The following is a 141,129-nucleotide window of genomic DNA, read 5'->3' on the forward strand; positions in this document are numbered from 1 at the left end:
CGCGCCGCCCGTGCCAGGGTGAGAACAGCTCAGCTGCAGATGAATATTTCCAGAACCCCCTTCTTGCTCGGTTTGTAATTATGAGCAGATTTTCTTGTGGATAAAAGGGAGGCTGGTTTCAAAAAAGAAATGACCCCGTGTGGGAAGAACGGATTCTTCTTGGAAAAGATGGTGCCTCGATTTAACTCTTCTGCTGCCTCCAGGCAAGAGCCACCACATCCAAATCCTGTTAGCAGCTCAGAGCCCTGGGACTTGGCACAGGCTGACAGCTTTTGGTGAGGCAATGGAGATCTGTTTCAGAGCAACGCAACTCTCATCGCAACCCACACATCCCCTGCATCCCCAGCACTACCACGTGGCCATTGGGAATGGTGAGGAACAACTCTGAGATGGACGTGAGAGGCAAACGGGGCCTTGGAAGTTTTCCCCAGCGTGAGAGCAGCTCTTGAAGTTTATTCACATAACAGCCATCTTATTAGAGAGCGTCTTGGAGAACTTTGAACAGCTTTCTATATGGAAACAAATCTGCCTCTATAGCAGCAGTTTTCTGTGTTTCTTTTGATAACGATAATGATCTTACATTTCTGTACTGCCTTTCATCTTGCCGGATCTTAATGAGCTTTACAGACAAATGTGCAAGCTATACGCAAAGATCAATTCACCCAACAATGACACGCAACCGCTGCCGGGTGGATGCGGCAGGTGTTTACGCAGCCGCTGCAAAAGCATTTCGGGGATGGAAAGGATTGGGCTTGGTTTGAATTTTGTTATTTATTGGAAATGCAGGCAGCATTTTAGACAAGCAGAAGTTGGCAGGCTGTGATTTGGCCGGAACAACAAAGTTGTCTCTCTGTCTTTCCTTTTGGAGCCGTTCCTCCTTTCAATACATATTTCAGCCTTCTCGGTGCCAGGGAAGGGATCACTTCCCAATAGCTAAAACTCCTGCCTGGCATGGAGGCGGACAGCTTCGGCGCTCTGCTCCACTAAATATTTAATGCATTTCATAGGAAGGGAAACGGTGCCAAGAGGAGAGCACTGTGCCAGAGCCACCGGTGGCCTGCGCCCACAGAACTCAGCTAGGCAGGGCGTGCATGGAGCCATACCAGCATCTCGCCACCCGTGGGCTGTTCTCCTGTTGTTCTCACTATCTCACCCTGACACCTCAAGTGATGCACCTGATCCTGCCTTGATACCCCAAGTGATGCAGCTGGTCCCTCCCCAGCAGCCCAGTCCCACGCAGGGTGTTCCTGGCAGCTGTTGCATAAAGCATCACCTTGGAAGTAGGATGCTGGAGTCTCAGCTGTTTCCAGCCCACCAGGGCAGATTTGGTGCTGTGGTGAGGAACAGCGGTCACTGTTGTTTCTTTCCTGTAGCAACAAGATGAGGAGGCAGCCTTCAGCAGAAAGGAGAACGTGGGGCACATCCGAACTGCCCCAAGTTTTCATTTGAAGCCAATACACTGAACAACAACCACAGGCCAAGCAGAAAGCTGCTTCTGCTATTACTCAGATGCCAGCAGAGCCTGCGGGCACATATGGCTGGGGATGGCCACCTCCTCCTCCTCCTGTTCCAGAATCTCCTGTCCAGAGACCTCTGCTCACCCCTGAACCATGTGGCACAGGGCAGCCTGGGGATGGGGCACCTCACTCAGACTGTGGTATTTCAGCTCACAGATTCCTTTGGCCATTAGGCCTTTTCTCTCCTCCTTGCTCACAAGATGACTCCTCCTGAGAGCCCTTTTATCCTCCTGTACCTCCATTCTCACCTCCTTTTCTTGGTAGTGGTTGAGTTAACCTGTCCTTTGCCATTTGGAGTTTGCAATACTATGCTGGCTCAAGGCGCGTTATATAAAAAGCAACACCCTTGTGCACTGCTAGGCTGCTTGAGTGCCATGCCCCTGTGTTGCATCTAAGCCACCGCAGCCCATAGCAGGAACATTTCACGTGGAGGTTTTGCAACTCAGCTTGCTTCAGAACAAAAGAAAGGAGCTGGATTTAAAAACAGTGAGAGATCCCTGCCGTGCCCAGTGGCAACAGTTTGCAGTAGTGGGAGGATGGGGGTACCCTGAGGGCTCCTCGCCAAGGTGGGTGCCACTCCCTAGCCTCAATTCTGGCAGTGTGGGCCCAGTGATGCCTGGGGGGAGAGGGGAGGTGGTATCACAGTGCTGACAGCCAGCACCCACCTCCCCTCACCTCCCACTGCAGCAGGATGCTGGCACAGCACCGCAGCACCGCTCTCCGTATTTATGGCAACGGAGCTGTAATCTCCCTCCATACTCAGAAACCTCCAGGAGAGATTGATGGAAGCCCAGGTCAGCCATTAGTGACCGCTGCATAAATCATCCTCATTAGCTGAGCTCCCTTGGCAAGGCGTGCTGATATATGGACCCACGAAGTCTGCGAAGCATTAAGAACTCACTGCTGCATACCTGGGACGGCTGAGGATCCCTGCTGCACGAGCACCTTGTCTGCAGGAGGAAGGGACGCATTTTCCTCACTCTGCCTTCTGTTGCCTGCAAGTTCTTATCCCTCCCCTGAACCACTCAGTGGTTTTTATCAATTCCAGACTGTCTGGGGCTGACTACCAGGATGCTGAACAGGAGCGGAGGGAAACTCACCTGGGGTTGCAGCTCTCAGGGAGATAAATGCCCTAAGCCTGAGCAGATGCCCAGCTCTGTGAGGAGGCATTTGAGTGAGCTATCTGGAGAGCATTTCCCAGCAGCAGGGATGCACCGCTTTTTGCTTCTTTCTGCTCAGCTGGGAGAAAATCCTGGCTGTGCTCTGCAGGGAGGGTGAGAGCCAGTATGGATGCAGGGGGTCTGGGGGCTGCATGGAACTGGGTGGTGCTGGTGGGCAGCATGGGAGATGGCAGTGCTGGCAGTGATGGCTTTCATCAGAGGAATTTTGGATGGGGAAACACTGGAAACCCTTGTGTATGCATGGTGCTCCCTCAGGAACTTCTGAGCTGCTGCCCAGTGTTGGTGGAGTGGCCACGGCCCAGCTCAGATTTGGAGCATGCATGTGGGAAGAGAATGTGTTGTGGCCATAGGGGAGAGAAAGACGTTGGGGGAGATGAGCTAAACACTGATAAAAATTCATCAGTCAGTGCTGATTGACAGGAAAGGACACAAGCAGCTCCCATGAGAGCTTGGCTATAATGGGAGTGCTGGAGCGGTTATCTGCAGAGGGATCAGGGATTCGGGAACCATCCAGCTCACAGCTGCATGGCTGTAGGATGCAGTTGGACATGGTTACTGCAGTAAGAGCCATGGCCCTATGGCTTCTGTGGAGGTCCTGTGCCTGCAGTCACCTTTGCTTTCTGCTTATTTGCACAGAGATGACGCGTTTTGAGCTCTGTGGGGAAAGCAACTTCAAAACCTGTTTTCTCTGAGAATAAAAAATAAAAATAAACAAAATCCCAAGATGAGCTAACAGCTATAAAAGGCAAACTGAGCCAGGGTGAGATGTGGTTCATTCACATCCACTGGCTCCGGGTTCCTCACTCCTCCAGCTGCCCCATCTGAGCCTGACCCCAGTGAGGGTCCCCTGGTGAGGGCTGCGTGAGGCAGCGGCTGTGTGCATTGTGGATCTCATTACAGTGAAGGCTTATGGGGAGGCTGCAGTGAGGAGTGAGCCCTTCTTTCCTCTCTGCTCCTTGCACAGCCCGTGTGGGGTTAAATGTCCAATTAGTCCCTCGCACTTTGCTGTTGTTGGGTGCTGAGTGAGAGCTGCTGGGATCCATTAATTCCTCTCCTTCCTTGGCTGCAGGGGCTGCTTGGCTCTGCCCCTTCTACAGAACAGCGTGATGTGTGTCGGGTGCGGTTGTTTACATGGAAATCTGGTAAATGATCAAGGGAAAAGTCGTCTCCTGGCTGGTGCCACAATGCAAATGGAGGCAGGGAGCGTGGGGCTCAGCCTCGGTAGATGTGAGGGCGCAGGGGATGCTCAGTGCTTTGGGGAAAGTTGTACTTTTGAAGTGTGACTTTTGAATAACATCAGTGCCACTTGAGTCCAGCAGCCTCCAACAGGCTGCCCTGCTCCGATCAGAGCTGCCCCTCCTCCATCCCATGGCTGCATCTCCATGGAGCAGTGCCAGAGCGTTCATCAGAGCCGAGGAAATGATCTGACTGTGTTGGGTTTGAGTTCATAGCATAGTGAAGCACAGTGGGCCATGGCCATACTGCTGGAGGCTGAGCGTCTGCAACACAAGCAGGGTCCTTGCTGGACCCCCAGTGCTTGGGGACAGACAGAGGAGAGCAGAGGAGTCCCCACACCTTTTCAACCCTAGGAATAGATGTGCTCAAACTTCACGCATCGGCAGCACTGTGCCAATGGGCCAAGTAGTGCAGTTTGTCACCCCAATCTCCTGCTGCAGCCATGTGAGTGTCACCAACCCTGTTTTGCAGGCACAGAAGGAGTGGTGAGTCAATGTCACAGTGAGGGCTGCAGCACACAGAGCTGGCCTTTCCTCTCCTCCCCACAGCATCTATTTCTCCCTGAGCAACATCTGCCCTGCGTGAGACCAGCGCCATAAAGAACAAATAAAATGCTGTGCAAGCCAAAGGAAATGGCATCATTTAAAAATATGCACAAGGTTAACGGGCACAGGGAGGACACAGTTCCTGTGGATAGATGGCAGGAGAGCAAGCAGATGAGACCCGAAGGGCTGCAGTGGGTAAGGCAGAACCAGCACATCCATCCAAGTGCAAAAGCCAGGAGTGAGCCAAGCTGCTCTCCCTGCTCCAGGGCTGTCCCGGGCAGGTGTAGGGATGCATTTAGCACTGCTTGTCCCCAGGGACTGACTGAAGGATGCTGCAGTGCTGCTTCGTCACAAGCAATTAGCAGGGAGTGATGTGCAGCTCTGAGTGACAGCCAGCCTGGCTCTGCGCACACCATCCCTGCTCCACGGCACATCCCAGCTGCAGGGGGGAGGGGGGAGCACTGTGAGATGCTCCGGGGCTCTGAGTCTCCTGGGGAGAGGGAGCAGTGCTAAGGGATTTTTAGAACGTTTAAAAACGTTTGCTCTCCCAGCCCCACCGGCACAGCCTGAGGCATGTTGCCTCTCCAAATTAGGCCACTGTCAGCTTTGTCCGCTGAGCACTGGGTTTTCATTTAACTTCCTTCACCGTGCTCAATGACAGCAGCCTGTTGTGGATATCCAGAGAAGGATGCAAAGCACCTGGGCAGGGCTTGCCTACTCCTGGCTGCTGACACTGATTGCCTGAGAACACTCAGGTGTGTGAAGCAGCTGGGATGCCCTTGCAGGGCTCGCAGAACTGGAGTCAAAGCTCAGAGCCATTGGCTTCGTACAGCTTCATGGCGAAATCTGCTCTGCCTTTGTCTTTCTTTGACAAATATTTAGATTCCCCACAGAATGGCTCCTGGGGAACAACCAGACCTGTTCCCTATGCAGCCCTGTGTGCAGAGCACCAGTTCAGCACCTGACAGTCATACCTGCCTCTGCTTTCACCTTCAGCTCTTGGCTGCCTTGGGTAGGTCAGGGGTACCTCTGCCCATCCCTGCTCTCCCAGCTGGGAAATTGGGTGAGTGATGCCCAGGTGCTTTTCAAACAAGTTCCCATGTTATAAAAGGGATCAGTGATGAGGGGAGAGCTTTGGTGGTGGTTTATGAGGATTTTTTTTGTTGGAAGGAGGTTTTTTTTTTTTTTTTTTTTTGCACATACAGAGATGTTGTGGAGGTAGCAAAGCATGGGGGTGAATTTGTAGGTGAGCTCTGTGGAGGAAAGGGAGCAGCATCCAGCACAGGGCAATATCAGCAGAAGAGAGTTCAGGTGAGTTCCTATTGCCAAGGTGCTTTTCCACCCTAATGCCCAGCACAGGCTTGAGGCAGGAGAGTGCTGGGGTACCCCTGGCCTGTGGGAGAGGTTCTGGTGAGAAGGGAACCCTAGGGTGGGGGCTACGCACGTTCCCTCCCAGCTTGGCTTTCCCACCTCTCCTTATGCATGGGAACAGCTGGCTGGGGCCAAACTTCTGCTTGCCTTTGAAGAGCCAGCAGCTCCTGTAGCCAGAAAAAACATTTACTGAACAAATAGTAACGTATCTGCTTCTTTTTTTGTCATAGTGAGGAAGGGGGCTCTGATGTTGATGTTCCTTATGTGAGGTTTAGAATTTGCTGTCTCCAATAGGAGAGCTCAGTGTGTGAGCACAGCCACCTCCCAGCCCCTGGAAGCAGCCCAGGGCTTCAGGGACAGCCTTCAGCTTCCTTGGTGGTTCTGGGCTTCGGATGGTTGTTTCTCTGAAACCAGTGCTTTTGTTTAGTGGTTTTCCTTTAATAAAAGAGAACTTCCTTCTGTAAGGATGTCATTGCTGAAGAATTATTGCTTGACATCCTTCAGAAGTTGCCTGCTCTCCAGGGCTGTGTGCGTGGGCTCGCAGTGTTTACATGTGAGTCCATCTGCTCCTGCCAGGTGAGATTCCCTGCCCTGCTCCTACAGCCCTGCCCTGTACCCTTCCTGCTGGGATGGGGGCAGAGGAGCCCCAGGCGGGAGGGCAGCACTGGGAAAGGGCTGGGGAGCGTCCTGTGGTTTGGCTGACGTCTGTCTGTCTGTCTGCTTTGCTTCAGGCCTTTGTGCCACTGGATTAGTAGCTACACCTCTCCAAGCCCTGACTCAGGCTGTCATCTCTGGCAGCCACTGGGCACTGCTGGTGGAAGTGGATGTCAGTGCTCATTAATCCCTGGTGGGGCTGGGCTCCCTCCTCCAGCTGGTTTTTCCAGGAGCTTCATCCAAACATAATCTCCTCGCTGGGTTTGTGGTGGTTTGGCAATAGCTTATATCCTCCTCCTTCCTTCACCTCCCTCCCTTTGCCCACTCTTCCCCCTTTTGTTGGAGCTGCCCTATATACTTTCTTTTTCTTTTGCTCTGCTTTCCCTTAGTGACTGGATGTACTATGAGGGAAGTGGGTTTATTTCCCAATTCTGACTGCTGTGGAGAAGTGGGATGAGCTCACTGTTCATAGGAATTACAGTTTGGGGAAGGGAAGGAGCATGAAGTACAAACCAGAGATGCTTGTGTGCCTCTCCTGGGTCCTGCAGCCCCGGGATCAAGTGTCCTGCTTTTCTGACATGGAGATGTCAACAGATACAGCATCAACAGAGGGCACTTTCTCTGGGAGACAAGTGAGCACAATCACAGAATCACTGAATGGTCCAGGTTGGAAGGGACCTCAAGGAATCATGAAGCTCCAAGCCCCCTGCCACAGGCAGGGCCACCAACCTCCATGTTTATTACTAGACCAGGCTGCCCAGGGCTCCGTACAACCTGGCCTTGAATGCCTCCAGGTTGGATGGGAATCAATCAAGGAAGAGGGTTGGGAACAGGATGCTTAAACGAAGAGCACAACAAAAACTATCTGCTTGAATCGCAGCTGAAGAGGAACAGAGAGCAAGTTACAAATGCTTGTAATGACTCAAATTCCCTTCCCTTGCCGTGGGCTAAGGGCAAGGTACCTGGACAAATCTCAAAAGTTGTCAGCATGCCAGGCCAGGTTAAAATTCTCAGGTGCATTAGGTAAGACCTGAAGCATTCCTCCTGGAAGCAAGGGAAGCACTTCTCCCTTGCAAAGAGGAGCATCCCAGTGTGTTCTGCTGTTGTTATGGGGTTGGTATGCGGGCTGTGGCTGCAGCAGTGAGGAGCTGCCCCCTGCACTGCACCGTGGGGCACAGAGCTACTTGGTGGATGGCAAGGAATCAGTGTGCAGAGCACCCCCAGCCTCAAATAGAACACTTGGTGTTGGATTTAGGTGATGGCATTCCTGCGTTAGCCCCCTTCCCTTTCTGGAGGAGAACTAATACGAAGCCCCAGCACTGTGTGTTAGGGATGCCTGGCTCAGCCGAGTCTGGCCTCAGCTTAAATATGCAGATAGTTTCCATCTTGCTGGAGCTGCTGTTCTCAGTCACTGGGGTTTTTTGCTCTGGTTACACAGAGTCCCCACGCTGGTGGCATAGACAGGCTTTGCTCATCCCTGGTGCTGCTCTGTTGTGAACCCCCTCTCCCTGGAAAAGTTGATGTCAAGAGTGAATATTTCTCCATGCGTCTTTCTAGTTTAAACAATGAATTCTGGGAAGTGCCATGGCAAATGTTCTGCAGAAAATCAGAGCAAATGACCACAACGATTCCCTCTGGCTTCATGCTCTGTGAAGCTATTGTTTGCAGTGTGTTGCAGGGGTGTTTAGCTTGGCCCAGCGTGTCATCCTCTCTCTGTTCTTTGAATAGACTCTGCTGGAGGAATGACTGGAACAGGCCTGTTCTGCATTTGCTTTTGGCATTCATGTGTTTGTTTGTTTGTTTATTTCTCAAGGATTATTTTAAGGACCTCGAGGTCTCTGTGGCCGGTGAGGCCGGCTCAGCACATGTGGCACCCGGCTGCTCCTTGTGCTTATGGCCCTGAGCAGAGGCTGTGATGGTGGGGAGCACCTCCTGCCAGCTCCCACTGCCTGGCCCCGCAGAGCCGTGGTCCCACTGCTTGGGGTGCTTCGAGCTCCTTGCTTCCCAGCAGCCGCTCCTCCAAGGCTCTGTGCTGGGGAGCCTGGCACAGCCCCAGGCAATCTGCTGCAGTGATTCGCTGTTCTTTTGTAAACACCAATCTGGATTTTTTTTTTTTTTTTTTTTTTTGCTGCAATTTAAGACTATTGTCATCTGCCCCGTTGAAACAGACACAGCTTGTTTGCTCTGATGTCTGAAGTGCTGTGAGAACCCTCAGCTCCGAGCAGCCCTTGTGTTTGTCTGGGCTGTGGGGGCACCCACAGGGTGTCACCTCCAGCTTGCTGCCATCGCTAAAGCAATGGGTGAACCCCCAGCCTACGCTCACAGTGGAAGGGGAAATTTGGGCTCCGGCAGCTAAAAGGGAAGTTCTGAGCTGTCAGAAAGTCCGTGAGCTCCCACTGGGAGCCCAGAGGTTCCAAATGTCCCTCCACATGACATCCAAGTGTGATTCAGACAGGAGCTGAGGTGTGTGTTCCTAGAGCAGGAGTGGGGCTGTGGCTGTTGGTGAGAACCATGGGCAGCAGTGGGGGAGGAAGGAGCAGATGGGGAAAGGAGGAGCAAGCCAGGGAGTGACAAGCCAGTGAGAGGATGTGCACGAAGGAGCAGGGAGGGGAGAGAGATGGAAAGGAGCTGTAATTAGGGCAGGTTTAGTATGCATGAATTTTGCTGGGTTTGCAGCAGGAGGCTTGCCCAGCAGCTGCAGAAATGATTTATTACATGCTCACTACATTTGCCCTGTAGGAAGGTAAATAAAATGTACACACCGTCCCATTTACTCAGACAATTGAGGGGATGTGACCTAATTTCTATGTTACTAAAATGTTTTCCACCCCAGGATTGGACCCCTGGGAGGAACTGCGGTGCTCCCCCCGCAGAGCAGCAGTGCTGTGTAGAGGTGCATCCATCTCTCGTGCCCTTGTCAGAAGAAACTGAGTTCCTTTGCAGTTAGCATCCTAGTTAGTATGCCACCCTGCTTGCCCCCAGTCCTGTCTGTAGTGTAACCATTCCTGCCCCCCACCCCAGGAACAGTGACCTGTGATGACACGGCGATGGTGGAGGTACCAGGCCAAGGTTTGTGGAAATCCACCCATACCATCTGCATATGGAATTGGGCCGTGCTTTGCCTCCGGCAGAGAGATGACAGGGGCTGGAAGCACATCTGGCTCACCCAGCTGCTCACTGTGCTCAGGCACAGCATGGCTGGTGGTGGTGGGACAGGGCTCAGCCCTCTGGAGGCAGTCCCTGTGTGAGCAGAGATCTTCACCAGGGTGAGGGGCCATTGGGAGCGCTTTTGGAGCAGGGTTTGGCATCAGGGCTTCTGCCTGGTGGGGATTTGTGGCAGGTGCCAGCCATTGTAACAGGGACAATGATAAGCTTGTCCTGCAGGCAACACAATGGGCATGGAGCAGCCCTTGAGCCTGGAACTCTCTCTTTAGGATTTGAGATCTAGGGCTTTGCTGTGGGAAGAAAGAGTGGGCCATGGATTATTCTGAGCCCAAGTTCAGTTCAGACAGGCACAGGAAGCATACTCTGCTTGGGCCTGGCTCTGTCAGCTGGGTTTATCCATGCTGGCACTTGTGCTTGGAAGAACCCAGCAGCTCCATCGTTCCCCCTGGGAGCTGCGGTGTCAGTGCTGTCACCAGGATTTTCCCAGGGTCCCTCCTGCCTGTGGGGCTGTGCCCTCCCAGCTGAGCGGAGGAGGGGTGATGCTGAGGACAGGACCCTGTTAAGTAGTAGCTGTTGAAGGATGTGACTTCACCCCAACTGACACCCAGCAGCAGCCTCTGCAGCGGTCATCACTGCTGTCACAGCTGGGTTCCTTTGGGGATTTTTTCCTTGTTTTATATTCACTTTCCTGGTCCATGATTTGGGCTGTTCAGAGCCATTGCTGCCCAGCCAGATGGGGATGCGTCCTTCTCTACTGACTTGCAGCAGACCCAATGGACAGCAGCAAGCTCCTGGGGCTGCTTTCCTTTCTGCCTCTATTCACTGGGCTCAGGGCTCCTTCCTCAGCTCTGCACTCACGATTCCTCCTGGAGACTGTAGACAAAAAACTAATTGCATGACATAAATTACTGCAACTCTCCAAATAAAAGCTCAGGGAAAAAGGCTGTGGCTGGATGGACACTTGAGAGCTATTAGAAGATGCATAAATTCTTTTCCTTTGGTTTTTCATTTTTTACATGTCTAATTACACTGGAAGGAGTCCTTTCAAGGGCTGCTCAACTGCCAGGGCACTCGGCAGCCCCTGGCAACTGGAGTGGGAAGGGGTGCTGGGGTCAGCTGTCCCGTTTACCTTGGCTGGAGCCTGGGGCTAAACAAATGCCAGGGCCTTGGGAAGAGGCTGAGGGGGGAACGGCTGCATTCCCCTGGGTCTGTCCTGGGAACCTGCTGGCACTCCCCTCACCCCTAGCCATACTATGATGGCGTCGCAGCCCCTTTCTATTTGTTTGGTGTTCCTTGAGTGCCCTGCAAATTTCAATTAAGCACCTCGCAGGGGGTGTCCTGCAGCTTTGTTTTAAAGGCTGGGGCTGAAGGCAGAGTGGTGCTTCTGGGGCAGGCAGGGCCCAGAGAGAAGTGCTGAAACCAGGAGGGATGCGCGGGGTCAGGGGGCAGGAGGGCGCTCGGGCTGAGCCTGGGGCATAACGAGTGCTGTGATAATTAAGGACGATTTATACTTCCGGGTCCTGGGGTCGCTCTGGCTTGTCATCGATTTTTGGGTGAGTGATAAACGGCCAGGGAGCCAGCTGTGGGATAGCCAATGGGAGGGAGCTGCCTTTCTGTGTGAACCTGAACAGACCCAGGCGAGTTCTGTGTGTGTGTGTAGGTGCTACTCCAGGAGAGGCAGAAGGGCAGCAGCAGTTCATCAGCCATCAATTATATCTCTTGGTGGGTTTGATTGCATTGATACAACCCCACTCTGCGCTGTGTCCGGAGCCCCGCTCTACTTCCTGCAATTAAAGGCATCAAGTTATGCCACGGACTGAACTCAGCAGTAGCAGCTAAGTTCTCCCTAAGTACATTAAATTGTCCAGGCCAGGGAGGGTCATGCAATTACAGCTTCTGTGTAGTGAGGATATGGGTGTGCTCTGAACTCCTTAGTCTGAGGAGTGCCCTTCTCTCTTACAAACAGGTCCAAACCAAATTAAAAGCACTGTGGTTGAGGAGAATCACTGTGATCAAAGATCAAACTGCTTGACCTGCAGCTCTGGCCCATCTGCAGCCCTCACATGCTCTTTTCTCTGGATGCGCCCCTGAATAGCAGCTGCTCAGCCTCAGCTCCTGGGCTTCCTGCAAGCATGTGAGCCCCCGTTGACTCTGGGGCTGGGGAGCACATCTCCATGCCAGTGTGCACTGCCCCTCACTGCCTTCCCAACATGCCAGCATTGCTGGAGGTGTTGTCCCCACCTTTCAGAAGCACTCATTTGTCCCGTGGAGACCCAGATGGACACACGTGACCTGATAGCTTCTCCTTGCAGCTGTGGTAAAGAGTTGAGTCCAGGCAGGGTGGCAGGAAATGGCAATTCTGACAACAAATAATCTCATTTAAAGAAATCTGTGCTTGCAAATGGGAAACGTGGAATCCATCAGATAAATTGTTTGCTCACAATGCTGCGAGTGAGCACCCAGGGAGCCCCAGTGCCCAGACAAAGCGCCGCGCTCAGCACATCCCTGCTCTGAGCACTCAGCACATCTCCTGCATGCTGGCAGCTTTGTGAGGATTGCTGAAAAATGGCAAAGGAGGGGGAAGGGCAGTGCCTGGATGATAGGAGGGTGACTGTCTGTGTCCCTGGGAGCCACCTCAGAGCTTGGCTCAGCTCCGTGTGCTGGAGAAGCCCCTCGCAGCAGCTGCTGGGTGGTCTGCCTCTTAATTACAGGGTTAATGCAATGGTGCTATCAGGAGAAGTTTCTTAACCTGATAATGAGTAGGAAGCAGCTGTAGCTTGGAAAATGTAATAATTGCAGAGTGGAGCAATGTAATTATAAGGTGTGTATCAACTGCCTCCATGTTTACTTAGAGGAGACTAAATCCCCTGTAAAGCAGCAGCGGCGCAGCAGCGCTCTGCTCTGTGGGGCAGAAGTGGGCAGTGGCAACACAGGGCTTGTGCCAGGCTGTGTCCCTACCCCAGGCATAAGCTGTCAGCAAGAATCTGTCCCCTCTGAGCCCTCTGCTCGCTGTCCTTGGATGAACAACCCACCCCAGGTCCAAAAGTGCCCCCGCTGCCTCCTCCCTCAGCCACAGTCCGCTCCGTTCCTCCCCCACTCACCTGCACACAAGGCTGATTTCACTCTGCGGTCTCCACGCCAAAGAAAATTTCCATTAGGTGGAAAAACTGCTTCCCTTTCATGCCCTGAAGGCAGAATAAGCAGATGAGTGGAGGTACTGAAAAAGCGTGGCTGTGCTGAGCCTTGCTCCCACTGCACACCGACCTCTGCTTGTCTGCTGCAGCCAGCGGTGCAAAGGGAGCAGCGTGCCTCGCACACAGCACGCACCATAACTCCCTCTCCACAAGCAGGCGGTCAGCACAGCCCTCAACATGGCCCAGCCATTGCTCACCCCCAATCCTTGCACCAGACAATGCCTGGGAATCCATCCTACAGATGAGGATTGTCATTACTGTAGGACAGCCGCTGCTGCAGAGCAGTGTGACACAGGTTTGGGGCAGCTCCCTGCCACGTGCACGTGTGTGCTCACACGTCGGCATGTGTCTGCTCCTTCTCCCACTTTCTCACTCTAATTCAGGGATAAGACTTTGCCAACCACTTTTTTTTTTTTTTAATTATTTTTCTGAAAAACACAGATTTGGCTCAAACAAAACATTTAGTGCATTTTTGCTGGGTGTACTCATTTATTCTCTTCTTATATTAAAAAAAAAAAAAAAGAAATATGCCAATATGGAAATAAATCTGGGTCAAGTTTTAAATGAATTGCAGTAATACCAACTCTGAAGCACAGTCAAACTGTTTCATCAGCCCTTCACAATGCTCTCCTTGAGATCCAGGCACAAAGGCAGAGCCTCTCTAGAAACGTATTTCTGGGCTTCGTTGCCTGCACAACCTTTGCAAATGTCATTTTTTGATCTTTAATAATTACCCTGTGCTAATGCCTTTGTGATGCGATGAATGAGATGGAGAGGAGCAGCGCAGGGTGAGAAGAGCCCTTACCTTTCTCTTGTCAAGGTCCTTTAGTCAGGGGCTGTGATCTGCTCCCTTTGCCACCCCGGTTATCAGCCATGCTGCAGAGCAGCTTGTGTGGCAATTAGGGTCCTGTCATGCTCCGTGATCTAATGAGCCGGCTCCAGGAGCTAATTAATGGCAGGGCAGCCTTCATGACCTGGTACGACCCCCCAGGCTCCCTGCCTTGGGGGCACGGTGCTCTGCCCACAGTGTCAGCCTGGGTCACTGCTCTGCATGGGGCCCTGCCATCCTCACCCAAAGCACCCAGCTGGGGCAGCTCTGCATGAGTGGCTCTGGCTCATACCTTCCAGTGCTCCTGCATAGGCCCTCTGCTTTGCAGAAAAAGATCTTCCTCCCGTCGTCTTTTGCTGTACAATTTTCATTTGAGCATCCTCACTTTGCGGTGTCTTTAGTCAAGCTCAGGCCCTTCATGCTGAAAATCAGCAACGGAGATTAAAGCCGTGTTTGCAAACGGTTGGGACTGCTAAATCAAAGCAAGCAGATTAACAAAACCATTTGGCTTCTCAGTTCTGCTTCTCTGCCGTGACCGCAACACGGAGCCCAACAACTCTGCTAATCCTGAGCCAACCCCTGCCTAAGGCCATCCCGCTCCCTGCTAAGGGAATCCCGTTCCCCGCCCACCAGTGTGAGGCTGCAGCCCCTGATCCCATCCCACTTCCACCCTCTGACCTCTGGCTTTCAGCTGAACCAAGATAAAACCCACCCAGCTTAGGCAAACCATAGGCTTTTAAAGGAATCCCAGTTTGTTCCTCTACAGTTTGACAACAGATTTGGTTCTGCCTGGGGAGGCACCCTGGATGGGGCTGCCTGAACAGCCAGTGGCTGTGAGCAGGAGGGAGGAGGGTTGGGTGTGATGCCATCAGACTCCAATAGATTGGACCCCTTTGGCGTCCCCCGTGTTCAACACATATGACAGCACAGAGCTGGGAGCCCCCAGCATGGGGATCACCTCCACCCTGAATCCTTGAGAGGCTTCAAACCACCACCTGCAGAGCTCTGACTCCCCAGGCAGCCCCTGACTGCAGCATGCAGGTGCTTTGTGGTCTTGCAAAGCCCATAAAACTGGTGGTAAACCTCTCAGCACAGGGCATTTTTTATGAGAAACTGTTCAGTTGCCTCCTCAGCTCCAGGCCTTACCTTGCGTGCACCCCAAGGAAAAGCTCTTTGCTTCACAAGCTATTGCTCACAGAACTGCTTTTGCATTTGCCCTCTATCTCCCTGCTGGCAGCAGTGCCCCTTGTGCCCCAGCAGAGCAGCAGTTGGCCTCTGATGCACAGCCTGCAGCAACCACCCACCGGATATCAATATGTGTGTATCAATATCCGTGTGCATGTTTGCATGAGTGCCTGTTTTTACGTGGATACGTCGAATCAATAAAAAATTAACATTTAAGCAGCTGTAATACAACCTGCGTCATTGTCGGGAAATGCAGCAAGTGTTAAAAGCTTAATGGGCAGTGGAGGAGCGGATTTAAGTGAGTTGTTTGCAGACTTCAGCATGCGGGACGAGAGGGAAATCAAGGAGAGAGAGAAGAGGAATTTAGAGGGATTTGGAGACGCTGCCTCCGGAGCTGGTAATGAATAAGAATGAACAGCCTGAAACACCAGGCTGCCTCCTGACGCGGCCCTGGCACGCGCTCCAGCACCCGCTTTAATTTTATGCTGTAGTTACCTGTTCCAACCTCAAATAAAACACCGATTCCGATGGGAAGGATGAATTAAATCGGCTGCTCGGCTCCCCAAGACAGGCGCTTTCCTCCTCCTGCTTTTTGTACACTGAAGATGTTAAGAGTGCAATGCAGAGCACTGCAGTGTGGGCAGCAGGTGGGAGCCTGGGGTGTGCGGCAGGAGGGTGATATGTGGTGGGGCCGGCAGGCAGGAGGGGCCCTGCAGCATCACAGCCGCCATGCTGCAGTCACATGCTCCCTGTTTTGGCCCCCACCTCCAGCATGAAAGTGGTGTGAGGGAGGCTGGGAAGGGTCCCTGTGAGCCAGGTGCTTATGGGCAAGGAGAACTGGGCCCAGGACCTCCATCTGGTGGGATGGGGATCACTGTGTGGGGAAGGATGGGAATACAGTGGGTCTGCTGTGTCCAGGGACCTTTCAAACTGTGCTGAGCCCACAGCCAGCAAAGAGTGCTGCAGAGAGCTGGGGATTACTGCAGGACCCGGGACATGGCACTCTGTGAAGGTGTGGCTGCATTGGTTTGCTGGTCTCATGTCCCTGCTTTGTGCCAGCAGGGAGGAGGGCTGGGGACAGGCATGACTTTCCCTGAGGATGGTCCATTTAGAGAGCAATGGCTTGTCTAATCTGGTCCTTTGGGAAGGCTCTGTGAGCAAGTGTACAGCCACGATTATTACTGAAGCTTTCACTCTTGACACAAGCTTGCAGCCATCAGTCTGTGCCTTGCCTTTCTCCTGCCCTTCCTTTTCTTCCCTCAGGCATTTCTCTCCACAAACTCAGCCAAGCCTCAGAAGATCCCTTTTCACCTGTTGTTCAACATGGTGCAGGGCTCACCCTCCCTTCATTGCCGGCACGGGAAGGGTTAAAAGCCAGCTCCCCCAGGAGGCTACGCTTCACTTGATAATATCATCAGCTTGTGACAGTGTTAATGTGGGGATCAGGTGCACAAGGCAGCCTGCATTACCCTGGAGAGAGATGAGTTGTGTCCGGAAGAGCCATGACTGGATACGTGGCATAATTGCCCCAAGGCCTGATGACAGCTCCCTGACCCCTTTCCTCTTAATAAACCATTAGCTGCCCCACAGCCTCTTGTTGCTCCAGCCTTCCCTTCCCCTCCATGGCTCTGCCCACACCCCCTGCTCCCATGCACTGCCTCCTGCTCAGGCTGCTCAGTGCCACCCTGGGAGATGCAGCCTCAGTGTGACGATTACCCTGATGGAATAGTGGCAGTGGCAAAAAGCAAGAGACACCCGTCCCTGCCGCCCTTCCACCTCTCTCAGCTCTCCCACACCCTCTCCCCTCTGCCCTCCTGTGTATTTGATGCGCTGGGAAATTTTTCAATATATATTCAAATTGCTGTGGCTGGCAGGGAGCTGAGGGCTGTCAGCCCTGCGTGTCCCACACGTTCACCCAGTGCCAGGGCGGGCAGTGCTGGGGCAGGGATGCTGCTGGTCTCCCTGCTGCCAAACACTGGAGTGAGGTAAGCACCTGCTGCCCTGACCCACACATCCAGGTGGGCAATGCACAGTGGGGGCAGTGGGTGCTGGAGGAGGCTGCTCTGTGCGCCACGGGCAGAGCAGCAGCAGCAGCACAGTGGGTCTCAGTGCTGGTGGCAGTGGTTTCCAGAGGGAACTGGATAGGATGTCCCAATAGAAGTTCCCTGGGATGCTGGGGGAACGGATGAGGGAAGAGCATGGTGATGGAGGGGCAGAAAAGGTCATCTTTGCAAGTCACACTTCTAAATAGAGAGGTAAAACATGAACAGAGGTAGGTCTTCAGAGCAGTGCTTTCAAATGCTTTTTTTTTTGTGTGTGTGTGTGTGTGAGTGCTCAAGTACACAAAGCAGAGCAGCACAGGGAGTTCAGTCCCTGCAGAACTTGTTCTTCATTTTGCCAATAAACATATCTACAGCCTCCGTGCTGGGCAGCTTGCTTCAGCAGGCTCTGCCAAACTTCTGCAGCAGAAACTTATCTTCTGTGCTTGTCACTGATTCTTTGTATTCCTCTGGTGCCAGGAGCCTGTTTGCTGCAGGACGTGGTGTGAACTCTGCTCAGACCAGAGCCACCAAAGGGAAAGGGAGTCACCCCCACCATGTCAGCATCAGGGGCAGCACTGGGTGTGGGTCCCGGCCTCCCCATGCTGCCCTCAGCCCCCGCAGCTCCTGGGGAGAAGGGAGCCAGGATGCTGGGTCTGCATTGCACCCCTGAGTCCTCAGGCACAACCCCCCTTCTCCCTTCCATTCCTATGGGGAAAGAGGACAGTGTTTCAAAGAGGACACAATGATGCAAAGAGGATGCAATGTTGCAAAGAGGACGCAATGTTGCAAGTTTCCAAAACCTTGTCACACCTTTTGCATCGTTGTTACAACCTCCGATGGTGTGAATTGTTTTTGCAACAACACCGATCTTTGGAAACAATGTCGTAGCTTTACTACATCAATGTAGCACGCCCCGGGGCACGGCTGTAAGGGCAGGGCAAGAGCAGCAGCCCAGAGACTCCCTGCACAGTGCGCCCGGTTCTCCAGCGCACGCTCTGGCTCTGAGCACGCAGCAGACGTGGCATAGCTCTGTCCCATGTCACCTTCTCTGCCCTGCAGTGCTGTGGCCACCTATGGAGCCATGCCATGCTCTCTCTGGTGCTCTCCTCCTGCATCCTTGAGAAGATGCCTGTAGTTACGATATGGTGCCTTTCTCTCCTGTTGCTCCTCCGTGGATTGATGTGATTTTACTTGCTGGCTTTGCCCTCCTTACCTGGGCGTCCTGTCACCCCAGTCCTGGCCCTTCTCTCCATCAGCCCTCTCTGGCTCTGCTGTGCCACCTCCCCAGGTGATGCCGGCCCAGCCCTGGCCAGTGGTGGCCGTGGCAGTAATTGCAGTGTGGGTCACACCACCTCCTGTGCTCTCCTCCCTCTGCCCCTCCTTCTACAGCCCCCCCACCCTCTGGCCCCATCCCTTCTCTCTTCAGACACATTTCATTTTCCTGTTACAACCTCCCTCATTTCCCCACTTCTCCTCCTCTTTGGCCACGATTTCCCTTCAGGATCTTCTTAGGGACCCTCAAAGCACCATCTCCATGGGGCTGCGATTCCCCCACTGGTGTCATCTCTTTGCCTTTCCATCTCACCCCCAAGGCTGCCCCTCCAGCAAGCTGATTTCCCCCCCCTCCCCCCCCCCCTTACACGGGCCCGTCATTACCTTGGTCTAACCCCCCGCGATTCCTTCCTCTATCCCCAGGCCGTGCCTTCCTCCCTTGCAGCTCCCCCATTCCCTCCCCCTTCGCTGCCATTCCCAAGCCTCCTCCGCTCGCCCTGCCGCTGTTCCCACACTCCCCAGCACCTCCGTGTCCCCCCGTGCTCACGGCTGAGCTCCCAGCTCCGCAGCCACGGCTCCCCGACAGCTGTGATGGATCGGTGACAAGCTCCCATTGTGTTCTGCTCTTGCACAACAATAGATACTCCTGTCTGTTTATACAAGTTTGAATTTGTCCGCATAAATACGGTGTGGAAGAAACAGTAGACTATAGATTGCACGCTGACAGCTGAAAGATTAAGGGAATCCATTAACTAAACCAACTGCCTGGAAATCTTATGCAGAACATACACCTGAAAGCTATTATTGCTGTCCTGTCATACTACTTTATCTCTTTATTTAGGACCCTTTTTGTTTGGTTGAGGGCTTTTTTTTTTTTTTTTTTTTCTTCCCCCTCTAATAATGTAAACTTGTTCTGGAGTAACAGAGAAGCCCTTGATTAAGTATCTAAGTATTTTCTGCTGAAGAATTTATGAACTCTGAGCCAGCACTGTCCTTGCCAGATCCCATGGAGTGTGAGGGGAGGGGGCACTTGCTTGTCTCTGGGTCTGTGCTGTGAATGGCCTTGGATCAGATTTCTTTGCAATGAACTGTTTGCATTGCTCTCATGGGCGACTCTGTCTCACTTAAGTATCTGGCTGCACTTAACCTTTTTTCACCTGAATTCTCTCCATCACTGGAGCACTCCCCACCCCTACCTCTCCCGCCAGCTCTCTGCCTTACAATAGCAGCCCACCCTCAAGTTTACAAGTGCACGCAGCCAGTTCGGCTTTCCCGGAGCCTCGGTGATCCTGGCTGTGATACTGTTGAAGTTTTTCTATTCTGCTCTATTCAGGTTCTACACAATGCTCGTCACCATAGTATCTGTGCGAGCTCCTTGTTCTCCATTGAGCACCACGCCTGCTGCTCTGTCTGCTTGTCCTCTCCTCCTCTCCCCGCCGTGTGAGGGAGGCAGGGCTGTGCTGTGCACCTTGCTGGGCGCTGGGGTGAAGGGAGGGGAAGCGGAGCCGTGTGCCTCTTTGAATGCAAAGCCTTTAGGTTGGAACAGGGCTGCTCCCTTGTTAACACAGAGCTGACGTGCAGCTTCCAGCACATGAGAGCAGCTGGACGAGTGTAACAACCGGTGGCCTGCTTTGGGAAGCTGCTGCCTAGGAAAGCACCTGAAGGTTGAAGCTCTGCTCTTCTCTTTTCCTTATCCCTGCTTTCATGCTCCTCTCCTCTCCTGGCTGAGCTGCTTGCACTCCGCCATTGATTTTGCAGTTATTTGGTTAATATGTGCACCTGTGTGCTCAGGCTGTGCTACATGCCTCAAATGGGGATTCTGAGCGTGGATCTTACTGTTGCTGCTGATTGTTTTCCCCTTCACTTGAAGTCCCAGGGTGGGAGATTGCACGGAGAAGTTCATCCTTTAAGTGTGGAGCTGCCTCCATCCCATATCCCCTTCCTTTCAGGATCTCCATAGGGCCAGGCTCAGCCCAGCTGCTCTGTGGGAGCCCTTATACCAGGCAGGAGAAGGGCCGGGGATGGAGGGCTGAGCAGCGCTCTCCAGTCATGTAAATCAGCCCTGATTGTGCCGGCGAGGCTCCATGCGGCTCCAGCTCGTTTGGGCTGTGCTGGGGGGAGATGGTAGAGGTCGGAGAGAGAGTTGCCAGGCAACGCTCCCCGGATATTAGGAAGATAAATCCTGTAATAATGGAGAGAACTGATACTTTCTGTGCCCGTTGTTTATTTCTTTCTTCCCCAGTGGTTCTACTTCCATGGCTTCAGGGAGCAAAGCGACATTCTTGTGCCCCAGAGGAGGGGTTTGTCTGGGGGATGGAGGCAGCGCAGCTGCAGTTCCTGGAGCTGGGCAACACTGAGCCGGGCTGCAAGGGGAGGCTGCAGGGGCAGCACTTGGTGATGGGAACAGGGATGGTGGCAAAGGCCAACTCCTTCTCACTGGACACATCCCTCTTGTGTGCTGCTTGGTTCTTGCAAAGCTCTGCGTGTTTATGCTTTACCTCTCCCAAAGGGAATGTGTCCCAACCTCTCCTCCAGAGCTGGCATTGGGATCTGCATGCATTGAGCATTCTCCATGAGTGCTCCATGCGCAGCCAACCCGGGGCTGGGGGTGGAACCAGGTGATGGATCCCATCAGTTGTGCCTCCAGCTCAAGCACAGCGTGAACGCCAAGCACCCGCGGGGAGCTGTTTGCAATCAACACACAAAAAAAGCAAAGTCTGCCTCCCAAAGATGTTTAAATACTTCCAAACAACAAGAAAAACTGGAGGAAATTGCAATGATTAAAGTGAACAGAAATGTAGGCTTAATTTGTCACATGTATCATTTGCTCCGACTCATTCAGCTGGCTCTACTATTTTCCATTAGTGCACTTCAGGGTTGCAACCGGGATGAGAAGGAGAAGTGACAAAGTATGATGAGGGCCTGCAAGTCTCCAGCATGAGGAGCATTTGCTGAGCATACTGATGGCTGGAGCCGGCTCCTGCTGGCACACAGCGGCCGTGCAGCTCCAGTGCAGTGCTGCAGGGGCTGAGCTGTGCCTCCTCACTGCCCCAGGGCTGCATCAGCCCTCTGGGGAGGAGCTGGGAGGAATTGCAACCCTGCTGGCTTCTCATTGCGCATCCCATCCCATGCTGGATGCTGGCACTGGATGCTGGTGGTGCTACTGAGCCTATAGTGCTGGTGCTTTGTTCTTTCTGTATGCAATTAGCTTACAGCAGCATGGTAAATATTTCATACCTTATAGCAAAGGTTGTTTAATTTTTTATTATTTTAAAGCTGCTCATGAATGTTTTAGAGATGGTCTCCTCCGGTGGAGAGTGGAATGGGAAAGTGTAAGGAAAGTTTCTTGCAGAACAGTTTTGGGGACTGTGCTTCGGCCACCCCATGCCCAAGATAGCTGTTAATTCATTCTGCAAATGAGCACAACTTAAGCAAAGCATACTTAGCAAATATGTCACCATGTGAAATAAATGCCTGTAATATGCCTCTGCAATCCTATTTATTACAGCAGTAATTAAATTGTGCTTTACTCCATGGACTCAGCTACACTGACTGAAAAAAGGACAAGCTCCAGCTCTTCTGTTGTTTCACCTTCCACATTCATGTTCTCACTTCAAATTCCACCATTGCAGAGATGTGTAAAAAAGCCATTGCAAATGCTGCTGTGCAAAAGACATTGCTCTGTGTGTTGTTGGACAGCCTTTGTGGAGCAGTCGTGCCCCCACCCAAGGCCAGGGCTCACACCTCAGGGCTTCTGCTGCACCACCAGCTCTGCAAGAACGGGGTCTCTGTGTGCCTTTGGAAAGTGGGGTGTCCATCCTAAGGCCAGGTGAGATGAGCTCAATTCGTAGCGTCCTTCTATTCTACAGGAAGAGAAAGCAAATATCGCCTTTGCTTGTGACATTTCTCACCTGGCTCTTCCTTCTGCACACCCAGTGGTCCCCCTTGACCTACAATTTGTTCTGTCCCTGCAAAGCAAGCTGAGGGCTGAGTCAGTTGTCTGAACCCAAATTAAGTCTTCGGGAACGGACTTGGGACTTTAATCACAGCCGGTAACTCAACCATGCAGGATGCACTCACACTGCAGTGTCGCTGGATGCCTGCTCCCCCCCCACTCCCAGATCCCTCAGCAGTTTAATAGAAATAGATTTTCCAAAGCCTTAATCATCTGTGAGCCAGATCAGCTCCTTTGAGTTGTGTTTTCTTCATCTGTTGTTTGCTGTGTGGCCAGGGTTGGCTGCACAGGGTCATGGCAGGTACTTGTTTTTCAGAAGCATTTCCTGGAAAAATCCCTTTTCCCATCGTCCTTCCCCACCTCTCACCACAGCTCTGCAGACAACAACTGCTCTCTGTGTCTCCTCCCCTTGCTGAGCTGCCCCAAGCAGTGGGGCTGAGCAGGCACTGCTCATTTGACCTCTTCCAGCTGTACACATATGGAAATCCTTTTGCTCTCCAAAAAGGAAGGAATAGACACGATAGAAGGCAATTACTGGGGCTGCCAATTAGGGACATGCCTGGGATCTGGTTATTATGGGTTATCTCATTTCTTGTTCCACTTACGCTGTTTCAAGTCTTTTGTCTGGATTCTTGGTTTCAGCTCACGTAGTGATGATCTCTGAATCACAGGATCACAGAATCATTCAGGTTGGAAGAGACCTCTCAGATCCTCAAATCCAACTCCAGCCCACCCCACCCCACCATGCCCATCCCCATGTCCCTCAGAGCTGCATCCTCATGGTTCCAGAGCACCCCTGGGGACAGTAACTCCACCACCTCTCTGGGCAGCTCTGACGTTGATCACAGCTCTTTTGGAGAAGAAATGTTTCCAAATATTCAACCTGATCATCACATCTGCTGCACCCACCCAGGCAAGTGGTGGTGGTGGTTGGGGGTTACTGGCACTGCAATGCAAATCAGCAGAACAGATCTACCATTACCATCACAGCTTGGTGCAAGCTGTGCTCTCTGTAAAGAATTGTGAGCAAAACCCTCATGGAAGTGCTATCAAGTAAATGCTGCAGCTGTGATGTGCTTTTCTGAGCTTCCCCTGGGTCTTTGGAAACAGCGTGTGGCTGCCCTGGAACAAAAGGGCTTTGGGAAGAGTTTGGTGATGGGTTCTCCCTGAGCATGGGGGAGGAAGGTGATAGCCAGAGGAGCTGTGGGAGCATCTGCCCCTCTGCTCTCCTCGCCTGATGTCCACAGGATCTGCCTCCGAACTGGGACACCCCCCAGGTCAGCGCAGGATGGGGACGGGGCAGTGAGGGATGCTCACCATCTGTCACCTCCTCAACACCTCAGCACTCCCACCGCCATCCACAGGGACAATCTGATCCTTTGGCCTCCATTTCACAGAACTGCAATGTCCTGCTCACTCTTTCATGTTTTCAGAATCCCCATTTAGGAATCACTCAAAGGAGCCGCAGCATACGCTGCACTTTTTCTTCGGTTTCCACTTCTCCCTGGGGCGGCAGCAGGTAACGAACCCCTGAGCTCCAATGTTCTTAGAGCTGCTGCTGTGCCTGGGGTTGTGTGGGTGGGAGGTGAGCTGCTGTCCTGGAGCTGTTTGGGGCTCTCTGGGGGCTCTAGGGAGCAGAGTTTCAGGAGGCAGCGAGTCTGCACCCACCACTGGTACAGGCACTGGGAGGCCAGGGGATGGACAAGGTGAGCAGCATTGCTTTCCTGGCAGCCCTGCATCCCATGCTGCCGATGGAAACATGGCCCATGTCAGGTCTTGTTGGCAGAGATATCAGTGCTCTGGGGAGGCTGTGACCAGAAATCTGTAGATAATGAAATCACTGAGTTCTACCTGCTTTTCCATCTGCAACCTGCATTCTGCGTGATTTTCCTGAATACATTAATTAAGGGCTATGTATCTTGAGTGATATTAACGATTCATCACTATGCATTTGCCCATGCTTCCTGTAAGCGTTCGGTATTTGAAAATCTGATTAGGATTGGTTAATTTTAATCAGACAGCCAAGGAACACGGTATACCTCTCCTTCCAGGCTGACTGAGTGATGCAGACACACGTGCTTGAATTCCAATTCAGCTCCTCACAGCCATTCCCTGGAAATTTATAAGAATCGAGGTGAGAACTTCTGCTCCCCTGAACATCTCTTGGGGCACAGCAGAGCAGGGTTACGGCATCCCAAGTGGTGGTGAGAAGGTTTGGAAGCATTCAGCTCATGCCGACCTTGAACATCAAACTATGAAAAAGGAGACTAAGGCAACAACCACGAGGACAAAGCCTTCTCACAGGCAGACATGGGCGATGATCCGTGAGACAGCATCTCCAATGAGCAGCCCTGCACAGGGAGGCAGCCCAACATGCGTCCTCTCCAGGTTCCCATTGTGTGTCACCTCCACCTGAAACAGCACTACAGAGCCTGGCTGATGAGATACAAGCACGCTGATCCAGACCAGATTTTTTACTTAACCTCTCCTGCCTGAAAATACGCTACTAACAAAGTGTCAGACAGGGAAGAGACTCCCCTTTGTCTCTTCATTCACCGGGAAGAATCCATCATCCAACACTTTTCACCTGCGTCAGTCGCAGGTAAATCCCAGAGCAGATCTTTTAACACGCAGCCTCTTGCTGCTTCCTCTCACCTCCCCGAACGAGACAAATAAAACCCGATAATATGCAGAATCCTGATTTCTAGAATTCCTTCCACTCCAAGATGTCTTCTGGCAAGGAGCCTCGTGCAGAAGGGATGAGCCCAGCCCGTGCCAAAATGCAACTCAAGCTCTCGCTTTCAGCTCTGCGCTGGATTTTTGTCATAACTTTGCTTTGAATGCATATATGAATGAGAAAAAAGGGACATTGGATTTCAAACAACAGCTTTGAAATGTGAGCGGGGCCAGGCTCGGCTGGGTGAGCTGCTGGGCTCCGTGCTGCCCTGTACCCACCCCGCACCAGGCAGCCCTTTGTGTGCCCACATGCTGTGACTGCGGCAGGGCCGCTTCCCGGGGCACAGGGGCTGCTGTGCAGGAGAAGGGGAGTTCCCTTCTGCTTTTTTGAAGAATAATCTGCCATTTTTTTGTCTTTTCTATCTGCATAAATGCTGCGATTCTTTGTAGGATTTTCTTTCTCTGTCTGCTAACAAATGCTCCAGTGTCCTTACTGGGATAAAAGGGTGGGGGAGGGAGAGGCACCACCCCTCCTCCCCAGACCAAACCAGCAACATATTTGTGCAATTTAATTTAATAGGGAATTAATACCATTAGGGGATTAAACATGCCAAGAGCCCCTGCACTCAGCATTAACTCCACCGGCGTGGAGTGGTGCACGTGCACCTACCAGGCACTGACAACCAGGTGGGGACAGGCCGATCCTTGCACAGTGACACTGCTGTGTCCCATGTCCCCATGCAACCCTGTGTCCCGCAGGGGCAGCGTCACACTGATATGCCATGGGCTGGCAGCATCCTGTGGGTGCTGGGGGGCACAGGCTGATGGAGACCTTTCCCCCTTTCAGTGATGAACTACAGCTTGTGACAACCCATCATAGAGAGCCACTGCTGCCATTTCCTAAGCACCACGGGGACGATGAGGGCTGCTGTGGTATCCATACTGTAGAGATCCCAGTGTGGAGCTGGAGGACAGCAGAGAGTGATGGGGCAAAGCAGAAGGTGGGGAGGCATGGGGGTGTGGGGTCTTGGGAAGGATGGACAGGGAAGCGATGTGAGAGAAGCACAGCACAGAGAAGAGAGGAGGGAAGGAGGCCAACAGAAGCATCACTGGGGCTGGTCAAACATTTCATTTTTGGCAGCTGTGCTCCAAAACGTTTGAGGAGCCAAAAGAAAAGAAATAAAGAGAAACCACTTCAATAAACACTAAAAATTACAAGAGCCTTTTATTTTAATATGATTTGCACAGTATTTTTGTTAGCGACTGACAGGATTCCCTCCCTTTCTGGCGAGGCACCTGGGAGAAGAGCAAGGCTGAATGTGGGAAGCACAAAATGAACAATGTGGGGATGTGGGGTCGGGCTGGCACTGCTCCACCACCACAGGGGCTGAGCTGGGACAGGATCTGGCCTATTGCTGGCAGCCTGCGGAGAGATGAAGGACTGTGAGTGCGTGTGGGGAGGAGCGGGATGCTTGGCCTCGCAGTCTCAGCCCTGTGCTGTGTGCATGGTGACACAACTGCAATCCCAACCCCCCTCATGGCCTCCTGGCGTGGGTCTGGGAGAGCATCCTCCATCCCCTTGGTTTCCGTTGACAGATGGAAGAGAGTGGAGGGCTTGGGGAGAATCCATCTGTCCTCCACCACACCCAACCACCTTTATTTTGGAGGCAGAGCAGTGCTAGCACCGTACCCCCATGATGGGTGTGGGGAACAAGGCCTCAGCATGGCCATCAATGGCCAACACCACCACCAACACCCAACATCTCCACCAGCACCCGACACCTCAAGTAGCACCCAACACCCCACGCACCCTCGTGCCTCCCCCGCCTGCACCCCCTCCTGTAGCCCTCCTCCTCCCTATTCTACATTTCACGCATTAACTTTTGGACTCTTAATCCTCTCCATTGAATAAATCACTCCTGCCAGCCTGATAACTTTTCTTCCCCTCAAGCTATCATCCTGGGCTTTCATTCCATGCAGGATTTGAGACTCTCCCTGCTGTCTGCAATCAAGCTGCATTCTTTCAGCAATTATTTTGTGTCGCTGCTCTCTCCTCTAAAATTTCTCAGGCTAGCATCTTTTTTCACTTGCAGGCTTCCTGTAGTTGCTTATCTGCAGTGTCTCCAGCCAAGAGGTCCTTTTATTCCACCTCTGCTGTCTGACACCAGCCCTGGATATGGAACTTGGTCAAAAATGCTTTCTCAACACGCGTTTGTCAGGATGGAGAGCTCGCATCTGTGCTCGGCAGTGCAGTGTCATGTTCCCTGTCAGTGGGGGGACATCAGGGGAGGGGGCTGAGCTAATGGACCATATCAGTTTCTCTTTGCTGACAAAGATAACAGGAGGAAGCCAGTTGGGGGATTGGGGTGGGAGGGGGGCAGAGTGAGGGAGGTGAGCGCTTTGGGAACTCATCAGGGAAAGGGAGAAAATGCACTGATGAGCCTTCCTAGGACTTGAGGGCCTAGGATATGTTTTGCTGCTGTAACCCTCTGAGCTGTGTGCTACCATGGCATGGTCAGCCCCTGTGTGGAGACATGGTGATGGAATGGCTTGCCATCATGGGACGCAATAGTTCTGCTTTTCTGGAGGAGAGGATTAGGGGACCAGTGGCTGCTGTGCTGCCTGACTGGCCCCAGGGCTGAGGGATGCACTGGGTGTGATTTTCAGGGGTTGTGTACCTGTGATATCCAGGCTGGAGAGTGGAGCTGCAGCCCCAGATGTGCTGGGCGTACCGTTCCTAGAGTGCAGAGCTCAGCAAGAGTGCTTGGATGTCATGGTACAGGGAATAAGCTGATTTATTCAGAGGTCAGGGAAGAGGTGATCCTCTGCGGTGCATGATTTATCCATTTGCTTATTGCATGCTCCCAGTGATGGGCGGTGGGACCTTGGCAGGACACATTGGGGCCAGCAGGCTGATGTGGAATGGAAATGTACAGACCTACCAAGCAGCACCTGTGGAGCTGGGTGCAGAGCTGATGCCCTGTGCACCTTTGCCTGTGAGTGGATGGGAACATCGTGATGGCAGAGCTGGAGCGTGGGTCAGTCCAGCAGAGCTGAAGATTGAACAAATTCACTCTGCCTAGCTGCAGGACACAGAGTTAACTGCAGGAGAATGGAGGTCTCCTTGGGAAGGAGCACCTGGCTGTGCCAGAAGCCCACTCTCCAGCAGATTTGTTGTGCACAGTGGTCGTTCATTGAAGATGTGTTCTGAGTGCTCCCCCACACTGTGATGCAGCCCACCTGAGCAAGCACTCCACCTGGAGCAGTGAGCTCAGCTCACCATGCTTCTGGCCCTGCTCTGAGCCCTGAGCCCTCCTATGCGCGCACACACACACACACACACACGTGTGTAGGGCATTGTACCCACTAAGTTCAGCTGCATTCCTCAGCCTACAAAGACAATGAGAAGTATAAAGAAAGGAACCTCTTTGTTCAGCCACTTCTCTGCTGTGATGTGTGAATAAAACCATCTCAGACAAATGCTCAACAGAAGAATTAAATCTTCTGGAAAGGAGGAAAAACATTTCCCATGAGCTCTCCATCTCCCATTTTTGCACCTTGAAATATGCTGTGTAACACCAGTACTGAACCCTGGCATCCCTGCTGCTCTGGGGCATTCTGTGCTGTGAAGAGTGCCATGCGCACTTGCGTGCCCCCAGGTCCCTGCAGTGCTGCTGTCCCCAGGGTGCTGTGAGCTGCCTGGACTCACTGTGCCTGCGGGGCTGCAGAGTTGGTGCACTGGGCAATTAGATGAGGCGGGCATGTGACACAAATCTGCCTCTGTCTCATCAGGTTAAGGGAAAAGTTTCAGCCCCACCGACAGGACTTTGGCCTTTGAACCAAAGAGCATCGCCTGGAGCCCCCACTGTAGGGGCAACACAGTGGAGCTGGAGCTGTCCCTGCATTCCCATGGGCTGTCCCTGCTGTCTCACTGCTCCCATTGCTTGGGGCAGGACCTGGCTGGTTCAGGGGTGCATGGTGCATGCAACCAGCTGCTGTCTGGCTGTTATGCGGTGCATGGAGAGGTTCGGCCACCTCAGCCTTCAGCTGGAGGCTGCCACCTCTGCTCCTTGTCACCAGCAGTGGGACAACACCAGGGATAAGGGGAAGGTGGCTCTGGCACCTGGCAAACTACTCCTGCCCCTCTTGGCTGTGCCAGTCTCCCCCAAAAGCAGCAACCAGGAGTCGCAGCAGCAGGACTTGAGCCAAACATCAAGGACATGGTATACGCTGTTCTTTATGGTAATGGTGCAGCAAATCCCCGCAGAATGCAGGGAAGATATGAGCTTTCCCTACTGGACTTTAAAATAAACAACTGCACCGAGCCAGAGCCAGGAGCAGAAACGAAAGTAAAGGGAAGTTGGAATGAAATCCTCCTCTTCTCTCCATTCTCCTCTGCTTTTTTTCACTGATGACATTTACTCTGCTTAATAAAAAGAAAATTTATGTTTGACTCCCATAATGGTGCCTTTTAATCTCCGAGACCTCAATCCTTCAGGACTGTGTGCATGTGCACAAAAAACAAGTTCCAGCCCCAGAGGAGAGCAGGAGGGGACAAGGGGAATTATGCTGGGAAATGGGGCATTGCAAGCAGCTGTATGCACTGCAGCTCATCCCCTGCAGCCACCGGCCTGGCCCTGGCCCTAATTGCTAATTGCAAAGGGCTGAGAGGGCTCAATGCCTCTCTGGATCGGTGTCTGAACAGACAGCTTTAAGAGGCTGCTGCCTGGAGTGCTGGTTGGGTCTCTACAGCTCTGGAGTGTTCCTGCATAGTGGTTATCACTTCTGGAGGAAAGAGGTGACAGAAGCCCCTTTAAATGAAATATCAGGATTCTCATTAGTGGCATCTCTAGGTTAGTCAGAGCTGATGGGCCCCAGATGGGATGTCAGGCACAAGCCATTGCCTTATGCTGCAAAGAGGGTGAGACGCTGGGGGGAGGCATGTTAAGAGCAGCCCTGGGGTGTGCAGGGAATCTGGGCTGTGTTGGCAGGTGGAGGGGTGTTGCAGGGGGCAGCGGTGGCACAATGGAATGGTGGCATAGTTGTACACTGAGGTGGTGCAGGATGGGGTTGTCTGCCTGTGGCCATGTAGCGAGGCAGGACAAGCTGAATGCATGGCCAGCCAGCAGCAGGGTATGGTGGGTCATGGGCTGCACCCCAGTGCTGGCATCAGGCGGTCTCACAGCTTTGGGGCACCAGGAAGTGTTTTGAAGGTAGGGGGGCACCACAATGCCCCGGGGCTCCCTTCTCCCTCTGATTAATGGCTATTACACGGAGCCCAAGTTCCCTGTGGAAACAAGAGTTTCCGTTTACCCAATTAGTGCAAAAAATGTTATCTCATTTGTTCTGGAGGCAGTAACATGCAATAATTAATTTTTCAGGGTATTTCCTAGGCCATTTCTCTCCCAGGACAGCCTTCGGAGCAGCCCCTGTCAGACAGGACGTATGGTCTCCAACACACAGTGCTTTTAAGGCCAGAGAAAGCAGGTCTGGTATTTCTTGTTCGGGTCCCATGCACAATGTTTTCTTTGGCTCTGCCGTTCGTCCTTCTAAAGTGGATCACGGCTGAAGAATGACAGAGGTCCAGTGACAAACTTTCAACATTATTTAAAAATGGGGGCAGAAAGCAGAGAGGTCAAACCCTAACGCGGGTGATGAGGGAAGAGGCGAATGGGGACTGCGTGTGTTTTTTCTCACATGTGCTCAGGGGCTGAAAACCAGGAAGAAAAATCGCACCCAAGTTCCTTAGCTCCCTCAGGAGCGTCTAATGGGGAAAATTAATGAGCTGGAACGTCACGCCGGAGACGGGCGAGGGAGACCTGACAGCCCTGGCGGCTGTAGGATGATGGGTTGTGGTCACCTTCAAGGGAGGGGTGGGCATCAGGGGGTGTGCGTGTGCCATCTGTGCTCCCACTCACAACTGTGCTCACTGCCAGGGGGATTTCTGCCTGAGCTGCTCTGGCTGCGATGAGCAGGAAGGGGCGGCTGCCGAAGGCACATAGCAAACCTGCTGCCGCGTGGGAAACAGGCTGGAGCGCACGGTCTGGGCATGCAAGGAATGGCTTGGCCAGGCTCAGCAGCCTTCATGAGCTTGTGATTCCACTCCTTTTCCCAGAGTCTGCCCAGGGCTCTGGGGTTTGTCACGATGTCCCCTTGCTGGCAGCAGCCCTGTGTCCTGGTTGCACAACTCACGCTGCCCCCAGCCCTGTGATCCTCAGCACCGCCGTGTGCTTGAGACAATGCTGTGGCAAAAGCCTGGTGGGAGGCAGAGTGCTTTGTGCACATTGTTTTTGCAAGGGATTCAAGTACTCGGTTGCATTGTGCCAGGAGAAGCAGTGGAGCTGGGCAAATCCATGCTGTCAAGTCCAGCCCTGCTACTCCCACTCTGTTTCCCTCTGTGAAGTGTTCCAGTGCAGACTTCGCATCCTTGGGGGCTGGATATGATTCTTTCACCCAAGATTAAAGCAGTAATGGTTTGATGGAAGCACAGCCAGCAAAGTGAACTACCAACGCTGGGCTGTCCCTCCAATGCTGGCAAGTAGTAGTCAAAAATGTTTTCTCAGTGCTTTCTCTGATTACATTTATTCAGAACCCAAAGACAAAGCGTGTCCAAGGGGCTGGGAGGAGGCCTCTGAGGATCCCTGAGCTGAGATTTGCACCTTCTCTCCCTCCTGATGGAAGGATGGGAGCAATAATACGGAGGTGGTGTGCCTCAGTTGTCCCTGAACAGGACGCAGTTGGCACAGCTCAGCTTTCTCCATTGCCTTTCTTCTGGCAAAGTCAGAGCCCTGCTCCTGCCAATGTGTGATCTCTGCCTGCCCTGCAGGGAGGAGAGGGGCACAAAGCCCCCAGGGGCACCCACTCATGCTGTGCTTCTGGGTATGAGCATTGTCCCTGGGCAACCCCAATATCGAGCTCCCATCACAGCCGCGATGGCACGGACACGAGTGAGGAAAGCAACCTAAGAGGCACCGGAGCGTGGCTGCACGCACAAATGCTTCCACAGACACATTTCTAGGTAATAATCCCCCCCCTGCTGCTTTCTTGCCTTGATCAAAGCCCAGACATGAGGGAAGTCCATCTGTGAAAGATTGAGCCGTGCGTTTTTTTGCGAAGGTATATGGGCTGGCAGCGAAATTTCTCTGACAAGTCCAACAGGGAAAAATGGAGAAATGAAAGCCTTTAAGATGTGTGCATTTCCCAGATGACTGGTGATGTGTGTGGGTAACATATGGGCAGTCCGTGCCCGCTGTCCCACAAAACATGCTGATTTCACACTCAGATTTCTCAGATTCCCTGACAGCTCTGCAGACCGCCCCCGGCACTGGGTTCTGCATGGCTGTGTGTGCCCTGTGCAGGGAGCAGGGGCTGCGGCCCCGTTGGTGCATGGTGCAGTGGGACAAAGGGCTCTGCAGCAAGCGTTGGATGGAAATGGCTTATGGGAATGGGAGTCTTACGTTTTGCTGTCAAGTATTTCTATTTTTTTGTGATTTTTATTTTCCTCGCAGCTCTTGCTAAGACTGAAATAGCATGAGAGCTGCTGCTTCCTCTCCATCTGCCAGCATGGCTCAGCGGCTGCCTGTCAGCTTTGGGACGGGGGTGTCCCTGTGCCCCGCACTGGGCTGCTCTCCTCCCCCTCCAGGCACTTTCCTCTTGGTGCTGGGAAGGATGAAGGCGTTGCCGCATGGCAATGGGTCTCTCCTTGTGGCCAGCTGTGTGGCTCAGTGTGCCACAGGAACACCTCCATATGTTGTGCCTTGCTTTTTCTTATTCCAGGATGACAGGATCAGGAAAATGATTTTGGCATGATTTTGAGATAACATATACAGGAAATAATGTAGAACCAGATCAGCTTTTCTCTTTCTACCTTCTGATTTAGAAATTTAAAACATATGGATTTACCAAGCAGTGAGAGCATTGAGGTTGCTGGGTTGCATTGCTCTTCCATCAGTTTGCCCAGCACCTGAGCCTGTCTGTAGCCCTGCAAAATCCTGTGGTGGGGAAGACCAAGGGATAATCTTGCCCTTGTGTGAGAAGCCAGTTTATTAACCTTAATGAGTTTGGGAAGAGCCTGGTGTTCAGGCTCAGTCCTGGCATGTGAAGAGCTGAGCATTGTGCTGCTCCTTTGCTGCCCTTGTACTGCAGACCCTTTCTCTACAAAATGAATTTGCTTTTAGCCTAAGAAAGGCAAAACCAGAGCAATAGGGCAGGCAGCATCTGAAGGGGCTCTAGCAGCAGATCAGTGTGCCTCTGTTTAGCAGCGCTCCACGGCTGCTGGGGTCTATGATCATCACCTCTGTGACAGCAAAGCATGCAAGTGTTGGAGGCATGAAGCAGGTCTGCCTGGTGATATCAAAGTTCTGCATGATCAAGGGAAGTGCTGATTCCTCTCCAATTGCTTGGGAGCGCAGAAGCAAAACCCTTACAGTCAAATTACTGAGAAAGTGTCTCACGGAGACGCGCTCAAACTGTTCCCTTGAGTGCATCCATTGGGAGATGAAAATTTGGAGGATGGGGAAATAATGGTTGCATGCTCTATTCTTACACTGACTCGCTAATTCTGAGTATTTGCAGGGCCCCGGGTGGAACTAATGCATGTTCTCTCTTTATTTATTACTATCTGCATTGTTAGAATATATACACTAATCCTGTGAGTAAGCCTAATTGGAGCCGGCTTTGAAAAGGTCCTGCTCAGCTGCAAGTCTCATTTGCTTGTGCAGACACCATGTTGGAGCGAGCAAACCAGGTAAAACAGAGCGTGAATGCAGCTAAGTGGCCCCTTAGGAGCACATTTCTCCATTCATGCACCCAAGTGCCACTGCTGGGTTTGATATTTTAACTTGTGGCTACCCATGCAGCGATCTTAAGCATCAGAGCTGCAGTGGTTCAGGCTTTGAGGACCACCACGGTGGTCCTGGTGCCCCTTTGGGCACTGAGCTGCCCCCAGGGCTCAGGGAGGGGCTGTGCATTGCATGCTGCTCCTGCTTGAACTGGGATCCTTCTGATGGGAAATGCAATGGAAATGCGGGTTGTTGTTAGTGCTGTAATAGAGAGTTGGTCGTTCTGTCGGTGCATGGCACACAATGTGTGTGGTGTGGCTCCATACTGTGCATGCAAACTTTATTTCTATACAGAAATATGTTTTTAATACTCCAGTGATAGTATCTAATATTCAATAATGATTGTGGTTCCGTTTTTGAGATGCACTTTAGATTTCCCAGAGCAGTTATTGAATGTGAGTGAGATGCAAATTAAGCATTAAAAACATATTTATGGTGGGGTTAGCAGCAGCTCCATGATGCTGCATCCAGAGCAGGCCACAAGCACCAAGTAGCCATCTGAGAGATCTCTGAGAGGATTTGTTGTAAAAGCAATTGGTGTATCGTTAGCCTGAAATACAAACCTGTTGGATGGGAAGAAGGTGCAGGATGAGACTGACCTGTGCTGTATTGGATAAGAGGACAGGATCCATCTATGAGCCCACTGCTGAGCCCACGTGGTGCTGCTGGGTGCACAGCCTGGCGTGCTCAGTGTGGCCACTGCATCCCAAAGGGTCACTCTGGGGTAGAGGTGGGTCAGTGGGGCAGGTATGCCTGGCTGTCCTCTGGAAGCATTGCAGTGTGGTGTGAGACAGCTCTCCTGTTTCTGCACCCTGCAGTGCTGCTCGGCTTTCCCCAGGTGTGAGCCAGTACCCTATTGATTTCCAGCCAGATCCCCGTGGCTGTGGTAGTGAGATCGGTGGGGAGATGAGGATGGGCAGAGCACACAGTGGGGGTGGTCCTGGTGTGGAGCTGCTGACAGAGCTGAATTATGGCCTCACCTGGGCCAGGGCTGCTCACGGGGCTGCCTTGTTTTCTGGAGGAGCTCCATCCTGGGGAGACACTGAGAGAACCAGGCATGAGCCATAATGCACACTACTGTCTTTTAGTGCAGGAGGCACGCAAAGACTATTTTTTACTCTGTTGTTATTCTTTCCTGAGCTAGGAAAAAGTTACAGAGCATTTTGTCTGCCAAGTGCAGTGCTGCAGCAGCCCTGGCCCGTCCTTCCCAGCCTTCAGCACGGAGCCCCAGCCCTGCCCAATCCACCAACAGGGCACGGGCAGCAGCAGGAGCACCATCAGGGCTCTGATGTGCAGGAGATGCTCTCAGGAGAACTGGGCTTGAACTGTGGTGCCCTGGCACCACAAGGATCCCTGTTAGTGGTACCACTGGAGGAAGAGCAATAATTATTCCTAAAATCCAGGCTGTGGAGTGTTTTGGAAGAGAAGAGAGTATACACTTGCTCTCCTGAGTATGAGAAAATTGAATTGCTTGGAAAGCACTGGGATGTCATTGTTTTCTGCCTCATGTAAAGCTGATCTGCAAGGCCTCTGGAGGACCTGCATGGAGGATAATTGCCTCGCTAATGAACGTGGGACTCCAGCACAGGATCTTTCTGTGGGACCCAAGAAGCTCATACACCCCTCCCCATAGTGACAGGGGACAACCCTGGAGCTGCTCCTGTGCAGTGTTCTGAGCTCTCTTTGTTTCTCTCCCCAAAAAGGAGGTAAATGACCTCAGAAATGGAGGAACTTCAAAAAGATGAATGTTGGGATTTGCCAGTTTTTGCTGCTGGGATTCATGATGGGGCAGAGGAGATGTACCTCTGCTGCCCTGCTCTCTTCCTGTCCCTGAGGACCTCTAGGTTCCAGCTTGTCCTTTCTGTGTTAGTCTGGAGTGATGCTGGGATGCCTAGCTGGTGTCATCGGATGTACTGTGTTCTTTGGGAACTTAAATCACAGCTCTGTCCTCTGCATGGAGACAAATGACATCCTGCAGCGCAGGTGCTTGACAAAGAACAATAAATGGAAAGCTTTTGGCTGGGCTCAGGATCCTCTTTCACAGAGTATTTTAGGGCTCAAGGCACCACAGCTGTTTGTGGGATAATCCTTCTGCCCTCCTCCTCAACCTTGAAAAAGGACTTCACAGTCCCACTCAAACTGGAAATAAATCAGGAAATGGCACTTTGTTCTTTCCAGAAATAGGCTGGCTTTCCAAACCCTTTGAAACAGGCACCCGAGACAAGAGTCTGCTTGGGAGCAAACTTCATTCAACCAGTTTGCAACAAAGTCTGTTCTTAAGCAAATGCAGGACTCAGAAGCTGGTTTCAGGGCTTGCACTTTCAGGATTCCCTTTGTGGGAAAATGTTCTGGGGCACCAGTAGAAGGTCTTCTCTGTGCTGACTTCTCCATCACAGCTGCCTATGGGTTCCCCAGTTGATCTCCATGGGACGGAGCTCCATCCCCTCACTGCAAGCAGGAGATGTGAACACAAAAGCAGGCTATGGAGGTGGCAGTGTTCCCTGCCAGGAGCTGGATGAGGATTTACACTTCCCCTCTGGGTGAACCAGACCAGCTCTTTCCAAGGCTCATAGCCCCAGAATGGGCTGCAGTGCCGGAATTAAGTGGGAGCGTGAGTGTCAGCGCTTTGTAGCTGGTGAAATGTGGGCTCTGTAAAGCTGTCAGGAGGGAGTGGAGGTCCTTTTGGTGCCCTGCCTCAGCATTGCCAGGTCACTGAGCACAGCACCTGCTACCTCACCCCAGCCAAAGCTCCAGAGGGATGGGGGGCTCCTGGGCTTTCATTTGGGGCTTTGAGGGTATGGTGTGGGTTTCAGGACAAGCCCCTTGTGCTCTATGGTATCGGCTGCCTGCTGGCTCAGAGGGGGTCTGGTCCACAGTGCAGAGCATCCCTTGGAAGTCTCCATCTAATTGTCCCCGTGGTTCAGCTGCCAGGCAGTGCTCAAACTTGGATCCCCCAGGCCTCACTGCTGGGATGTGTGCTGCTGGCATTTGTTCTGCCCCTCTTTACTGGCCTCTTTCAGCAGTTCAGGACCAGAGGCAGTGGGATGTGAATGGGAACAAAATGAGAACCTCAGTTCTGTGACTGGCACAAAACCATCTGGGGTAATGAACAGCTCTGAGAGCAGAGGAGGTTGTGCACTTTTCTCCTCTTCAGAATAATATTTCCGACATGCTTTAAGCATCATTAAACAGATAATTAAACATTCCCTCGCAGTTTAATAGATCTCAAATACATGACCCAGCATTACTGATGTGAGGGGCTCGGGGTGTTGGAGATGAAGCACTCCCTGGCCCAATCTGTGCAGGTGAGGCCAATCCTGCTCCATCCTCTTGGCAAAGCTCTGCGATTGCTGCCCCTACTCCAAACACACCAATAGGCTGAGCTGTTGAATGCTCTTATTTCTTTTAATTCTTGTGGGCATGCCGTGCACTGCCCATAGGCAAAATGCACACACTGTGTCACAGCCAGCACAGAGACCAGAGGGGACATCCGAGCAGCCGGAGGAGCTTTGGCAGAGTTTGACACAGCTCTGCAAATCCCTGAGCTAATTGAATCCAAGTGTGGAAGCAGGGCTCTGCCCTCATGGGTATGGCAGATAGGGGGAGAGCTTTTTATTTCTCTTTTGTTCCCTGCTTGCTTTGAGTTTTCTCCCTTTGAAAAGGGAGGCCTCTGGTTTCTATTCATATAAAATGTGGCTTTTCTAAGTTTAAAAGCCTTTTGGTCTCTTCAGGAAGTGCTCGGCAGGCAGATGGGCACAGCACCCCCGGCTTGGGCTGGCCCCAGGGACAGGGATGTGCCCACCTGAAGCTGCTGGAGGTCCCTGCACATCCCTTGGTGCATTCCCTCCCTGCCCACATGGCCACTCTGTCACCAGCACACAGGGAGGCTCTGAGAGGGCTCTGCCATGAGAACAAAGCCCCCAGCCCGGTTTGTGGCACTTCAGCTTTTCCTTCGAACTTCAGTACCTTTGTAAAGTACCTGGCTGGGGCTGTGCTGCTAAAAGGCAACGAGTGATCATTATTTTGATTCATTTTCCCAACAACACAGTCATGAATAAGGATATATAGCCAGGTATTGACAGGATGGATGGGCTCTCTCCCAGATCCAAGTTAGCTCGTTAACCCCAGCCACAGTAATTAAGGGGCAATTGCAGGGAGCAAGTACAAAAAGGCAATGAGCCACAGGGGGAGCCAGGGGCAGAGGGTTCCTGCACATCTCAGGTGTCCTGTGCCTGCCCGGCTCTCTAAGTGCATCCCTGTCCTACAGAACGACTTGCAGCCACGGGCTGGTGAGGCTGCAGCAATGCATCCTGGTTGCAGCTGCTGCAGAGCCCAGTTTTCCTCTTGCTGAGAGAGCATCACAGGGAAGTGGGGGGCAGGGAGCAAGGCTCCTCAGGAGGACTTGAGGAGCCAACAGTGAAATGGCAGCCCTAATCCATCAGAACATCTCTTCATTTTGCTAGCGTTCCAGTAGAAACTTAGAACCAGGAGAAGGCCCATCTCCGTCCTGCCTTCCCAGCCTCATGCTCTGTGGCTTTATTTATTAAGCTGCTATACAAGCTGGATTTTTTCTCCTCCTTTCTTTTCTCTTCCCTTTCTTCCCTGCTTTTGCAAATTGAATTATTCAAATGCATTGTTTGGCAGCCTTAAATCTGGGTGCTTCACTCTCTTTCCTCCTCTGTTGCCATTTCTTTCTCTCCTGTTTGGTCTTGTATTTTCAGGATCATTTACCGTGTTGTTCCAGTGGCATTTATTGAAATTTGCACAAAAAAAGAATCTTTCTTCAATGGCACTACTTCAACCCATGCAAAAGATTTATGGGTACGGGATGGCAGGGATTCACTGGCAGAAAGGAAGGAGAGAAAGAAGAGGAAACATGCTGGAAAAGTAGAGGGCATCTTGAGAGACGAATGGAGAGAAGCTAGACACCACTGGGGCAAAAAGCTGAGCGTGGGATTTGGCTGGCAGAAGAAATGTGTTCTTCTACATGGTGACACAGTCATGCATCGGGCATGAGCGAGGTCATGGCCATGGGTATGGACATGAGTATGGGTATGGGCATGGATATGGATATGGTCATGGGTATTGACACGGGATGGAAAGTCACTGACATGTTGGCAGGAGCAGAGCAGGGAGCACAGACACACTTGTGTGCCTTCCAGCATACTTGGGTTCATGGAGGTCTTGTTGGGGATGGAGCTGCTGGAGTGTCCCTGTGCGTGTGACACTCACATGGAGCCGTCCCCATCCCAGCTGCAGGGGTTGGCCTTGAGAAGTGGCTCTTGGAGGGTGTTTGAACACACTCTGCAAGGAGCAGCACTCTTGATTGTCACTCCTATCGCTAATCCTGCTTCAAAGCCAGCTCCTTTTATTTACATATTGACGTATGATTCATTTAATTGACTTTCTTGCCTCGGAATTGTACTTACTTAATTAATCTGATTACATTTCTGTTTCTAGTTAAAGAGTTTCTGTGTTCCAGCCCAGCAGTGGCTGTGTTTCTATGAAGTGCTGTAATTCTGGTCGATCTCCCCAGTAGATAGAGTGTGCAAAGCATTTTGGGATCCTTTGGTAGGGGAAGGCAGGCAAAAGACATGGAAAGTGCCGCAGCAATTTCCATTTTCACACACGCAGCAGCTTTACTCGTGGCAGAAGTAAGACACACTCCTAGTCAGTGGGATTGAATTATCTCCATAAATTCATTACATTTTAAAAAATATGATAATCAGCACGAAATGAACATCCCGAGGGAGACAGAACATGTACATCTCAAGTACTGCTAATAATAAGCCTTTAATTTACAAACGCCCAAGGCTGGCTCAAAGCCTGCACGTCCCATGGCAGAGGAATGGGCGCTGTGCCCGGCCCTGGTCCCACTGCCACCACCCATCCTTGTGGCACTGAGTGTTGCCCATGGGTGCTGGGGACTGGAGGCGCTGGTGGTCACTGGTAGCCCCTACATGGCAACATTCTGCTTTTGGCTAAGGGCTGCCCATCCCAGCCACTGCCACCCAGCAAATATCAATATTTATGAAATGATTAGAGCCTGTTTAATACACAGTTGCAGCAATTAGGAAGCAGGCAGCATGCATCGCTTTGTAGATATGCAATATTCATGGAGCTGGCAGTGGGATGAGGGGGCCTGGTGCCATCCCTGCCACTGCCCACCTCTCTGCCTCCAGCCCAGCAAAGCACCCAAAACTCACTCGGGTGCCACCACCGTAAACTTTTTCTCTTTGTGATTTTGATGGCTGAAGGCTTCTCCTCTGCTCTTCGTTTGTTAAATACTGATTAATTATTAAATTAGCCATTAACTATTAATAGCCGGTTTCATGAGTGTTAACGACAGCCATGTGCAAAGAGATCTGTGTCTATGGCAAACCTGCTGAACCTCAGGGAATAAATCCTTGATAATCAATATGGCATTCATTCCATTTGCAATTCTTGTCTCATTTGGTCCACATTTAGCATGCACTTAAGTGTATTTTATACAAATGTAAAAGCAAATTTTATTGCTGATAGAAATTATCATCTCGTAGCAATAACAGCAGCATCCTTTGCTTATTTCTGCAGCCTGGGGAGAGGATGCACCTGCAGAAGTTACCCTGAGCTGCAAGCCTTCATTGCACCCCAAGGCTCCGTTGCACTTCGGGCAGCTCCTGCTCCATGGATGCTGTCTCAACAAGAGATCGGTGTCCAAGAATAACAGCCTCCATACAACCCACAAACAAGAGAGCACCGTGGGTCCTCAGCACCTCCGGCTCCTGGCCCCCCCTACCACCTTCTCTGTCCATCATTCCCTGTTTTTTTCTCAGTGACTCCCAGGGTGGGATGACCCACGCAGGGCGGGCAGAGGTGACACCAAGCTGTCCCCAGGGCGGTGCTGGGCATCGGAGCAGTGCTGCATGGGAAGCAGCAGAGAGCCCTGTAAACAAGTCCCTGTGCCCTCCCTGGAGACACTGAGCCAGCAGAGGGGAAGTGGAAAGGGAGCAGAAAGTGCCACAGTGCTGGAGCGAGTCCACAGGCAGCCCATAATGCAAGCGGCCGCGGACACCTCTGGAGCACGGCTGCTGAAGCCAACGGCCATGCCCCAGGAAAGAGTTTTTGGCCTGGGGAGTGTTATTTTGACTGGTGCATTTGCACAGTCCCAAAAAAGCCGCACGGCTTTTCAGGATGCCCCGTGAGGAGAACTATTGCTGCCTGAGAGAGAAAGGGCCTTGGATTATTTTCTCATGTCAATTAACGGCACTTTCCAAAGGAAACCCAGACTGCTCTGAATCTTGAGCATGGGAGCCCAGCCAGGCTGCTCCCCCAAAGAGCTGCAGTTGGAGGGGGAAATCAGGGCTCTTTGGCCACAAGTTCCTGGGCCAGTGCCAACAAATAAAATAGTCATAACGAGGCCTTCTGAGATACGTTTGGAGGGTTGGCTTTCCTTTTTTTTGGCCTGTCGGAGAAGCCACTCAGCACAGCGGGAGCAGCAGCAGACTGCGAGCAGCATCACCCTGCTGGGCTGCCCATAAAGTGCAGTTTGTGCCCCCAACCCACAGAGCTGCCTGTGTTGCTGCAGAGCTTTGTGCTGGGCTAGAGCTCTGCACAGCGCGCAGGCAGGGTTGGGCAGTCCCAGCAATGTGCAAGGGGAGATGTGTAGCTGGGAGGGGCAGCAAGAGGCAGCAGTGCTGTATCCCAGCAACCTGTGCTCCATTTGTGCATGGGAACAGGAGAGCAGGGCTGGACCAGGTCCTACTTTGGGGCATCAGAGCTGCCTCAGGGATGTCAGGATGACAACGGCAGAGTGAGAGCTCACGGCAGCACTAGGACTCCTGTAGCAGGGGAGCAGCAGCCTCCACTGTGTCCCCATAAAAAACACTCTTCACATTTCAAAGGCACCCACTGCTCTCTCTGGCTCCATAGGGTGCACTGGGCTCATGCTGCTGTAGAGCAGCCAAGCAGCAGGAGTGGATGAGCCACACAGGAGTGTGACCCCCAGCCCCCCACTGCCCAGGAGGAAGAAGAGATGTTGCAGAGCCTTCAGATCAGAGGGGCTATGGGCAGGGCCTGTATCAGAATTGCTAAGTCAGGGCTTGGAAAAGCGACGGAGCAGCTGGGGGGAAAGAGGGGCCAGCCCAGGGGAGCTCAGGTGCATGCAATGTACCTGAGTGATGGAAGGGATGGAGACAGGATCCACCACTTCCCAGCCCTCATTTAAGTGTTGGCAGTGGAGGTGGGGTATCTTGCTGGAGATTGCTGTCTACCTGTGGTCTTTCAAAGGTAAGCAGCTTTTTTTCTTTTGTTTCTCTGTTTATAGCTACTGTATTTGGCCTTATTCTCACTTGCTGCAGCCTAGGACTTTGCTACTCTGTTATTATTGCTGTACTTTCTATGACCTTATAACATTACAACTGCAAACCCACCCATGGTGCTGGGGATTTCCCAGCTGATGCCATCTGCTGGGGGAGCCTGGGTGAGGGCAGCCCCCACAGCAAGTGGAGCCCCTAGAGAGAGGGGTGAATCCCCCTCCCACCTGTTGTGCTCCCAGTTCCAGGGGGCTGTGGACATGGGCAGTGAGGATCCTCCTTAGGCAGGGGTGTGCTGGTGGCTCCCAGCCCAGTGCTGCAGGGCAGTGGAGGGCTCCAGTGGCTGCCTGCTGCTCCTCACAGTGTGAAATACAGTACTGGAGTGGGAAGAAAAGCATTCTGGCTGGCAGCAGAAAGCCGTCTGGGAGAGATGACCTGGTTTAAGGTTTCAGAACAAATGCAGTGACAGGCTCAAATCAGGCCTGAAAACTCTCTTCCTGCCCCTACCCTCCCATCTCAGTGAAACCTCTGATCTCTGTCCAACTCCCAGCATAGCTTGGGGGGCCTTCATGAGTCTGAGCCCGTGGTGGGGGCACAGAGGTTTGTAGCCTCCTGCTCACAGCTCAGCGAGGCCATGGCTGCATTACTGCAGCACCTGGAACATGGGAAGGGAGAAAATCCACAGTCAATGGGAAAGAGATGGTTTGGTGCTGTGCACCCACGTCTTTTTCCATGAGGACACATCACCATGGCTGTACAGAGGCAATGGCAGGCTAGGTTCCTCCTCCCACCCGCAGGCAGCAGGACCTCAGGGCTGGCTATTGGAAGCAGGTGTGCTGCCCTGCCAGCGATGGGAGCAATTATGGAGAAAGCCTCTGTGGAAAATTTACGTCCATCTCTCCTCACCCTCTCTCCTGAAACAAATTATGCCCCAGTGCTGCCCCATTTCAAGGGAACCCATGCAGTCCTCCCCAGCCCCCCAGCGGTGGGATGCAGCGGTCCCAGCAGCCCTGCAATTCATCTCCCTGGGAGTGCAGCGGGGGATCCCAGCACACCTGGGCTGTGCGGTCCAGGCCATTGCCGAGCAGCTTCCCCTGACCCAGTATGGGGAGTGGAAGAGGGGGGGGAACGGCTCCCCCATCACCAGCTCTTACCCTGAGGTTTATTATTACACAAATGTGAATTCCAGAACCGGCATCTGGGGAGCAGCTGCTGGGAGTTAACCCCTTCTCGCACTGCAGAGTGGGAGGAGCTGCTTTGGGGCTGAGAGTGGCCATGGGGAGGCTCTGGGGGTGCATAACGGGGCACCTCCTGTGTTGCAGTGCAGATTGGGAGCAGGTGCAAAGGGCATTTGGTCTGTGGGGCCGTGCTGTGTGCATGGATGGGGAGGTGAGTTTCTCTCTCCTCTTTTTTTCTTTCCTCTCTTTTTTTTTAATAGCATACGTTCCTGTTTCCATTCAGAGGCTTTATGGGGATTTGCTGTGCCTCCTAGGCAAGGCCTGAATGCCCAGTTTGCTTTGGGATGCAGCTCCAGGGGATGCTGCGCTTGGCCTCTGATGAGCAGCCTGGAGATAAGGGTGAGAAGGTGCAGCCGCTGCTTCTGAGCAGAACTCAGCTACATGCAGGGATCTGGCTGGCATGTTTTGTTTGAAGGCAGATGTTTGGGTAATGTCCTTACAAAGAAGGCAGCTCCTGATAGATCCTACTGTCCCGACAGCTTTCACAGCACCTTTGCAAGGCTTCAGGGGTTGGTCACTGGCTTTTTTGGTCCCTGAAAGTCCCCTGGCTCTCTAAGCTCTTTGCACGACACTGTAGCCCCAACGTGCCGTGCCGATACCCCTTGCTCCTCTACTTTCTCAGAAAGAGGAGCAGGACCAGTCCCTCCCTGAGACACTGAATGCCTGGGCCATTGCCATCCCCATTGCCAACCCTCCCCCATCCCACAGAGCCCTCTTGCCAGAAGCTTTCAGCAGCTCCTCCCCACCACCCTGTCCAGCCTCTCCCTCAGCCACTCCTCATCAGACTTGTGCTCCAGACCCTTCTCCAGCTTTGTTGCCCTTCTTTGGATGAAGGCCTGCCCTTAATTGCAGCCTCCTGCTCCCTGCTGTGGCGTTATCCACAGTCTCCCTTCAAGCCTGTACTGCATTGCTCCTGACACCAAAGTGGAGCTGACAGGGAGACCTGACATACAAAATAACAGCAGCCAGAGCAATCACTGTCTCCTGAGGAGGTGTTTATAATGTGAGGAACCCCTGAGGGATCTGAGCAGGAATGGAAACAGCAGCCTGGGCTGCAGCTCCCAGAGAGCCCAACACAGTTATCCTGCCCCTGCACCCCAAGCAGAGCAGGGCTGGCAACATCTCCTGGGGCATCAGTGGTTTCCAGCCTATGGGATCTTTGGGGCAGGGGCTGAGCGTCCCTCTCAGCTCCATGTAACCACCCCATGGCACAGGGGTTCAGCTCAATGAACTGAGTGCCAGAGCTCTGTGTCACCATTGCCTGCTCTGGGCTGGCTTTCCCCTGCAACGTGCTGAATCCCACTCGGCAGCAGGGCAGGATGACAAATAGTTCTGATGAATAGTCTAAACAATGGGAAACAATGGAAGTCAGGGAGCAGCGTAGAAAATATGCAGCGTGCAGGGGGGCTGGGCTGTTTTATTTGATTATCAGATGGATATTCCAGTGGCCAGGATCCATCCAGGAGCAGAACGCACGTCCAACTCAATAATGTTTTGGGGGGCTGGAGAAACTGCTTCCCTGGGGAGCAGTTGGAAACTTAACTTGGAGTCAATGCCAAGTGGCAGTGGGACAGCACTCCCTGACACACAGGAGCTTCTATGGCACAAGGAGAAGGGAGCAAGGGGTGGCCTTGACCCAAGGGTATTCAAAGGGCTGGCAGATGGGGCCCAGCAGAGGGTGTTTGGGAGCAGCCAGGGCACGCTTCCTGCCTTCTCTTAGAAATTCCTTTGCATTCGGAGTCATTCTGCAAGTCAAAAGCTGTTAGGATCCTCAGGACGCCCGGGGAGGAATATCGACAAGGTTTGCTCTGATGCTATTTCTCAGCACAGCTGTTTGTGCCATCAGCCGTGGGGTTTCTCTTTTAAAGGGAAGGAATTTCATCCATTAAAAAGAAATCCATAAATGACGAATATGCACTCAGCCTAAGAGTGAGTGATGAAATCCTCCTGCAGGCGCTCCGGACCGGCTCTGTCTGTAGCACCCATCTGCAGCGGGCGGTCCCCATGGGGTGCAGCCTTTGGGGTGCAGCACTGCATGGGCTCTGGCAGGAAGCTCTCTCTCCCGAAGCTTTCACTTCCCATGTCAGAGCGGGGCAGGAATGCTGTGAGAACAGCCGCTCAGGAGCTGTTCCGAGATGCGTGCTTCCAGCTGGAACAGAAACTGTGGGGTCAGCAGAAGAGAGGTGAGAGAGCTGCTGGTGGGGAGGAGTGATGCTGAGTTCTGCCCTCTGCAGGGGCCTCTCCTGCCTGCCGAGCTGAGTGCTGTAGGGCTGTCTGAGGACGCCTCCCCACCAAAATGGTGCTTTTTCATCCTCCTTGCCAGAGCTGGGATTCTAAGGGTCTGCTGCTCCCTTCACCAGAGCAATGCAAATAATTCAAACCTTGCATACGCAATTTGCATGCAGTACCTCCTGTTTGTTTTATGCTCCTTGGGTTTGCATTTGTTTCAGGTTTATTCTATTGATTTGCATGGCAAAATGTGGCCAGGAGCTGGTGGAAGTGCCAGCTGTGTTCCACATACTCTGCTTTAGCACCTGGGACAGAACTGATGGCAGCAGGGGCAACTGGAGTGCCTGGGTCTGCTTAACATCCCCTCCAGCTCCTGAGAGATGAGAAGTGAGCTCTGCAGCTTCTCAGGCTCCTCCTGCCTTGTCCTAATGCCCCAGGTCAGTCAGGATGGGCAGGAACAGCACAGTGTGGAAGGCAAATGGCCATTGCTCTTCCCCCTCTGGCTCACAGTCCCTCCTGCATAGGGCGCTGTGCACCACCTTGCTTCTCTGCCTCACAGGTGTCCCTATGGGTGAGGCAAGGGGGGGGGAGGGATGAGGAGCACTGGAGAGAAGCAGGTGGAGAGACTCCCAGGGGCAGGAAGGGAATGATGGCTGCAAGTTGTCACTGTCTGCACCCAATGCAAATCTTCTCACCGGGGGTATTGGAAAAGCAGAGCTCTCCTCATCTCGCAGGTCTGTGTCACAGCAGGAAGATCCCAGGGTGGGATGGGAGGAAAAGTAAATAGGAGCAAAACAGCCAAAAGGACCCAAATGTGGGCAATGTTGGAGGGGGATTGCTCCCTCAGAGGGCAGGAGGCAGGCAGCAGAGCCCAGCCAAAATGCTTTAAAAGCCTCACTTTTATATGGCGCTTGTTCTTCAAAGACATCAGGGCTTGTGAAGAAAAAAAAATACTCTGCCATTTACCTCTGACGTGTTAATGGTTGTGTTTTTGAATCATTAAATATTGAAATGTGTAACGCTTCCCGTGGCTGCCAAAGCACTCTGCAGCCTGGCTCCCCCCGTCCACTCTCCTCCAACACCTGGTTTCTCCCTGTGCTCTCTTCTCTCCATCCACCTCTTCCTTCTCTTCCTCTGCCCTGCTCTGCAGGTTATCCCAGCCCCCTCCCCAGCATCCCTCTGCTGGACTTGCTGTTCGTGGGCTGCACTCTGTAATTTTCTGCTTTAATATTCTCACCTTGCTGTTCTTCAATTCAGCAGGACTCAGAGAGTTAGAAAATGTATTTATCTAGGTACACTGGAGAGCAAGAGAAACAAAGAAACCAGCAGGGCTTTTCTAACAAGGAATGACTAATGTGGCCCAGGAGAGCCCGTCTTCTTCTAAGCACTCCATTTTCCATGGGCTTTGTATCCAAGGATAATACTGGCAGTGCCAGGGCCAGTGAATGGGGCACCTACCAGCTCATAGCTACTATGGGCACGGTGCTTCTGCAGGGGATGCTGTAGTTTGTTTTACCTGCTCTTAGTGTGACCCTGCAGCAGTTGGTGTGCAGCCAGCAGACTCAGAGAAACTGTTGCTTTGCTTGTCTGCTGGCAGCTCTGGCGTTGCTCGGAAGTTCAGGTTACAGAGTGCATCCTTCCCAAGGCTGGGCTGCAGCTGTGGAGCTGCTTTGGGCAACTTGAGGAGCACAAAGGAACACCTCCCTGTTTTCTCAGGGTTGCCCATGACAAACAGTTTTGTGGTCCTCAGTGTGGCCTCTTCAAGTGGTCTGAGTGAGCATGGTGCCATATCCAGATTGAAAGCATCTGGGCTGCATCTCAGCCCTGACCTCAGCAGAATTCTGTGCTGGGGAAGGTCCCTGTTGTACCACATGGCCCCCAGTTCTGGCAGCACTGCCCTAAGGAGGATGTGGGATCACCTTCAGGTTCTCAGGAAGGGGTCCCAGGGTTGTGGTGGCACTGTGGGGAGGAGCAGCAGTGCCATCACCCTCCTGTCCTAACGGCTGGCACTGGGAACGTGGGCAGGGAACACCTGGAGGATGGGGGGTAGTTGGGGATGTTTGGGATTTTTATGGAGAATGAGGAGGGAGGAGACTTGCTGATCTGAGGTTAACATAAGGCATCTGTGGATTCTTTTTTAAATAGAGCAGCCAGTGTGGCTTGATGGAGACAGGAGAACAGGTTCTAAACGTTTACTTTTGTAGTCTGGAAAAACTGGGGGCTGAGGGATTTGTGATCAATACATGGAGTAGGAAACTCCTGACAGTGCCAAGAACTCTCAGCGAGAGGACACTGTCAGCATAAAGCTAAACTGGTGGAAAACTGTCACCAATAAACGTCAGCTAAAAATTAAAGGTTTCTCCTAATCGGCAGATGAGGGAGTTTATTAAATAGCTTTCCAAAGGGGTAATTGAGGGAAGAAACGTAACGAGTTCAAGATGGGAGTCTGACACATGTCTGAATTTCTCTTTAGGAGGGAGCTGAATATGACAGCCCAGGTCCCTGCATGAGTCCCCTTCAGCGTGCAGCTGGCTGGGCCAGGGCTCTGCTCCTACAGCCTGTCTGCAGCCCCAGCACACACCTGGCAAGTACTGTGTGTGTGGGTGCTTGTGCATGCAGATGCCAGCACCCATGGACCTTGCACATGCAGACATTGCACACACGGGCACTCACACTCATGGGTAATTGCGCACACATGCTTGCACGATGCCCTGCTGTCTCCTGCCCTGCTGCCTCACTTCCTTCTCCCTGTGCAGTGGCATGCTGGCCATGTGCAGCCCTGTACACACACACCCTGACTCACCTGTCCAACACAGCAGCTTCTCTCCTGGTTAATAAGCTGTGGCATGCCAGACATTGGAAGTATGAAAATTGGCCAATTTTTGTAATATTTTAAACCCCATCACATGTACTTTGCTGGTCTGAGCAAAGCGCTTTATGATGCCTTAGCAAGGAAATGGGAACTATCGTTCCACATAATCTACCTGAGCTGGATTGACCCCTGATCCCCAACAGCCACAGCTGACACTGTGATGCCATCACCGTGTTCTCCCTGGGGGGACTCTGGGGGGCTCTTTCCCTTTTCTGTTCAGGGATTTGCCTTTAGCCCTGTACAACTGGTGTAGCTGGAGCTGCTGGGGATGAGGTGGCTGATTTGCAGCCTGTGAGTGCAGCCTGCTTGTGTTTCTCTGTAATGAGAGAAAGCGATTCCTTCCTGGGAGGACTTCTCTAATGGGGTGTAAAAGACACTGGAGAGGGGTGTTTTCCTCTGACTCCCCCCAAAAACTGTGAGACACCCACGTGCTCCTCAGGGGTGGTCTTGGTAATGGGTTCATTTCGCCTTTCCCACCGACCTGGGGGAACAGGCAGGGACACTCCAGCTCTTAGTGCTGTGCTTGCTGTACCCTTCCTCCTCTTCTTCTCTGTTTACCCACAGAGGAGCCCAGGGAGGGGCTGGGATGCAGCAGGTGATGTGCAGGGGCAGGATGGGTGGTGATGCTGACACTGATGAGGAGAGTTGGGGCCCTGCTCCCTCCTCCTGCAGCTCCATCACACCAGCACACCGCTCCTGTCCCAGACAGCTCCAGGAAGGGCTGAGCCGGATGGGCTTCTGTACAGGCTCTTTTTTTAAATTTAAATCAGGGAAAGGTACTTTTTCTTCTCCCTTTTATTCCACTCTGAGTGTTGTGCGTTACCACTGACAAAGGAGCAGGAATTCCACGCATTTCTTTGGCTGTTTAGCAGAGCTGCTGCCCTACTCTCCCCTGTCAGACACTAATCTCTCCTAATATTTAACAGTCCCAGTAGGCAGCAGGATTTATCCTCTGGCCTTTCTACCTGTCATTTCATCCCTTCTCACTAAGGAGCCCTTTGATTCCCTTCCGAAAAGAGGTGCCAGGACCAGCGTGATGGATCGGCTCATGCTGGCAGTTAGGGAACCCGCTCCATTTTTCTCTGTTCCAGCTGTCGGGTATCTATCTGGGGCAGCTCGGTACAGCTGGGAAGGGCCCCTGCAGCTCCTTGCAGGGAGCTGTGTGGACGGGCAGGCACAGGGAGCTGGCGTGGGTGTTAATGCTGCAGCTCCTACATGATTCAAATCCAAACCACAGGCTTGGAGGTTTTAGCTCCTGGGTTGATCTGGATCTAATACCATCAGTTAACATCAGGGAGCAGTTCCCTCCACCACTCCTACCCCTACCCTTCACACTGCATCCACACCCTACCCATCCCCAACATCTCCACTCGGGGGAAGCCAGAACCTTTGGGTGAAAAGAGGCTGGTGTAGGCCTGTGGGGATGCTGAGCGGTTTGAGGGCTGGTAGTGACAGTGCAGCACAGAAAGGAGCCTTCTGATCACTGTTTCTTTAGTACAGGAGATGCAGGCATTGGTCTCTGAGCTGTGCTTCTGCCTTAGTACAGCCCTGGGCTGGAGACCAGGGAAGGGCAGGATGCTGCTCCCTGGCTAATGTCCTTGTGTTGTCACTTGCCTCTGGCTAATGACCGCCTGCTGCCACTGGCCATGCAGGATCTGAGCAAACACCGCCGCAGGAGGGTCCGGGTGCTGCTGCTGCCTCTGCTCCTTTTCTCACTTTGCTTCTTGCCTAACTAATGGCAACCTCAGAGCTCTGCAGGGCACTGCTGAATGACAGATGATACTGCCAGAGCACAGCTGTCCAAGGCCATGGAAAACACGCTCCGGATAATCTTTCTGAAGGGGCATGTGTTTAACATTGACCTGGTTACTTGGCCTCTCCCATAAGCACATGCCACTGCAGACAGAAACAGCGGGGCTAAATTCAGCAGTGGCCGGTGCCCACCTCCTGCTGCCTGCAGCCATGGGGCACGTAGAGGAGCAGGCCGGGATTAATCCTCTTGGTATGGTGTAAAGAGTAATCAGACAATAATTGCTACTAATTGCAGAAATCTCCGGGTGCTGAAGCCGCATGTGACTTCTGGAGTTGGAACGGTTTCAGGTTGTTTCTCTCCCCTGTGCTCGGCTGTGATGCTTTCCTCCCTACCTGGGTGCAGCCTGTTGCAGACTTGTGAGACACCCGCCTCAGGGCAGCCAGCGTGTCATTTCCCATTAACAGCATTTCCCTCACGTGCTCATCTCTTCATTTTTCATATTTATTGCTTAGCCAAAACGGGACCTTTCTCCACTCATTTCTGCAAATGCAAATAAACCAGGTGAAAGGGAAGAGCCGGACCTCCCCCTGCCACCTGCCTGATCACCCGACCACTCATCCCAGTCCCACCCAGCACAGTCTTGAGCTGGGAGCCCCACTGTGGTCTTCCAGGGGTGACAAAAAATGGGGCTGACAGAGGCAGGGATAGAGCCTCTGTTCCCCATCAGCTCCATGACTGCATCCTGCAGCAGGGAGATGCTATGCGTGCATCCAGGTTTTCACTTTATTCCTCCAACAGGGCCCAGGCAGGTGCTGGTGGGACACATCCCCACCCCTCCGCTTCTCCCTAGCTGCACATCTCCATCCTCTCTCACGCAGTCACTGCTAGTGCCAGCCACGGCTCGGTGTGATAATAGCCACGGGGAAAACCATTTGCGATTTAAGTGGCCATGTGCAGCTATTTCACCGTGGTGCCCATGGGGCTGGGGTGGATGGTGCCCGTGCGGCAACAGCATGATTGCTAGGAAGCCTTTGGACACGGCCAGGCTCTCGGGAGGGGGGAAATAATCATTACTTTTGTCCGGAGCCCAGCGTCGTGGCTGCTACTGTTGCACGCCCATCAGATGGAAATCCGTGTGCAGACAGCTGCCGAGCCATCCTGCACAGCCCAGCCGGCACGGGCTTAGCAGCATGAGAGGCCCCTTGGAAAAAGTCATTAGCGAGGCTTTCGGGGAAGAAGTGTGCACCACGGTGTCAAGGCACTGAGCTTGTTTAAACAGAGCCAGTGTGAGAGGAAGAGCTCCCCGGGGGCTCTGTGGGAAGCTCGCTGGGAAGGCAGTGTTTGCTCTGCGATCTGGCTGCCCATGGTGTGGTGCTGCGCATCCCTCTGCAGGCACTGAGAGACTCAGCATAAGAGCTCTGCAGTGTCAACAGCTCAGTGTGTGAACTCATCCCTCACACCTCTCCAGAGGGGATGTGCCTCTGTGCCACTGCACAAGGGCTGGGGCTGCTCTTTGGCTGGGCTCGGCTGGGCATTGTCAGTCCTGACAATCTGAGAATGATTCTCCAAGCAGGGTTGGTGTGAATGCAACTTTGTGGGCTTAAAGCTATCATTACTGTGTCCAAACTGGCATGTTTTCCACTAAAAACAGCCCTCTGGATTGAGGAACAGGGTATCCCCAGGCACAGCATCTACAACCGCGATGCTTTGCTGCAGGATGTCCTGCAGGGACTGACGTTTTGCCCTGGGACATCCAGGAGCTGCTTTGTGGCTCTGCCCTTGTTCCTGCAGTGATGCTGGCTGGGTCCAGCCCCATCCCTCACCTCAGCTTCCCCATCTTAAAATTAAGGATAAATGAGATACTGAAGAGTGATGTTTCGAATTACAAAGTTTGCAAAGTACTTTGAGGTCCCTGGGTGAAAGATACCAACAAAGCACGATTGCAATGACACTGCACAATTGGCCTGGAGGGCTTTGGTGTGTTGGGAAGGGATTATTTACAGGAGCTAGCAACAGATGTACGCATGCACGTGGGGCTTATTGCACAGCTCTGCAGCCTTACTGAGCCCGGCGTGACTGCATGGAATGCGTTTTGTCTGCTGATGGTGGGTTCCACCTGCTGCAGGGGCTGCCTGTCCTTATGCCCCATGCTTGCAGTGCAGCAGCACCTGCCGTGAGGCTGTGAGTGAGACCCATCCAGGCACCCTCAGATTTCCCTGCCCAGCTCCCAGCAGACTCACATGGTCCCACATATCCCATCAGCATCTCCTTGCCCATTCTTGCCCCTGCCCTCCCTGGCCACACCACGATGGATGTGATTAATACTTGCTTGGAGAGCAATCAACCCTCCCGTGCTTGCTCTGAACCTCCAATCATTAATGTCTCCATATGGGCACCATTTTTCCTTGTCACATCGCAGCTGTGTGGAGAGAGAGAGGGAAGAAAATCCACTTCCCAGCAGCCGAACTGAGAAAGGCTGCTGCTGCTGAGCTCTGCCCACCTTTGGAAAAGGTCAGACACAGGAAGGGCTGATGCCAGGAGGTCTTTGGGCATGGAGCAGGAATGGGCATCACTGCCTACATCCATCGGGGAGTTTTTAACAGCCTCTTTATGCCTGGTTTAGACTCCCTCTGCTCCATGTCCTTCCCCCCCCACTCTGCTCCCTCCCTTCCATTCATTTCATTTTCTTGAACGGCCACAATTCCTTTCCAGTTTTATTTCTCATTAAAAATAAATACCGTTGCTATAATTTACAGTGAGTTTAATTAGAAATGAGTTACGTGATCTAAGCGTTAAGATTTAATTGCTCGTTCCTGAAACAATTTTCTCATCTGAAATGTCCCCAGTTAATGATCATTCATTAAATAGGATCGGAGTCTCTTAAGTGCAACTGGAGGGGCTGCAGACCGCCTCCAAGTGCTGCCATGGGTGTATGGGGTGGGGGATGCAGGAGGCAGGTGGGAGCCCTATAAGCTGGGGTACAGAGAGGCCAGAGGATTGCTGCCTGTCAGACCATCCCTGTGCCAAAAACTTGCTGCAAAACCTCTGCGACTTTGGGCTCCACTCCTGACACTATGGTCACTCCAATCGAGGATTTTGCTTTGGCAGAATGGAGGGAGGAGGTGATTTTCATGAGGAATGGTGATTAATATGGGAACATTCACAGGAAGTACAGAGTGGAAGTAGAGAATAATGTCAACCAAACTGCTGTCTGCTTTACTTGCTCACTTGTATTCCAAAAACTTCTAATCAAAGCCACATCTCCCAAAAGGGAGAAACCCCTTGCCTGCTCTTGGCCTGTGTGGGCAGAAGGGCTCCAGCACGGGTGGGCAAAGGGCTGGGAAGGGCTGAAGCTGTCCCCATGCTGTGCCCTGGGATGGGATGGGACAGGGCAGGTTGGGATGGAGAACTCTCCTGCTTCTCTCTTTTGACAAGAAATTCCTGAAAAGAGTTAAGCTGAAACCAGCACATTCCCGTAAAGAGAATTTTTTGGACACATCAATGCTTTTCCAAGAAAAAAACAAAAAACAGCCAACTACAGCAGCAACAACAAAACCGCAACAAAAACCACTCAAGCTCTCTATACTTAGTTGGAGAAGTCCCATATCCTACTCTGAGCTTCCCAGGCAGTGAGAGGCAGCAGCTCATTCACAGGGATAGACCCCAAAGGCACAGGGCAGGGTGGGACCCCCAGGGCTGGCCATGCTGCAGTTTCCCCATGCCACTCTGCTGCAGGTTGGGAGGCAACTGCTACTCAGAGGAGCCTGTCTGTAGCAGTGCATGTGCCTGGCCAAGCCTTCCTGCAGGCAGAGCATCCCTACACTTGTGCACTCTGCTGCACAGGGCAGCAAACCCTGCTAGTGCCTTTCTCTGCCCCTTCCTCTGTGCCCTGGGATGCAGCCTTGTTGTTTTCCTGTCTGTGCCTTGCTGGGACCACTCTTTGCACCCCTGCCTCGTTTCTCTTCTTCTTCCTCTCCCCACATTCCCTTTTTTTGACTGCATTCCTGGAGCAGCAGTCTCTTCCCCTAGCGCCTCTGTCAGGACTTTGTTTCCACACACAGTATTTATTTACCTGTGCAGCAAAGAAACCTGAGCGTGGAGCTGGCAGGTTGGGTGGGAGGACACTGTCACCCAGCGACCTGTAGGTGACATCGAACACTGCCCTGTGTGCTACCACCCCTGGCACAGAGCTCTTCCTGGGGAAGTCCAAGAGCAGGAGGGAGAGACACGGGTGTGAGTCAGCCCCCCGGTAACCTTGAACGCATTAACAGATGGCTGGGACCCAACCAGAGACGTTTGCAGAGCACCACCACTCAATCAACAAACCTTGTTGTCTGCGGAGAAACAAGAATGTTAAAAGAAGCCGCAGGGCCGGGGCGGAGGGTGTCTGATTGCAGAGCAGGGGGCTGCCACTTCCAGCATCTGTCAGTGCACGGCTTTCAGGAATGTATATGTATAAATAAATGCAATGAAAAGGTCCCCAGTTCCAGTGAAAGGAAATGATTTCCTCCTCAAGTGATTAAGGGCACCATTATGCAAATAGTAGCCAGGCCAACAAAGCAGCCTCATAAGGAAAAGGAAATAGAGCCAGCAGAAGTGGCTGGGATCTCCAGGCAGGGGAGAGCAAGGTCTCACCCATGTGACAGCGCAGGCGGCGAGCAGAGCGGGGCTGTCTGCGCCAGGGAGGGAGCCCATGACAGAAGCTATCAAAGCTCTTCTGATGTGTGAACACTTTTCTTGGCAGTGGGAGGAGAGGAGAGGAGAGGAGAGGAGAGGAGAGGAGAGGAGAGGAGAGGAGAGGAGAGGAGAGGAGAGGAGAGGAGAGGAGAGGAGAGGAGAGGAGAGGAGAGCATTTCCCAGCTCACATTTAGGCAGGACCACATCACAGGAGCTGTGCCTGCCTGCAGAGCTCGGCTGTGTCCCTTTCTTCTCTCCTTTGCAAGCATTTAGCAGTAGCAGATAAATAAACAGACATCAATCATCTGCACATAGCAGCATGATCACCTTACGGGACTCATTTCATCTTAAAATACACAAGTTTAATTTCTATTTAGCTTTCCTTAAATTTTAATGTCTACTTTTGAGATAAACATTTTAGTGTTCGGGGAGGGTCACGGTGGAAGTGGGCTGGATGAGATAGCAGGGGCTTTCCCTTGGGCTGCAAAGCAAGAAGCCAGATCTGTATGCCTGTGTGAATGGTGGAGAGCTGGGCTGTGGCAGGAGCAGCAGCAGGGCACAGCAGGGTTAAGGAAGCTCTGCGTGGACCTAGAGAGCTGGCCACAGAGATACAGTCCTGAGTGTCATCCATAAACACGTGTTCATATTGCAGCACACCCACAACAGGCCTGGGCCTGGTCTGTGGTGTTTATGCAGAATTCTGTAAACTCATCCCAGAGGTTCCAGGGCCTTTGGTCAGATGGTTTCTATAGGTCAGTGACAGTTATTTCCTTGTGGAAATTTATGTTCCCTAAAAGAAAGTGTATAGACAGCAAGAGAAAATTGCCCCCTGCTTCCTCCTCTTGTTGGCTGCTTCGTTTGGTGACACAGAACCTCGTAGTGCCTGCAGATGGGCTCTGCTGCACAGCTCAGGGTTTGCCTCCCGGGGCAGCAAAGCAGCTCCAGCAGCAGCTCAAGGAGAAGCGGCTGCAGCAGAGCGCAGGGCAGCAGCACCCCGTGGTGCAAGGCTGGCTGCGGGGTCGGTGTGTGCCTGCACGCAGCCCGGGCTCTCCATCATGCTGCACCACATGTGGTTATCTACGGTGGGAAGCAGGTGCAGTGTGCTATCGAATCCATATGGCAGCCGTTTAGTCTCACTTTGCTGCAGGATGAATTATGGTGGGAGGAGAAAGGCAGGGGCAGAGCCAACCAGGGCTGCCGGGTTGGATATTCTGCAAATGAACCGATTCCTGCCCAAATCCTGGGCTGCTCCTGCTGCTGTTCTGGGATGTTGCCTCCCTTAGCTCTGATACCTTTGGGCTGGGGGGGTGGTAGAAAGATGGGGAAGAGCTGGACTGGGTGGGTGCTGCAGGGTGGGCAACACTTTGCCTCCCCCCTCCCGCTCCTGGCACACAGTCCCTGCTTGCTGCCATCTCTCACACCACCATGTGTTCGTTGGCTGAAGGAGAAAAGCTGTGGCTTACCTGGGAGAGGGAGCTCAGTGCTGGAGACCTCCGGCTGAATGCCATCACTACTGCATTGAAATAAACTCTTGCTTGAGCTGCTAGAGTGAGCGATGGGCTGACCATCCCTGCATGGGTCATGGTGCATAAATAAAGCACTCTGTCAGCCAGGCTGCAGGAAGCAATGGACAACACCGCATTTGACAGGCAGGACAGATCTTCCCTCCTATCCATTAGCAAGCGTAGGGAAGGGAGTTGTCTCAGCACTGCTCCTCGCACTGCGCACCAGTTCAATAACAACCATCCATCACCCTCCATCCATCCTGACCTCTCCTGAAGAGCCACCAGCATCCTGTTATTCACATAGTCCTTCATGTTATTATTTCCAGCCTGGTGTGGGTCCTTTTAACCCCTGGCCTTATGGGCTTACCTTCATCTCAGAGGAGTTTACGGAATAAGATCCACACCCTTGCCCTTTTCAGCCCAAAGAAAGCTCCTCGTGACATGACAGAAATCCAAGAAATCAACCACTCCAGAGGTTTGTAATAAGTCTGAATCCTTCCTAAACCCAGACACTCAGCACGAAGAGGGGTCAGTGAACCCCAAGCCCCTTCCCCTCTGGCTCCTGCCATCAGTCTCTGGTGGTGATACAAAGCAGATGAGGCACACTGGGGACACCCAGCTGCTCTGTGGGATGCTCATGCTTTCTGTCTCTGGAGCATGCACGGGTCATCTGCTTTATACACACGTATGCATACATGTGTGTGTCCTGGTACATACTAGTGTGGCCGTGCAGGAACACAGCCTCCTGCTGGTCCTCCTTGAAGCCCCTCAGAGCCAGGAATGTCTCTGTGCAGCAGGGAAGGGCACTGTGATAGCGCTTAGCCTCTATCCCTTGCTGGGATGGAGCTGACTCCACGCTGCATGAGGGGAGCCTGGGGCGGGAGGGGGGGCCAGTCCAACAGATGCATCCATCTTCCTCCTTTCCAGCCTGCAGGTAAAACAAACACAGCCTCAAAGACGGCCACGTAGCATTGCTTCACTTTTCTGCAAGCACTGCCACTCTCCCTCTCTGTCACTCCCCTCCCTCCCTTTTGGCATCCCATCCCACTCCCTCACCTCTCCCTCTCCCTCTCGGTGTGCATGGGGGCTGGTGAGGATGAAAAAGCCATGGAGCTGCCCAGGGAGCAGGCTGCCAAGGCCCATAAATAAGAGACCCCTGTTTGCTTTCTCCTTGTCCAGCCCTGTGCAAATATTTACTGCCCCCATGACCCGCAGAGGCAGCGGCGGCTCCGAACTGAGATGCTGCTGCAGGAAGCATCTGTCCTGCTGCACTGAGCACCTCGTCCTGCATTCCTAATGCCCTTACATTGTGCTCTCCTGGGGCCAAATGAAGGGGAGCACAGTGGGCACAGCATGAGTCCCACTCATCCTCTCCTCAGATCGGGTTTTACCAAAGTTTTATGAGTAGCACAAGGAGTAATCACAGCTGGAAATCAGGGGCCATTAGCCCTCCCTGCAGACAGAAAGCCATAGTTGTGAGTGGTTCCCATCCTTTGTGTCACTTCTCTGCCAGACAGAGCAGCCGCTCACAGGAGATGCTCACTGAATTCCGTCCAGGAGGTTCTTGGTTCCACCCAGAGCTCTGCACGTCCCTCCTCACCCCAGCTTGCTCAGCCTGTGTCTGTTTCAGTCATTCTGGGCATGTTCTTCCCCTCCTGCCCTGCTTGTTTGCCACTGGCTCACTTTTTAATTTAGAGACAAACGTGTCCATCTGCTCAGATGCACGAGGCAGCTCCATTCACCCACCAAGAGCAACACAGGCTTCCAGCACCAACAGCCGTGCCTCCAAGCAGCTCCCACCTCAGAGATGAATGGGATGAGTGTAAAATACAGATCAGGCACAAGAACAGAGCTGTGCTTGCATTTGCTTTCTCTGCCATCAGTCTGTGGTGATGCACAGCCCTGGGGTGGTGATGGAAGGGAAAGTGTTAACCACCTCCCTCTGGCAGTGGCAATCTGTTGACCCAACTGGGATTTGCTGGCCACCTGAGGCCATGTATTTATTGTAGGGTGGGGGCTAAGATCTGATTTGGGTGTTGGTCACCTGTGGGTGGGGTGTTGGGACTGGGAGCAGCATGAGCTCTGCTCCTCCCCGGGCTGGGACCTGGCTTTGTACTGGAGGAGCTCTATCTGATTTGCTTTGTGTTTCCCTAGAGTTGTGCTTTATTGCTTGATTTTTCTATTTAGCTTTCTCCAGACAGATTTCTTGGTGGATGAGCAGTGCCTGGATACATAGCCAGAGTTTGTGTTCAGACAGTGCCAATGGAGGGATGGGGATGGTGTGTGTCCTGGTAAGTCTTCTGCTCTTTCTTTTTCCTGGCTCACTGTGTTAGATCTATTTCCTTGTGGTCTTGCTATGAAAGAGTCAGGAATGCATGGAAACATGAAATGTCCTCCTTATCCGTCTGATGCCCTGAGTGCTGGCAAGCTTCATACCTGGACCTATGGCTGAACAGCTTCACTAACAGCTTTCTTTTGTAATATCTCAGCTTGGAGAAGTTAATTATCTCCAAATATTGAAAAGGGCAGATGGATTTTGTAGGATTTACTTGGCTGTGTAATTTTGGTGCCCCAGAGATGCTCTGTGGTCTGGCTGTGCTGAGTGACACATCGTTGTGCCCAGGCGCAAATGTCACTTGAGTATATTGCTCCTGCTGCTGCTGCCCACTGGCAGAGCTTTCTCCTGTGTCAGGCTATGCAGGGACAGCTAACAGTTCCCCAGCTCATGCTGCTGTGTTCTGGTGCTTTGTCCATCTGAGGACACACTGGAGGCAGCTTTGCAAACTTCTATGCTGTGTTTAAAGCTGAAACCTGTGACAGGAAGGCAGAGCTGCAAACCAAGTGCTTCTGGCTCCAGCCTCTGGACACATGTGAAGGCAGGCTTCTGCACATATCCTGTGGGGATGCAATGAGGCAGCAGCTCCCTGGGGCAGCTGAGGAGCCCTTGCTCCAGCTGGCTGTGGGACGGCCCTTCTCAACTGCTCTTTCATCACTTCCCTTCTTCGACCTCTGCTCTGGGGCTTCAGAGAACTCTGTGTAATGCTCTGGCAGAGAGGAGAGGGGTGGGGTGTGCAGTTCTCTGTCCCCTGGGCACATCCACCCCTCTGGACATGCTGAGCTGCTGGAGGTGGGCTCAGCCTCCTCCCTGCTCTGCCATTTGGGTACAGTTCCTGGTGGGATGCTCACACCGGAGATAAATTCTCCCTTATTTTTACATCTCGTTGTGCCTTGTTTCAAGCAGTGAAAGTTAAATGTGCCATCACATTATCAGCGTGCTCAGCCCAGAAACCAAACAGAGATGTTCCCAGTGAACTCACTTTAATCTCAGTTTATTTGCCAAGCAAAGCAATCTCCCCATGCAGCTATGGCTCTCAGAAGCTGCTGAGATGGAGGTGACTGCTAAAAAGGAGACAGACGCACAGATTTCTGCTTTTGTGCTTGGGTTTAATGCAGGAGGTGAACTTTGCAGGACCTTTGCAATACTCCACTTCTGTTTATAGGTAGAAGTTGACTTCTATGTTTGGGGGATGTGGGTCAAATAGCTCGAGGGGCTGTCTTCCAGGGTTTCCCAATTGTTGGAGCTGATTGAATTGGACTGGGGAGGGCAGTGACCACAATGCTTTCCTCCTGGCCTCCAGCTGGTTTGACTTGCAATGCAAATGTTTTCTCCTGTCACCTCTTAATGATCCTTTTTCCCCTTGCGGGTGTATAATTTCCCCCAGAAGTCTCCAGTGAATGGTTTCCATCACAGTTATTTGTCCCTCTCTTTTCAAGTCAAAGGCAACCTCTATAGAATTGCAGACCTGGCATGATTTGGGGTGGGAGTGGATTGAATTGCAGTATTTCATCTCTGGCTGTCAAGTGAGCCTGCATTACCTGCCGTGGGGTTGGCAGCAAGGAGACATCAGACCTGCTGTAATCAAGCAAATGAGCTGCCAGTGGCAGAGCTGAGCTTGGGGTTGGAAACCCATGCTCCGGACAAGCAGCACGGCTCCTGGGCCGTGGGATGGAGGAGGAGAAAGGAATGCTTGGCTCGGAGCAGCCAGGGAGGAAGGGAGAGCAACTGCTCTTCTGGGGGCTGCTATTGGAAAGACATCATAGAGGAGGAGTTCATAAATCCACGGGGCTTCTCACAGCCGAGGCTCGATTCATCTGCACATCAAAGGAAAGCAAAAGCCCCTCTGTGAGAGGCTGAGGGAGTGGGGAGCGTGGGGGCAGCTGAGCACTGTGGCCCCGCACCTCATCCTGCAACACAGGGCCTTGGAGCCGCTTGTAGGCAGCGGGGTAAAATATCACCTGTGCTCTGCTACGTGCAGGATGTGCTGTGTGCGTGTCTGGGATCTGACCCGTGCCTCAGGCAGCAGATGAGGTTGTGGTGCTGGCTGGAAACACTGACGGCATCGGTGTGTGCTGCGCAGTGCTCACCTGGGGCTGCTGCAGAGGTGCAGATCCTGCCTGCTGGCTGCAGCTGCTGGGCTCTGGAGGGATGTCCCTGGCCTGCATCCTGCAGCATGGAGTTGTCAGAGCGCTTCCTTCAGGTTTTCTCTGGTTTTAGTGCTTGTGAGCATCCCAGGTGGAGCGGGGCAGCCAGCAGCCTGTGTTGCCTGTTGTGTGAGCAGCTCACACAACTGCCTGCTGCTGTGCTGGGGAGTCCCTGGGGAGGGGAGCAGTAGGATCCTGCCCTGGGGATTGGGGTTGTGCATGGCATCTTAATTAAAAGGGTCATGGAGATTGATGGGAGATGTGAGCATGGCTGAGAGAGGCACTGACCCTGGCTGAGGGGTCACCATTCCCATATACATTATACTAAATTATTGAGCTGCTGTCCCTGCTGTGTACCGGTATTCTAGCTTAACATGAGCAAAATGCTACAAAAATTCCCCGCCTTTTGAAAGAGCCTAAAACTGTCTGGTCTGAAGCTGTATCTGGGCTGTGATACTGGGCTCCTTGTCCCAAAATATCCTTGTGGTGTGCAGTGCAGGGATCTGCTTTGCTATTTCACTTTGCAGGACAGCATCTCCTCCCATGACATCCTCAGAAGGAGCTGACAGCAGTGGGTGGGCTCCTCACTGTGCCCTGGGCTGGTGTCAGGGCTGTCGATGGGAGCGGACAGCCCTGACAGGAGATAAAGCATGTGCCATGTTTATTGACTGCCGCTTCTGCAGGGAGCAAAACCTTTTTTCCCAGGGGGATTGTACAGCTGATTGATACTTAGGCAGCCTCTTCCTGCATGTTTTTTCTCCTCTGACAATATTTCTGGAGCAGGCTGTGTGGGATGAGGGGCTGTTAAACCCAAAGGCTGCTGTCCCTGAGCCCTGGCACAAAGCAGAGAGCAGGGGGCATGGTTCCACTCCTGGAGGGGAGAAACACAGTCTGTGCAGCAAAGAGTGGGTCCTGCAATGGAAACAGAGCCAGGAGGCCTGCATGCCTCATCTTCACCAGGCAGGTGGGTCTGAGTGTGCTGTGGTACCTGCACTAGGGCCAGCTCCTTCATTTTTGACACCCAGGTGCAGTGGGATAGGAGAGGCACTCTACTCTATGGAAAACGTAGCTCTGTTTTGATGTGGTTGTCTCATCACTGAAACAGCCAGCTCTGGGGATGAGGTGATGTGGGGGGTAACACATGTGATCTGTAGGGACGGGTCCAAGGGTCCGTCTGGAAAATCCCTGCTCAGAGTTCAGGGCAGAGCGTGATGAACTTGTAATCCTGGGGGGTGAAGGGGGGGAGGGATTCCTCCCACATCATGAAACCTGCAGGCTGTCACTGATGTGATTTCTGTCCTGTCCCAGTGTTTGGGCATGGGTTGCCCTGAGCCACCAGAGCCCTTAGGCTGAGAGAGGCACTGTGCAGAGCCCAGCAGACCTCTGGCAGATCTTCTTTGCTCCCGTTCTATTTTCCCAAAGTAGAGAAAGTACTGGAGGAGAAGGCTCTATAAATCAACCTGCTTTATTGCCATGCGCTGTTAAACTACTGCTGCATTTCACCCTGGAGATGGCTGCATTTCAGTACAGGATGAATTGAATTCTGTATACCAAAGGTCAGATCCTGAGCTTCTGACTTAGTTCTTACTTAGTCTGTACAAAGGCAAAATCCCCATTGAAGCAGGCATTTGGATATCAGCCTCTCTATAAATAACACAGAAATAAGTGAGAACTAAGCCGGGCTCTGAAGCTTGCAAAGTGCTCGGGGATCCTCGGGAATGGCTGGTCCTGGGGAACTTCAGATTGGAGCAGCAAAGGGAAGAACAGAGGCTCGGATCACAACGTGGGAAGGCTTTTTCCTTTCAGCTCTTCCGCGGCCCGACTTGTCGGCTTTGACGGAGGAATCCCTGAGAAGTGCAGCCGCGCTCTGTGCCGTTTGGTCTCAGCACCTCGCAGAGGTTTTTCAGCGCCGGGAGGATTCAGACGGGCGGACGCACGGCAGATGAAATACCGGCATTGCCGCTGCCCTCCGCATTCCCCCGCTCTTTGTTTCTCCGCATTTCCGAGTAGGGCTGCCTTTCCCCGGGGGAGGCAGTTAACTTAATGAGGTAGCGCCGCTCTGATTGTTTCAGGAGATGCAGGCGGTGCCCATCCCCGCGCCCGGCCCCGTCCCATCCCGCCGGATAAATCACGCTGATTTAAAATTGATCGTTCTGGGATGTGGGAGAAAGTGGAGTGGGCGGATTTACCCTATTAGGGTGCATTGATCACCATTACTGCGTGTAATCAGGGTTAATCTCAGGATTAATTGGGGGGATTTGCTGATGGAAACGATCGGCAATTTGTGTTAGTTACTGCTCTATTCGCCTCTAATGGCTTAATCAGATTACAAATTAAAAGTGGCTTCTTCCAGAGAATCTCCCTGGACTCGAGCAGCAGACAGAGCGTGAGGAGGGAGGCGCATCCAGAGCATATGGTTTGCAGCTCGGAGCTCAATTAGCCCGACAGAAGGACGGATGGGAGAGCGCTGCGTGCCCGGGGCTGGGCTGGGAACCCCTCTGAAGCACGGGGAGCTCCTGGTGGTGCGTTTTCTTCGAGGGTTTCTCCGGCCGGGGGAGAACCCGGCCCTCAGCGTGTGCTGTGCTCAGAGCAGCATCTGGTGGGGGCTGTGGGCTGTGGAAGCGGCACTCGGCCGTTGTGTCACACGGAAAATCTTTTGGAGGGAGTGGGTGGAATTTCGGCTCGGCAAACCATTAAAATAGCGGTGATCCTGCACCGAATAAATTAAGGCTGATGATCTGAGACTGGTAGAGCTAATGATAGAAAGGGGTCCTGTCCTGGAAAGAGATTTGTCTAGCAGGAGCTGAGCTGAGAGCATCTGAACTCCATTAGCTCTGAGGGCTATAAAGGCAGCAGGGTCTGCCTGTGAGCACCTTGGCTGGAGGTGTGGGAGCCCTGCAGTGGTTCATCTCACCTGGGGACGTGGCACCCACCAACAGGCCACAATGGGGAGGAACTAGAAGCTGTCAAGCCCGGCTCCCTGTGTGAAAGCCCAAAATGCATCTTTGGTTTGGAAGTCTGCTCCCATCACTTCACCCTCACAGGTGGGGCTGGTTCTAAGGGGGCAGGGCTCAGTCTCACCTCATTCCTAACCTGGGCTGATATCGATTGGGTTTTTGACATGTGGCAGTCAGACGGAGGTGTTGGGGATCTATTTATTCTGCTGTTTATAAAGACATTTGCAAACCTGAAGGGGAAAAAAAAAAAAGGAAAGTGAACGTTTCAAGTGGCTGCTGACAAGTTAGAGCAGTTTAATAAATCACTCATAATAAACTACTTTATGTGTGGAGAGAAACACCACGGACTTCTTTAATAAGCAGTTCATGATGGAGCAGACGATGCTTAGAGAACAGAAATTTGTTTGTGGGGCTCAGTGACGTGTTCCCACTGTTCCCTGCTGCGAATCTCTTGCCAGGTATGTCTGTGCCGGGCGCCCATCTGGGCTGCGCGTAAATCTGCTGCTAAGTCTGTAACTCACAGGGAGGGCATCTCTGCCAGGAGCTGCTGCTCATCAATTACAGGCGGAGCGGGACAGGCAGCCCATTCCTCACTCCCTGCCGACACCACGGCCTCTTCCACAGCCGCTTTATCTCCCACTGAGCCAGCCCAGATGAAGCCTTTTGCAGGGAGTGCATCAGGCAGCCCCGTGCTTCTGCCGTTGCTCTAAACCCACATCTTGCTTTGGATTAAGTAATGGCACTCCCTGCTTTTAGTGCGTCCTGTGAAGGCAGCTGCTGCCTGTCACTTTTTCCAAGGCTTGGAAATGCAGGAGGACCCTGTGGGTCATGAGGCTGCGTTTGTGGAGGGGAAAGGCAAAAAGCAAGCTGCGTTCCAGGGCTGGAAAGTGTGTTTGGATGCAGAGGGGTGTCTGTGGATCCTGGTGGTGCTGAGGCTGCCTGTGGGATTTGCCATTGTACAGCTCACTGGAGCTGAGCCCCTCACTGTACCCAGCAGTATGTACCAGAAACTGCTCCTAAATCGGGCTGCATGCTGGTGGAGGTGAGCATCGCTGCGGCGAGGTCATAGTTCCTGCTGCATCACATTGCCTGGGGGAAAGCCTGGCCCTCTGGAGCCTATTGTATGGAGGGGGGAAGGAGAACTTCATTTTTCTCTTGGTCTTCAGACTCGGCTTAAGATGGGGGATCTGCAAAGCGCTTTGTGCGCGCCAGGCTTTTAAAGGGACCCGATGGCAGCTTCGGAAATGTCAGGCATTGTTCTGTCTATCCTGGAGCAATTGTATGAAAAGGTAAAAAAAAAAAAAAAAAAAAAAAAGCGCTGCTCAAATAGAGGCGAGACTCCGACTTGACTTTGAACACTGCCTTTGTTATTGTGCTCCTCGGGCTATGTGGTGCTTTATGAAGGCTTTGCAAGAAGTTGCAATAAATATCTTCTGTTTCTAATGTGCATACCTTCAGAAATGCAAACAAAAAGGGAGATGGTCAGCAGTCCGTGCTCATATTTAGTTGTTGCAAGCTAAGGATTCCAGGGGAAACAGCACAATAGGATCTGTAGAAACGTAGTATTTCCTAAGTGGAAAAAACAAGCAATTATTCTTAAATGAAATGACTATGTTAGTATTTCTTTTTAGCATCTACATGCTGACATATGGTGTATACAAGGACACCTCTCCCTCCTCACAGTGTTGGCTCTGAGGAGACACAACTGTGTCTGAGTGCTTTCCTCTGCCAGGTGCAGCTCCTGAAACCCTTTGGCAAGAGTGAAGAGGGCTGCTCTGCTATTTGTTTTCTACTGTTTCTTTATTAAAAAGCTCCAGAGCCAGGCAGGCTTGCTTTGTTCAGTACTTTATTGCTGCCACAGCTCACCCTGCCTGATAAATGCACTGGCTGGTGCTGGAGCAGGGTGCTGCTTCTGGCTTATCCTGCTGCCATTCTTCCCTCTGCACTGATAACGTGAGGGCCAGGCTCGGGATGCTCAGCACCAACCAGCCCTTGCTCCCACAGCTTTGCTTTCCAGGCCAGGAGAGCTCTTGGCTGCTGCTGGGTGGGTGAGCCACGCGCTTTTATGGTTGTGATTATTGCTCTGTGCTCCTCTCTCCATTTTGGAGGAGGTTGAAGAGAAAGCACTCAGAAAACAGTTTTGGCGCTTGGCAAGGCGGCTGGAGACCCCATCTGTTGCTGCTTACATTGTTAAGCTGCTCTTTGCTTCCCATGCCAGCCTGGTTTCTGTTAAATGAAGCCTCCCCAGGTCACGAGAGCCAAGCGGCTCCTAAATTAGCAAAGACATTAATCAGGTCCCATTTGGAGTGGTGCTGGGTGTCTACGCCCTCACCCTGCCCTCCATAAATTAAGCAGGTTTTATATCTTTAAGGCTCTTCTGGAATTATGTCCTCTCTGCCCTCCACCCCCTTCTCAATTGCTGGTGACAAGTATACACAGCTTAATTGGTTGGCATGGAAAAGGGCTGACATTAATTGGCTGTGTTTGGCACATAGACTCCCCATCTTGCAGTGCCTCCCAGGGATCTTATCAACCCCATCTCCGAGCCCAGCAGCTCACAGCTCGCCTGCCAGCTCAATGGGGTTTGGTTCTGTGCTTCCGATGACTGAGATTTTGCTTGGCTTCCTGGAGCTTTGGCTGGGGAAGAGCAGCTCTCACACCGCAGCTGGCAGTGTATGAGGGTGGGAGGGATCTGCAGGCATCGCAGCCCTGCGGGGTGCCTGGCTCTGCACCTCTCCCCCTTCTTCTGTAGGGTGGATGCTGAGTGGGCACCCGGCTCTGCCCCACAGCTTCTCCATAAGCCCTCCTAGGCTCGGCTTCCCTTCCCACGCACTTACACAGGGGTAGGAAATGAGCTGTACATTCATGCTCTTGGAAGCTGTATGTGTACATTGGGCCTCTGACAAGTTTAAATAGCTAATTAACTTATTTTAAGGAACCACTAAATTTGTCCCTTATCCTGATTGGTTTTTCGCATGCCTCTCTTTACCTGATTAATTCGTAGCCCATCTTCGTAATTAACGGTGTGAAAGAGAGCAGCTGTTCCTCCTCCAAACAATCTTTTCACCATCAGGGAACAATTCCTGTACTGGGATGGGCAAGAAGTTTCTGGTAGCTCTAACTATAAAAAATAATTTGATGCTTCTTTTATTACCTGGTTATGACTGCCTGTTTTCACTGTACTTACCTAATAGGGTCCTAAATAGCCCTGAATCCCTCCTCGGTGCCATCAGCAGTGCTGTATCAGTGCTGGTGGCTGTGCTTAATGGCACTGGGAGCGATGAGGCGATGCTGCAAAGCAGAGCACGGCTGAGAGGGTGGGTTTGGGCAGCTTTGCTGTATGGGAGATTGCATTGTGAGTTTCGTTAATTCAGATGTGTGACATCTTCCCTTCAGTTCGATTTCTTTTTCCAAATGGCACTTTGAGGCTCCCAGCTCCCATGGGGTTTCCGTGAGCGCCTGATACCAGCATGTTAGGAGCCTGAACAATATTCAGCCAAAGTTCCCTTTTATTAAAGCAGTCCCCTTGCTCTCAGCAGCATGTAGGAGCCTTCTTCCAGTGCAGTGGTTTTGCGCTCGGGCTGTTTGCAGGGTGCTGTCATCCCCTTCTCAGCTGCTGCTTGCCTGAAGCAGGCAGATGCTGCTCTTAAAACACTTCTGTACAAATTCCTCTGGCCTTTGGATCGTTGCCCCTCCCCCTTTTAAGCTCCTCTCAGTCCGTCATTATCTTTTCTGGTAATTACACACTTAAAGAGCAGACGATGGCTCCATTTTAATAGACCCTCTCCAGCCCAGTATAAACACACCAACACCTATATAGAAAGCAGCCCCCAGCCCTACTCAGGGGGCTTTCTGCTCCATCTCCAGGTACCTCCCATGGGGAGTGCACGAGGAGCACAAGCTGCAGCTGATGGCTTCTGGCAGCCCTTTGAGGGCAGCAGGGTGCATTCCACACCAAGGCAGTGCCAATGGGTGTGGGCAGTGGGGTTGGCTTGTTCACCCTCTGAGCCCTGTGGAAGTAACATTGAATGCAGACGAGCATCCATGAGGTGTCTAGGGACTCTTGACTCTCTGGGGGGCTGTGAAGGCTGTAGCTGCTCTCTCCTGGCCAGGACTGCTGAGTGCCAACACCGTCCTTCCCCAGAGGCAGGAAGAAGCCAGTATCAGAACTGCTAAGTCACAGCCTGAAGCAGTGATGGAGCACCTGGTGGGAAGGGAGGGCCAGCCCAGGGGAGCTCAGGTGCGTGCAGTGAAGGATTCACCCCTTCCCCGCCCTCATTTAAGGGCTGGCAGTGGAGGTGAGGGTATCTTGCTGGAGATCTCTACCTACCTGGAGCCTTCCAAAGGTAAGCAGATATTTTTCTTTTGTTTTTGTGTTTGTTGCTGCTGTGTTTGGGTTTATCCTTACTTGCTGCAGCCTAGGACTTTGCTACCCTGCTATTATTGCTGTGTTTTCCATCACATTATAGCGTTACACAGCCTGCACTGCCTGGTCACTCTTTGCCCTATGGATGGTGTCTGGAGATGCCGGGTCCATTTATAGTAGGCACGAGTCCTCTGCTATAGAGAAACAACACTCAGAAGCACTGTAAGTGGCAGCCCTGAGTCTAAACAGCAAATGATTCCTTGGAAGTGACTTTGGGTCAGGCTTTCCTAGGGCTGCCAGCCTGCCCATCCCAGCAGCACGGTGTTCTGGCTGAGGGGAAGGGCAGCACAGGGCAGGTCTCCTTGGTGTCAGATGTTGCTGTGCACCCTGCTGGGGGCTACTCTTCACTGCTTTTTAGCCAGGGTTTCAATTTCCTTTGAGCATAACTCATTTTGCCATTAAGACCTGCAGCTCTGCTGATAAAGGGAGACTGAGCACACAAGAATATAACACTTTCAGAAGGGAACTGAGGTGCTGGCTGCCTGGTCCTGTCCCTGAGCACGGTGATGTAGCAGCACAGCATCCTGTCCTGGGGGGCAGCTGTGCTGAATGCTGCTCCCATGGAGAACAGAGTGACTCCTTTCCTCCTCCTTTGGCACACAACACTCACAGCCCTCCATTGAGATTTTACTGAAACAAATGTTGTCTCTTTGTGCAGTATCTCTTGTCATCAGAGCTTTTAACCTTTGCCCTAAATTAGAATGTGATCTAAATGACAGATACTATCTGTTTTTATTATACCGCTCATTTTTTCTTTATCAGATATTATTAATCCTCGCTGCTTTTGCAATGCGGAAGCATTATTGCAGATGAATGACCTGTCCAAAGCATTTCAAGCCTGGCTCATTAGAAAATAGGTCCCAGTGAGAGACTGTGAGGTGGGGTATGGGCTTGGAAGGCAGAGGGGAGAGGAGAGTTCCATGGCTGTGACTGTGCTGGCATGGGGAGGTGAGGTTTTATCTCTTTTACGTCTCTTCCTTTTGGAATAACCAATGCTTGCCCCTTTCATACACATGGAACAGGTGAAATGCCTGGCTCCCAGCTGCTGGCAAAGGGGTGGGTACTTCTTGAGTCAAGTTTTCTCTTTGTAGCCAAAGTTTTTAGCATGGCCTGGTTTGTTCTGAAAGATTTGTGGAGATCTAGGCAGGGGGAAAAAAGAAAGGAAAAAGAGGGCAAATCTCTCCCTTTCCATCAACTCAGGCAATCAGGAGTTCTGTATTCTGAGCATTGGTAACGTAGGGCCATCTGCGCTGGCTCCAGCAGGTCCCATTCCCCAGCTCCTGTGCTTAATTGCACTTCCATTGGCAACTTCAGCAGCCCCTGCATGTGTTTCAAATGAACTCCCCACTTCAGGCTGGTTTTACACATCACCTTTGTGTGATTGGCAATTAAACCCTTCTCAGCTGAGGGAGAACTATGGCCTGTTCTCCAGCTTGTATCTCCTTCCTCCAGCTTGTTCTGCCTTTTGCATTTCCTGACATCCCTTCAGCTTCTTATCTGCTGCAAAAGTGGGTGTCTGTCCCCTCTGGGAGCCGCTGTGGGGTGCCGTGGTTGGCCCTGAGCAGTGCTGGGTGCTGGAGGAGAGCACACGAGCAGATGAGTGCAGAGGGAGATGGAGAGCAAAGGAGGGCGGTGGTAAATCCATCCCCCGGAGCTGCGGTGCAAACAGGAAATGATCTCTTAACGCTGTGCACCTGCGTCTCCAGGAACAACATCCAAAAGGGGCCCAAGCCTGCAGCAGGGTCCAGAGGAACGGTGCTCCCGAGCCCAGCGGTAGAATTTAAAGACTCCTTGGCCAGCGTCAGCCCTCACTCTGCTTCTGGCTCCTGCCAGATGCGCTGCCTCTCCCTTACCCCACAGCAAATGATTTCTGGGCTGCAGAGAGCACTGAGGCGGCAGCTCTGGAGCTGTGGGCTGGCAGAACGCCTGGGAGCTGCTGGTGCTGCCCAGCATGCTGTGGAAGCATTGCTGCAATTGGCGCATGGCTGGCACTGAGGACAGCAGTGCTGCTGATGGGCATCCCATCGCCAGAGCTGACCTGGAGCCATCAGAGAAGTGAGCTCACGGACCTGCAGCTATCCTGTGCCAAACCTCCTCATCAGAAAGAGCAAAATGTGTGCACAGATGGAAATGTGCTTATCCCAGGGCTGCACCCAGCCCAACATGGAGCCACCCGGCTTAGTCCCGCGCTGTAACCAGACGTCATTGGCCAACATGGAATTGTCAACAGGAATGAAACCAGAGCAGCAGGGCTCCTGCTGGCCAAGAATCTGGTTGGGCTGCTGGGAGTGGGTGGCTGTCAGCGTCTGCATGCATTAACAGCCTGGTGAGGCTGTCATCTGGCCAGGTGCCTCCTGATGCACAGGTTCTACAGGTCTGCTGGCTTGTCTGTCCAGAGTGACACCAACCAAAGTGCCTTTAAAGCTCCAGCGTTCAGACTTTCCCCTCACCTTGAAGGATGTGACAGACTGGAAAGGCTGGGAAGCTGAAATCCCAGCAGAAGGAAGGTGATGCCCTGCCCACCAGCCTCACCCACTTGGGGCTGGTTGCTCTCCCTTCTAATCTCTGCTTGGCCAGCAAATTCACCTTTCCTGTACAACACGAAAGGCCTGACCTTCACAGGGATGCAAAGCTCTTGAACGATGCAGCCGCTCACCAACACGTGTCCTGCCCAGCTCAGTGCTGCGAGGGCTCGGTCAGCATTCTTGAGCTCATTGCAGGGGAAGAAAGGGGGCAGAGGGATTCTGGCAGCGGAGACCTAAAGCTTGGAAAAGCCTGAAAGAAATTGCCTGCAGCTGCTGCTGCAGCGAGCACATGAGACATGACAGTACTTCTTGAATTCCAGGGCGATGGGAGAGGTGTTTTCTGGAGGCTCTCTTCCCTGTCCCGCAGGGGGTATAACAAGTGGTTGTGGGATTTAACTCTGCGATGGTGGGATTAGGCGTTCCCCGACCAGGACGGTTCCACATTCCTACTCCCTGATTTACCACTTGATGCTCTCTTTCCTTTCCCCAGCAGAAACAGCCTCGCTCAGCCCCTTCCAGTTACTGTGTTATAGGGGTTTGCAGCCCAGCATCCCCTTCTAGTGCATTTGCCTTGATTTAAGGCTTTGATTTGAAAGTTATTTTTTACAATAAGAGAAAGATAGTCCATGCCAAAAAAAGCAGTTTCATAAAATGCTGAACATGACTTGCATTCTGTAATTGCAAACCTGAGAGACTTGGAGTAATTGACATTTTGGATGTGTTGCAGAGTATCGTATTTAATCTTGAAAAGCAGGTTCCAGGCAAAGGAGGCAACTGCCAAACCAAACTCAGACTCCTTGCCGGGTCCTTACCATAACTCATTTTCAAATCCGTTCAGCACAGTCCTGAACCTAAATGTTTACGTTTTTGATTTGCTAAGATAACATTCCTGGGTCACTGAGGCTGTTTGTCAGGGATGGGTGTGGGGATGCGCCGGGTTGGAGTGCTCAGAGCTCCGGTGTGCTCCTGAAGGATTGTGCCTTCCTCCTGTGGATGTACTCCATAGGGTGGCAGGGAGCTGTCAGCATGTCCCATGGCTCAGGACCTGATGATGAGTGGTACAGGAGCAGCATGCACCCGGTTCCAGGTTCCTGCTGAGTGGGACATGGGGCTGTGCCGCTGGCTCTTGTGCTGCTGGGGTGTCCAACCATCAGTGTATGAAATTGCATCAATGTGGGACTGAACACAAATTAAATTTCACAGGAGTGTGACTCAGTGGATGTGCATTTTTGCCGGTGCATGACTTCAGTGCGTGTGTAATTTTATAAATGTGTGGGATGTGACCGATGCTCCGTGAATGTGTCTGAGGCAGGAGCAGGACTGCGGGCACAGCCAGACTTCCCAGTGAAGCCACGGGTTCTCCTTTCTTTCCCTCTGTCTGCAACTGTGGCTTCTGTAAAGTATCTGTCCCACATTATCGTGGTTTACAGCTCGGCTATAAACATTTGCTTCTGTTTGCAATGCAACAAATATAAGCGGAAATCTGCTCTCTGCTTTACGCGTCCCGTTAAGAGATACCAGTTGAAGATTTTAAGGCCAGCCCTCTTCTTGCAAGCGGACTGTTTACATTGCTACGGATTCCAGCAGAGCGAATACTAATTTACAATGGTGCAAATGAAAAGAAAGCAGAAAACCCAGGAATGTGAGAGGGAATTACACACCCTGGCTGTGGAAATGGAGACGCAGCGTTGGCACTGTGGCTCTTGGGGCGGGATGGGCTGTGGCGGTGCTCGAGCTGCAGGCACAGAGGAGTCCATGCAGGGCTTGGGGCCATGCTTGCCTTTGTCCCAGATCTTGGTGATGTTGGGATTGGGGTTGTGCTGACATTGGTGCCTGGGAACAGAGCCTCGGGGCTCTCAGAGCTGGCAGGGCTATGGAGGGAAGGAGTGTCCCTTTCCTTTCGCGGGGGGAATTTTTCCAGCTGCGCTGCCAGCATGGTTTGGGGATGATTTGGGGGTCAAGGCTGGCATCAATTGGGAAGGGGTTATTATTTGCCCAGCTGCACATCTTTATTCATAACGTGCCCATTGTTCTGAACATTTTGCATATTTCATTGTGAGAAATGGGGCAGGAAGGGGGGAAGCAGTCGACGCATCGCTGGGAGCTCGGCTGCTCTTTTATTTCCTACGAGGCAGGCTGCCGCAGGAGCCTGTGGCTGTCAGGATGTTCACATCTGTTCCTGATTTGTGGACAATGGAGCACCATCCACTGGCTGCACATGGTCGGGCTGTGACAACTTGACAGCCTGCCCAGGAATTCAGACCGAGCGGTTACTATCCAAAGCCATCAGAGTTGGCTGAATCTATATTAGAAGCAGGGAGGGGGTGGCTCATAATTTCAAAGAGAGGGAAATAAAAGGAAAAGTTGCCTTTTTTTTCTTTGGTACTTGTTGTGAGTGGCATTAGAGCTTCTATTTAGCTGGTGAGAGAGGGTGTTTGCAGAAGGAGCAATGGGAACTGGTAGGCTTCAAAGCGGTGAGGGAGTTGTGCAAAAACACATCTCCTGCTCTCACCTCCCCTGCAGGATGGAGGGTCTTCCACTGACCAGGCAGTGGCAGAGAAAGGAGCAAATGTGGCACGCTGTCGCTATAATCACAGAATTGTTAAAGCTGGAAAAGACCCCTAAGGTCATTAGACTTGAGTCCCATTGCCAACCTATTCCCACCACACCTACCTACCTGTGTCCCTAAGTGTGGCATCTTCCCTTTTCTTGGAGAAGTCCACTAGTTCCCTGGGCAGCCTGTTCTGATGCAATACCACTTCCTGAGAAGAAAATTTTCCTAATATCCAACCCAAATCTCCCCCATGCAAAGGGCCCCACGACTCCCGAGCTGGGCCTGTGGCTCCCCAACCCCTCCTTTGGCTTAGAATATGCATCTCAGGTGCAGCTCCTCAAATCCCTTGTGCCACCTTGACATTGGCTGGTGCAAGAACAGTGACAAGTGGGAGAACGGGAGACCTGGGTGCGAGCGGGACAGTGCAGGTGCTGTTGGTCTGCCTTCCCTCTCCTTGACACGCCTGCTGGGTTCTTTGCCTCCTTCTGTGCAGCCATTGGGTGTAAGTAGGTCTGAGAAAATCTGACAAAATACAAGGGACCTGAATTACATTACCTTGCACACCGGTTCTGAATCTGACCTTGGGGATTAATTAGATAAACAACAATCTTGTACTGTACCTTATATAAATGTACAAGCAAGGCACCATTAAGGATTACCTTGTCACTAACCTAAGCCCTTAGTGATTTAATTAGACAATTAGAGGGTGCTTGGGAATGCTCTCGTAGTAACCAGAGATATTAACACCATTTGTATTTATATTTAATGGCATTGCAGAAGGGATTTTAATTATTCGGAGTCTTGTCTTTAAACTTCTGAAGAAGAAATTCTCCCCTGGCCACAGCAATCTCACAGGTGCTGCCACAGCACTGACTTGGGCTGAAGGCCAGGCCCCTTCCCATGGTAAACCAGGGCTGCTTCTAGAAAGAAGGCTTTTTTGCTCATGCCAAGTGGGATTTGCCAATCCCTTGGGTGAGAGTAAGAGGGGAATACAGCCCTGGAGTACTGCAGTAATGGCTGTGCTGCCAGGAGGGGTTGTGCAATGCTGCTTGGGATGCCAAAAGCGAAGGCACGTGTAATAACTGCATGGAAGAGTGCTGGTGCATCCTATGGCCCTGGCAGGTTGCAAGGCAGTTCGGTGGTATGGGTACCACAGCTTATGGGTAAGCCCCATCCTGCTCTGCTCCCTGCTGCAATCGGGTGCCCAGTAAAAGCCTTCTGCTCATCAGCTCCAACCTGGCTTAGGAGAGGAGCCCTTGTTTCAGCACAGGGCAGATTCAGCTTCTTCCTCTTCAGCCCCAGCCACATACCCTTCCTCCTACCTTCCTGAAGATGCCATTCTTGCAATCTCTCTGACAATAATTGCATTTTCACTGTATTACAGCCCCAGTAATACAATTAAGCCTAAATAATATAGATGAAGTGGAGAGTAATCTGATTTGCTAGCTAATGTTTGAGTCAAGTAGATTCTTCTCCTGCTTTCCTGAATCCAGTTGGCTGAACCCACAGCCATAGTTCCATACTCCCTGCCCATCAGTGCAACGTGGGCATGGAGCGATGGTGATTCAGCAGGGATGGGAGAACACTCGCTTTAGTTTTATGTGTGGAAGGAACTGGAATCCTCTTGGGAGCTATAATTGAGACAGTGAATGGGATGTCCTCAGATAATCAAAGACAATGAGGAGAAGTGGGGTCAACGATCCGTTCAATGAAAGCATAAGGCAAATGATATATTGAGCAGCTCCAGAGCACGGTAATTTGACAACAGCTTGTGCTGAGCCATCTGGATGGGAGAAAGGGAGAGCTGGGGTGTGAGATGTGTGAGGTGGGCTCTGGGGGGCTGTGCCTGCTCCGTGGCTGTGCGCTGCGTTAGGATTATGTGGAAGAGGGGCCTTGGCTGGCCTCTGAACTATGAAATATCCTCTTTGGAACCCAGAGAGGGGATGCTCAGTGTGACCTGGTTTTCTGGGAGCTGCTTAAGTGGATGTGAGCTTGGTGGGCTGAAGCAGAGGGTTATTGCACACAGCTATTCAGGGTCAGGATTTTGGTATGTTGTGTAGCACTTTTCCATTTGCAAAGAGCAAAAATATGAGAGCGGAGCTCAAAAAACCTGTGTAAATAAGAAATAAGAAAGGAAAAATAAAGCCGCAGGGAACAGCCTCCCCTCGTGTGCTTTGCTCTTCCTTTTTTAGTCAGTTCTGCTTCTCGTTCATGCAGCCCCTGAGCTCCCCTGAGCTGCAGTGTCCCCACGCCAGGAGCTGCCCTGTGCGTGGGGGGTTGAGCTGGGCACAGACCTGTTCTGAAGGCAATCTGCTACAGCGGCCAGGCTGCGCTCATGTACATCAACACTGCAGAGAGGGCTGTGGTGAAATGTTTTGCAAATCCTTATTTATGGGAAAAAAAAAAAAAGACAATTCTAATGATTGGCTTTGAATTAAAAAAAAAAAACCAAACCAGTATACGGCCTTGAGTTGATGCCCTAGGTTCAGGGAGCTGCGCAGCTGAGCTCCCAGTGCACGGAGGTTAGGTGATAGCAGGGGAAATGCCAGGGTTCTTTATTCGAAGTAGATGTGCTCTCCAGGCTGCCAGACAGGGAAGGAAATTGGAAAAAGAGTGTCTTTCATGTGGGTTTTGCTCCTTGTTGCGAGGAGCCAGGCTAGGATTAGCTGTCCTGCTGGGACAGAGCCAGGCCTGCAGCCTCCTGCGGGTGCCTGGGCTTCTCCTACCAGGGCCGGGCTGGGGCCAGCAGCATGAAGGCAGGGAGCTAGGAGGAGGTCAGGAATGTGTCCCACTGCTCCTGGATGGGCTGCAGCTCACTGCCTCCTGGAGTACCACCAGACCCAGGGCTCGATATGTCCCAGTCCATCAGCAACCACAGCCCCTTCGTTCTGGGCTACAGAACCATCAGTGCTCCCCTCGCCCCACTGTAGCCATGCAATGCCCCCCCCAGCAGTATGGGGAGGAGGAGCTGGGTTTTGGCAGGGGTCGAGAGGGAGGTTTCCCAGCAGCTGGTTTGTTTCTGGCCAGAGTGGAAGGATCTTGCAGGCTGCGGGACGGCGCTGGCCATGGCAACAAAGGAGGCTGCTGAGCAGAGTTCAGGTGGTGGATACGAGCAGGGAGGAAGGAGGAGAGCCTCACTTGGCAAAACGCATCGCTTGTCTATTCAGCAGCCAGTGCCAAGGCGTGGAGCACTTGGGCTTCACACTTGACATCGTTGGCCAGCACTGGGAGCCCCAGCTGCTGCCAGGCAGAGCTCCTGTTGCTGGTGATGGAGCACTTAGAGTGGCTCTTCCTGGCTGCTGCTCACAGCATGATAGGTACGGCTGCAGGCTGACCCAGTGCCCAGCAGGGCATGGCCAGCTTTGCTTTTCAGCAGTGCTGCGAGGCTTCTCGTGGAGCATGCAGAATGCAGCCTGGTGGCAAACACTGACTGAGGTGGTTGTACAGCTCTGTCCTTGTGCTAAGCCAGTGTGGGAGCTCCCTGTTTCCCTCTGCACTGTCCCCAACCCCACATGAGCCTCGTCCTGCCTGCAGCCGCTGTCCCTTCCATCCTTCTGTTGGCAGCTAAGTTGTTAATAAGCTTCCCCTTGCTATGATTCCATCTAAATTACTATTTTAAAACAACTACAGATGTGCTAAATTGGCTCAGCATAATAGGATGAGATGGAGAATAAAGGTTCCCCCAGTGGGCTGTCGCCAGTGCAGGTAATTTATTACCTGGGTGGCTAATTATATGCTTCTCAGCTTTCTAGGGTGAAAACATCTTGATATTTCCTAGTTAAGGAGCCCTGACACAAGTGAAATGACCAGACATGTGAATAGGAAGCACGGTGATTAAGTACCTGAGGGATGAAGAATGCAAAGGAAAAGGCATTCTGCAGCCAGAAAAAATGAACTGTGTGATTTCCCTCCGCACCTGGGGAGCAGGGAGGGCTGCACCTCCCCAACTCCGGCCAACTCTGGCACTTTGTGCATGAAAACTGCAGCTAACTGAATTCCAAGCTGGGAAAAACCTCCTGTAAATGAGTGGAGAAATTGTTTCATGAGCTCTGCGTATGCGCTTTGGGGCTGGGATGGTGGGGAGGAAAAAGGCTGCACCTCCTCCCTCCTGGTCTCTGCTGGCTGCACCCTTCCTTATCACACAGCCCCACGGAGGGGTGCTTCTCCTTCCACATGGGCAGCCAAGGGTTCATCAGTGCGGTGTGTTATGATGTCTCCCATGTGCCCACCGTGGCCCTGCAGACCCTGGTCATCCACTGCTCCTCCCTGCCACTTTCAGCACCTGCCCAGGAAACTCATTTCCCTGTTTGTGTGCTGAGAAGCATAGGTAGGAGATGCATATCCAGCCTCCTCACATTCATTATTTGCTTGATAAAATTTATTGTTTGCATAATTAACGTGTTTGAGACAAGGTACCTTAAAAAGCACATAGTTGAACACTGTGAAATGGGACGGTTTTCCAAGTGCTTAAAACCTGTGGCATGAGGCAAACCTCATCTAGAAGGATGCCTTGTGGAGCCTCTCAGGTGACCCCATGGCTCTGATCATGTTGGGGAGGCCACGCAATCCCACGCTTCTGGTGGCAGAATTGCAAAAAAAAAGGCCACAGAAAAGGGAAATAAAATTACTTGAGTTATTTCTCAGCCCGTCTGCATCATTCCCTGCTTGCAGAAGAACTCCCTAATGTCAGCATCCAGGAGATGTGCATGGTGTGGGCACACCCAAGAAGAGATTCCTCCCAGCACTGCAGGGCTGTGGAGCAGCAGGAGCTGGGTCACCTGGGCTGCTCCTGGCTCTCTGTGGGGTGTGAGCAGTACTACAGCATCTCCCACTACAGCATCTCCCACACGGTGCGGTGGGGAAGGATGGCCGGGGCTGGGTGATGGTGAGCAGCAGCTGAGTCATCGCTAACAGTTCCTACCACTGTGCCACCTTGGGGTTGAGGCTGAGATTTTTGCAGCAATCCTCTGGTTTGGTCTGACCCCTGGGCTGCGCCGATTCACCGTTTGCTCTGAGCCACGTGGCAGGGAAGGCGAGCTCTCTGGGAAAGAAAAGTTAGCGATAGAAGGGAGCAGCACAGCAAGGTGTTTGCAACACGGAAAGAACCTCGCTCTCTCGGATGAAAGGCAAGCAGTGCGTGCGTGTCTTTGGGCTCTGCAGCATCTCCCAGAGCTCTGGTTTTATGCTTCTTTATCCTTCAACTTCTTCCTTAATGAGAAATTAATTAGCGTTGTAGTTCCTGCCTGGGAACTTGTAAACACGCAGCAGCGGTGCTGTCCCCCCCGCCCCCACCTCCTGCCTTCGCCCCGTCCCACCCCCTCCCCGAGGTGCAGTCCAATCTCTCTGACACAAACACTCGAGAACAAAGCTGCCCGGCTAATTCAGGGAATTATCAGGAAGCCTGGAGCTGTGCTGAGATAATGAGCCTGAAATAGCAGCCTGCTGGGGCTGCAGCAGCGCTGGGACCCCAGGGGAGGCCTAGGTAAGGTGGGGACGTGGACATTCCTCTGATGCTGTCCTGGGTGTGCAATAGGGTGGCTGTGCTTGGGGTTCCTGATCTCTCCATCCTGCCCTGAGTGGATGCTGCTGGCAGCGCTGCTGGATCCCTTGCTTGTAAGAGCAGAGTGCTTTGCTCCCCATGGTGATGTTCCCAAGGTGATGTTCCTCTGTGTTGGTCACCCTGTGATATCGCAGCTCCCAGTGCTCCCACGCTGCTATTCCCAACTGAGCTTCCCCAGAGCCCTGCAAACAGCTGGTGAAGGGCAAAAACAGTGAGAAGGCCTGAAGGGCAGAAGGGATGGGAACAAGGCAGAGAGAAGGGCTCAATGAATCCCATCACCCCAGCAGCTGCAGTGGTCCTACTTTTTTCACTATGACATTATTTCCCTCAGTGGAAAAGTTGTGTCTCATCCTGTGCGTGCAGCTTGGTGCCAGCACGTGCCCTGTATTGCCCTCTGTGGATAACGCAGCTGATGCTGTGTAAGGAGTGCTCTGCAGAAGCCCATTTCCCTGCTGCTGCTCTCCCTGGTGCGCTGTTAACAACAGCAGTTTCCCACCCGGAGGACAGGAGGTTTCCACTGCGAGGAGATATGAGGGAAGGGAAATCTTGTGATGTGAATGTCAAGCCCTTCCCTGTGATGCTCAGATGATGGAGCTGGGAGAACTACTGTTTTGTTCATTTCCTCATGGAGGAAATGTACCATTCCAAAGATGACTTGAAGTTTCCTCAGCAGTGAGTCATTACTTTGTACACGAGCTGAACACTAGAGCATAATCATAAATAAATAAAACTGGCGGCATAAACTGGAAATTAAATATATCCTCTCCTTGTTTGAAATGCACCATGATTCATGCTGTTTCTTCCTAGTTAAAATTGTATGTTAAACCTGGTAGTGAAGCATTATAGGGCTCTTTGCAGCGTTTTGCCACCCCGTGGGTTTATCTTGTGGCACTGCTCAAGGAGCACTGTTTGCCTGTGTGCTTGGTGTCAATTACAGTCACCCCCTGTGTGCCTTCTCCTTTGTTGTGTGTAGAAAAGCGGTGAGCTGTTTTGGGAGCCTGGGATGAGCAAATGACCAAATCCCTTATCATTTTTTTTTTTTTTTACAGGCCAGCTTCAGGTGGATGAGCTCCCAGCCTGGTTCCTGGGGAAGCTTGTGAGAACAGACAGCAACCTTGGTGTCAGCGCTGCATGGAGCTGCCCTGAGTGCTGCCCAACGTGTACAGCTGTCATCCTGCCTTGCTGCAGGCATCAGCCCAGGTGCATAAATCCCATGGAGAGAGGGTGAGTCTTGAGGCACTGGGCTCTTTTGTTGGCACTGAAGGGCACTTGGTTTGGACAAAAAATGTCCAAACTTCCCACTCTGTCCTGAGAGCCATGGCCTGGCTGCTTTGGCATTCCAGAAGGATGAGGATGATGTTTGCTGAACGTTTGACGTGGTGCTGTCTGCAGCAGCTGGGTGTTGTACAGCCAGGGGCTGCTCGGCCACATCCCTGCTGCGTGCTCACCCTGCAGCAATGGGAATGCTGAGGCTCCTAATCCTCCCCTGGCCACCGGTGGCTCCTGAGTGTCTGGCGGGGCTGCGGAGCTGCTGGTTAACACAGCTCGGGAGGACCTGCTGGGTGAGGAGGTCAGCACAGGCATCTGGGGTCACCATAGGGTTACCCAGCTCTTCATTTAGGCGAGAAAATTGAAGTGCTTTGCTCCTCCCCTGAGGTCCAGGGAGGCAGGGGTAAGGTACTGAGGTTGGGCAATGCGGGTCTGCAAACAGCCACTGCCTTTGACAGCATGGCATGTTCCACACCACTGAAGGCTGAGGGCAGCTGGGAGGGAGGAGGCAGCATCGCTATCCCAGCCCACGGCCCTCTAAAACCAATGCATTTGCTCCTACCCCTGCTGGTTCCTATGCCATACTCTAAACCACGACACGCTGGATTCCTCTATTCCCTAAAGCTGAGCCTACTCAGACCAGACCCACTCTGTCATTTCCACTGTGCCAAGAAACCTCCGAGGCCTCAGTGCATCACAGTCCAAACCCCGTCCCTAAGCTAAATACCCGCAGTTGCCTGTTTTGGCAGAGCTCAGTTGTGAGACCTGCTCCCTGTGAACGCCAGGCAGGAGCACGTAAAACAGGAACGTTAACTATTTTTCCAGCTGTCTGCAGCTCATGAACTGTAAAACACACTAATGTTACACCTCTGCACCTTGCCAAGGAGATGCCAGTGACACTGTGTATTTTCTTTTTCCTTCTTTAATATGGTTTCCAAAAGTTGTGGGAAATATCTGGCACCAGGGGTACTTCTGTATGACCATGGCTGTTGCTGCTGGTGGGGTTTGGGCTCTCATTCCCCACCACGCAGCCAAGGATGGGACAGGCAGGCAGCACCTCATGTCCTCCGGGGCCATGAGCCTTCAGAAATGTCCCAGGTCCCACACTGAGCTCCTGGGCACAGGAACAAAGGGCTCCGCCGGAGCTGCACCCAGTGGGGCAAGAGGGAGCAGCCCAGATTGAAGCCAGTTTGTGTCTATCTTTGAACCCGATCCCTCCCTAAGCCTGTTTTGGCTCTGTTTGTTTGGAATAGACCCGAATCTAAAGGGAAAAGCAGACAAACCAGACTAAACATCAAATATTAAATAGCAACTGCTAATATGACAGCCATTAAACACAAGCGCTCTCTGCCTCTGCAGCAGCTGGGAGCTGGGCTGCACACCCACCTCTGAAGCCCGGCGCTACCGAAATCGAAGTCAGCCTGCACGTGTATATATCAAATTGCTGGAATGAAGAAGAAATCCAGTTTCCTGCTGCCAATCTTTCCGGCATCTGAGCGTCTGCTCCGAGCCAGGGGAGGAGGCGATGTGCTCTCCCCTCCTGGGCTGTGGGGAGGGATGCAGGCGGCTGCGTGGTTCTGGCTATGCGCAGTGCTCGGTGGGGGTTGGCAGGGAGGTCGCCCCTCATCCTGCTGGAAAATTAAAGAAATCTTATTTTGTTTTGGGATGGATCCAAGAGGCTTTGAAGTCCTGGGAGAGATCTGCTGGCCAGGCCAATCCTTCTCTCCTCTCTCCCAGAATTTCAAAGCCGCAGCGTTGGGATGCATCCAAGGAGAGGGCTTCTGCGCCGCTGTGGGGAAGGGGAGCCCGCACCACGCTCCCAGACCTAGGGCATGGGTTGCCCAGTGGTGCAAGGCTAGGAGAACCTGGACAAAGAGATGGCCGAGGGTCCCTCAGGGGACGGTCCATGCTGGGAACAGCAGAGCGATGAGGCACTGCATCCCAGGACACCGCACTGCGCCCCTGAGCCAAATCCCCCATCATGCCATCAGTGGGCACTTGCAGCCACAGCCTGGGTCCTGCTCCTTATCTCCCGTGCTCCTCCTCTTTCCTTGAGCAACTACTTTATCACATTTTGAGCATACCTTCCACTTGACTTAACACTAACATATGTACAGTCGACATTTCAGTAATGCCTTACAAATGAGCTAGGGTTGTCTGGGAGATATCTGCTGCCCCAGGGCTCCATCACCTCCACTCCCTAGCCCTGCAGCTCTGTCTCGGGGTGGAGAGCCCTCCTGGTGCTCCCACAGCTGCTGTGATGCCCAGGAACCCGCTGTTTTCTTGTATTCTCCCTCAGAAGGCCAATGCAGAGGGAGCAGGGTGTGGTGCCCAGCAGCCCCTCTGCTGGCACCCAGGGCTTCTGTGCACCGCCTGCAGCGAGCAGCCCCAGCAGCTCTCTGTATTCGCAGCTTATAAATGGAGAGACAGGAAAGCAGATGGGCTGTGTATTTGTTGAAGTGCTTTCATGAAGAAAGCTCTGGCTGCACTGAATGCTGAGTTGTGCTTCCGCCATCCCAGCAGTGCAGCCTTCTGGATGGAGAGGTTGAGAGTCCTCCTGGAGGCATTCCCATCCCAGACGTTCCCCCAGACACACTTGACTGTGGATTTCTTTGTTCCGAGCTTTTATGTTTCCTGCAGCCCTCTTGAGCTCATGAGCACTGGCCACTTAATGGCTGCAGAGCCTGATCCATGTTTCTGTGTCACTGAGCACTGGGAGAGCTCTGAGGGCGCGTTGCTATGCTGTGAGAAACGAGGCAATGCAGAAACGAGGCTGTGTGTTACGTTGTTCTAGTGCACAGGGCCCAGCATCCATCACCCTGAGCGTGAGCTGCTGCGGCTGGAAGGCACTGCCACCAACTCACCTGCTCTGCTTCATCCCCTGCATCAGGCTGGCAAACCATCCTTGTCAGAGGTGTACTTAGCCTTATCCTTGAATGTCTCTGGGAAAAGCAATTCAACAACCTCCCTGAGGAGCTTGTTCTGTGCCTGAACTCCAGTTAGAGTTAAAAAGGTTTCCCTAATGTTTAACTTTAATTTTCTCTACTGCAACATAACACCGTTATTACTGGTTCGAGCTCCTCGATGGCTCTTTTTCCCCTAAGCCTCCATTCAGGAGAGATGGGGAAGGAGTTAGATGAGCTGACTTACAGCTCGGATACAACACAGTTTCAGCCAATTCTGTTTAATACAAGTTAAGGTAGGCAGAGTTTATGGGATCATATCAGGTTTTAAGCGGACTTAGGCAGCGCTCAGATGTCCTCTTGTGACATGAGCTGGTTTTGGAGCCGGTGCTGCAGACAAGGCAAGGCACAGCTCTGCACTCACCCCCCCTTTTCTCACTCCCAGCTCTCGGGTGGGGGGCAGCCCCCAGCACAGCTCTATGGGGCGGGAGGGGCTGGCCATGGGCAGGTGGCACTGCGATGTCCCCGTGGGAAGGCATTGCTGTGTCAGATGAGCTGCCGGCGTCTGGGCAGTGAGCATCAGTGCAAAGTGGGGAGAGGAGCCCGGAATGTGGAGAGGAAATGAGTACAGGGAAATTCAAAACTCTCCCCAGATGAAAAACAGAGGGGAGAAGGTTTTATGGCACGTGAAGTTGTAAAAATATGGTCCTGATTTTCTTCCTGATTTTTAGCTTAGCAAATCACACCGAGCTCTAGTTGTGCTGTCACAGCCGTGGGGATCCCTGCAGCAGTGCTCACCAGGTTGGGCATCAGGAGCATCATGGGGAGGGCTGAAGCATTCCTGAGCCCAGAGCCTCCTCAGCCCAGCCCACCCCACCATGCCCATCCCCATGTCCCTCGGTGCCACAACCCCAGAGTTCTGGAGCAACACTGGGGATGGTGATCCCACCACTCCCTGGGCAGCTGTGCCACTGCATCACTGCTCTTTTGGAGAATAATTTATTCCCAGTACCCAACCTGCCCATCCCCAGGCACAACTTGAGACCACCACTGCCCATCCTGTCATAGTTATCTGGAGAGCCACCACACCTCACTCTGACCTCTTTTCAGGCAGCTGTAGAGAGTGATGAGGTGTCCCAGGAGCCTCCAGACTGACCCATCCCATTCCCTCACCTGCATCCCACAAGACTGCTGCTGCAGACCCCTCACATCTCGGTTGCCCCTCCCTGGACATGCAGCCACCAATTGCTCATACGATGTATTCAACAGCCGCAGGCTGTGGGGTTATTCCTCATACAGAAATTGTCTGTGGTGTGACTTTAAGTAATTCTGTTTTAAATTTTTTCTTCTCTGAGTGTTTGTAATGAGCAGCTTGGATCTGGTTAGGGCACATTCATTAGGGATTCTCCCATGTATTCGGCTTTGCTGGGCATATAAGTGGCCCAAGTTGCTGGGTGAGGTTGGTGCTGCGTGTGCCTGTGCTTATTGACTCAAAATGTGTTTCCTATGGATGTTCTGTAATATTTACTTAAATCGAGCTGCTTCTGCTGGGGCTGCTGGCAGAGAGCACACTGACTGGGATTTCCATGGCTAACAGAGACAAAACAGGGTGCTGGGCAGGGTCGGAACCGATCGTCTGAGGGCTCGAGTACGTGCAATATTTGTTTTATGGTATTTATCTAATTTAGTTTACAACGTGGGGATTTTTATTTATTTATTTTTATAACCTCCCCCCCCCAAACCTTTTAAAAGCCCGTGGCTCTATCTGGGATCTGGGATTCCAGTTACAAACTTTTACTGCTCTGCTTCAGCCACGACTTTTCTATAAACGTGTGGTTAGGCTATTTTTACTTTAGAAAAAGAGTCAGTTCCCCCCCCTTCCCCCCCTCCCTTTTTTTTTCTGCTGATCAATTGCAAATGGATGAAGGAAATTTGCTCAGACTTTCCCCGCAGACATTCCCCATTGGGCAGAGATTAAACACGGGGAATTTTAGCCTGAGTGCAAACGCTTTGGACATTTATGAGGGTGGGAAAGCAGGGGCTGATTCTGAGCACTGCTCTGCAGCTGTACAGCGCTGCTGCTGCCAGTGATGGGCATGGGGTTCTGCATGGGGACACTGCTTGGCAGGGTGAGCACTGCTCCTGGAGCCCAGGGAGTGCATACAGCCTTAGTGCAGGGTGGGAGTGTGCTGCCGGCTGGGCTCCAACTGAGAAATCCCCACTGAGTCCAATGGTGGATTTGTGCTGTGACAAATCTACGTCTCCTGTTGAGAACTCAAATTTCATAGGAGATAATCAAATGTGACCTGGGTAACAGAGCGGTGATTTTACAGGATGTTTTTCTTTCCTTTTATTTTTTTATTATTATTATTATTTGTTTTGTTTCCTCCTCTCTCCCCAGTTCCATTTGGTGGTGGCGGTGGTTCCCAGCCCGTGCATTTTGACACAGATTCTCCAACTGCTTGTAAATGCTTCCAAGCAAGGAGGAAGGAGGTGGGGAGCATAGCGCCTTGCTGCGGGCAGGAGCACGGCTGGGGAGCAGGGCAGGGAGCTGAGCCTGGCTGCCCTCACCTCCTTATCATCACCAGCATGCTGGGGATGGCTGCTGTGGGCCCGGAGGTTATCAGAGGTGGGCGAGCATGGAAGGAAGGGATGCAGAAGGACCAACGTGGTGCTGTGCAGCATGGGAGCAGCAGAAGGCTGCAGAATGAAGATGATCAGGGGACTGGAGCACCTCCCCTATGAGGACAGGCTGAGGGAGCTGGGCTTGTTCAGCCTGGAGAAAAGAAGGCTGCGGGGTGACCTCATTGCAGCATTTCAGTACCTAAAGGGAGCCTACAGAGGGGAGGGGGGTAAACTCTTTGAAAGGGTAGATAACAGCAGGACGAGGGGAAATGGTTTTAAGTTGAGGGAGGGGAGATTTAGGTTGGACGTCAGGGGGAAATTCTTTACAGAGAGAGCGGTGAGGTGCTGGAACAGCTGCCCAGAGAGGTTGTGGATGCCCCGTCCCTGGAAGTATTCAGGGTCAGGTTGGATGGGGCCCTGGGCAGCCTGGTCTAGCATTAAATGAGGAGGTTGGTGGCCCTGCGTGTGGCAGGGGGTTGGAGATTCATGATCCTTGAGGTCCCTTCCAACCCTGGCCATTCTGTGAAGGCAACAGGGCAAGGCAGCACAGGCAGTGCCAGTACCACCCCCTGTTCTCTGAAACCCCCACTGATCAGCCCCCTATTTACATGAATACGAAATCCACTTGCAGCTTCCTAAATAAAACAAGAACTCGCTCCTTTCTGTAGCAGAACATATTACAGCCGTTTGTCACCACATCATCCAGTAGGTATTAATTCCCAAATCAGTTTATGACATGTTTTATCATAAGTTACTGGAGAAGGTAGCTGCATTGAGCAATCATTTGATAAACGGCACCATAATTTAACATGCTCCTCCGTCATATTAGTGGGGAGCAAGATTTATTTCCTTCGTGTGACTTTAATTATGGATAATGCAAAGCAGGGATTGAGGCGGCCGTGCTGCTGAGGCTAGCAGTGTCCTCTGCGGAGCAGAGTTCAGGTGATGTGTGGCTTCTGTAGGACCAGGGGGTGGCAAAGGTGGCTCTGGGTCATCAGTGGCAGCTCATCATGGCTTGGCACAGCTTAGCATAGCTCAGTGTGGCTCATCATGGCTTGGCATGGCTCAGTATAACTCAGCATGGCTCAGGTGACTTCCTTGTTCCCAAATGGATGAAGAATCCAAGCCTTGAACCATCTCAAGGCTCTGTTTGCTGCTGTCCCACCCAGGAAGGCTCCAGGTGCAGAGGGATGCTGCGCTCCTCCCTCTGTCCTTCAGCCCATCCCTGCTGCTGGGCTAAATTCTGAATTACTGAAGAGTACAGGGCACAAGGGGGTAAGGAGCACAGAGGGAAGAGATGCTAACACACATTGAGCTGATGTCATTTCTTTTAGTCAGGAGCAGGAGAAACACAATCCAGTTCTCTCCCCCCCACAACAGAACAAAGGAGAAAGTCCCCAAGGGGAGATTAAAAATAAAAAACCCACAAAACGAGAGGAGAGGAACAAAAAGAAAGAAGAAAGGAAAGGACAAAGCCCTCCTCCCCTGAAGTATCCCCTCTCTGTGTCTGACAGCTTCTCCCTTCCGCAGCTCCCAGCCCTGCTCAACCTTACAGTGCCATAAAACAGAGTTTGTGGCGTGTTCAATCGATTATTCCTCCTAATGCACTGTTTTTGGAGACAGGTAATTTATTTCAGATTCTACATGTCTGCATGCAAAAAAAAAAAAGTAATCCCCCTTTTTTTACTTTCTTCCCCTCTTTATTGACAGGCGTTTTTTGCCCTATGCCCCCACTGCCCCATTCCCTCCTGCCCCCTTCTGAACCCCCTCAGACGCAGTGTTTCCCAGTGGAAGCTGCAGCCATTCTCACAGTGAAACCCAAGGCAGGTAATGACTTTCTCACCCCATCCATACTGCAGCAGGAACCGCTGCCTCTCCAGCTGCATCCCTTTATTTCGGACAAGGGGGAGGGGGAGGTGCCAGCCCTCTCCTCTTCCCTCTCCTCTAAGGTCTCTTAAAAAGGGGAAAAGTAAGAAGAGAGATGTAAAGGGAGCAAGTGTGCGCAGAGATGGGCTTTCCATTAGATGAAGGGTTCAGGGCAGTGGGCATACAGTGCCTCAAAGGGTTCCATCCCACATAAGCTCTGGTCTCCAGAACAGAGGAAATTGCCCATCTTTGCAGCGTTGCTGTGAAAAGCCCCGAATGGACAGGTTTGTAATTCCACTGGTTATAATTTGCTTCTCCAGGCTGATGGAGGAGCTGAGCCTCTGTGGGGGCATCTCGAGGTTGGGACATGGCCACTGTGGGAGCTCCTTGAGACTGAGCTCCTGGCTTTGCTTTGTTGTTTCCTATTAGGGGAGTGAGAGAGATTTTGGTCACATAATGAAAAAAGCATTACGAGGGGAAATAATAAATATTAGGGAATGGGGAAGGAAGAGGGAGGGAGATATGGATGAGAAATGTAAACTCTGCCATCCACCAGCCTCGTGTTGCTGGGGCTCCGTGAAACCCTAACCCTGCTCTGCTGAAGCAATCACCCCTGTCCGAAACACAGGCGAATTCCAGGAGCTGGGGCTGCAGCTCTCTGGGGCTGAGGCTGCCAGGGTAGCTGTGCAGGGTCCAAATTACTGCCCCAAATCTCTATGCGTGGCCACAGCCCTCCCTTTTCCCCTTCCTGCAGCAATGTGCCATTTCTGACACTGCACAGCACCCATTCAAATATTTAGTTCAATGAAGAGGGCCCTGTGCAGACTGACAGCCACCTCGTCAACCCCATGCCTGCAGGTTGGGCCATCCCCGGCCCAGGACTGACTCTTCCCATGTCCATGGGCTGCTCATGACATGCTGCTAGGAGCAGGCGGTTTCTTCTCTGCCTTTCAGAGGCTGGAAAAGAACAGGGAAAGCTTTCCCACTCGAGCAGCAGGTGCATGGAGCTCACATCCCATGGGCTCCCGGCTGTAATTTCAAGCACGAGCATGTTGCTGACTGGGGAATCAGGAAGCAGTGGGGGCAGGAGGAATGTTTTGCTCAGGAAGCTATAAGCACACTTTTGGAGGTTTGGGATTGAGGACAGGGGCAGCCCCCTGCTCCCTCCCTCATGCCTCTCTCACCACTGCCTGTCCTCATGGCAGCTCCTCAGGATCAAAGCCTCCCCAAGCCCTCTGCATCTGCCCTGCTGCTCTGGGATGGGCACCTGGGCCAGGTGGATGCTGCCAGCCTTCAGACCTGCCTGCAGAACTCCCACCTCTGAAAAGAACACAGTGAAGTGGGACCAGAGGAGCAATTAGGATGTCAGTCCCTCATCACACCTTCTCACTAGGGGTTCCAAAATGAGCACAGGGACAAACCTGGTGAGCACAGTGTGGGGCTCAGCACATAAGTGGCAGCCACTTGGCTGCACAGTGCCATCCCTGTGCCTGTGCACCACATCCTCACCACCACAGAGACCCAGATTTGGCAATGATGGGTGTTTTACAGCCATCAAATGCTGCAAGTGAGGCAGAGCTAAGGACCTTCCCATCCTCTTGGCTGCATCTCCCCCACAGCCCCTGAACGCACCAGACTCCATCCCCTGTCTGTGCTCTTGCAGCCAATCCCCCACTTGCGTGCTGGGGGCTGTGCCAGCAGTGCATGGATCTGCTCAGCACCCCAGCGGGAGCTCAGCTGCTCTTTGGGGTGCAGGTGAGTCAGCAATCTGCTCTGCACAGCGGTATTTCTATGTTAAGCTGCTGAAGTTTTGGTAAATATACAGCCATGCACCAGGAGCTTGCAAGATAAACCATCTCGTTGGGAATTTGGAGGAGAACAACAAAAATGATTAAGCGGCTGGAGGGATTGACTTATGAAGAGAGATTAAAAGAGCTAAATCTGTCTAGCTAGGCTACCCGACATCCGTGGCGAGATCTGATAACTATCTACAAGGATATGAGGGGCGTAAATCACAGCTTGGGGGCTGGTGGGGGGCAGCCCTGGGAGATTACTGGCAGCAACAGCCGTAAGTGGAGCACAGGAAAAAGCATCATCTAGGAGAGATCTGGTGCGGGCTGCTGGGCTGGGGCAAAGTACAGGGACAGAACCCGTATTCTGCCCTGTGACAGCACCAGAAGTGAGGTGAGGAATTCCTCCAACTCCTGGAAACACAGGCTGGGATGCTGGCAATGGAGGGGCTTAAGCCTCTATCAGTTAAACGCAGCCCTGGAGGAGAGCGCCATGTTATGGGCAGCAGGGATGTGTGCCCGTCTCGGCAGGGATGGCGCAGTGAATGCTCCCTGTGTGCTGTGATCTGCAGCAAAGCAAAAGAAAGTACCAGCTGTGGAAACTGGATTTTCCACAGCCAGGTGCTAGGTACAAGATGTGAGGTCTGATGGAAGCTTGTTAAAACGCTCACTGGGATTTTCCATGGTGCAGCCAACACCAAAAGCTGATTTGTTCCCATCGATCTCATAGAGCAGTGCCACTCACATGAGCACTTCAGAGCCAGTGGGACAACCTGAGCGTGTCCCACTGAGAGAGCAGCGTAGGTCAGCTCCTCAGGTGGATCAGGGCTGCTGCTGGGGGATCACATCTCCGGCTGATCTCCAAGTGCATTCAGGAGATGATGGCAGAGCTGCCTTCACCCAGGGAGCATCCCCAGGATGGAGAAAGAGAAGGTAAAGCTCAAGTGATTTTATGAGGTTCAGTGGCAACCTGGCTTGGCACTGCCTTGTAGCTCTGTTGTTCTGGAACCACTGAGCTGCTGGGGATGAGGGTTCCTGATGGACTCTGTTCATGCACTCCTCAAACAGCAGTCATGGCTCTGTCCAAGATCAATTCCCATAGAGCTAAACAGGGATGCTGAGGAAGCACCCAGAGATGCAGCACCTGACAAACAAAGGGAATATTTCTGATGGTTTCAGGTAATGCTCAGCTCCCACACATTGCTACATTTGATGAGGTTTTAGGAATACTTAATCTGCACTCTTTCTATAGCAAGGTTTCAGCTCCATTCCTGCAGTTATCCCTCCTGCCTGGTGCATGGCTGAGCTGCATCCCCCTGTCCCTGTCCTCCCTGTGCCCCGGCACCGCACCCAGCTTCCCTACGTATGCTGAGCTCCAGCAGCTTGTGCTGGGAGCTGCTGGCTGGGACCAGCTGGAGGCAGGGAGCAGACAAGGGCTCAGTGCTGCCCATGGCCTTGTGCCCATTGTTCTGCCTTTGCCATCTTCCAGCCGAGGCACCCGCCCCACGCTAGCTGAAATGAGAGGAAACTCCCTTCAATCGGCAGTGCAGCAGCATAGGGCTAAAAGAGTAATTCACACTGAATAATTCACTTGAGACTTTTCTACTCCCGGCAGTTCATAATTCCTCATGTGGAGCAGTGTTTGCGTTTGCAGAAATAAGGAGAGCTGTGCAGCTTCCCCGTGCCCACGTCCCCAGGAGTTTTTCTATTTGCCACCTGGATGAATCGCTCAGTGCTGGGGTGCGCTCCGAACCCGACAGCCGGGTGGCGGAGGGGGCACTCGTATTTGCTGTTGTTTATTTTCTCAAACATTTGTGTATAACAGAAGCAAAAATGAACCACAGGAAATCTGCCCAGCGGTGCTCAGGAAGATGAATTTCCATCCCCAGAGCGGTTTTCAGCCCCACCTGCAGCATCCCCTCTGCAGGGAGCAGTGCCAAGCCTTATGTTCCCCTCCCCCCCTTGTCCTGGGCTCTGGACCCCCAGAGCAGTGCAGCTCTTCACGTGGTGATCTGCCCATAGGAGCTCCCAAGCCCCTCATTTCACCTCCCACGAGCCCAAGCCTTCCAAATGACAAATTATGTTTTTGCCTCTAATTCCAGCTTGCCTGGCATCCTCAATGGCAGCAGCCCTTTGCAGAAAGCAGCAGGTTCTTTGCAGCCAGCGGGAGGTGGCTTTTTTCCTCTCCTCTCCTCTCCCTCCCCCTTGCCTTAATTGCAGCCCAACATGGGCTTTCGAGGTGTATTAAACATACAAATTATTCTGCAAAGCCTCATGAAGCGCCAGTTACCAAGGCCTCTAATGGGAAATGACAGCACAACCAGAGCAGCCGTTAAGGCACAGCACTGTCTGCAGCAGCTCTGGCAGTGCAGGCTCTCTGTGGGCATGGGGTCCCTGCACAGGCACCCTCAAGGATGGGGGGCTCTCAGCTTCCCCACCTGCACCTGCAATATTGCATTCGGGGCTGGAACGATGCTGATGGATTGGAGAGAGTTCAGAGGAGTGCCGGGAACGTAATCAAGGAGCTGGAGGGCATGATTTATATGGCAAGTTTAAAAGGGCTGCATAATAGCAACAATAATAAGCGCTCACAGCACATAGTGGTTTTCATCTTTGCACTTGAATGAAGCTAACTTATACTATGCCCAACTGCATTAACAACTTAACTGCATCTAGCTCAGCCTGCCAATTGCAGGAGGGATATGAGAACCATCTGCAAGGCTCCTCGGAGCCCAAGTGCCACAGAGCAGGGGAGTGGGCTGGGTTGGCCCAAGGGGCTGCAGTGAGCAGCACAAAGGCATGGAAATGAGAAAAGGAAAATGTGGGACGAGCATCAGGAAAACTGGACTGCAGCAGGGAAGAGAGGGTGAATGAAGACCTGGCTTTGTCCTGCAGTGGTGGTGACACAGCAGTGACGTGGGGATGGGTCTTCTCATGGTGCTGGAGTGCCCCATCATAGGGTAGGTACATCCCCAGGCTGTGCCACCATATCCCTCCCCCTGCAGCAGCAGGAACCAGGGCAGTGATTTATTGCTCCACTCCCAGTGCTCTCCCATGAGGAAGATGAAGCCCAGCGGTCTAAATATAGGGCAGTAGAACAAAGGCAAAGATTCTGGGAGGGGTAAATGGCCACAGGGAGAATTTGTCCTTTGCCACTGCATGGGCGGCTGCTCTGTCCATGGCAGTGGAAGCAGGCAGGGAAAGTCCCTACCAATGATAATCCAACAAAGCAGAGGGAAATTAAAAAAAGCACCTCATTTTGCAAGCTCATTCATTTTGAGCTGCTCAGAGGACTGCGGGGGAAAGATAAATGCGGATCCAGGCAGAGGGGACCAGGGCATGGCTTGAGTCTGCAGGAAGATTTAGGGCCTTGAAGTCCAAAAGCAGGGCTTGATCGTCGCATGAGGAAAGAAAAATCTCTGGGAGTGGATATCATGTTAAACAATGTGTTGTAATAAGTGTTTTATGCTTTAGAGGAGGAGAGAGAACAGTGAAATCCCCCGTAAGAGCTAATTACTGCAAATTCCTTTTCAATAAAACAAGACCAAAAAAAAATCCCCTCTTAATGGAAAAATCCATTTAACGCTCAGATGAGGTAACTGCAGTTCATGTCCTCACCGCGTCGTCAGTGGAGGTCAGATGGGTTCTCCTGGCTCTGTGGCTGGGGAGCAGGTGTGGGGCTGAGGGGTGGCAGTGTGGGGCAGCGACCCCCCAGGGCGTTGTGGTGCACCCAGGAGACAATAATGCAGCTGGGGGGAATGCTGGGGTTTGCCTGCAGTGGGACACAGGCAGGGAATGGGGGCATCTCTGTGTGGCAGCACCTCGAGAGCCTCTGACACCACATCCAAGTCCAAGCCAATTAACATGAAATGAAGAGTTGAATTAAGAGTGGATTTGCCTCCTTGTCTGATAGTCTGCATTTCCCTGTGACTTGAAATGGGGCCGGTTTGGTGGATTTCTTGCACATGGGAGCAATGTATTGAATTACATGTATGTCCAGTACTTAGGAGAGATACATTTCTTTTCCACATGTTCGTGCAGCTGCATGACCCCAGGAAACCCAACAGTGGGGTCTGTCTTAGGAGACAAATAGAGATTGTTCCACGTGCATGTGTAAATGCCTCCCTCCCCCTCCTCTCCCCTGTGTGTGTGTGTGTGCACGTGCAAGGGGCATTGCTCCCCAGTGAACATGTCCTCATCCCTCCCAACCAGCACGAGCACAGCCATTCATTCACCACAAGCCCATGGGGTGGAAATATTGCTTGCCCTCTCCCCTGCCCCAGGGATGCCCCGGTACTGGGGCTGCTTTGCTTCCCTCTGGATGGAAGGAGGAGCAGAGCACACGAAGCTCCTGGGCAGCAATGCCTGCATCCCTCGCTCCCAGCGAACCCACGGAGAGGGATCCGCCCCAGTGGGAAGGAGGAAGAAACCCGTCCTGTAGGAATCAGCCTGGGAGTGGCTGCGGCTCTTCCAGCTGCTGGCATTCAAAGGGATCCGTCCTTTTCATCCCCATGGCGTCAGTCAGCAGCCGCGGGCCGGCCAGAAAGGAAGGAGGCTTTGTTGATAAGATCTGGAGCTTTTGAGAAAATAAAAGCAGAGGGTGGAATGGATTTCTTTCTTCTTCTTCCGACTTTTCTTTTAAAAGAATAATGTAGGGTAAAGAAAAATGTTTGTAGGGTAGGAACCTGTTTGATGTGGAGCATCGCTCCCCAAACACGTTGCTCCCAGAGCAGCACACCCTGCTGCCTGCTGCAGCCCAGGTCTGCCACGGGCCTGGGACATCCCTGCGAGCACACGGCCCCAGAACCAGCTGCATGCAAAGCCCAGAGCTGCTGTGTGAGTCTCAGGGAGCCCAGTGCTGGTGGGTGATGTGAGGTCAGAGATCACATGCACCCTTGGGTCCTTCTCCTGGCTCCTGCAGGTGCTGAGCTCTAAAGCTCCTTTGATGCTGTCCCCAGGCCCCGCTGCCCCTTGGGGTTTGGTGCTGTCCCTGTCCCCCTCAGCCTGTGGCAGCAGCTGGAGCTGAGGAGCCAAGAGGACAGCCTGAAGCCGTGGATTAGCAATGGGATTTGGCTGCTCGGGGAGGGAGGAGCCTGGCCAGCCCCTTATCACTGGCAATGGGCTCGCAGTGCTTGTCTATAAATAGGAGTTTTAAAGCAAGGCAATTAATCACGGTGCATGCTGCTGTCTGGATGGGCTTACATTGGTTTAACAGCGTGGAGAGAAGTCCAGCATCTACTGTGAGATTTACAGATACAGCCTACGCAGGCAGACAGAAGTTTAAGGCTCTTTTCAAGTGTCACTTTGAGGATGAAGTTGGGGTAATACTGGTTTAAGGAGCTACTGTGCATCTGATGAGCTGCACCAGCAGGCTGTGCACAAGCTGAGCCGTGGCAGCACTCAAAGAACCCAACATGAGACTTATCTTACCTGCCTGATCCTGCACTTGCTGCAGGCTCAGAGCCTGCTCAGGACTCGTTGTCATCACCAAGCTGATCAGCAGCAAGATGGCAAGCAGTGATTTGCAGAGATGCGCCCCGCACTCTTGCAACCCACAGAGCTGTGCTGGGGATCAAAATTTCTACAGTCACAATGCTGTGTCCAAGCCCTGCAGTCCACCAAAGCACTCTTTTCTGAGCAAAAGACAGGGCAGTGAAGGAATGGCAGTGTTCTCTCTGCCTGCATGGCCATCTTTGCCCCTGCAATGGCAGAAGCCTGTCCTGCAACATCCCTTATTGCAGCCATGCAGACTGAGCATTCTGCTTGCTGTCTGCAGCCTATGCACGCTGGGGAAGGTGCAAGCATGCCGAGGGGCATCTGGGGAGCTGGGAGAGCTGCCTCGTCCCCAGAGCCCAGGGCTGTGCTGGAGGACGGCGTGCTGGGCCTGGCCTGGTGGGAAGCCACTTTCAGCTGATGGCACAGGGAGGGCCATATTGGTTTCAGTCTGTTCTGCAAAACACTAACCAGCATGTGCAATCTGTGAGCCCCCTGCTTGACGAGAAATGCTAATTGTGTGAGAAGGACCTGCCAACAGCCTGCAGTATTCAGCGTGAAGGAGGTTTATTAGTATTATTACTATTGTTCTGGCAGCTGCAGAGCAGCCAGCCTGCTCAGGGACGGCTGAGAGAGCGTGCGGGGCGCGACAGAGCTGCTCTGCGTGCCAGGAGGCTGCAGGGACAGGGGTGGGAGGGGATGGGCACACAGCATCCCCAGCAGCAACCCTGCTCTGCCTGCTTTGTGCTGCAGGCAAGGGCTGGGCACGGCTTTGCTGCCTGGGAGAAAAGCAAGAGGGCTGAGGCTGTCAGGTCTGCATAAAATATGAGGTGTGGCACAAGACGTTGGTGCCAAGAACAGGGTGAGAGGAGGCGGCTGGGGCTGTGGGACAGCTGGTACCTGGGCTGGGCCGGTCGCAGCATCTCCAGGATTGCAGCCCCAAAGCAAGGGGCTGAGTGTTCACACAGAGCGTGGTGAGGATTGCGGAGATGGGGAAGGGTAAGGAGGTGGGAAATGGAGGCTTGCTGTACCCCAGACCAAGGCTGGGCAGTGCCCAGAAGAAGGGAAGCACTCAGTGCTTGGTCACACCACTAAGCCAAAAAAAAAGCTGAAGAGGGAGAATGGTGACTCTGGCTCAGTTGGAAAGCAAAGCGAAAGCTCCACATGGTGCAGAAGTGCAGCTGCCTTTCTGCCTGCCTTTTGGTTATTTTTGCAGGGGAAATCAGGACTGTGTTTTGCAGTCAACCCAAACTCTCACCCGTGGGCCTGGGCAAAGCAGGAACACTGACAGATGCAGTGGTTTTCTTTCCCTAATTTGCAAAAAATCACCCAGATAAAGTTTGATAACTTTGCAAAGAGAAAAAGAAAGAGGAAGAGAGAGAGAGAGAGAGAGAGAGAGAGAGACGTCCCAGGCAGCTAACTCCTCACACTCCCCCTCCTGTTCCAGGCAATAAATGAAGTGCTCTTCATTCCCAGCTCGTCTGCCACCCTCCACTGAGTCTGTCATGGACTCATCTGTGTATAAATTAGCTTTTCACAGTAATGCCGTGTAAAATTATTTCTGTCATCCTTTTATCTGACCAGTTTATCTCGTCAGCTTGTCAGTCTTAATTCCACGGCTTTGATCTCCTCTCCCAGCATACGGCAGCCACCTGAGCTGCCCAGGCTGCACCCAACCTGCATCCCAGGGCATCCTCCTTCCCAGGGCTGCAAGCATCTGCCCGCCCGCTGCTGGGTGACGGCACGCATGGAGCTGGCATAGCACAGCAGCGTGCCACAAAGGCTGCAGCTCTCAGGCCATTTTTCATTGTTCAGAATTAGGCAGTGACATTTACCAGGATTGCCACTCAGTAGGTGACCCACTGCTCGGAGCCTGAGATGAGCTGTGCGTGGTCACATTGGCGATGTGGTCTTTTCCCTTGACAGTAACGCTTTTGCGTTCCTGTTTCTGCTGTGCAGGCTTATGGAAAAAGCATTTAAAATCTATTGTCTGGGACTCTTTGTGCTCACTTGCACGAGCACTGCTGGAAAGGGAACCCAGAAGGGATGCAGCTGGAATATATTAATTAGAGATTTCAGATGAATGCTCACCCAAGCCCATCTCCCACCTTGTGCTTTACAGCCCCACAGAGAAGCCATGCCTGTGGGGCTGGTCCCAATGAGCCCTGACCACCGAGGGACCCCCAAGCCCTGTGGGGCAGCTGTGCACACAGATCCTGCCCCACCTCCTCCAGAAGTGCCCCTGTTCCCCACTGCCTACCAGGGGCACCGTCTCCCCTCCTTCGCCTTATCCCCAGCATGCTTCCCATTCCCTTTCCCCTGGTTTTCTGGAAGGATTGATGCTGGAGGCAGACGGACAGACCTCTCATCAACAGAGACACCTGTGTGCCCCACAGTGTTCTTCTGGTAGCCAGGTGCCCTGCTGCTGATCCCAGCCCTGGTGAGCTACATGGATACCCCCCATAGCACATCGATGTCCCCCACCTCAGATGAGCAGCAGGACATTGTCCCACCTCCCTGGGCTGGACACAGAAGGGACCATGAAGGAGAGGGACAGACCCCGGGTGCCACCACTTTGTTCCTAGGTGCTGAGAAACAAATATTGCCCCATGTAGACGTAGATGATGTAGATGTCCTGGTGCTGTCTCTGCCATTGGATGTCTGCACAGAGGGCACAGGATCTCATGGCCACAATTCCACATCACTGCTGAGCAGCAGCCCACTGTGGCAGAGCAGCCATCCGAAGGAGTGGGGTCACCCTCAGCCCTGCACCTCCTGCTCCTTCCCATGCTGCACAGTGCTGGGACTCGGAGCAGTTGGTTGTGACTTCTGCTTCCCCACGTTGTTATCTGTTCTCTTTTTTCTCAAAGAAATATTGTGGGTTGTAACGCTGTCTGCTACATCTTGTGAATATTTCTGGACTCTGAAGTTTCCCGGCTCCAGATGTTCTGGCCAGACCAGAGGAAAAGAAACAAAAAACCTCAGCATTAATAAAAACCTTTTGAAAATAAGAAGTCGTATTGCGCAGTAGTGACATCATATCCGTGAAATATGACCTAATGATGTCACAGCTGTGAAATGAAGGATGATTGTCTCTTTTTGGCAAACACTGGCAGCGTGGTCCAGACCTGTTAAATAAATGCACATGTACTATAAATATGTATATTAAACCCAGAAGCTGTGAACGCTGCCCTGTGGTCACCTGGGTCAAGGAACCTTCCAGGAGTGCTGCTCTGGGGTCTATAATGGCCAGGATGGTGCCTCCCTGCCCTGACAGAGAGCAGGGCTGGAGCATCCTCTGGAGCCATCCCTCCTGCAGCCCCAGCAACTCTGAACACCCCATTGCTCTCCTTCCAGTGCCACAAAGGCTCAGGATGGGAATTCTCCCCTCCTCTGAAAACAAGCAGTAAAATGGGTGACAGCGAGTTCCACCACTTTCCATTTCCAATGGCTGTTGGGTGGCTTCACAAGGCTGTTTGCGTTGGTATAGATGTAGGTGGCTCCACACAGCCATTAGGACCAGTCTGATGGACCAGGCTGGGTCCTACTTGGTCCAGATGCTCTGTGCAGCCTCCTGGCCTCCATAGCCTGAATAAGGATGAGTGTGGCTATATGGGATGCTTTTCCTGGAGATGAAACACAACAGACTGGAGATGAGCAACCTGCACTGGAGATTAATGACCATGAGGTAATGGAGGTGACCCATCTCTACCAGAGGTGAAACACCATGAGCCAAGGAAGTGACCCACCTGCCCTGAGGATGACCGCAGCTTCAGAGGCCATAAATTCTCACCAAGAGCACAGGTTTTACCATGTTTCCCAGCCAAACTGTTACACCACAGCTGCTGATAGCCTCCACCAGCAGTGGCCAACTCCTGCAGCCCTGCTGGGGCCAACCATTCCCATCCCATAACTCCCCTGGCCGTCCGTGCCAGGCGTCAATGGAAAATCTCCCCCTTCCCGACCCGTGACAAACAACTTGCTCCTTACAGACTGCAGATTCAGTTACCCTCCTCATTACCTTAACAAGATTGGCTGCAAACATTACTGCCTTGGCCATCTTCTCTTACACAATATATTTAAGCCATTTGAAGCAACAGTCTATAAAATATCTGCACCGAATTGCCCAGCTTTCGTAATCTTGGAACTACCTGGCAGTGTGGTGATGCAGTATCTATTACATGTGCGCTTTTCTCATCCTCACATATATTTTACATGTGTGTGCAATCCCCTTTATGAAGAAACATGTTGCTATGCCATGGAAAAGGTCTATTTTTTCCATATGGGTTGTGCTGACAGTGTCAAGCCTCCAGTTTAAGCTCACAGCATGCTTTTTTAATTTGTCCTTTCCTCTTTCCCTTTTAGTCCTATTGTTTGCAGAGAAGTTTGTACTACTAAGAATGTGCAAAGCAGGAGGGTGCTGTCTGCCAAGGTGTCGGTAATTGATAGCCTGAGCAATGGGAAGCAAGCTGGGAATTTTATGATGATTTTTGATGGTTCTGGAAAATGCTACACGATCAAACCAGAAACGTTTATTTATTTATTCCCTGCGATGGGATGGGTTTGGATGGGCCGCAGCGATTATAAACGTTACAGGAGAAATCTGCCTTTGAATTTTCCAGAAGGGTTTTTTTTGATGCTTTGAAAATGAAAATTCCGCAATGGGAAGAACTGACATGGGGCTGCGCCTCCAAAAAATGCCCATCACAGCCAAAAAAAAAAAAAAGAAAGAGTAGCAGGAGGAAAAGCACAGATGAAGAATTGGGACCATTGATGGTGTTTTCCTTTCCTTAGGTCAATGAAAATGGTATTGTTACTTCTTTGCCTGATGTGAATTTCTTTTTCTTTTTAATCTGAATTTCCAGCCGGCGGAAAGCTGTTTCTTTGACAGCTTTAATCAGAAATAAAAGATTTGATCATGCAGGGAGGCAGAATCTCAATTTCAAAAACACAGACAAGAGATGGATGCGAGCGCTCGTGTGCCGGGATGCCTTGTAAATTCAAACGACGGTCGCAGGCTGCACCGCCTGCGGAAATCAAATGGGGACACAGCACTGAGGAACCTTCCAGACAACGAGAAGGAGCGTTTAAAAGGTTCAATCCCTGGCTGTACAAAGGGGGAGAAAAGAGACAAGAAGGAAAGAAGAGCGTCACGGGCCCGAAAGCCGCTCGGTCGTACAGCACAGGGCAGCGTGGCATCCCGCTGTGGGCAGGCGAAGGGCCTGGCTGCAGGCAGACGCTTGGCAGCACCAGGGCTGGAAGCCCAGCTGCACTCACTGCCTGCGAGGCGATGGCCCGCAGCCAGCCGCAGACATGTGGCACGGGGATGGGAACAGCAGCAGGACCCCGAGCAGCGCTGGCCACAGCCGCAGCAGTCATGGGGCCTTCGTCTGCGGCCACGGTGCTGTGGGCTAGAAACCTGTGGGGATTGGCTGTTTTTCCCCTTGGCAGCTGTGTGTTATAACACGAGAGCGAAAGAGAGTCAGAAGTACCCCGCAGGCTCCCCGTCTTGGGCTGGTTCTGCATGCTGCATCCAGTTGGAGGCTGAAAAAGGCAGAGGGAGAGCCTGTCTGAACCTGGCTGCAGGACAGCCCGCACAGCCGCAGCTGCAAGCACTGCAAGTGATGCAGAGCTCGTGCCCAGGCCACCAGCTGCTCAATGTACTGGACTGGAAACTCAGCATCACCTGGAGCCCAGCATCTCCCAGGCACAGCCAGGGGCCGCTCCATCCTGCACTGCCACTGACTGGGAATTTCTTGTTTGTGCGTGGAAAAAATGGTATTTGCCTTAATGTTGTCCTGGGAGTTGATTTTCCAGTGTTGACTCATTCACTGGAAGGGAAGTGGGTAGTCTGAAATGGAGGGATATTCCAGTCTGTCCATCTGTCAGTCTGTTGGGCAACCCTCTGCAGAGCAGAGGAGGGGCAGGGAGAGCTGTTGGGTGAGTATGGGCTTTCCCATGGGTGCCCACCCCTGCCCATGCCCACATGCTTGTGCTCTGCCACGGCACACTGCCATGGGCACAGCAGAGATGTGCTTCTGCAGGGTGTACCTCAGTGTCTGAATGCTGCTGTTAATCAACATTGTTCAGGTGATAATTGCACCGGGGAAGTCAGAGTGGAGTGACCTCAGCACTGCCAAAGTCTTGACAAAGAGAGAGAATTTGGGGGCACGTGGAGCACAGCTTGGCACTGCGGCCCTTTCCCAGCCATGATTAATCCCCAGGAAATGTCCTGTGGTCAGGCCATTACCACTTAAATCTGCGGATGAAAATGAATCAGAGCAGCATATGACTGTGGGAAAATTGTCACCAAACTTGGACGGTTTCGCTTTGTTTCACCACAAAATTATTAACGAAGCATTGCAAGGGAGAGGAATCTCTGGCTGCACCCTCACATTAACTCCACTACAGACCCCAGCAGCTCACAGTACGGTGCCCACAGGAGAGCAGTACCTCGCTTCAGCTCCTGACTGCGTGGAAATTCTCTAAATGAAGACAGAGAGGTTGAGCTGTGAGTTTTCCCAATGATGGCTGCTCTGCCTGGGTGTCTGCCTTGGCTGCACTCCTGCAGCCCTCTCCCAGCCCACTGCGAGCTGTGCACAAAGCCTGGGCTGGATTCTCCATCCTCCTCCTGTATCCTCCTCCGCATCTCTCCTGGGCCTCTCCTATCCCTCTGGGGGTGTGGGTTTTTTCCTGGGTCCTGTGGGTCTGCCAGGAATTGGGGCTGCTGAGAGTGGCTGTCTTCCCCCAGCCCCCACCCTACAGTAGCACCAGCACCACTGCTGTGGCTGTGACCCGCTGTGTGCTTCATGGAGTGGCTGCCCGTGGAGCATCCTTCCCAGGGAGGACCAGGCAGTGAAGCAGGGTGTGTAATGAGATTCTTGGCAGCACTGTCTGCCTCTTGCAAACACCTTCTGGAGTGGTTTGCCAGACAGATCTACAAGTGCAACCTCTCTCTCTGCTGCTCTGAAATGAAAGAGAGCTTTGTGGAGACACCACAACCAAAGCCTTCTTGTGAGGCAGTGCGACAGCAGTGCCACCAGTGCCGCCTCCTCCAAAGGGGCTGGGGACAGGTGGTAGCCACAGCAGAATGGAGCTGGATGGAGCTGGAGGGGACTCCCAGGGCTGGGGGAGGAGCTGCAGTGCTGCGGGGAGCACAGGCACAGGGGGGGCTCATGGAATAACTCAGCTCTTATGCATGTATGGATATAACACATAATTGAGGCAGAAAGAGCCTGGAGTTTGTGTGCAGAACCTCACCTCCGAAATTTCATCTCAAAGCAAATGTAAATATGAACATATTTTGAAGTGCATTCATTTAGTAGTAATAATAGAAAAAAAGAGCCCTTGAAAAGGAGCAAACTCATTGGCTGATAGGATCCACAGGGAAGCCAACAAAATCTGTGCAGTACCATGAGCACTGAGGCAGGAGGGGGGGTGGAGGAGGAGGCACTTGGAGTGAGGGCTCAGAGAACCCAAGTGCCCCAAAAATGCTCTCAGGTGCCACTGTGCTCCCCAAAAGGTCACTGGCTGTGCTGTCCTGGTGAAGCTCTGATGGTGCTTGCAGCTCCTGCGTGTGGCTCTGTGGAGCTGTCTGTTCCCATTCGTGAGGAGGGCAGGTGTGTGATTTGCCTATGGAGTCATTAGTGAGTGCAGGGAATGGGCAGCAGCACTGCGAACCTGCACGTCCTGCAGCACAGCCCAGGCAGGGGGGCAGATGGCAGAGGGACTGTGAGAGGAGGAATCCAATGGAAATGAGGTGGTTCTAATTTTTGGAGGAAACCAGCCCATTTCTGCAGGTGAGAAGGGGGCTGCAATACTTCAGTAACCCTATCTGGTGCCAGGCCAGCTGAGTCCCAGCTTCGTGAGCAACTTGTGGAAAAAACAGTGGGGCATTTGCATCGTTCCTGAGCTGCATGGTACAGAGGCAGAAGGAAAATGGGGCTGGGTTTCCTAGAGCCCCGCTCAGAAGCGGCTGTGATACCTCACTGCTGCATTCACAACACATCCCCTGCACTGCGCGCTGCAAATCGATTTCAATAAACCCGATTTTAACTACCAGCCCACTGCTGGCTTTACTCTTCCTCGACGACTCTATTCTCTCGTGCTTTCTTTATGTAAATACATGTGCACACATTTGTATCTATAAGTACACATGGTGCACTCAGTTGTGGTTACTGTGCCGCACGCTGCTGGCTTAAATGCTGTGCAAAGTGCAGCACTGCATGGGCTGTGCTGCCAGCACCTGGGTACCAGCACATCTCCCAGTGGCAGCAGATCCCAATCCCACCAGAGGACAGAGCTGGGGGGGGGGGGTTCTGAATGTGCTGGGCCCCCCTGCAGCCCTGTGCCAGTCCTGCAGAGCCCTAGCTGCTCCTCTGTGTGCAGGGTGAGGAAACCCAGCCATGCTCCTGAGAAACTCTTAGCCGTGTTGGAAAAAGCCATGCAACTCTTTGGACGGATGCTTATCTCAAACCAGAGGAGTAAATGCATACCTCGCCCTGGATGGAAGGAGGGCTTTGTTACATGTTGGCTAAACACAAGGGCAAGAGCAAGGTGCAACAGTGATAGGTGGAAGCCCCTGCCCAGCATGCACGGCCAGGGTGCTGCTGTCACCTGCAGCAAAGCTCACAGCAAGCCTCAGCATGCACAGAGGTGGGCTGCAGCCACTGGGGCTTGGCAAGAAAAAGGTCACAAAGCAGATTAGGTGAAAATGGAGCTTTTTAAAAACAAGCTTAATTGTTGGACAGGGTTTGAAGCCAATAAAGCAGTGATGTGCTTAAGATTTCCCGTTATCAGGAACCACAATTAGGGCTTTGCTGCAAACCCCCAGCCCAGCTCTGAACAAGCCCCAGTCACCTCCCACACAAATTTAACATTTCCTCTCTCCATCAGTTTCTATCTCAAGAACAAAATTGGCCAGAGCTGCAGTGAAGGGAGGAAATCCTGAGACCTTAGGCTATGTTTGTACATGGAAATCGATCTCCTCCTGGGCTGGGACCGCGATTCATCCGAGCTATGGAGGAGTAAAACCAGTGTTTTGTACCTAATTAGCACGGGAAAATCCTGGTCAGGTTTGGCTTTTTGCGTTTTCTTTCACACTGTCATCCAAGGCTCTGTAAAAGCAGAGCCCTTTCTTGTCCTCTGCAAACTGGGAGGAAGATGGGACCGTAGCAGGGCCTGTTGCATGGGGAAAGCTCTGCGGAGGTCAGCACCAGCCTCACCCAGGCACTTGTAGAATCCCGCGGTTCTGTAACGTAATGTCCACATTGCTTCCTTCTGCCCTGCTCTTTCTGTGCAAATAACACATGATGCACTGCAGGACTTTCTGCTTGTTTGTTTGCCTTTGCATTCTTTCAGTTTGACTAAGTTATATGCGCGCTGGAATACATGCTCACATTTGCATTAATGCCGGAGGGCATTTTGCCCCACCCCTGTGGGCAGAGCTGAGGTTTCTGCTCATCTCTCATTCCAGGAATGCAGCGGAGCTCCATCTCCTGCTCTAAGCAGCACTGTGCTGCGGGTCCACATCTATGGAGCACCTCTGGAGGTTAGGGTCTAATAAATAGCTTTGGTAGATTAACGAAGCTGCCTTGTAACACAGGGCAGTCAAGTGGTGCCGGTGGTTCACCTAAAAATGAGCAGCACAACCTGCCAGCCCTTTTCCTGCACCCTGTTGACTGAAGCTCTGAACTTCTGAGGCTGCAAATAAGTTAAAACACTTCAGTGCTGACATCTCCCCCCCCAGTGCCTCTGTATAGGGCCTGGCTGCCCCCCGTGGCTGACCTGTGTTCCTCGTTGCAGTCCTGCTTTTCACAGCTTAATCTGACAGAATCATTTAATTGCTCCTCTGCGATCTGTTCAGATGAGCAGCACGCCAAGAACGCACCATAGCCCTGTGTTCTACCTTTCCCACTCCTGCTCCTCTCCATGAGCTGCTCCAGATCTTGAGGCCATGGGCACTCAGCTGGGAGCTCTAGGGCTGGATGCAGCTCTTGGACCAACTTTCAGCATTCAGGTGCATTTTGCGACGCTCTGCAAATCAGCTCGGACACCCTGCAAGGGCAGAGCTGCCTTTTCCTCCTGCTGGGAGGATGGCAACGTGCACTATTCCTACCTGCAGTGCCTCTCCCTGGATCCAGCACCCACAGCACACAGCCCTAAGGTCTCTCCCTGTCTCCATCCTGCTGCACCTCCCTGCTGCAGGTAGGGCTGGAGCCCTATTTCCGTGGTACAGACGACAGCCCAGGGGATTTAGGCAGCCCTGAGCATCCCCCCTTGGCTCCCCGATGGCCGGCGGCAATGTCAGCACACCGCAGTCTCTGCTCTGCTTATTTGGTCATTTTGGGGATGTGGGGAGGGGGTGAGGGTCTGATTTTCAGCAGTCTGTGACAGCGTAATTAGGTAAATATAAATGAAAGAAAAACACACTTTTGAAGTCCGGGGACTTGCACATATTTTCTATGTTATTCCATCCTGCTGGAAAAACAAAAGCTACTCAGCATGCACATTTATTAGCAATTAGTATCCGGGGCACTTGGGGCTCCTGGGACAAGCTCTGTACTAAGGCTTCCCACAGCCTCCCCCCGACTCAGCCCCACTCCCCCCAGCCCCAGCTGCCTGCCTGGGCAGAACATGAGCAGGGTGAGACCTGTTGGGCTGGTGCAGGACTGCCATGCTCTGCCCACACAGAGCCTCCAGGCTGTCCTTGTGCTCATCGGGCATCGATTTTGTCTGTTAGTCAACAAATGAAGCCATTTCCCTTGTAAAAAGGAAAAGAAAGCAGAAAAGAATGTACAGTGTGAATCCACCGGGATAGGGCTAAAACCCTTATTATGTTTACACATTTTATGGTTACATGCTTTATTTTTGCCTTCTAAGGTGAGAGTTCAGTTTTGTTTTCCCCTCAAAAATAGAGCGATTCCATATAGATAAGCTTTACACAGTGTCCTGAGAAACCCTTGTCTGACAGAGGAAGCATTAGAACTCCAGTCTCATGTCTTGGCAAGGAATTAGGGAAAAAGAAGTGGCTTTCAGTAACGTTAGTTTAAATCTGCTATCTGAGAGTCACAAACGGAGCCGACGGCAGTGAGAGATCAGAGGCACACTCAGGGTTTTCTGAACGGCTTTGGAGGTTCATGGTGATGGTAAAACTGAGCACTGGAAGGGAACTACTTTTACAGACGGCGAAATGAAAACAGAAGAAATTAAAGCTGAGATCAACTTGTCACCACGTGTGAGAGCTGTAAGCACTGCGGTACCTGGGGCAGGCAGATCCCAGGGGCTGCTGCCATCAGCAGCACAGGGCTGCACCACGGCTCAGGTCCAACCGCAGGTGGGGTGGCCCTGACACATCACAGCCCCACCTCAGGTCCCCTTTCCTCTGCTGGAGCCACCACATCCCTCCCCTCACCCTCCCAGCCCTTGTGACTACGCAGCCCTGTATGCTGGTGTATGGGAGCCATTAGGTCACAGCCTGAAGCAGTGATTGTGCACCTGGTGAAGGGGTGTAACCAGCCCTACCAGCACAGGTGGAAGCAATACATCTGTGGATACACCCAGAGGCCACCCCTCCCTAACCTCATATAAGGGCTGATAGCTGCAAGGGAAGCATCTCTACAGAGAGATTGCTTTCTCTGGAGCATTTAGTGAGTCCTGATCCTTGGAAGAGAGTAAGAGTCTCCTCCTTTATTACTGGATTGTGATAGCTTCCTTTCTTAGATGATCCAAAGTTGGTTTGAAGCATCTGTCTGCTGCTTTCTGTCTTCACAGCTGGTAACTCCTGTTTGCAGGATGAGTTCTCCCTATTGTGATTTGTGCCATCATGGAAAAGCCCAAGGTAAGAAAATCAGTTGGGCATTCATATTTATTGTTTTTAATGTACTAACAGATCTTTGATGGTGCGGCCCAGTGGGAACTCACTGCTCAGAGGAGGCCATGCCTGGGTTTGTTCTCCAGAAGAGGACCAGGGCACAGCGCTGCTGCCCCTGGGGCATAACCCACCTGTGTCCTCCATTCCCTGGTGTCTAGGGACCCTGGCACTGAGTGAGAACATGGACCCCAAGGGTTGGACCTGTGCTGGGGAGCTCACAGCCCAGCTGAGTTTATGCTGCAGCTGCCCACCATCACCTTCCACACAGTGCTAAGGAGGGTGTGAGGATGGGACTGATTGCTGCCACTGCATCTGAGCCCTTTGAACATGACTGCCGGCTTTCAATCTGAAATTCTAGCTTCCAACCAAGTAAATAATTGTACTTGTCACAGTTATTTACTGCCTCCAATAATTCTTTGCTGGCCCTTTTGGTTTGGACATAAGTGACTTTTTAATATATATTTCTCACGCTGGTGGCACATAATAAAGTAATCGTGTAATTACTCCAGCCATAAATTTGTCACCTCAGTAAGTAATTTTTATGACTTAGAACAAGAAAAGTGTGCCTCCTTTGCTGCAGTGATGTGGTTTGTGGTCACAGGCACTTTAAGGGGTGGGTTAGTTTGTGTCATTCTCTTGATTCAGGCACTTAGAATTTGTTTATACTTTGATCAAGTCTTTCCTCAGCTGCCTGCTCAGTGATATTCCAGTGCTTTGAGCAGTCCCTGCAAACCACAGGAGCCCATCTGGGAAGAGGGGATGGGAGCCCAGGGCACAGCACAGTCCCTGCCTTCAGCTGTCCCCGAGGGGCTGGGGTATCCCACTGCCTTGCTGGATGAAGGAGCATCAGAGCAACAGATGGGTGCAGAACAGCATGAAATGGGACCACAGCAGCCTCACCCCAAGGCAGAACTGCCCCTTCCCTGCTAGTCCTGGCTGGTGTCGTTTGCTCCTTCCTTAAAGAGGCACGGTGATGGAGAAGCCAGCGTAGCTCTAGAGAAAACAACCTGGAATCTCACTGTCTTCCCCGCTAGGAAGACTTCCCTTTCCTGTAGGATTTATGGCTCCTCCTGCCCCCCTCCCAACCCCCTCCCCAATGGCAGAGCTGTGGCCACATCTCCAGTTTGCAGAAAGCTCCAGCAGTTTGGAATTTGTTTAGACAGTGGTACCTCTGACTTATGGAAGTGCTGCCAATAGCTTGCTTTTTAAAGAGCAGCCTTTCGTAGTGACCTCATTTCATTATGGTATTGTAACAAAATGCAGTTCAAGTGATGAAGTCACAAATGAAAGGAGAATATTAATGTTCATTTTGACAAATTAGATTGGAAACTTCCAGCTGTGCAGCACTGCTTCATTAGGACTATTTTTGTTTGATCTGTAAATTAAATTTTCCTGCTTGCGAAGATTTTATTTTGGATAAAATGGTGTTTTCCAGGAGGTAAACATTTCATTAGAATGTTCTTAATCACTTGAAGCCCTGTGTCAGCAAGGCTGATTTCAATATCTTGATGTTAGGTGCAGGCTTGAGCACTTCATGGCAGCAGAGCTGAAATCTTTTATTTCTTCCCATCCTTTTTTCCATCTCAACACACCGTATCCCTGCAAGTCCAGGCATAGAAACCCAGTCTCACCGTGCTGCCAATCCACATCACAGGAGCTGGTGGAGTGCATTTGTTCCATCAGAAACTTTCCATGTGAAAGTCCCAATGTGTTTGAGAAGAGTCGTGGTGCTGCAGACCTGTGGGCAAACCAGTGCACACAGCAGGTGTGTGATGCTCCCCAGCACAGCACCACTGGGCTGTGGCAGGGCTGATCTCACACCTCCAAACCACTGCACTTCAAGCGGAAGCTTTCAGATCATTCCAATTTTCACTTTCTCCTGGTGGAAAGCAGGATGCTGCTGGCAATGCCTGTATCACACATCTGAATATGCATTTCTTAGCCACCTCGTGGAGACCTCTGACAAATGGGTCATGACCCTGCAGGGTTTTCTAATGGCCCGTGGGGGAAAATACTTCCCCAGGGTGGGTTTGCAATCAGTTCCAGATGATTGCTGCAGAAGAGAGAAATCAGATAAGGGAAGTCTTTCCTTGTCCACCAGCACAGACTCACCCGCTGCAGCAGAAGAGGAGTAATTGTTGCGCTGCTCCTGAAAGCAGCTCAGACAGCGATTCCTTGAAAGGCAGGTTCACACATCTTGCCCTGTCATAGTCAGGGGCTCTTCCAGACAAACTAGTTGCTGCTGCTACTCAAGAAGCATGTTTTATTCATGCCAAAGAGTGTTCTTTTGGCCGCGTCAACATCAAGCAAGTGCAGCACAGAGTGGGCCAGTTGGGTTCATCCCAGGAAATCATTCATCTCCCTTAGGGAAGTGCTGTGCAATGCCCTTAAGCCCTCACTGATATTTAATGGTGCGAGCCTGATGCTTAAGCACCATCCCCATGCTGAAGCTGCCTTGCTTTGAGGAAACAATCGCTAGCGTCTGCAAAGGCTGAGGGGAAGGATTTGCTTAATGCAGCCCCAAGCCCCTGCCCTAATGGGTTGTTAATCCATAGCCAGTGCATCAGATTTGCCAGCTGACTCCCAGGGGTCCCCAACATGCCTCCGTCCTCGAGACGTTTGCTGGCAGCTTGTGGTTTCCTGGCATCCCCTAGGGAAATGGAGCGGTGACTGTAATAATAACCCCACACAGCCCCCTCCCTCCTGACCCAAAAGCAGTTGGCAGCCAAACTGATATGCACATTACTGGATTTATATGAAGTGCTGCTGAGCAAGAAAGATTTGAGGGGGTTTAACAGCTAGATGGGACTGAGAGATGATCTCAGTGCATTGGCTTGTGCTTGGAAGAAGGGTGAGAGCTTTAAAGTAACAGAGCAGAGCCCTGCAGAGAGGGGAGGTGCCTCTGTGCCCTGAGACAGCTGACAGGGCAGTGTCACTGGGGTGGGACTACACTGCATGGGGTGGCTGAGTGTGCACTGCACAGAAATGACATCAGATGACAAGGCTGCTGGTAAGTGATGTAAAGCAATGGGGATTATACCCAGGTTCTGACAGGCGTGGATAAACTTGGTTGTTTTCTTGCATAGAGTCCCATCACTCTACGGTCTTGGAAAATGTAAGGGCATCCTAAAAATGGAAGAGAGCTTTATCTAACCATCAGGCTTGTAAGTGATTGAGCCTGGAAAGTTATCTTGCTGCGGGACTTTTCTATCTCCTTAGCTGCTGTTTAGAGAGAACACTCTGTGTTTATCTGCCCTCTAATCACAGGGTGAATGCCTGTGCATCAGCAGGCCCTGATAATGCTGGCCAGAGATGGTTTCACCCACAGGGACAGTGTTCTCTGCCTGCACGTGCACTGCAGTGCTGACCAGAGGCACCTCCTGCTGTCAGCCAATACATCGCTCTGGGAGCAGCCTCAAACTCATGGTGATACACAGCTGTTCCCCTGGTCCTTCTGATATGGGCTATGCAATTGTCCCCTCCCTGCTTTCCCACTTTAGGCTTGTCTCCCCAGGCTCCAGCTGTGCCAGCCTATTTCTGTCCAGCTCTTGTGGGCCTTCATGAATTAAGTCCATCAGCCTCATGGAATTGGAGCATCTCAGCAAAGTACAGCAGCACCTACCTGAAAGGCAGTTCAGGGTACCCACTGATCCCCAACCGAGTGATGGAGACTTAAATCATGTTCATCAGGGGTGAGAAGCTGTGGGATTAACCCTTTTACTTGCTCCTCACCCCCTTCAGACAGAAAAGCTTTTAATGGGTCAGCAGATAAAAAAGCAGCGGTGAAAACATTCCCTTATCTCCCCTGCCATGCCTGGTCTCTGTAATACAACTGATTCCTGCGATGTGCAGACCTACTCAAACAAGTTTATCTTCATTCAAGGAATAGTCATACAGTGAGATTGCAGTGTAATTACCTTCTCACAAACCCTAACTGGAAATCTTCACATCCAGTCATTAGCTTTAAGACAGGCAGACAGGCAATTATATATGAATAAATGACTGAGAAATGAATCTGGGAGACTCTCACCCCTGGTCCAAGCCCAGTTCACAGCTGTGGGTGCAGGGTGAGCTGCACGTCAGTTCTACCTGTGCTCAGCAGGATGCCCTTGGCCTGCTGGATGTCCTGAGATCCCACAGGTGACCCCAGACCAACCGCCCTGTGATCCTGGCATGGGCAAATTAGCTGCTCCATGGGCTGTGATGGACCTGGGTGACCCTGGCACAGCCCAGCCTAAGGCTCCCACACCTCCTCAGCATTTCACTCTTGGCTGAACTTCTCCTTCACCTCTTCCCTTCCTCTGTTTTCCCAGTAGGTTTATAAGCCTCCGTGCTGAACGTGTGAAGTCTCCTAAACAGGTGAGCAATAAAACATATGAGACCTCATGGCAGGGAGGCAGCAGCACTGCAGTCTGGTGGTTGGAGCACAGGCAGCACGCCAGGACACTCGAGGTCAATGCTTGACTTTGCCATAAGCTGCTCGATGGCCTGGGAAAGGGACAGAAGGCAGAGGGTTTCCCCAGGAGCTGAGCTTTTCCACAACAGTCAGCTCTTTTGGAGGGTCTAGTGGTCACTAGGACCCATTGTGGCGCAGAAAGCCCCAAGAACAATTAGGAATGGCTCTCCTTCCACCAGGGCCATCTACCTTCCTCTTCTTCAGTGCTCTGTAAGACTGGAGCAGCACAGCTGGCTGCTTTCCAAGCCTTTCCCTGGGTGAGTTGCACTGAATACATTTCCCAGCCATTCTCTTTGTGAGAGCTATTTTAACAAGCTAAATGCAACATTCCCCCTGCTCTCAGCCCCTCACAGAATCACCTCTTCTGAAGCTGTGCATTTAATTGTCCTCCAGTGGGTGCAAATGTCACTATCTACCTGCAGGAGAAAGGCCAGGCACACAGTGGCAGGCGCTGCCGCCCCCCTCGCAATACGAATTCAGGGAGTGCTGTCTGGTGCACACCAGGTCTGCATCCTTCTTCCCTCCCTCCATTTTACCATCAAGACAGATATTTTATCTTGTGTGATTATTTACTTAACGAAACACAGGTATTTGCAGCCCAGAGGGTATTCCCCACTGGGAGGCTGGAATAACAGTTTTGCACTGCACAGCACATCAGGCTCTGGGAGTAGTGACAGCATCCTTTGCAGGGGGAGACGGTGGTGTTGGGAGGAGGAGCCAAAGCAGCTGAAGAGGTTGTTTGATTGTTTCCTGGTTGTGAAAAAAGTCAGCTGGTTACAGGGAGAGGAGAGGAGGAGGGAGAAGGCAGGGAAGGTGGGGGGGAAGGGGCGGGTGGCCTGCTGATGATGGGAACGACACTTCTGGCACAAGCTTTGTACATATGGAAGCCTGGATTCCTGACGAGCCACGGCTCGTGGGTGGCCAGGTCTCCCTTATCTCCCTGGGGAGGGCGCTTCCTGGATGCAGTGCCTCCTCCCACCCCCAAATAAAACAGCTACAACTCTCCCTTTGTCTTCTGCAAAGGCCTTGAATTAACGTCCTGTTATGATGCACAGGGGAAGGAGCCTCAACACATGCTCTCCTTGTCCATGCTCTGGAAAAGCAAGTTCATGCAGCGGTACAGAGTCTGCTGACCCGGGGTGATCAGGGGAGGATGCTTCCCTATGCTCTCCATAGGCAGAGCCCCTTCCTCAGCCCTGGCAGCAGCTGAGCCCAGACAGGAGGCACCCTTTTTCCCAGACTGTGGGGAGATGAGAAGCAGATGGTGATGGTGCGTGCCCTCTGTGCATTCACCCTCACAAAAAGACAGCACAGGATGTGGGTCTGTGGAGCACCTGAGGGAAAGGGACAATTTGGTCTGGAGCAGAGGAGGCTCAGGGGAGACCTCATCACCCTCTCCAACTCCCTGAAAGGAGGTTGTAGTGAGATGGGATTGGGATTGGCCTCTGCTCCTGGGTAACAGTGATAGGATGAGAGGTGGCAGCCTACCACCACCAGTTGTACCAGGGGAGGGTCTGGTTGGATATTAGGAATTATTTATTCTCTGAAAGAGTGATCAGACACTGCACAGCTGCCCAGGGAGGTGGTGGAGTCACTGTCCCTGGAGGTGTTCCAAAGCCATGGGGATGTGGTGCTGAGGGACGTGGTGATGAGCATGGTGGGGTGGGTTGTGATTGGGCATCTGAGAGGGCTTTTGCAACCTGAACGATTCTGTGATTGTACGATTCTGTGACTGGTTGCAGCCCCATTATATGATCCCATCTGATCCAATCCCACTCCACAGTGCCCCAGAGATCCCCCCCACATCCTGATGAGGCCATTGGGCCAGTCACATGCCTCATGTCCTTCTCCCTGGCTTGCTGCTGTGGCTTATATCAGCCTGCGCTCCCTCACAAGCCACCATTGCTGAGGGATGGGAGGGCTGTGGGAGGGGGACCTGATAAGCAGAATTAGGGCTTTTGAGCATGCTTAATTTCTCTTTCTTTGGACCACACAGGCCTTCCCTGAGGCATCATTCCTTGCAAAATTAGACCACTACAAGATTTATTGGCTGAGGGGAGAGCTGGAGTTCAGTTGTCTGTCAGCAGGTTCATGTGCAGTAATTCCAGGGGCCTGGGCCCACGTCCCCTCACCGGTCCCCTCTACTCGGGGCCTCTGTCCCTCACGGTCTGTCTGGCTGCCTGCTGCTGTGAAAGCAGCCCATGCGGAGAGCACAGCGTTTACACTGTGAGAGGAAGGCCTGGCCGTGTGAGCAGAGCCAAGCTGGGTGAAAGGAGCACATCCTGACTGACCACTGAGCTGCGAACACGAGGAGACCTGGACATGGATGACTCCTGTTTGTCGGCCACGTTCCAGAGCTCAGGAAGTGAGCCCATCTCCTGCTGCTCCTCGGGGCAGCCCAAGCAGGAGCAGATGGGAGATGGCTCTGTTCCACGCAGCCACCGCTGGCACAGGAGCACTCAGCTCAGCTCAGAACTGATTTTAGCACGCTGCTGACTGACAGCTCGCTGGTGTGGCCAGAGGGTTCGGGCTGGCTCATTAGGGAGCCATCCTCCTTCTTCGACTCATTAATGATGTGCCTTTGCTTTCCATGCACCATGCTGCACTGCTGTCTTCCAGCATGCTTCCAGTGCAGGCGCCTGAAACATGTCTTCTGTACCCTTGGGCAACTGAGAAATATGTAAATGTCAGTCTTATTTGCAATGCAATAATGTTTCGAGACATTGAGGTCATTATGTATTAACCTGGCAGCGACACTATTTAATCTTCCCAAGAGGTTGGAATCAAAGAGAAAAAGTATCAAGCCCATTCCCAGGAGTGTGTCCTGCATTTGTGGTTTTATAATCAGAAGAATGTAGCCTGTGTTTGTACTTTGCTAGGTTAGGAAAGGGCCTTTCTTAGTCGTTTGTTTATTCAGAGGTTAATGCATTAGCTGTAAGGAACCTGCCAGCAAGAGCACAACAGGAGCTCTTTCTCTGTCCATGATGGCTAACCTGTCAAAACAGCAGTGGTTCGGGTTAGCACCCAGAAGTGTGGCTCAGTGCTTCTTTCCTATTGCTTGAACATCTTCCATTGAATAAACAGGTTGGAAGAGCTCTTTTGTAGGCCCACTTCTGGACAGAATGCTGAAATACAGATGTGATCCTCATCATTTGCAGTTTTTTCACCTTGGTCCTTGCCAAAGGATGAATGAAGACTTGATGATTTCAGGTTTGTTTACTCCATACTTACCCATCTGCGGGCCTCCCTGCTGGCTCTCAGTTGGCTGCAGTGACCATTTTTGTTCGGTTCTGTCAGGATCTGATTTGATATCTTTTTCCAATTCAACATCTTTAGTATGTTATCTGGGCACAAACCTACTTACAAAGTGTTTTGGCTGTCCTAAGTCCAAGACTTATCTACAACACTTTGAATGCACCCAGTGACCTCTTCAAAAAACATGACAGCTTGTCTCTAGCAATTGTTAGGAATTGTTTGCTAATTGTTTTCTGGCATGGCAGATTTGCAGAGTGACTGCCACCGCTAGCAGAGATAAAGGAGGAGAGATCTTAGCACCTTGGTGCAAAATCACCATCGAAACAACTGTTGTGTGGTCAGACGTTTCCATTTCCCTCTGAGCTGGGATGATAGTCAGTGTGAGTGCTCTCCATCAGCTTTGGTGCAAAGTCAGCAAGGTCTGTACTGCTCCGTGGGGATCCGTCTGTGGGGACTTCACTGAGTGATGCCAGTTGCCACCATTCCTATGGGTTTCCCCCAGGGGCCGGCAATTGGAGTGGGTAACTTCTATCAGAGCAGATAACTTACACAGTGCTACCAGTAGGAAGGTCTGTGCGGGACTCGGTGGGTGCTGTGTGCGAGCAGCTCCTACGGTCTGTGAGTTAGACCATACAGATGTCTGATCCACATGCTGTTTGAAGGTAATATCACATGTTGTTGGAGGCAGAGAAACAATGAGCAAGTGGCATATCAAACTGTGCACCCAGACTGGAGAAGCACCAAGTCAGAGGCCGCAGTCCTGCTGCACAGGTGAAAACCTCTGCTCCTCCATCCCCAGGCTGAACGTGATTGGACTCATGCTGTCCCTGCATTTTGCTTTCCTTTCGCCAGAAGCTGCCAGAGCATCAACATTTTGTACAGGAGTTGTTCACAGAGGGACTTCAAGTCTTAACATATCTAACACGAACAACTACCACAAGCAAGGCAGGTAGAAAGCTGTCTTTCCTCTTTTCCCTTCTGTATAATATAGTGTATAAAATGTTGGAAATTACTGTGGAGATAAGACAGACCTTCAGCATGGCACTACCTGTGTCTGCAAATCCGCACTAAATTAGCCATTTCCTGAAGGAGACCGTACCAATATTAAAGGGATGGAGGATGTGATCTTTGGCAGCTTTTCTGCTACCTTTTGTTGATCATCTTCTGTAAGCTTGTGCCTGCTTTTAAGGTCTGAATAGAAATGATTCTGATCCCATCTTCCCCATAAATACCAAGAGGATTCCTCTGGCTAATGTGATTACAGGGGAGACCAAACAGGGAGATGGACTCAGAGAGACAAAGCTCTTGGTTAAACAACATAGATGTCTCAAATATTTGCCAACACTTGTGAACACAAATATTTACGCCAGCAGCAAGGGGCAAGGCATATTTTTACTTCAAGATGTATTGAATGTTTCCTTGAGTGTGCAGAATTCGGAAGGAGCTCTTATATCACTTGCCGGCTCATTTTCCAGGCCACTGAATGCACTCACTTGGCAAATCTTACTGTTAACAGGTTTTTTTTTTTTTTTTCCTCATCTGATTTCACTGACATTCCTGCTTTCCCTGAGAATCTTGTGCAGGGAAGGAGAACCAACACATTATTATTATTTTTCTTCCTCCAGCAAGCAAAACAGTGTATCAGATTGCAAAACCTCGCTGCCAAAGCCGATTATTTGTGACCCTCCATCCTCCCTCTGACCTGCTGTCTCTTGCTGCAGGAGGGCAGGGCTGTGAGCAAGGTCACACATCCCAGGCCATGCAGGGACCTCGCTGAGCCTGATGAGTCTGCCTGAGCCACAGCCCAGCCCCAGCTCGTCCCCAGACCCTGTGCCAGAGACACCTGGGTGGGGAGGTGGCTGCTGCTCAGTGTGACCAAGCAGAAGCTTCTGCATCACAGATATCCAGTCTGTGTATGTGGCCCCATGATGAAGGGCACTTTTTTGGAGGTGCACCTTTCCAAGTGAAGAACCCCCACCAGGGCTGCTGCCACCATTATTGCTGCTTCCAGCCTCCTTCGTGGTCCAAGGAATGCCTGTGATGGTAGGACACTGCGGGAGAGAGCTCTGATCTTTCTCAGACAGCTGTGTTCCCCTTATAAAACAGTATATTGTGCTAATAATAAATGTGAGGCTTATTTACTGTCTTGAACACTGGCAGGCTGAAAAAGGGAAGCGGCAAGCGGTTCCCTCACAGAGGATCATGAGGGAGGAATCAGTAGTAATAAAACTTCAGTCAGTCCGTTCCCCAGATCAAAGGGGATCCCATGAGGCACTGGTCAGTCAGACTTCAGCCGAGTAACAAGAATGTTCATTTCGGGTGAGAGTTTCAGGCCCGTCAGAATGGTAATTGAGGCAAATTAAGCCTTGGTGTTGTGCAACACCATGGATGAAGATACAAGGGGGAATACTGTGAACGAATGACAATCACAGTCCTTTTCCAAGTTGTTTTGCTTGTATAAACTTCATAAAAACTGTGCAGATGTGCTTTGTGTGGGTAATAGAGGGCAGATGAGGCTGTCCTTTGTGTGCAAAGACAAAGCAAGTCAAAATGGTGCATCCTGAGTCCAGAGACACAGCGGTCCATCACATCAGGCAGGGAGCAGCAGATATCCCGGGTCTGGCACCAACAGGCCCAGAAATTCTCTGCTAAGAGAAATTCTTAACACTCTGGCAGTGGGGAACATCCTGTGTGAAATAGGGTGGAAATGTGGGAAGCACAGATAGGAGCACCGTGCTTTGAACACCAGCAAAGCAGAAAGCAGCAGAGACTGAGTGCTGCTGCTCCCACTGCAGGCATTTCACGCTGCTCTGCTAAAAGCCCCATGGAACCGCTCTCGTGGGCAGACAGGGTAGGGGCTGGGGGATGGCAGCCACACAGCAAAGCCAAGGCTGAAAGTGGAAAGAGGATGTTCTGGTCCAGGGAAAGGTGAGTGGGAATCTGTGGATGCTGAGGGTGAGACATGGGAAGGTGCGGTGAGGCCTGGGACCACAGGCGTTAGTAGGGACAGATGGAGCTCGCCTAACATCTTCCCTCTCTGGCTGTCTCTGTCTGGCACTATCAGCCCTTTGCTTAACAACATAATTCATACTGGCACTCAGCTTCACACCCACGTATCTACAGGGGAAAGCACAGCCCTGACCTGTACTTCCAGTGTGGTTCAGCACATGAGCCATTTCTGTACCTCAAAGTAGAGCTGGAACATGGTACTCCCTCAGTGTCATTCCATGCTATGCACTTAATTAACTCTTTTTGTGCATGACTGAGAGCCAAGACATAAATCTAGCAGTGAACAGAAGATACAAGGGTAAATTAGTGGAACATCTCTATGGTCTACTGCCTGGGAAAGGCGAGGGAGGAACAGACACACGGCGCTGCATTTTGGGCTGTGGGGCTCTCTGGTGCCACACCACCTCCAACTAAGTCAGAGTTACGGCAGCCAACATCCCTTCTCGAGACATGGGTGTTTCACAAGTTGCTTGCCTTCATCCCAGGAGTGTTTGAGTACATTCTTAGTGTGTTTGCTGTCTTCGTGCAGTTTTGTGGTTAAAACCGAGCAGTGTTTCCCAGAGAGTGGCCTTTTCCCAACCTTGTAGATGGAGATGTGGGTCCCTATCCTGTTCCTTCCTGCGTTTGGCAACAAAAAATGGAGATGTTAAGAGCAAACAATATAGAGGAACAATTCACATCAGTGAGATGCAAAGTATTTTTGGCAGTGTGGTGTGGGAATTTGGCGTAGGCAGTTGCTCATAAGCTCTAGACTCCCTTGTCTAAAGCAACAAGTGGCACCTACATCTATTGTGTCTGGAGTGTTTGTGGGTCCTAAAAAAAGACGGTCTCATAAGAGACTGATAAAGGATCTAAGGGTGTTCCAAGATACTTTCATTAAAGAAGAGTCCTTCTGTGTCCCTAAAAGTTGTTAACTGCATGAGATGTGGATGTTGTCTACAGTTTTGCTGGCATAGCGTTTGTTTCTCGTGCTTCCTGGAAAGACATGGCTATTTCACACCCAAATGGGACTACAGCAAACCATGTGCTATCCCACTTTGTTGAAGTGTCTGTGGAGACAGCCCTTGCTGTGGCTATTGCTGCATTTAGAGATTCCTTTGCCTCAGCATGAAGCAGCTTCTTGCAGCATCCCCCGGGGACCATGATTTCCAGTGAAAACAAAAGCCGAAGGGATCCAGAGCTCAGTCCTTGCACCATAACTGCGGGGTCTGTAAATTAACATCTCTATTGTTTTCTCCTTGATTTTGGAACTGAAACTGAAGCGTATGGACCCGAGTCCTTCCCTCACCCAGAGGGGTGATAAAGAAAGGGTTATTGCCGCCAAAAACATCAGTCCTTGATGGTTCTTATTTAACTTAGGAAAAAGGAATAAACCAAATATCCATTGATTTCCCTGTCTCCAGCTCAAGATACACCTTCAAATCTGAAAACTTGGGAATCTCTGGCAGGGTTTCTTTTTGCTAGAAAAACAAACAAAAAAATGTTGTTTTCTGGCCAAAAAGCCCAAGCTGTTCATTTCTTCCCTCTCTGTTTTCCCCTTTCCTTTTTTTTTGTTCCAGGGCTGTTTCTGAGCAGCTCAGCGAGGAGGACACGCTGTATAAACATGGTACCAGCGGGGTGTTTGGAATGCTTCTCACTCTGGACCTCCTCCCCACGGAGGAGGAGGATGGAGGGCTGGGGGAGGCTGGGTCACAGAGCAGAGGGCAGAGAGGAGACGGCTTCTCTTTTCTGCTTGCGTGTCCAAATCTTCCCAGCTGAGGAGAGGAACTGGCGTGCGCTGGTCCTTTTATTTAGCGTTCTCATCTCTGCTTCCCCTTTCATCCCCATGTGTCAAACAGCTTGTAGGCTTTGTTTCAGGGGGCCAAGGAATTTGAACTACAGGCCTAAATACCTCAAACATCGTTTGATATACAGTCTGGAAGTGAAGTTCAGTGGTGCCTAGAGCCAGCTCCCTGGTGCTGGTAGCCCAGAGGAGAGCCTGGGGCACGAGGCAGTCTGCAGCAGTTTCTAGATAAATAAGTGAGTTGTAGAGAATGAGGATTCTTACTCAGTGGTGGCAAGCACTCCTTCAGTCTGAATTCACACAGATTTTAGTGGTTTCTTGGGTATTTTTGGCCAGGGAGGGAGAAGCTGCCAATGGACTGAGGTATGGGGGTATGAGACAGTCCTTCTAGTCTGCCCTGCTCTGGACAGTGAGGGGGACTGTGCCACGTGGCAGCGTAGTCCCCAGGAACCCAAACAGCCAAGACTCCAGTTGTCACTTTCACCTTCACAACCACAACTGATTGGTCAACCTCATAAGTAGTTGTCCTGACAATGAAGTAAAACTTGTCTGTGCCACTACATAGCTCAGACATTTCTGCTCCTGCTTAGATGAAAGAGCAGCAACACCAGTTTTCTTCATGCATGAGCCTCAGCGTGGCAAACTGCTTTGTCAATGGCTAAGGATGGAGCATATCATGCTGGGAAATGCAGTCTCTCTGGGTCGGGCCATGGTTCTGCTGAGGACCACGGCTACATAATGCTTGGTTCCACCTGGATTTAGGTTCTTCCTTGGTTTCCCAGTAAGTGCTCCTCATGGGGAATAATGGTCCCAGTGAAAGCTCATTGAAGTCAATGGGAGTTTTTCTGTTGACGTCAATAAGTTTGGACCAGGTCCCATGCATACGGCCCTCCTGCTGAAGAGAAATGAGCAGCAAATCTATGTCTGCATGAGGTATTCTGTTGCATCATTCATTGTCTATAACCACAATTCAGCTGCTTTTTTTTTTTTTTTTTTTTTTTTTTTTTTAGTTCATTTATTGCAAAACTAACAACTGGAAACATTTAAAAGAGAGGAGGATAAAGAGATGACCATCCCCTCTCTGCCCAGGGACATGGATGTCACCATGCCACATGGTCATGGGAGGTCTGGCTGTGACCCTAGCGGTGCTGAGCTCCTCCTTCTTGGAAGACTCTCTGTTCCCCCAGGACTCCATGGTGATGGTCCATCTGGGGAGAAGCAGATAAGGCACCTGATGCTTTCAGCTTTGGGGAAGGAGGCAAAATTAGGAGGAGAAAGAGCTGTGTGATGCAGTTGTGGCAGCTCTGAATGTTCTCTCAGAATAAAACTGATCGGAGAGTTGATACAAAACCAATGATGTTTATTTTTTTGCATCTTCCAAGAGCTCGAGGACTGGCAGACTTTTGGGTATGATATATCAGGTGGTGCCAGCCCTTTCCAAATTAACAAGCTCTCGAGAACCAGTCTTTGAAGGAGGCAAGATGCTGCCCATCAGCTGCTCAGTGAAATGGGACCGTGTGTGTGGCTGTGCTCCAGCACCCTGCTGTCTGGATGCTCGGTAAGCCCTGAGCACTGCCACCTTCTGCAGGGACCCCTTCCATCTCATGCCATGGCCGTGGGCTGCCTCGTGCCGCTCTGCTCCTCCATGCCATCCTCCACACCTGCTGGTGCCTGGCTTCTGCTGCACAGTCCTGAATTCCTTCTAAAGGAAATAGAGAGAAGAAGCAAAGCCCAAGCTTCTGAGAGGGGTCCTGAGGCTGGCTGAGGGCAGAGCAACGGAGGAGCTGGTCTGTGCCTGATGTCTGTGAGAGCAGGGTGCTAAAAGTGACCCGGCTCACTGTCAATTGGCACATCCCTTCTGAACTGCCAAATGGATTTTTTTTGTATGCTTGTTTGTTATTTCTTTCATTGCAGGAATGGGATGCCTTTCACCTCGAGTCGGCTGATGAATCGAATAAGGGAATGCCCCTTCCAATCACCAGCAGTGACCACAAAAAGGCAGAGGCTGGCTGTTCCAGCCCTGGCATGCCAAGTAATAATGCATTATTACACCCCTGCTTCACTTCGCTCTCAACACTTGCTTTTCTTCCTTGAACCAAGTGCTACCTTGTGGCCATCAGTGGATTTTAAGTTAACCCTGCCATCACCTGAAAGGCAAAACCTACCATGGAATTAATATGAGTTCACTTGGCAGAGGAGGCAAATACAGAAGCCGTTGTAAGAGTTTGGAGTAATTGTCTTTTAAATATCTACATATCTATAATATATACTCGTATGCGTACACAAATGTGTGCATGTAGGCAGACGTGGCAAATGTGTATATATGCATGCGTGTGTAGAGACGAGGGGAGGGGGTATTTTGTACAAAAGGCAAAGGTGTAGAATTTGAGGGTTGCCATGGATACAGGTCAGATGCCTTTGTTCTCGCATTGTGGTGTAGCTTAGGGAGATGAGAGATGCACCAGCTACAGAGAGAGATGAGGGGAGAATTTAAAAAAAAATAAATTGGTACGTGAAGGAAAATATCCATACTTTATATCAAAGTTTGAAATAAAAGGCAGTAAATGAAGGCAATTTACAGATGCACATGCGATTGAACTCACAGAGACTCTGGGAAACGACTCAGTTGAGTGGCATCAAGGGAAACATCATCGTGGTATTGTCATGGTCACAGACAGCCCCTCTGCGGAGCCACAAAGCCACTTGTCTGCAGTCACTGTAGTGGTACAGAGCCTAATGGCTCCGTGCACAGGCTGAGCACACGAATGTGCACCCACACAGGCATGTGAGAGTGGCTAGTGCTCTTCTGACTTTGTCTTTCCCTTTTAAAGTCTTCTCCCTTGCTTTCTGTAGTTCCAGACTATTTGATTTGGTGCTGGGGAGGAGGTTTCAAACCAGGATCCATATGGGGCCCGTCAGTTGCGACTGGATTCATTTTAAAGTTCTTGTTAAGTCCAACAAAAAGCCAAAGATTAGAGCTGATATGTTGGCTTTTCTCCAAATGCTGATCCTTGAAAGGCTGCCTTGAGACCTCCAGGCGACTTTCTCATTCTCCTTTTTCTTCTTGCTCTTCTTCTCCCTTCCTAATTGCTTCCCAAATTTGGGTTTATTAGGGTGGTTTTGAAGCCAGGTAATCAGAACCATGAATGTTTTTTGTCTCCCCTATCACTTTCTGGTACCAATCAGATCACGTCTCTCTGTTGGTTCAGAAAGTCCACTTTAGCAGATTGACCACCAACATCAGAGCCTTGGCAAGGCTGTGGCCCTTTGGGATCGTGCTTTAAAACCCACTGTGATCTAGTGGCTGCATTCCTGGCAGCCTAACAGCCATGTCTGAAGGAAAAGCAACATGGCTCTCATCCGCAAGCTGGGAGCTCTGCTTCCTGCTCTGCAGCCTGAGCTGCAGCCTCCCTTTCCCCATCCCTGAGGCTCACTGTTCAGGGCTTGCATGGTCTCTGGGCTCCACCTGAATCTCTGCTTTCACAGATACTATCGCCAAGGCCACACCTCTGCTAGCAGTCGAGGACAGCAGTAGCTGTCATGGCCAATTCCTGTTGTCTCCCACAGTCCAGCTGCACTCCACCACTGGAGATCTCTCTTCCAACCTCAGTTCCTCCCCGACTTCCGCATCCCGGTACTGACTGCTCCCTCTGGGAACAGCTCTGACAGTCCAGGCTGTGCGGGAAGCAAGAGGCTGCCAGAAGGAGAGCAGAGCCCCATTAGGAACTGCATCTAATCAAACAAGGAGACAGGGAATGGAGATCAGGAGGGGGATGGATGTAGGTGACACCTGGTGCCAAAACCAGGAGGCCAAAAGCAGAAAGGGAGGCAGGTGGGAGCTGGGGCTGTGCGAGTCCACCAACCCACAGCAAAGCTCTCATGGCAAGGACACTGCAGCAGATGCTCCTGCTGTGTTCTGAAATGTGCCTGATTTGGATGGCCCTCCAGAAGCCTGTGTCACCCTTGCCACTCCGTGCGTCTCATGGGCTGGCTCTGGAGGGGTGCTTACAGAAGGCAGCTTTGGGAAAAGCACTGGGAGGGCTTGGAGCCAGCAGGGCACATCTCAGAACCAGAAGAAGAGAGAGGCTGAAGTTGTGTGAGAGACTGCTCAGGGAGAGTCTGCTCATCATTCTGCCTTGATGGCCCCATCCTGCCCCGTGGGGGTGGCAGTCCTGCAGGTTGCTCTCACTGCTGCATGGGAACAGCCGTTCTTGCTGCAGCAGGGCAGCCTGTGCTTTTTTGGAAGTATTTTGAACTGCAGCTGCCATGGGGCCTGTGTGCAACAGGGGGCATTAAAAAGCCATCACGCATTGTATTGTCCATCCATTAATTTAAAATATATGCAGCCACATATAAAATACTACCTAACACGTAATATTCATGTAGTTTAAATTAGACAGTAGGCCAATATATTTTCAATATGCACCACGCAACCCAGTGTGTGCTCTGAGCATGTCAGATAGATGTGAAATGTGTGTGAGATGCATCTGGACCGGGAACAGCTTGCAAAGCCATTCAGGAAAATGGTGCGAGGGGTGAGGGGTGGGAATGGGCTGGTGATGTCTCTGGGTTTGTGGCTGTTCTAACTCCAGATCTCCTGTCCTGGGAGTCCCCCAGCATGTGTTGGTGACCCCAGACAGGTGGCCAAGAAGGAGCCAGACTGCCCTGCTGCCTGCAGCCCATCACCTCACTGCCACAATGGCCGTGCAGTACAAAACTGACATTTCCACTCACTCCTGCCAGTGCAGGGCTTGCTGGTGATCCTTCTGCACAGGCAGGGTTGAGGAAAGTCTCCAGGCCATCCTGCAGGAGCTCCAGTGCACCGTGTGAGTGCATGCAGGGTGGGAAGGGACAGCTCTGGCTTAGTCCTGCGCCGCGCACCCAAGGAGATGTTCTTCCCTGCAATACATGCAGTATCTGTTGCATTATCTCTCTGGCTTTGTAATTGCTACGGACTGGCTGTGTCTGAGGCCCTGGCTCTGAGCACCCCAGATCTGACACACACACACACCTGTACTTCTTTCCTCCTAAACTCTGCAAAGGGAAAAATCCCCTGTCAGCCATGGGAACTGCGAAGGAGGATACTTCTCCCATACTTCTGCCATGCAGGATTGATGTAAGTTAGAAAGCCATAGCAGAGGTGGAGCAGATGGGGAAGCTGTTTGGTTAGGAGACAGATGCTGGATTTGCACCTCAAACCCTGGTCTTATCAGCCCTGGTCTTTTTCGTCCCCTCTCGATCACTCTCCAGACCCAAGAAGAAAGCCCATGCGGCTCCTGCTCCAGAGAGACCACAAGGCTGGTGCTGGAAGATGCTTCATATCTCTGGCAACACCTGGGGAATTTTTATTTAAAGGTTTTAGTACATCAATGTGGAAAACGCTGTTAGATGTGGTCATTACCCACAGCCCTTTTTGTTTCAAAAGAGAGACAAAGCCCCTTCTTTTGGAAAAAAGAAAGTTCTAGAGCTCTGCCTGCAGCCATCTGAGCGCTCAGCCCTGCTCATGGCCGACCCCCAGCATCCCCTCTTCCTGCTCCAACGTAATGGGAGCTCAGAGGCCAACACAGAGACACAAAGTCAGCATGCTGGGAAATGCGGGATGTGTGCAAACTGGCTTGGATAAAATCCACCCCCGGCACAGCCCATACCATAACATCACCAAGAACAGTGAGGCTATGGAGCCTGAGAAATAGTTCTTCTTCTCTCCCCATCCCCCCATTGCTTTTCCCACTCCCACTCCTGCCGCTCACACCTGGGCTCCAGTTGCTGCATCCAAGGACCACACTGAGCCTTGCTCTCACAGCACTGCTAAAGCCGGGACTCCCGCTAAAGCTGGCTTATTCTGAGCTGAGGTTTTCCTCCTTGTGGAGGGACTGTGGCTGTACCAGGCTGGATGTCCTAGCTGGCTTTGTGGCTCGGTGCAGGGAAACACCCAGGAGCCTGCAGCAAGCATCTCTCATTCCAAACTCCCCCAGTTCAGAGATTAGGCAGAAATTCAAACAAATGAAGGCAGTTGCTGGAGAGGACAGGAAGCAATTACAGACCACCCTGTATAGGCAGGACAGCTCGCAGCTTGTGTGGCTGCTGCTGCTGTTTAAACAACAACAACCCCTGGGCCGGGGAGGGCAGGAGCATCTCAGAAGAACAACGTTGGAGCGAGGTGCTGGAGGAATCACGAGGAGGATGGATGCGAAATGCTCCAGTTCAGGGCCCTGGGTCCTTGTGCGTGGGTCGGGAGGGTCCCGCTGGCAGGAGGAGCACAAACAGGATGGGTTCAAGGACCCAACAGGAGCCAGGACCTCCTGGTACTGCGCCAGCGAGCAGACCCACGCAGGTCAGGGGATGGGGCCGCAGGATGCCTTTTCCATCTGCGGGGCCATTTTGCAGCAGGATTCTTTTCCTTTGCCATGAGGGAGGCATTTTCAAGCTGTTTTCCCCAGGATATCCCAGCTCCGCCTGACAGCTGGTTCCCATTGGGCTCCTGACCAAAGGCAGGCTCCAGAACGGGTGGGAGTGGGCGGGAGCGGGGGAAGGGAACCTAATAACGATGAAGACGAAGAAGAGGAAGGATGAAAGGCACTGAAATGTGGAGGGTGGAACCAAAGCAGGAGGACACTTGGTGGGAGGGGCTGGCGAGGCTTTGAAGCTCCTCGCTATGGGGAGCCTCCTTTAAACCCTACACCATATTGGTACAAGGTGGGGGAGGAGGGCCTGCCTCTATTGCCCTCTGAGATATTGCAGGGGGTCGTGCCCCCCACGTAGGATGGGCTGCTTCTGTCCATTCATCATTGTAAAACGCTTGTCCCATCTCCCACGGCCTCCTGGTCCCCTGGCATTGCCAGTCCTGGTGTTCCTTGTGGGAATGGGCTGGGGAGGAGTGTCCCCAGAGATGCTCTGCTGGGAAATGACCTGGAGTGAGAGTTAGCTCATGAGGGCTGGGCTGGAGGACTCAGTGGCAGCACAGGAACAGTTCGATCCTTGTAAAGGCAGTGCTGGTGGAAAGGGCACGCCTCAGTGTGGCTGATGATTGGGTGAACTGGAGAGGGCTGCTCGGTGTCCTGGGGCCACGTCAGCATAGTTATCTTCAGCAACTGCAAGTATGTTCCTACGAGGACTGAAGGGCTTGTTAGAAATTCATTCCCACTTTGTCATTGCCCAGATGTCAGCAAACACAGTGGCATTAAGGGCCTCAAGGCTTTGCTGAGGAGATAGTGAGAAGTTCCCGAGCCAGGAGCTCTCGTGGGGCAGGCAGGTCTGGCAAGCAGCACGGTGTGCACAGCAGTTCTCCCTGCAGAGCCACTTTGGTTCTGCTCTGGAAGGAATGCTCAAGGGGAAAGCTGCCCACCTTTGTCACAGCCATGGGGTGCAATGCTGGGGTCAGACCAGCTGAACTCTGCCTGCTTCAATCCATCACCATAGTTCTTGTTTGCAAAGCACTCACATGTCCTTGGCTGGTTTCTGCCCAAGAATTTGTCATCCTGAAGTGTTTGCTGGATAATTTGGACCTGATTGCAGTCCCCTCATGCAGGGAGTGGTCAGGCCATGAGCATCTCACTTGAGTTCATGATCGATCTGGGTTTGCACTGCAGATCCTATGGTTGCTATTTCAGACTCTGCCCTGTTCCCAGCCCTCATGGGTTCATCACAGCCAGCACCACCACTCTTCTGCCAGCAGCATGGGGCTCACAGGGACATCTGATGACATTGGACATTGTGTTTCCTGTGTGTCTCCTGGCACCCATCAGGCTTTGGATGGAATTCATCCAAAAGAGGGGCAAGGAAATCCTGCTTTAGGAAGGTACTAGGAGGACATTCCCTCTTCCTTCCCAAATCAAACCTGAATGAAACTCTCCATGGGAAATTAGAACACGACAGTTTATTAAATCACAACTGACTGAACTCAGAGCATCAAGAAAGACCACAGCAGCCAAAAAATAAAGTCACACAAACTGCAGAAGAACACACTCAGCTGACACCTGCCTTTGGAGTGCTGGATATGTTCCTTTGTCAACTGCATGACCTTACAGCACGGCTGGGAGGTTATTTCCATCGGATCCAAGGTACCTTGCCCCATTCTAATACTGCTCTGAAGCAATGAAAGCAAAAGTGTCAATCCTTGCTATTGCCCTGCAGGGTTCAGAGCAGTGTCCAGAGCTGTGCTGAGACCTGGGGCTGAAAGAGCACCCCACCCCCTGGGGCCGTAAATCTCTGGAGGAAAACAATACTCTGTCAGTGCATTGTTTGGCCCAAGGCTGTCAGGAAATCAGCAGGGGGAGAGGCACGAGGTGACATAGAAAAAACAATGGAAGGAGAAAGTTAACAATAACATGGGTTTTTTTTGAACAGCAACTATTTCTGACAGAACTGGTGGAAGGTTCAGTGTGCTCATTGATGCAGGAACACAGCTGGTCCCTGGGGCTGCAGTCAGGTACCCCCAGCCCTGTGTGCTGCTGCAGTGGGTGGTGGAGCATTGGGGAACACTGAGAGCAGCACAGGGCTGCAGGGAAAACTCTCAGGTCTTACAGAGCACTTCCATGATGAAATAGCAGGATCTGGTGAACACAATTTGCAGTTCCCTACAGGGCAGAGGTTCTTTCAATGCACAGTTAGGCTTGAATGGACCCAGGGGGGCAGAGTGGTCATTATCATCCCAACACCAGGTGAGGGCCAGAACCTCCCTGCCTCACCCCACCCAGGTTTGCATTGGGATCTGCAGGTGCCTGGTATGCTGGGACGAGCTGGAAAATTGAATACAATTTTAAGTTAATTAAAACTACTCTCTGTGTGTTAATCTTCTCGTCAAGTTTTAATTAAGTGCTGATAAAAGCTTAGCACAGGGGAGGTGGTCCTGACCTCCCCTAGCCAGACAGCTTGTGGTGTGGGGCTTCTTGTTAGCTCATCACTGGGTTACTGGGGGGTCTCACTGGTGTTTTGTGCTGGGAGAAAGGAAGCCTGGATGGTGAGAGCACCTATGCAGATGTGCAGCCACTTTGCTTTGAAGAAAGGATGAAATGTGGCCATTTTCTGGCCTGTACTCCCTGCCAGCCTGAAGAGGCCCCCTGTCACTGCCCCCAGGTATGGCTCTTGGTGCTGCTGACCTTCTGCTGTGAGGCACTGTAATTCAGGCTCATCTCAGGGTAATGGCCATCTTCTGCTGCAGGGAACATCGGGGTGGATTGGGCTCTACAAGTGTTGCTCTGCTTCTCCCTGGGAGCATCTCTGTGAGAAGGCAGTTGCGTGGCCTGGAGGAGGGAAGCTGTGCAGAACGAAGGCAAGCAAGGCGTGAGGAGCTGGGAATATGGAGTGTGGAATATAGGAGCATGCGTGAGATCCTGATGGATTTGGGGTGAGTCGGGGGTGGAGTGATGTTAGCAGCCCAGAGTGCTCACATCAACAGGGCAGAAGAAAGGTCAGCAGGGCAGCAGTGGCAGAGGGGTGTGGGACAGTTTGTTTCCTTTTCATGGAGCCGTGCCAACCCTACCTGGTGAGAACTGAGGGCAGCTTCCCTGCAGCAGCACAGAGCTGTGGGGCAGGAGCATGCTTTGGGCATTGCAGTGCCTCCCAGGAGCCTCCTTCAGGATGGGGCAGAGCCAATCCCACCCCCTTTTTTATTTTTTTCCCTATCAAATCCCCCACTCTAACAATGCAGAAATAATTTTTCCTCTTTCAGAGAAGCTGCTTGCCTGGATAATATCTCCCTGAAGTGGACAAGGTGATCTCCCACCGAGTCCAGCCATCCTCTCCCTGTTAGTTAACGAGCGCAGGCTGGATAGCAGCATTTCTAGCAGCTCAGCTGTCTCTTATGACCCTTTTTTCAATGCCAGACAATCTCATTTTGCAGCAATTATCTCAATCATTGACCATAGATTGAGCCAAATAGTTCCTTGCTATAAATTCCTGTAAATATTTCCACTGCGGAGTTGACATTTCCCTCTGAACTGACAATTAAACCATCTTTGCACAGATATTACCATTACATCTAACCTCTATTGATTCCATTTTTACATTTATTTTTTTTATAGGCAGCATGTTTCCCGCTCTGCATACAAGTCTCACCTAAGCTTTTCACTGTGTTTTTAAGGTCCCTAGCCAAAATTAAAGACATTTCCCATTTTAACTTACAACACCTTGTAATGCTTCTAAAGCACCACAGATATCCTTTGAAATATCTCAGGACCGGATCGAGTGCACAAATGGAATTAAACGTTCCTGGTTTAGAGCCTGAGTCATTAAGTTGAGTGGCCAAAGCGTTTCTCCTGCCTCAGGTTTCCCAGTTCAGCGCAGGTACAGCACCTGCATTTACAATTAGGAAGTAATTAAGTGATACTGCTTTTAAAATTGATGGTGACTGCTCAGAGCCCCCGGAAGCGCTGCTGTGGGGTTCTGACCCTCTCCCCATCCATGGGATTAGGCAGCATGGTTTGTGTTGGATATTTCTTTCCATTGTGTTCCAGTGTCCCATGCACAGAGTATGGTTTCACTGGTTACAAGCAGCCTTTGCCAATCTCCTGTGGATTGTTTTGGAGCTGATGTGTGCAGGAAGGTGCTCACCTCTCTGCCCCACTCTCTGATGTGCTGCAGTGGTGCTTTGAGCTTGGCTGGGGTTTTGTGGGCGCTTCTGAGCAGTGCTTTGCTTGCCCCAACCACTGAGATTGATGTTGTGTAGGCATTTTGTGTTGGGAAAGAGAGGCTGAAAGCACCTGGAATCAATTGTCAGCACAATGGAAGTTGGCATGGTTAATGCTGGGGAGAGAGAGGTGGACAATGGTTTATTTACCAGAAACACCACTTTGGGGACAATCAAATCCACTGGTGAACTAATGCCAAAATGGATGAATAGGAGGTGGGGGGGGGGGGGGGGGGGGAGAAAAGAACGGAAAACAAAAACCACGAGAAAAGTCAAAACCTTTAGTCATAGTGTTTGCTGAAATGAGTTTGTTTGTGTTGTGAGAGGCATCTGCAGCGGGGGCTGCGGGGTGAGCGCTTCCTGCCCCACAGCACAGCCTCCAGCCCTGCCCCGTGCTGACCTGCGCTGCGATCCTCCTCACGGAGCGCCCCTGTCTCCCTGCACTTGTTCAGAAGTGCTGTCCCCACTCGTGGTTTATCTCCAGGGGCAGCAATAACAGCCACCAAGAGTGACAACAGCCTCTTTGCTTAGATCACTGCCTCGTTTAAATGTTTTCATCATCGGAACCGGCGCCTCTGTCACCTCCTCCGTGCACAGAACCGCTGCTCTGTGAGCTCTGTGTGGGTCTGTGGATGTCGGCTCGGTGCCGTGCAGGTGCTGCTCAGCTGCCACTTGCAGGAGGAAGTGCTGGCAGGGACTGAAGGGCAGCAGAAGGACGGCTCAATTATTCTGTGTCATCCACGAGGAGCTCGGCTCCTGTCGGAGTCCCAACGGAGAGCAATGGAACGGTAACTCAGCTGCAGGAAAAAAAGGGAGGTGGGGGGAAAGGAAGGGAAGAAAAAGGAGGGGAAAAATGGCCCGTGAAGTCTGCACAGAAGCTGAGGTCGCGGGGATTGACAGCTGCTAGGAGATATCTCAATTCTTGTGCCGAAAATAACACCTCTCTGCGCCACAGATCTGCGTTTTCAATTAAATATTGGGCAGTGAAGAGGGGAAAAAGAGCTCAGAGATAATTTCAGAGGAGGGAGAGGAAATGGGAAACAGGCTTATAAAGGAAGTCTCTCTTGCTGGTCCCAGTAACCTTATTTCCTCACATTTGTCCTGTGTGTTTCTTTTTCTCATCTCTTATCTCCAGCTCTGCTTTTGAAGCCCTGGGAACATGGAGGTGTGGCCCTGAGCAGAGGAGCTGGACAGGAACACTTCTCTCACATTGTCCTCAGTGAGGGAATGACATCTAATTGCTGCCATTGTTCCCAGGCACGAGGCTGCACCAGCATCACCAGTATTAGTAGGTAACAGGCAACACTATTGCACAAAATGCTGCCATTGCTGATGTAATAGCAATCAATAAATGCTGCTTGCTCCGCTCAGCCAGGGATGGTTAGGGATGCTGAGGGTGTTGTGGGCTGTGTTGGGATTGTGCAGCCTCTATGCCCCCTGTTCCCATCCTCTTTTCTACATCCCACACCCAGCAGTGACCGTGGCTCTTGTGCTGGAGCCTTTGGCTGCCCATGTGCCCGTGGAGATGTGTGCTCTTGAGGCAAGGCACAGCCCCAGGGTGCCCATGTATTTTGGAGGGCTGGGAGGTGCCTCCCCAAGTCTAGGCAGCCAAGTGCATCTCCTGTGTCAGAATCACTGCCCAGAAATGTGCCTTCCAGGAGTCCAGGACAGAGATGTCTGTCTGTCCTCTCCTTTGCCCCACATCTCTCTGCAGGTGGAGAACGAAGCAGGAGCCAGAGTTGTCTGCTTTGTAAGGAGACTCTGCTCCCTTTCCCCCATTCCTGGACCTGTGCACTGGGAGTCATGCTCACACACCATAAATTGTATCTGCTGTTGCACTGACAGGCTTCCCTGGAACACGGGCCTGTTTATTTTATATGCCGAGAAACATAAATGTTTGCACTACGCAGCAGACACGATGGGAGCAGATGCAGGTATTTCACCTTTGAATCCCAGCCTTGCCGGCTTGCTAGGAGCTGAGCAGGAGGCTGATGAATTGCAAACACATTAGGACCCCAACTTGCTGGCAGACCTCTTGCCTGGCTTTCTCAGCTGTTTAGCTGATGAGTTGTTTAAGTGGTCTTTTTATTGTGCTTCCTTTCCAACTGCTCAGACATGCTGATGGTAGGAGGCTCTGCTGAGCTCCAGGCAACCTTCCCCAGCACCGTTCTTCACACCAGGGGGTGTTCCTGAGCCCTTTTGGGCCGATGGAACAGGGTCTGCGTGTCACCCACCTATGGACCCGTCTTGCTGGGTCCACGGGTTTCATAATGTGGACCACCTATTGTGACTTGACCTGGGTTTGTTTTTATTAGAGTCATGTGAACTCATTTGTGAGTGTCCTGAACTGCTGCCCACAACCTGAGCGACTGTTCTTCCCCCTCTAAAACTTTCACTGAGATGCCAAAGCATTTCACTGAGCTGGATGTTATTTCCTGGTCTGATGTTGATTCTCTGCTTCTTCCGAGCTTTGTCCAGACCCTGAAGGGTCCCCATGAGAACGTGTTCTCTCAGAGCAGGGAGCTGATGCTGAGCTCCGGGGTCAGCCTGCACTGATGCAGCATGTTAGGAGCTGGGTACGTCCCTCAGAACGCCGCTGTGGCTCTGCCCATTTCCCTGAGCCCAGTGTCCTGTGGCTGCGGGTGGGAGGGGTGTCACCATTGCACCCAAACTTGTGCTGAAGGCCAGACGGCCGCTGCCAAACCCTGGGTGCTGCCTGGGCTGGAGGAGCAGGGCTGAGCCCCTGGGGCAGGGCTGGGAGCTGCAGGGGGTGCAGGGAGCGGCAGGATGTCAGGACGCAGCACCTGGAAGGAATTAGCGCTTACCCTCAGCCATGGCTTGTAAGGAGAAAGAACAAAGCAGGCGAGGAAAAACCAGAGCAAGAACAAAATGGTGCTAGTGGGAAAAGGCATTCCTGCTGCTCTGCAAGGGGGAAGGGGAGGCCTGAGCTGCACGGCAGGGCTGTGAGGGCAAGGCTGCTCCCTGCAAGGGGCTCAGCCTCTCTCACATTTTCTTTTCTGTTCATTTCTGCCTCCGATTTTTTCCTCCTCTTTGTCTTTTCCTCTCTTTCCAGCTTTCTTCCGTCCTTCTTTCCTTCTCCAGTCCCTTCTTTTTGAATGCAGGCTTCTCATGCATCCCCTTTGCTCCGTGCCATTGCAGACAGGCAGCTCCTCCCGGTGCACAGCGACCATCCGCTCCTCCCAGCCTGGGGCTGTGTGGGATGGAGCCGGGGTGCCAACCCTCACCCACAGCCCTCCTCCAGCCGCGGAAATGGGGAGACAGAGTCTGACTATTGCTGTGTTTGAATAAACGAACGGGTATTCCAGAAACTGCCGCTGTTTGGAATGACCCGTTTTTATAGGGGATACTTTGTGCGTGGTTCTGGGGGAAAGGGGTGCAGAGAGCTCTCATCCCCTGTAGGTTATGTGGTGCCTGCTCCCCAGAGGTCTTTGGTTAAGGCGGCGATGACTATTGGCCTCCTGACTGACTCCTGCTTGCAGCCTACAATGCCTGAGCACAGCAATTACCCAAACAAAAGACAACGATTATTGTTGTTCACGAGGGACTTTTGTTCTTTCCCCTCTTCCTGGAGCATTCTGTCCAAGGTGAGGCTTCATCGCCCCACCGAGGTCCCCAAGCTGGGAGCAGAACTCCAGCCGGTCTGCTCCAGCTGACAGCCCTGGATGCACTCTGCAGAGGAATTTGTTCCTAAGCCCAGTGCGCGCAGCATTAATAACATTTGCAACCCTCCTTGCTCTTCAAATGTGCCAGAGGTTTGGCTGAGCACAAACCTGGCTCTGTTATTGTGCAGAATTCCTGGAGCAGAAGAGCAGAGGTTGTAAACCAGAGATCTTGGACCCAGGGAACTGCTGGACTTAGCGAGGTAGCAAATAAATGAACCCTCCGTGAGCCCTGGGTTCTTCTCTCTAGAGCTCTGCAAGAATGGGTTTCAGGGCAACTGGGAAGGCTCTTTCTCCCCTTTTTGCCTTCTTCTCACCACTGGCTAGGCTGGCTCATCCCCTGTTGCTTCTGGCCAGCTGCAAGCAGGAGTCATGCGCACTTCTCAGCCAGGTTTTCAGCCAGCAGTGTTGGCTTGGGGCACTGGGCAAGTTTGGAGAAGTATTCAGACCTCTGAGTGCTTTACCCACAGCTGAACTCTAGCAGAGCTGGTGACAGGAGGGGCCTCCATAACTCATCCACTCTGTCTCCCTCAAATTCCCAACTTCCTGAGTTTCTCCCACCACCATCTTCTGTCCCTATAGGGCCTGATGTAATAGGGTAGCAGTAAAAAGTTACTAGGTATAAATGAACTGATGGGGATTAAAGAACCAGCACATGCCTCCTGGAAGGCTTTAAAAGCATCCTGTTTAGAAACAGCTCTGTTTCTGTGTCCCGCATTCTTTGTAATTTTCTTCCCCCTGTTTTTTCACTCATATGGAGGAGCTGCAGATGGAACAGGCTCACCAGGTCCCAGCTCATGTGTCCTTGTGGGGCAGTGTCCCACACAGGCCTTCCCCAGGCATTTCCTTGCCTTTTCATTTGGTCTCAGATAGCTCATGCCTTGCCCTGGGGACCTCATTACATTTAGGGGTGCATGGGCAGGATGCAGGAACTGCTCGTGGTGCGATGTGCAGGGTGGAGCAGGGATGCAGTGGGTGTTAGGGATAAGCCCCAGCCAGGCTCTTCTGTGCCACACAGTTTTGCACAGAGCTGCTTCTCACAGAGCCCCATTAGCTTTGTCAGAGCCATGTGCCACCACTGGGCTGCTTGGGGAGGAGGTGGCCGGCTCTGTGTGTGGCTCTTCTAATTTATTCCTGGGGAATTTTGGTCTTGTCCCCCTGCTGTGTCAATGTGTTCCACCCCACGGATAAATACCACATGTGCTCTGTGGCAAACTCGGTGGCTGGTTTTTCTTTTTTAACCTAATCTATCTGTTGGGTTGTGGCAAGGGTCCCTGGCAGTGCTTGGGGGCAGCGGGCAGCAGCCCTGTGCTCACAGCCAGCCCTCGGAAGTGCAGTGCTGGGAGCTCCCGGTGAGCAGAGTGGTGCACAGCAGGCTGTGCTGGCCTTGGCCGGCACTGATTAATTTGTGGCCGTTGGATGCATGTTCTGGCATTTCTGTGGTATTTAGAAAGTCTTAATGGCTCCAAAGAGCAGCCTGGAGTGGCTTAAAGGAGCCCATTGAGCTGGGCCATATTCCTTAGGAGCTGCCCCGGTGCTGCTGCTCACAGGTGCCAGCTGGGACTCCTGTGCTGAGTCCCAGGGGTTGACAGGTTGGAGCCGCTCACCCGAAGGGCTGCAAAGATCTTTGCTACAAGGATTGTGCTGGAAAACATTAAGAGACCTCAGCTCCCCTGGGATTCTGTGCTCTTCCCAGCTCTGCCTGAACCGCACCCGCCGTGCCAGAATGAAGGGTTTTCTCATCACACCTTGCTGTTGGAGATGGATACAGAGCCAAGGCAGGAGAGGAGCCATGGATGTGCTTTTCTAAATGAGAGCAAACCGAACATTTCGGACTGTATCAGCTGAGGTTTGATGTGAGATGCAGAGTGCAGTCCTGGGCCAAAGCATGATTTTTTTTTCCAAGCAGTTTTGAAAATGCATAAGCTTGGTTCGTGTCTATCTTCAGAAAACCCTCCAGCTGGGAGGTGATCCCTCTCGCTGCCCTTCTGTGCTGCGTTTTCATGCTGGGTGGCCTGGAGCTTTTTCCCATGGTGACCGAGAGAAACCAGAACCAGGCTGGGCAGAGTCCCAGTGACAGTGGAATATTATTGAGGCGATGGCTGAGTGTTCACACACCCACATGCAGCCAAACACAGCTCCCTTCTCCCTCAGGCTGAGCACAGTGCCCTATCTGAGCGCTGCCATCTCCCTCCACCTGTTCAGTGCACGTGTAGGTAATGCTGGCAGCCCTTCTCTGGAATGAAGTGTGGGAAGATGGTTTGTTCTCTCCCTGGCAATCTGCAGTGATGAGGTGCATGTGTTTCTGCAGTGACAATGGTGGTAAGGGAGTGTTAGCATCGTCACGTGTCCCTCATTTTGAGGAAAATTTGGCTTTTTGTTCCGGACAGTTACAGCATTTTGCAACCACAGGGCAGGAGCAGGGCCTGTTTCCAGCTGCTTTACATGAACCTTGCTGAACAAAACTGCTGTCAGAGCCCGGTGCCCACCCAGAGCTGTGAGACAGATGTGTGTGAGGGGAAGATTCCACATTAGAGCTGACGTTGATCCAATTGGAGGTGTCTCTTCTGCTACAGCACGTCTCAGTCTTTATTTCTCTCTGTCATGCCTTCTGCATCTCTGCCTGCATGCTCCCACCTGTGTGTGCAGTTTCAGCCTCAGCAGAGCTGGCTGGTCGGGGCCTTCTATTACACTGCAATGCCTTTTGCAGACAAGGTCCCCAAACAGGAGCTATGTGCGACATTGTTCTGGGCTCCAAGGATGCTGTGCATCTCTTCTCCCTCACCTCAGAGGATGAGGGCTCAGCCAGCACTGCTGCTGAGGTAGAGAGTGGTATTGGATGAGGTGAGGGTACCCAAAGCTGCTTTTGAAGGGGGGGGCAGTGGGAAAAGTGTGAGAGGCTGTGATGATGCTCTGCAGGGTGCTGAGGACCCTCTTCTGCTGCACTGATAATGCTACCTGGGGGCACAAAGGACTCCTTAGGCAAAGCCCCTTCTGCAGCCTGCACTCCCTCACAGGACACAGCTGCACAGCTTCTCACCACAAGCAGCAGGATCCATTCCAGCCATGACATAGCTTTGGTTTCCCTGGCCTCTGTGGCTTGCATCTGATGTGGACCACCGCTCTCCCAGCCAGCTGCTCGTCTGCTGCCATTGCCCTGCCCACACGTGCTGCGAGCAAAGCAGGACCCCACTGCCTGCCGCTCTGCATACTCTGCCCAGCCCCACAGCGATGCCCCGAGCAGGTTTCCTACAGCTCAGCATAATCATGGGTATGCGCAGGGAGCACTCCCATCCATCTGCTTAACTCTTTGGGAAAAATATAAAGAAGCCAAACAATGAGTGAGTACAAAAGCATATGTGAAGAATTGGCAAGGAGCGTTCCCTGACTCACAGCATCCATGCTTCTGCATGTCTGCTCCACGCACAGATCGTTGCCTCTCCTTGCCTTTGCTTTAATTAGTAAGGGCTGAGCACACTCTGGGAACATGCTGGAAGAGGAGTGATGAACAAAACAGCAGCTCCAGAGGAACGCATGCACTGAGGAGTTTAGGACGGAAAAAGGGGCCGGTCTGCATTCTGTGGCTGTGCGTGCATTGCGGATGGACAAGGGCAGTGCTGGGGGCAGTCAGCTTCCACCCATGGGTGCCTGTAGACACCGTGGGAAACAATTCCTGGCCATGGAGCTGCAGGGCTGGGTCTGCTGCATGGTGGCTGCTACAGCCTGCAAGCACCGGGGCTCCTGGAGCAGGCAGAGGTGCAGCCAGGCAGGGCTGTCCGCACTAATTATCTGTGCCAGGGTGCGTTCCTGAAAGCATTATTTCTCCAAGTGGTCTTTAGCTCATGCTCTTCTGGTGCTGGAGTAGGGGTCTGGAATGTCTCTCCTAGGGCCTTGGCCAAGGCTGTGCTCAGATACCTCCAGTGATGTGCTGCTTCTCTTTCCAGCAGCAGCTGACAAGTGACCTGCTCCCGTTAGCACTGCTCTGTGCAGCTCCACCCAGGTACCCCGACCAGGTCATTACCTTCTCTGGAGATGCACAATTCCTCCCCTTCATCCCACCACACATCCACACAGACCATCTGTTTGTGGTCTCTTTGGCCATACTAGAACTTGGCTCTGTTAGACCGTCTCCCTTCTTTGCAGCCTCCCTGAAGAAGCCACAGACTTTCTCAGCAATGCTCCAAGAATGCAGCCTAGTGGCCTCGCCGTGCGCCCCAGCACACGCTGCACTGTCACTGCTCCCAGGTGACAAACGAGCGTGCCGGGATTGGGAAGGCTTCCACGGGCAGCATGAGCCCCTCCTCATCCCCCTTCAGGAGCAAGATCAGGGCAGTGATAATGGCTTTGTTTTAAAGGAAGAAGAGGAAGGAAAATGGAAGTGATGTCTACAACAACAGGAGTTGCCTCACCCAATATCCCAAGGACCTTGGCTGCCAAACCTGCATGGATATAAACGGCTCAAACAATGCACAGCCCTATCTGGGGACTGCAGGAACCCCTCTTTCCTTGCAGGATCAGATACGGTGTTGGCACGGATGGCACTCCGGCCATTGTCCCACAGCCACTGGCCGGCAGTGCCTCCCCAGCTCAGTGCCGGTAGCCTGGAGTGGCAGAATCACAGGAAATCAGACCAGGTCATATCCCATATTAAATGCATCACTCCGCAATATTTTTTCCCCAGTGTTCTTGGTGGCTCTTTCTAGACACGAGGAGCAGTGTGACACACAAAGAGCTGGCTTCCCAAAATAACTCAGTGTGCAGTCACTGCCGGGCTGATCCTTGGGCTGCCCACGGCCGCATCCTCCCTCTGACCAAGGCCAAACACAACTGGCTGAAAAGCATCCGGCGGGGCTGGGACTGCTCCGGGGGTTGGGAGGGCAGCATCCCACAGTACTGGCTGATGGGGTCAGCACCTGCTGTGCTCTCCTTGCCCTGTGGTGAGAAGAGCAGGGAAAGCCCCTCTATTGCACCCCTCCTGACGCACCTGCACCATTCAGTGCAGCTGCTGCTCCCTGCACGCGCTGCCCTCACCCTGCAGGGCCGTTCCTCCCCATCATCCAGCCAGCAGCATGACCCAGCAGCCTTCTGCCTTTAAGATATTACCCTTAATTAATTTGTCTGTACCGATACTCCTGCTAATACTATTATTTGTAATACCTCAGTGCATCCCCGGGGAAGGGCACGAGTCTTAATTAACATCTGTAAAGCTGCCTGAGCACCATTCCTGGAAAACGTGAGGCAGGGAAGGTTACTGTCATACCATGATGGTTTTAAATTCTTTCTTCTTCACCTTTTTTCAGACCCATTCAGCAGACACTGAGAACAGAGCCCATTGCCCCCTGCCCTCCCCACAGCACAGCCCCACTGCCCCATACAGCAGGCAGGAACCAGCAGTGCTCATGGATTTTCTCAGCACAGCTCTCACCCCTGTCTGCATGCACACACACACAAGCACACTCCCTCAGGATGCATGGAAGTTTTCCTGCAATGCTTTGCAGCCCCCAGCAATACGCAGGACCACATTCCTGCCCACTTAGCAGCAACGCAGGGCTGCCCAGTGCACTCACCACGCCGTGCAGTGCCTGAGGCCCCACTGCTGCTGTGCTGAGGCTGCTCCGCCAAATCTCCCACATCTTGGCTGAGCTGAGCTCCCAGGCCGGCCAGATTTCTTATGCTTAGCAAAAATATTCATTAACGACTTAATCTGCACACACACAGGGGAAGCTTTTAGTGTATTTGTTCTAGGTCCGTGAAACAGTGATCTGGCCACTGCTTTAAACTCTGCCTTGATCTGTGATCTCAGAGATGAAGAATTCAGCAAAATGCTGCTGGGGGAGATGTCCCATAGCATCCCCCGTGCTCACACTGCAGCGTAACCGCGGACACGCACCGCTCGACCCAGAAAGTGCGTGTTGCAAGAATGTGCTTTGAGCCACAGCTCATGGCCAAGGCCATGGGACCAGCTGTACTCTTGGTGTTTGTTTGCCAGCTCCGGGATTTGTGTCACAAACTCCTTGTCATTTGTATCCCAGCTGCTGAAAGCATGGAGGAAGCAGATGAAAGCCTTTCACATCTGCTCCCTGGGAGTGCCGGAGTTCCTCACATGCCACCCTTAACTGCTCCTCTGATGGCTTTGGGTCTGAGGGCTCTGGGGTCATCAGCACTGTGGAGTCCTACACTGGGGAAGGATTTGGCAGAATGCAAAGGGTGAGACTCTTGGCCCTGGCTTACATGGGGGGGCGAGTGGGATGGGAGCACGTGAGCCCATGCCAGGGCACTGCACTGATGCCACATGGAAAAACGGCTCTGACTCCAGCACCCAGCCATGTGGGTGCTTTGTGGCTGCCATGTGAGCACAGCCAGGGCTCAGGAACATCCTGCTGTGTTCTCAAGGGATGTGCTGAGAGAGCTGAGATGCTCCTATGGGACAGCATGGAACCCATGGACTGAAATAAGGCAGTGACAATTGATGTCCCCCTTCCCGCTCCCTCCACAGACTGTTATGTCTGATGCTAACCTGTTACAGCTGATAACAGCCACAAATGCTGCTGTTGCTTTCATAAAAATTCGTGGGATGCCAGATTATTTCCAAGTGCAATGGGAATCCTGGGGCCTGTCTGCACAGGATTCTTCCCAAACATCTCCCACCACAGCCACTGTGGGAATGGGGCTGGGAATGCCTTAAGGCTGGGGCTGCCCAAAATACTGACCGCTGGCTGAGGACAGAGGGACAGATGAGCACACAGCTCCTACAGGAGATTCTAAGTACTGAGGGTATTCCATGAACACATCCCGATGGAAGCTGAGTTCCTCAGTCCCATGGGAACATCCGGAGCGTGTTCCAGCCAACAGCCCCTGTGCCCTGAGCAGGATGTGCTCCCACGGAGCAGCATGGGGAGGGCGCAGAGAGAGCAGTTGGCAGGAGCGCAGCTGCGGCTCGGTGTGAGTTTCTGGGGGGATTTTTATAGGGGGAAGGCTGATGAGTAATAAACAAGGTGCTGCCTGATTCTTATTTGGAGGAAAAAGGGGGAGGGAGAGAGGGGCTGAGGGAAAGAGAAGCACAGGGAAGAGGAGAAGGAGAAAGAAATGACCTTGGTGAGCTTTTCTGGCTGCTCTCCAGGTAGCAGACTGATGCCAAAAAAATCTCTGAGTCCCTTTTGGCTGGAAGTACGCTCCCTGCGTTAGGTGAATCACACACACATTTCTGGAACATTACATGTTCACAGTTGCAAAGCTCACAGTAATTAGAAAAACTACAAGACCAAGGCAGGGGGAAAACTATGAGTCACACATGGAAGCAGTGTTATTGTGCTGCAGGAGGATCAGCTTTGCAGACTGCCGAAGGTAAACATGCATCGGTTGCACCCTGCCCTGCCTGGGGTGTGCAGGGCTGTGTGTGCACAGGGGGGTCGAGCTGCACCCAGGTGGGGTGTGAGCTTCACATGGAATGGCTCTGGACAACAGATCGTTGCTGAGGCTCTTAACTCTCTGCAGGGATGTTCTCATCCACAGTCAGAGCGCTGCCCACATTAAGCATCATCCACATCCAACCATGAATTTCACCATTTCAAAATAAGCTCTTCTTACTGCAGATTGAGAGCTGTCATGCCAGGAGCTGCTCACAAGGAGTTATTTCAGTGCAGTACCCTGCACTGGTGGGTCCACAGCTGCCACCAGGCTACGTGTGACCAGGAGCCCACTCTCTGGCATGTGCTGCAGCAGGGGGTGACTGACCAACCGCCCGCTGCTGCTCTGCATTGAGTTGGT

General features: G+C 52.1%; 1 protein-coding gene and 2 long non-coding RNA genes across 10 annotated transcripts; all 3 read left to right on the forward strand.

Annotated features, from left to right (window-relative positions):
* The first annotated feature begins 29,584 nt into the window (after positions 1 to 29,584).
* Positions 29,585 to 32,992, forward strand: LOC116229429 (uncharacterized). 2 transcript variants are annotated; one of them, XR_016470997.1, is made up of 3 exons: positions 29,585 to 29,675; positions 30,204 to 30,309; positions 30,759 to 32,992. It is a non-coding gene; the product is annotated as an uncharacterized LOC116229429 (long non-coding RNA). The 2 variants fall into 2 exon arrangements; XR_004167017.2 differs by lacking the exon at positions 30,759 to 32,992 and having other exon boundaries at positions 30,204 to 30,310.
* Positions 32,993 to 45,130: 12,138 nt separating this feature from the next.
* On the forward strand, positions 45,131 to 107,540 carry LOC116229428 (uncharacterized). 7 transcript variants are annotated; one of them, XM_090150534.1, is made up of 5 exons: positions 45,131 to 45,377; positions 58,418 to 58,521; positions 67,814 to 68,015; positions 79,784 to 79,958; positions 81,363 to 85,299. In XM_090150534.1, the coding sequence occupies exons 1-5, from the start codon at positions 45,131 to 45,133 to the stop codon at positions 81,454 to 81,456; spliced, it is 822 nt and encodes a 273-aa protein (XP_090006660.1). In that variant the 3' UTR covers positions 81,457 to 85,299. The 7 variants fall into 7 exon arrangements, 1 of the variants encoding a protein (XP_090006660.1); XR_016471192.1 differs by lacking the exons at positions 45,131 to 45,377; positions 58,418 to 58,521; positions 67,814 to 68,015; positions 81,363 to 85,299 and adding exons at positions 77,451 to 78,300; positions 106,453 to 106,519; positions 107,229 to 107,540; XR_016471194.1 differs by lacking the exons at positions 45,131 to 45,377; positions 58,418 to 58,521; positions 67,814 to 68,015; positions 81,363 to 85,299 and adding exons at positions 78,321 to 78,656; positions 106,453 to 106,519; positions 107,229 to 107,540.
* Positions 107,541 to 129,966: 22,426 nt separating this feature from the next.
* On the forward strand, positions 129,967 to 133,969 carry LOC149916061 (uncharacterized). Its single transcript, XR_016471197.1, has 3 exons — positions 129,967 to 130,470; positions 130,818 to 132,258; positions 132,756 to 133,969. It is a non-coding gene; the product is annotated as an uncharacterized LOC149916061 (long non-coding RNA).
* The last annotated feature ends 7,160 nt before the right edge of the window (positions 133,970 to 141,129 follow it).

This window comes from Phasianus colchicus, chromosome 14 (assembly GCF_987193195.1).
Source record: "Phasianus colchicus chromosome 14, bPhaCol1.hap1.1, whole genome shotgun sequence".
NCBI lineage: Eukaryota > Metazoa > Chordata > Aves > Galliformes > Phasianidae > Phasianus > Phasianus colchicus.

Excerpts from the sequence above, each read along its gene's own strand:
- LOC116229428 (XM_090150534.1), top strand. The coding sequence starts at position 45,131 with ATGAAATCCTCCTGCAGGCGCTCCGGACCGGCTCTGTCTGTAGCACCC. Across the intron at positions 45,378-58,417 it reads GTGGGGTCAGCAGAAGAGAG|CTTTCTCCAGACAGATTTCT; the intron begins GTGAGAGAGCTG and ends TTTTCTATTTAG. Across the intron at positions 79,959-81,362 it reads ATAAATCCCATGGAGAGAGG|CAGCTGGGAGCTGGGCTGCA; the intron begins GTGAGTCTTGAG and ends CTGCCTCTGCAG.